The sequence below is a fragment of the Oncorhynchus masou genome, chromosome 20 (genome assembly GCF_036934945.1).
Source record: "Oncorhynchus masou masou isolate Uvic2021 chromosome 20, UVic_Omas_1.1, whole genome shotgun sequence".
NCBI lineage: Eukaryota > Metazoa > Chordata > Actinopteri > Salmoniformes > Salmonidae > Oncorhynchus > Oncorhynchus masou.
The window spans coordinates 10,728,379-10,862,158 of NC_088231.1; the positions used below are offsets into that span (position 1 = coordinate 10,728,379).

A 133,780-nucleotide genomic window follows, 5' to 3' on the forward strand; every position below is an offset into this window, starting at 1 on the left:
AGATGATGTGTGATAGTGTCTGTAAAACTGCTTCACTGATGAGTGACATAAGTCGACTCTTAAGGTTGATGCTGGAGTTTTATAGTGAGATAAGGATAGTGCCTTAATTTGTGTTTAATTGTCATGTAGTAGTGAAGGTGTGTGTAATGTAAAACCTTTTCCAAAGCATTCTAAAATGTATGTTATCAAAGCAAGGGTGCCAGATTTTCAGAAAAGGTCATATTACCATAGAGAGAAGTTATTCTACTTGTCACATGTATGGTTTTGTGCAATAAAAGTACTTTACTTCTTGTTATGTGAGTGCATGACCATTTAGTTGAAATTAAATACTAACTTGACTCTGTGCTGACATTTTTTTTATAATTGCAGTGACTGAGTTTCCCTTTTCATTCAAACCAAAACATGATACTTCATTCTTGAATCAACACATATGGAAATATTTTACAATAAACTCAGATGGCTCCATATTGTTAGGTACTTGAATCACAGTGTTAGAGATGGGCTTAGGCCTCCTAACTGGCGCAGTGGTCTAGCTGTGCCACTAGAGATTCTGGGTTCGAGTCCAGGCTCTGTCACAGCCGGCCGTGTCCAGGAGACCCATGGGGCGGCGCACAATTGGCCCAGCGTCGTCCGGGTTAGGGGAGGGTTTGGCCGGCAGTAATGTCCTTGTCCCATCGTGCACTAGCAACTCCTGTGGCTTGCCGGGCGCAGTGTTCGCCAGGTGTATGGTGTTTCCTCTGACACATTGGTGCGACTGACTTCCGGGTTAAGAGGGCATTGTGTCAAGAAGTACTGCGGTTGGGTTGTGTTTTGGAAGACGCACGGCTCTCGACCTTCGCCTCTCCCGAGTCCGTACGGGACTTGCAGCAATGAGACAAGACTGTAACTACCAATTGAATACCTAGAAAAAGGGGTAAAATAAGAAAACATGATTTTTTAAAAAAAATTTAAGATGGGTTTGACTGTGTTAACATTTTATAATATCATGTCAAGTTTCTGTGTGTACAGAAAATAGTTTATTTTATAAAACTTTATGCTTTTCTGTTCAATTTGTGTTTACAGTCTGCCGTCCATGAGTACCTGCTGATATCCGGTGTTGCTGGCGGGAGAGACTGGACCTCTGAATCTGCTGGTCACAAACCCTGGCCCCGGATCAGAACCCTGGATCAGGAGCCGTCACTCTTCTTTCCCGAGTCAGAACCAGGACTGAACCGCGAGGAACAAAGGCTCCACCACCACACAGAACACAACCAGTGGACAGGTGGACTGAACAACCTCAGTCCTGGTGGTCAACAGAGAGACAGAGGCTCCAGTCAGGGATCCAGTCTGCAGCCAAGACCCTTCTCTTCACAGTCTCAGTGCAGGGATGAAGCAGAGCCTGGGGCTGATAGAGATAGACCCTCCTGTTCCTATGATACAAACACCACAGTATCCATGATGAACAGAGCAGGTCACCCTGGGCTTCAGCCTTCAGAGAGAGTGGTGGGAGACACCCCTGGTGATAGTCTAACAGGAAGTCTTTCTCCTTCAGGATCTCATCAAATGCCTGGTGAATGGGTTCATAGAAAGCCTGGACCTGGGTCTAGCCTTCCTCAGTTACCTTATGGTTACCCCACCAATACAGACCAGGTCAGGATGGGTGTTCATCACAAGAGGTACTTATGCTATAACACAGCACACAATCCCAACAACACCCAAACAAGAGGTCAAGGAGGTAGCTCAAATACTATCCCCCTTAGAGTGGTGGCTCCTGCTTCTACCTCCTCTGGTGTCATTGGGTCACAACGTGGGAGGCTGAGCATTAGGACAGACACCGACAAGCCATATGCCTGCCCCACATGTGGGAAGTGCTTCGCTGAGGCGACCTATGTGAAGGAGCACCAGACCGTTCACACCAAGGAGAGGCCCTTCAAGTGCAAACTGTGCTACAAGAGCTTCTCCTTCCGGAGTAGCCTTATCAGACATAGGAGTGTCCACAGTGGGAAAAAACCTTTCAGCTGTACCCATTGTCAGATGCGCTTCTCCCACTCGTCCAACCTGAAGAGGCACCAGAGTGTCCACACAGGGCAGCTGTAGGGTTTCTCCCCAGTGTGAGAACAGGTTCTCCCACCAGAACCAGCTGAAGATGCACCTGAAAGTCTCACCGGAGAAAGGATTTTTCCAGGAAGAGGTCCTCAGAAAGGAGCTACCTCAGGATACACCAGCAGAAAAACAATTCCACTCGATAGCTTCTGACGTTTATATCAAATTCGGTATTAAAGACAAAGATTAATTTTCATTGTCAGCAGAAAAGATCCACAGACGCATTTGAAATAACTAGAGTAGCAGATTTCAGTGTTGAATATTCCTGGGTAAAATACTGCATCCAGACATTTTGTGATATATAAGCCTAAAAAGTCTGTTACATATTGTGTTTGTACTGTGTAGGATATATGATGTTCACAAATGCCTATTTTATCAAGTTTATGCAGATTTTTTTGTTGAGACATTACAATGCATTCATTGTAAGAAAGCTTGGTAAACAACCACAACACAGTCATAGCAAATACATTTTTCCTCAGAGTACTTAATGCCTTCAGAAAGTATTAGCACCCCTTGACTTTTTCCACATTTTGTTCTGTTACAGCCTACATTTTAATTAAATTGATTCAATGTCAAAGTGGAAATGTGTTTTTCGAAATTGTCTTAAGTCAATAAGTATTCAACCCATTTATTATGTCAAGCCTAAATAAGTTCAGGAGTAAAACTGCTTAACAAATCACATACGTTTTATGGACTCATTCTGTGTTCAATAATAGGAATTAGCATGATTTCTCAATGACTACCTCATCTCTGTACCCCTCACATACAATTACATGTAAGGCCCTCAGTTGAGCAGGTCATTTCAATCACAGATTCAACCACAAAGACCAGGGAAATTTTCCAATGCCTCGCAATGAAGGGCACCTATTGATGGATGGATTTTTAAAAAAACAGACATTGAATATCCGTTTGAGCATGGTGAAGTTATTAAACTATCCAAAATGTAATTATCAATACACCCAGTCACTACAAAGATACAGGCGTCCTTCCTAACTCAGTTGCTGGAGAGGAATGAAACCGCTCAGGGATTTCACCATAAGGCCATTGGTAACGCTAAAACAGGTACAGAGTGTAATGGCTGTGATAAGAGAAAACTGAGGATGGATCAACAGCATTGTAGTTATTCTACAATACTAACCTAATTAACAGAGTGAAAAGAAGGAAGCCTGCACAGAATAAAACTATTCCAAAACATGCATCCTGTTTGCAACCAAGCACTAGAGTAATACCCCAAAAAATGTAGCAAAGCAATTCACATGTTATGTTTGGGGCAAATCCAATAAAACACATTACTGAGTACCACTCTCCATATTTTCAAGCATAATGGTTGCTGCATCATGTTATGGGTATGCTTGTAATCATTTTAAGGACTGGGGAGTTTTTCAGGATAAAAAAAAACTAACAGAATGGAGCTAAGCACAGGCATACCCCTAGAGGAAAATCTGGTTCAGTATGCTTTCCACCAGACACTGGGGGATTAATTCACTTTTCAGCAGGACAATAACCCAAAATATAAGGCCAAATCTACACTGAAGTTGATTACCAAGACAACAGTGAATGTTCCTGAGTGGCCGAGTTACAGTTTGGACTTAAATCTACTTGAAAATCTATGGCCAGACCATGAAAATGGTTGTCGATGATCAACAAACAATTTGACAGAGCTTAATAATGGTCAAATGTTGCACAATCCAGGTGTGCAAAGCTCTTAGCGATGTACTCAGACTCACAGCTGTAATCACTGCTTGACTCAAGGGTGTGAATACTTATGTAAATTAGATATTTCTGTATTTCATTAATACATTTGCAAACACTTCTGAAAAACGTTTTCACTTTGCCATTATGGGGTAATGTGTGTATATGGGTGAGAAAACAAATGTATTTAATCCATTTGGAATTCAGGTTGTAACACAACAAAATGTGGAATACTTCAAGGGGTATGAATGCTTTCTGAATGCGTTGTGTCAGCAAAATCTGTGCTATTAGGAAGAGACATTTAAACGTTTTGGTGGTGAGTGAGGGAGGGGCACTGTGGGATTCATTTAAGGTACTCTTTGAAGAGAAAGGGTTTTAGGCATTTTTGGAAGATGGGCAGGGACTGCTGTCCGAGCTTCAAGTGGACACTTGTTCCACCATTGGGGTGCCAGGACAGAAGAGAGATTTGACTTGGTTAAGTGGGAGTTGATCCCTTGTAGGGGTGGGACGGACAAGAGACCTGAGGTGGCTCAGGTTCGTGTGTAGGGTTTTCGCATAGCCTGAAGGTAGGAAGGGGCAGTTCACCTTGCTGCTCTGCAAGCACCATGGTCTTGTTGGGGAGGTGACAAAACCTTTTTTGAGAGGAAACTCTCGTTTGCCTCACATCTTAATTCAAATTGCAATAAAAAAATTGTAGACTTTGAAAAACATTAGTCTGGTTGAAAATGAGCAGAAACATATGTTTACAGAGCAAAAGGGGAAGATTTGAACAGTGCTAAAACAGTATAACACCTTACTACGATCTAATTTATAATGCATCACACAAGAGTAACATACTATTCTGAAGGGGAGAATGATAGTAGACTTTTGGCTGCAAGGCTTAGGAAACATTTCATCCAAGCCTTGATGTTTACAACGTTCCTCAAAACAAGGATGTCCATTATCACCAATGCTCTTTGCCCTGTCTTTAGAGACCCTTTCTCAAGTGATCAGATTGGACCCACTTATTTCACTCATCAATATTAAAAAGGTTTGCAGCATAAAGTGTCACAATGCCGATGACACTGTGTTTCTCAGAAGGCCCAAATTCCCTTTGACAGATTCTGAAATGTTTTTTTTTTTTTATATATAAAATGGGCTTACCCCAATTAGTCCACTGGTCAATTGTTTGGTCGATAGGCTGTTGGTCATCAAATATTATTTTTGTAGAGCAGTAGCAAATATATATATTTTTTATAGGCACACAAGACACCGGTCTTATTCGCACCCATCTCTGTTGACTAATGCGGAGGCCCGGGGGATGGCACAGTCCAAGAAGAAGGGGTGTGGCTAAGATGCACAATGCGCTCTCTCCTGCAAATTTGTGCACAATCATTGTTTCATAACTAAATTGTATACATTGTTTGCGTATTTCAATTCCCCATTGCAGTAGTACATTTACCGTTAATTGCTAGAATTTCTAATCTACAATGTTTGTTTGGTTACGGTAATTTATGTTAATACATTCAATAGCCTATATTATTATTCCAGTCTTTTACGGTCTCATTATCGGAGTGGACACGTTGTTTGCAGAGTGCACAACCTATTACTATGCTTGTGAGAAACAAGTTTAGTTTATTTCATTCCATTCACAGGTTTTGTCAATTTAGTCATTGTCTTGGAGCGCTCCTGTCAATGTTGAGAAAGGACGTGCACCTGATTAAACATGGAACTAGGCCGAGGCCTTTGGGCTGCGGCAAATGTAGACATATGAATGTGCCTATTTATGGATCTGATAGTATTTCTGATTGGCTTAATTAAAGCACCACCACTACTGACCCGTGGAGCTTCTTAAAGCAATGTTTCATTCACCTCAAACAGCAAGCAAAAAAAGTCTGTTTTTACATCGACTGAGAAAGACAATAGTTCTTCAATGTATTTGAAAAAAAACAGCTCTCTCCCTTTAGATAACAACTCAGCCGTGAAAGGTTAAAATGTCATTCTCTGATCCAGTGGAAACGTGATAAAATAGGCCTACTTGATTACTTCTTATCCCTTGCTCAAATAGCCTACAGCTGTGTCTGTCTCAAGCTCATTGGCTCAAGAAACTCCAAGGGCCCCAAATATTTTATACAATATTGCTAGCACGGGCTTCGGGCTGGACCCAAGTTAATATACAGGACAAAAATATAACTGCAACAAGCCACAATTTCAGTAAAAAATATTTTACTGAGTTACAGTTCATATAAGGAAATCAGTCAATTTAAATGAATTCATTAGACCCTAATCTATGGTTTTCACATGACTGGGCAGGGAGGCAGCCATGGGTGGAGCCAGGCCCAGGCCCAGCCAATCAACTAAGTTTTCCCCCGCAAAAGGGCTTTGTTACAGACATAAATATTCCTCAGCACCCACCCTCAGACTATTCCATAGGTGAAGAAACTGGATGTTGAGGTCCTGGGCTGCCATGGTTACACATGGGCTGCCTTCGTAAGGCCTGTTGGACGTGATGCAAAATTCTCTAAAACACCGTTGGAGGCAGTTTATGGTAGAGAAATTATTATTCAATTCTCTGGCAACAGCTCTGGTGGACATTCCTACAGTCAGCACGATGGATGGATTATCTTGGCAAAGGAGAAATGCTCTGGTCTAAGGCACTGCATATTAACTCCTACACAATTAAGCATTTCTTGCAGTAAAATTATACATCAAATTACATTTTGACTTTGGAACCGGAATGGAGAAATATAGTTAAATATTGTCTGTAGAGGTGTTTTTTTTTGCATCATAAAAGCTGATAGGACTTAACACGTGTTTCAAAAAACAAATAAAGCAACACCTCACGGCACAACGCCTCATCCCTATGTGACCTACTTGTTGTATTGACATGTATGTGTAACTGATAGACGCACACACTACATGTTAATGTTTTTAAACCTATGTCAACTGTTAATACTTGTCTAATGTATTTTTCCCTGTGTCGGACCCCATTAAGACTCGCTGTCGCCATTGGCGTTGGCTAATGTGGATCCAAGTAAATCACATCAAAAATATGCATCCAAGCCGAACGGAAGTCTTATTAGAAACATGTTGGTCGTTTTCACATGTTTCCATTTCCTTACAACCGCGTGTCATTTGGAAATTTTGCACAGAAAATCTTTTTGATTTTTCATTTTCTTACTGGGCTTTGCTCAGCGAATGAAGCAGAGATGTCAGTGAAAAATTCACCCATTGATTCCATCATTTATGACATTCTGTTGAGCAAGGGTTTATTTCGTCTTCTAGGGCAACATATCAAAATCAAGTTTCGGTCAAATACACATTTTTAGCAGTTATTGTGGGTGTTGCGAAATGATTGTAATATGACAAGCTACATGTACATCATACGTTGACTAACAAATACCCTACCAAAATGTCGGAAGTTATAAGTAGAAACAGGTCTAAATTAGGCAACAAAAAAATGCAGCCCCTGTCAAAATCGTTTCGCCACCTTTTCATATTTGCGGGTTAGGGTCGGGTGCAGGCCTCCGATTTTCACTTTATCACATATAGTCGGGCGGTGGCAGATAAGTTATTAGCAATTGGGGGTGCGGCTGAACAAACAGCTGAACCACACACGACCAGCGAGCGTACCCTTTTCATTTAACCACACCCTTTGAGCTATGACGCAGTTTCTCTTCCGTGTAAACGGAAGTGAACAATGAACATTTCCACGTTAACGTTTTTTTAATTGTTGTTATTTAACACCATGGAACTCAAAATATTATACATTTAACCGCACCGCAGCACATATTTAGCCCATGTAGTCTTTAATTCGCGTTGGATAGAGGACTTGGTTTTATGTATGTTATCTAGCTAGGTAACGCTAGCTAGCGGAAAACGTTAGCTAACAATGGCTAACTGTATGGTTTTTCACACTCAAATAGCATCTATCATGGAGGTGCTAGCAAATGCAGCCGTGGCAGAGATTTGTAAACTCGTAGACGACGACTATGCAGAGTTTCGTTTGGAAATTTCTCAAAGCCAGAAAGAAAACAGGACATTACGGAGGAAATTGCAGCTACTTGAACTGAAGGTGTCACGGGAACGCATACTACCCAGTCGTCCCAGCAGTGTCAAAATCCTTGACCGATACAGAAGCATAGTAAGAGGTACGTTTCCCGCCGCAGTTCATAGATAGCTTAGTGCCAGTCTCCCCTTTCCTTTCTGTACACGTGTTTATATGTTACCCAGAATTGGGTATTGGTCAGTTTTTGAATAGTGTGCATTCTAGCCAGATACTTGATTTACTGCATTTTCTATTTACTCAATGAAAACAGTATGATGCATGGATCATACGTCAATCGATAAATAGTATATTAAGAAGTTATGAGAAGTTACCTTACATTCTTGTCAATAGTGTACAATATACCAATTAGCATTGACAGTAGCTAACCAGCACCTCTTTTCCCTCAATCATTCTCTCAGGTGAAGGACATCTCACTGGAGGCCACAGGAGTGTTGTGAAGCCAACAGGACAAAATAGATGGAGAGATGACCAACCAATCACTGTTGATGAGGGGAGTGGAACCTCAACCCAGCATGTTATCGTGATAGAAGTTAGTGTAATAGTGTTGCATAAAAAATTACTTACTATGTAAATCAAATGTGGCCAGTTTATTTCAGAAAGGCTCCCCTCAGCTATTCACTTGTTTACATAGACATCCTTATTTATCTGCCATAGGGGAGCTTGTGACTTCCCTATGACATTATCAAATTCTGAAGGGTCAGTAGCCTACATTGGGTGTACAATTAACAATTACAGCATTATTTATTCTGTTGCCAATAATATTTACACTGAACAAAAATATAAATGCAACACAAACTGTTAGTTCCATGTTTCATGAGCTGAAATAAATGATCCCTGAAATTTCTAATCTATGGATTTCACAACTGGAAATACAGATCTGGTCACAGATACCTCTAATAAAAAATGGGCCTCGGGATCTCATGACAATCTTTGTGCATTCAAATTGCCATCAATTAAATGCAATAGTGTTCGTTGTCCGTCGATTATGCCTGCCCATATAATAACCCCACCATGGGGCACTTTGTTCACAACATTGACAGCAAACCACTCACCTCACGACGCCATACACATGGTCTGCGGTTGTGAGGCTGGTTAGATGTACTACCAAATTCTCTAAAACAACGTTGGAGGTGGTTTATGGTAGAGAAATGAACATTTAATTCTCTGGCAACAGCTCTGTTGGACATTCCTGCAGTCAGCATGCCAATTGCATACTCTCTCAAACCTTGAGTCATCAGTGGCATTGTGACAACTGCACATTTTAGTGGCCGTTTATTGTCCCCAGCACAAGGTGAACCTGTGCAATGACACCAGTCAAGAGGATGGATTATTTTGGCTAAGGAGAAATGCTCACTAACAGGGATGTAAACACATTTGAGAGAAAGAAGCTTTGTGTGTGTATGGAACATTTCTGGGATATTTTATTTCAGCTCATGGAACATGGGACCAACACTTTCCATGTTGCGTTTGTTCAGTGTATATCAGTACACTCAAAACCTATTACAACAATTCTATTCAATCAAATAAGCCACATGTAGCAAATAAGGCATAGCAGTTTTTGTTAACCAAATTCGACACGCATTAAACTCCATATAAGAACTCTACACTTAGTGAGCAAAAAAAGAAACACCACCTCCTGGAGAAGAGATTGTATGCCCACTTATCCCTTTAGCGTTGCCTCTTCCTCTCTACTTCAAGTCGCCATGAAGCCGTCACATACATTGTGGGAGGCGCTATTTGTCAAGCAATCATTGGGGTGTTTTTGTTTGACCCATGCAAATGTGGCCAAATATGTGGCTGAAAAAGGAACTAAGTTTGTGACATTTCAAAGGTACAAAATGTAAAGTGATGTGAGACGTCTCTAATTGTACACGTGTTATGTTTCCAGTTTGAGTGTGTGATATGGGGATATATAAAAGTTTATTTTGACATTCATACAGACAAACTTTTATAAACAATAGCAGCTATTTGGACACTGCCATGTTAATCTGGGCCTTGTTGGAAAACCACTACAGTGCCTGACTTTTGGCTGTGGCAGATGCACCTCCCAATTTCACTCCTCGACTTATGTCTAGTGGGTTTCTTACCACTCAAACAAGCCCATTGTTGCCTAATGCACCATGAAAGTTGTACTTTCTTGTTCCTCGTTTTGTAGGTTAATAATTTGCATTGTGAATTTCATTAAAAAACAGTCATATATGACTGTGTTTCCGAGTGAATTTAGTTACCATGTACCGGTTTTCAACTTATTTGACGGTCAAGAAGCACAAAGCCGAAAAGTTAGAACTGTTTAATTAGAACTACAACTCCCACCAGCTGTACAAGTCTTTGTCTTTCAACAGTTTGCCTGTCTAAAACCCTTTTTTCTTTGTTGCCTTTTTAAAAAGTACTGGCTGGCAACGTTCAGTTAAAAGGTTCCAGTGTAAGTTAATATAAAAGACATAAAACCGACTAACACAGGGTTTTATTGTCCTGTGAGTCCTCAACTCACGCAAGAATATTAACAAGGCTGCTGAGTTGTAGTTCAAATGAGACTAACTTTTGCCAATGTGTCTTTGGATTTGATCAAATGAATACGAATATCATTTTATATATCTTAGGACCGCGTTTTCATGAATTTGATGATATAAGCTTGAAGCCCGTTCAAAAACCATATGGGACTGGAAACAGGAAACAGGAAGTAGGCAGGACTATCATAATAACCTTCTCTCCTTGTGTCAGTCTGCAGATGCTGCAGGTCCTGGGGTCAAGCTGGAAAGGTCTGAAGGAGAGGAGGACCCACAACACAGCAGAGAGAACCAGACTGGAGTGGCACCCCCTGTAGCCACGGAGGACCACACCACCACCTCAGTGCAGCCCAGGAGCCGACGCAGCGTCACGGAGGTCAGTGGAACGCCGAACACCGTCCTCAAGTCAGAGACAGATACAAAGACTTTAGCGGTGCTGGAGCAACTGGGCTGTCCTCCTCCCCCCCGCTCAGAGTATCTACTTCACGGTAACCTGAGCCCGAGGACGGTTCTGTCCCACCGGGACTCAGGTGTCGCGTTACAGACTGGAAATGATCCATCCTGTTCATATGTTACAGAGATGATACCTGGTGACATGCCTGTGGGTCTAGATAAACAGACTAATGCAATGAGAGGGGACTGGAATCAGTACAGTAGTAGTGTATACTCTGATGGGTGCCTAGATAAGAAAGGGGAGGGTCTGGTCTTAGATGAGATGACTGTGAAAGTGGAGGGTGATGCTCCTCTGACATGGAATCCAGACGTAACTCACTTAGGAGAACGACACTCACAGGGCAACACCGGTCAATTCTTAGACTACAGGGAAAGCTTAGAGACAAATGTAAATGTCGGGACCCACTCCCCTTTACACATGTTAAGGGAATGCGACCCAGTGTCCAAGTTGTTGGGGCCTTGTGATTCGCATGGCCGTGTCCTTTTTGATCAGGTATTGAACTCAAACGACAGGACTCGGGCCCAGGGAGGGGCCGCAACGTCAGGCAATAGTAAAGCGAAACGGTTCCTCTGCATGTTCTGTAACAAAGGCTTCAGCTGCATCCAGAAGGTGGAGATGCACCAGAGGGTCCACACAGGGGAGAAACCCTTCAGCTGTACCCAGTGTCATATGCGCTTCGCTGAGGCTGGAAACCTGAAGAGGCACCAGAGGGTCCACACAGGGGAGAAACCGTTCAGCTGCCACCTTTGCCGGGTCAGTTTCTCCCACTCATTCAACCTGAAAAGGCACCAGAGGGTCCACACAGGGGGGAACCCGGCCCCCAGTGTGTGAAGAGGTTCTCGCACCAGTTGAAGATGCACCTGAAGGTCCACACGGTAGAGAGGCCCTTTGCCTGTACGCACTGCTGGAAGAGGTTCTCAGAGGAGATACCTCAGGATACGTCAGCAGAAAAACCATCCCACTCGATAGCTTCTGACATTTAGATCAAACCCTGCATTAAAAGACAAAGTATAATTGTCATTGTTGTTGGCAGAAAATATCCACAGATACATTTTAAATAACGAGAGTAGCACATTTCAATGTTAAATATTGCATCCAGACATTGTGATATAAGGTATATACACTGAGTGTACAAAACATTAAACACCTGCTCTTTCCATAAGACTGACCAGGTGAATCCAGGTGAAAGCTACGATCCTTTATTAATATAACTTGTTAAATTCATTTCAAATCAGTGTAGATGAAGAGGAGGAGACTGGTTAAAGAAGGATTTTTAAGCCTTGAGACAATTGAGACATGGATTGTGCATGTGTGCCATTCAGAGGGTGAACGGGCACGACAAAAGATTTAAGTGACTTTGAACGGGGTATGGTCGTATGTGCCAGGTACACCGGATTGAGTGTGTCAAGAACTGCAACGCTGCTGGGTACGACAAAAGAAGCTCAACAGTTTCCTGTACATGGGAAGCATTGGAGTCAACATGGGCCAGTGTCCCTGTGGAACGCTTTCGCCACCTTTTAGACTCCATTCCCCGACGAATTGAGGCTGTTCTGAGGGCAAAATGAGGGTGATGCAACTCCTATATTAGGAAGGTGTTCCTAATGTTTTGTACACTTAATGTATATGCCTAAAAAGTCTGTTACATAGTGTTTTTACAGTGTAGCCTATATGATGTTCAGTTTCATTATTCCATTCAACTACTTAATTTGAATAAGTTCATGCTGACTCAACCTGTGGTTTTCATGGTGTATTTAAAACTGATTTGTTTAATAAACATAATGAAAAGTCCCATTTTGTAAGACTTTCATTGAAACTCTTTAGTATACATTTTTCTCCATACACCGACAGAAGTTATAACCAATATACACTTACTACATCTACCTACACATACCCACACACCAACAAACACCTACTGTACACATCAACATAAGTCAGACAAACCTAGACAAACCTGACTAACCTATCATAGCTGACTCATTTATCCACAACATATTTATGTCCACCATGATGGGTTTAACAGCAATGAAGTCATTCTGTAACTACAGTACAGGACTCCAATGTAGTGGGGATGGGTAAACACTCCATGTTGAAAGTGTGTTTATTATCTGTGTGTACATACCTGAGGGAGTATATGTCTGCATCACCTCTCTCTTCCAGGAGGAGGGTCCAGAGGTGCTGCTGGTGAAGGAGGAGGGCAGTGAGGAGGGTCTGGGGAACCCTGAGGAGACTATGGTCATGGAGGACAACCAGACTACACCTCTTGAACACACAGAGGAACCAGCTGAGCAGCACAGGACCACACACAGTCTCCCTGAGGTGAGCCCACTGAACTACTGTCTGAATGGTATTAGGTCAGGTCTCGTATCCACAAAGCCTCTCCATAGCAGGGTGCTCATATCATATTTCTTGACCCAACATCCTCACTGTATCTCTTAGTCAGTAGACATGGAGGATGGGATGCCTGATCTGCTGCTAGTCAAAGAGGAGGCAGTAGAAGACCGACCAGAGAGCATTGACCTGCTGAGTGGACTAAAGATGGGTGGGCAAGGTAAGGGAGAAATACATATAGCACATTGTCTTTCGCCAGGTGGTGTCACTCCTACGAGACGCTAGTTCCTCATAGTACCGGTTTCAATCCAAGTACTAATCCCATTTAGCAAACTCCAGAAAGTGCTGTGGTCAGATGACATGAAAATAGAGCTCTTTGGCCACGCACACCAGCGGTGGGTTTGGTGTCGAAAAACAGAAGCATATGATGGTGGATCTTTGATGTTATGGGGGTATTTAGTAGAGTTCGACCAATTAATTAGAACCGATTTCAAGTTTTCATAACAATCGGAAATCGGTATTTTTGGGCGCAGATTAAAAAATAATTATTATTATTATTAAATGTTATTTTTTTTAACCTTCGTTTAACTAGGCAAGTCAGTTAAGAACACATTCTTATTTTCAATGACGACCTAGCAACGGTGGGTTAACTGCCTTGTTCAGGGGCAGAATGACAAATGTTCACCTTGTCAGCTCGGTGGATCCAATCTTGCAACCTTAGTTAACTAGTCCAACGCAATAACGACCTGCCTCTCTCTCATTGCACTCCACAAGGAGGCTGCCTGTTACGCAAATGCAGTAAGCCAAGGTAAGTTGCTAGCTAGCATTAAACTTATCTTATAAAAAAACAAATCAATCATAATCACTAGTTAACTACACATGGTTGATGATATTACTAGATATTATCTAGCGTCTCCTGTGTTGCATATAATCTGAGCATACAAGCATACAAGTATCTGACTGAGGTAGTCAAGGGTTACTGAAATACAAATAGTATAGAGGGAAATAGTCCTATAATTCCTATAATAACTACAACCTAAAACTTCTTACCTGGGAATATTGAAGACTCATGTTAAAAGGAACCACCAGCTTTCTTATGTTCTCATGTTCTGAGCAAGGAACTGAAACGTTAGCTTTCTTACATAGCACATATTGCACTTTTACGTTCTTCTCCAACACTTTGTTTTTGCATTATTTAAACCAAATTGAACATGTTTCATTATTTACTTGAGGTTAAATTGATTTTATTGATGTATTAAGTTAAAATAAGTGTTCATTCAGTATTGTTGTAATTGTCATTATTACAAATTTTAAAAAATGTAAAAAAATTGGTCGATTTAAATCGGTATAGTTTTTTTTTGGTCCTCCAATAAATCGGTATTGGCGTTGAAAAATGATAAATCGGTCGACCTCTAGTATTTAGCTTCCTTTGGTCCTGGGGCCCCTGTTAAGATCAACGGCATCATTAACCTTTTTTGCCAAAAACCTTGTTGCCTCTGCCAGGATCTGTAAGTGGATCTTCCAGCAAGACAATAACCTCAAGCACACATGAAAATCCACAAAAAAATGGTTAATGGACCACAAAATAAACATTTTGCAATGGCCATTTCAGTCTCCAGATTTCAACCCCATTGAAAACCTGTGGTTTGAATTGAAGAGGGCAGTCCATAAGCACAAAGGATATCAAGGATCTGGAAAGATTCTGTATGGAATAATGGTCTATGATCATTCCCAATGTGTTCTCCCATCTCATAAATAATTTTAGAAAAAATCTCTGTCGTTATCCTCGCAAGGGGAGGGTGCTGGAGTATTGAAAACGCCTATAAGATTTTTTTTTATTACTTGTAAACAAAATCTTTGATCGATTGTGTTATTATAAAATGATATAATTTCCCCATTTTTTTGAGCATATAATATAGCTCAGTATTTTTTATTATGTACATATTCGAACATAATATTGGGTGTTCACAATTTTTTTCATTCAAGGTTTATAAGTACATGACATCAGAAAAACAATAGCATGCTATTGTATGCCGGTCAAAATTTTGCAAGTTCGAGTAACAGCCCTAGCAGTGGAAGCTAGAACTCATGGAATCCCATTGTGATGCTGCAGGACACTATTTGGCATGACATGTTCACCCATACAATTATTTTTTTCTTTCATGGTTTAATAAAATGTCAATTCAATAATGATTTACAGCAGAAAAACATCTACCATACGGCTCAAATGTTAGACGATTTACTCCGAGAATTTAGCATAATTCGAGTGAATAGAATGCCATCACGGCTATGGTCAAAAAGTAGTCACTGCTAATAAATATACCTCAATGTGAATATTGATGCGCCTGGCTATTCTTTTTTTAGTCATTCATAAAATTAAATCAATACAACTTATGTTTACATACAAAAACACACATTATAATGTATGAACTTGACCAGGTAATTGACTTAATCTCCATATGTAGAGTTCTCTGCCATGTTTGTAGAGTAATTTTTTTAACCTCTTCCTGCAGGTGGTTGGCTGGAGGCTAAGAGAGGAGACTGGGTGGCCATCTTGGATTCCCAAACTCAGACGGGTGCAGCCAAGGGCCCAGGGGACAACATCACTGAGCAGGCCAGGACAAGAGGCAACATAGTGGAAGACAGTGGATGGGACAGCGTCCTCAACTCTGGGCTGGTGAACAACACTGTTAACCACAACCAGAAACAGACAGTGGAACACAAAACAACATACGAACTTAGTCTCCATGACAACAGACTGGCTGAGACCAGGGGGAGGTGTAGATTTGCTCCACGGGGACAGAGAAGTGTCCGTATGCAGCTGGAGAGAACAGACACAGACTCAGCTAGTGATGCGCCGTCCTGCTCCTATAGTTGTGATTCAGAGAGACTGATGGCGTCTCAGGTTACTCCCCTAACAGGTGCTGCCTTCAGCCTGCCTTCTATAGGATCTCTCAACTGGAACATGGACCCTGCGACAACACAGACACTTCCTGGCCTTCATCCTCCTCACACTCTCCTAATGTTAAACCAGACCTCAGGCAATAGTGCCTCAACACTAAATGGGTACACAAGCCCATTGACAAATGACAGTAGTAGTATTAATGCGGTCAGTCGATCTGGTGGCAAAGAGAAGCGCTTCCCGTGTCCTTTCTGTGGGAAAGCCTTCAGTTTCCCTAAACAGGTGCAGATCCACCAGAGGGTCCACACAGGGGTAAAACCCTTCAGCTGTACCCAGTGTCACATGTGCTTCGCTCAGACTGGTGACCTGAAGAGGCACCAGAGGGTCCACACCGGGGAGAAACCATATAGCTGCCCCCAGTGTGAGAAGAGGTTCTCCCGCAAGCACCAGCTGAATAGGCACCTGAAGGTCCACACGGGAGAGAGGCCGTTCGCCTGTACGCAATGCAGGAAGAGGTTCTCAGAGAGGAGCAACCTCAGGATACACCAGCAGAAAGACCATTCCACTCTATGACATAGAAAGGAACCGTATCACTCAATACCTTCTGAAGTTTAGATTAAACCCAGCATTAAAGAGAAATAATAATTTTCATTGTCAGCAGAAAAGATCCACAGATGCATTTGGAATGACAGATTTCAGTGTTGAATATTCCTCGGTAGAATATTGCATCCAGACATTGTGAGTGTACAAAACATTTAGAATACCTTCCAAATATTTATTTGCATCCCCCATTTTGCCCTCAGAACAGCCTCAATACGTAGGGGGCATGGACTCTACAAAGTGTCGAAAGCATTCCACCGGGATGCTGGTCCGTATTGACTCCAATGCTTCTCACAGTCGTGTCAAATTGTCTGTTCTTTGGCTGGTGGACCATACTTGATACATATGGGAAACTGTTGAGCGTGAAAAACCCAGTAGCATTGCGGTTCTTGACACAAACTGTTGCGCCCGGCACCTAATACGATACCCCGTTCAAAAGCACTTAAATATTTTGACTTGCCCATTCACCCTCTGAATGGCACACATACACGATCCATGACTCAACTGTCTCAAGGTTAAAAATCCTCCTTTAACCAGTCTTCTCCCCTTCATCTACACTGATTGATGTGACGACAATAACAGATCATATTTCCTTCACCTAGTTAGTCTGTCATGGAAAGAGCAAGTGTTCACAGTCATTTATACACTGAACAAAAATATAAAATGCAACAATTTAAAAGATTTTACTTGAGTTATAGAAATCAGTCAATTGAAATAAATGAATTAGGCCCTAATCTATGGATTCACATGACTGGGCAGGGGTGCAGCCATGGGTGGACCTTGGAGGGCATAGGCCCAGCCAGTCAGAATGAGTTTATCCACACAAAAGGGCTTTATTACATACAGAAAATACTCCTCAGCACCCCCTCAGACTATCCTGAAGGCGAAGAAGCCGGATACCCTGGTCCTGGGCTGGCATGGCTACACGTGGTCTGCGGTTGTGAGGCCGGTTGGACGTACTGCCAAATCCTCTAAAACGAAATGAACATTCAATTGCCGGGCAACAGTTCTGGTGGATATTTCTGCAGTCTGCATGCCAATTGCACGCTCCCTCAACTTAAGACATCTGTGCAAGTGTTGTGTGACAAAACTGCACATTTTAAAGTGTCCTTTTATTGTCCCCCAGCACAAGGTGCACCTGTGTAATGAACATACTGTTTAATCAGCTTCTTGATATGCCACACTTGTCAGGTGGATTGATTATCTTGGCTAAGGAGAAATGCTCACTAACAGGGATGTAAACTAATGTATGCACAGAATGAGAGAAATAAGCTTTTTGTGTGTATGGAAAATCTCTGGAATCTTTTATTTCAACTCATGAGAGATGGGACCAACACTTCACGTTGCATTTATTTTTTGTTCAGTGTACATAAACTCAGCAAAAAAAAAAAGGTTATTTTTCAGGACCCTGTCTTCCAAAGATATTTTGATTTTTACAAATTAACTTCACAGATCTTCATTGTGAAGGGTTTAAACACTGTTTCCCATGCTTGTTCAATGAACCATAAATGAATGAACATGCTCATGTTGAACGGTCGTTAAGACAGTAACAGCTTGCAGACGGTAGGCAATTAAGGTCAGTTTGAGGAGCACCAAAATGTACATTTGATTTCTCAGAGGACAAACCATTCACAGAGACAAACTAATATCTTTCCAACAGATAAGATCTAAACCAGGCCAGAACTTGTCCGTGTAGACCAATTTGAGTTTCCAATCTCTCCAAAAGAATGTGGTGATCGATGGTATCAAAAGCAGCACTAAGGTCTAGGAGCACGAGGACAGATGCAGAGCCTTGGTCTGACGCCATTAAAAGGTAATTTACCAACGTCACGAGTGCAGTCTCAGTGTTATGATGGGATCTCAAACCAGACTGAAGTGTTTCGTATTTTTTGTCTTCAGAAAGGCAATGAGTTGCTGTGCAACAGCTTTTTAAAATTTATTTGAGAGGGATGGGAGATTCAATATAGGCCGATAGTTTATATTTTCTGGGTCAAAGTTTGGCTTTTTCAAGAGAGGTCAGATTACTGCCACCTTTAGTGAGTTTGGTACACATCCGGTGGGTTGGGAGACGTTTATTATGTTCAACATAGGAGGGCCAAACACAGGAAGCAGCTCTTTCAGTAGTTTAGTTGGAATATGGTCCAGTATGCATCTTGAAAGATTAGAGGCCATGACTATTTTCCTCAATGTGTCAAGAGATATAGTATTAAACAACTTGAGTGTCTCCCTTGATCCTAGGTCATGGCAGTGTTGTGCAGACTCAGGACAACTGAGCTTTGGAGAAATACGCTGATTTAAAGATGAGTCCGTAATTTGATTTGTAATGATCATGATCTTTTCGTCAAAGTAGTTCATGAATTTATCACTACTGAAGTGAAAGCCATCCAATTATAACCCTGTTACACTAGTCAGAAGACTTTCAGTTTGTTGTAGAGCCATATCTGTTCCAATTTTCTGGAAGCTTGCTTCAGGGCTCGGGTATTTTCTGTATACCAGGGAGCTAGTTTCTTTCGACAAATGTTTTTTTTTGTGTTTTTTTTTTGTGACTGCATCTCTAGTATTACGCAAGGTTAAATTTAGTTCCTTGGTTAGGTGGTTAACCGATTTTTGTACTCTGACGTCCCTGGGTAGGTGGAAGGGGTCTGGAAGGGCATCTAGGAATCTTTGGGTTGCCCGAGAAGTTAAAGTACGACTTTTGATTGTCCTTGGTTGGGGTCTGAGCAGATTATGTGTTGTGATTGCAAATGTAATAAAATGGTGCTCTAATAGTCCAGGATTATGATGAAAAACATTAAGATCCACAATATTTATTCCATGGGACAAAACTAGGTCCAGAGTGACTGTGGCAGTGAGTAGGTTCAGAGACATGTTGGACAAACCCAACTGAGTCGATGATGCCTCCGAAAGCCTTTTGGAGTGGGTCTGTGGACTATTCCATGTGAATATTAAAGTCACCAAAAATGTGAATATTATCTGCCATGACTACAAGGCCCAATAGGAATTCAGGGAACTCAGTGAGGAATGATATATACGAGCCTAAATAATCCTAAATAAGTTCAGGAATAAAACTGCGTTTAACAGATCACAAAAGTTGCATGGATTCATTCTGTGTTCAATAATAACGGTTAACATGATTTTTCAATGACTACCCCATCTCTGTACTCCAAACATACAATTATGTGTAAGATTTCTCAATTGAGTAGTGAATTTCAGCACAGATTGAACCACAAAGACCAGGGTGGTTTTTCAATACCTCGCAAAGAACGGAAACGATTGGTAGATGTGTACAAATAAATACAAAATGACTCAACATCCGTTTGAGCATGGTGGAGTTATGAATTAGGCTTTGGATGGTGTATAAATCCCAGTCACTTCAAAGATACAGGCGTCAGAGAGGAAGGAAACTGCTCAGGGATTTCACCATGAGGCCAATGGTGATTTTAAAACAGTTACCGAGTTTAATGGTTGTGATATGAGAGAACTGAGGATGGAGCAACAACATTGTAAATTACTCCACAATACTAACCTAAATGACTCATTGAAAAGAAGGAAACCTGAACAGAATAAAAATGTTCCAAAACATGCATCCTGTTTGCAGCAAGGCAAACAATGTGGCAAAGAAATTAACTTCATGTCCTGAATACAAAGTGTTATGTTTGGGGAAAATCCAACATTACACATCACTGTTCAAGCATGGTGGTGGCTGCATCATGTTATGGGTATTCTTGTCATCAGCAAGGACTAGGGAGTTTTTTTAGGTTAAACAGAAACAGAATTCAGCTAAGCACAGGCAAAATCCTAGAGGAACACCCAGTTCAGTCTGCTTTCCAACATACACTGGGAGACAAATTCACCTTTCAGCAGGACAATTACTTCAAACACAAGGCCAAATCTACACTGGAGTTGCTTACCAAGACAACATTGAATGTTCCTGAGTGGCTTCGTTACAGTTTTGACTTAAATCGTCTTGAGAATCTACGGGTGTCTAAATGGCTGTCTAACAATGATCAACAACCAATTTGACAGAGATTGAAGAATTTTAAAAATAATAATGGGCCAATATTGTACAGTTCAGGTGTGACTCACAGCTTTAATCACTGACAAAGGTGTTTTTAACTCAGGGGGGTGACAACTTATCTAATCAAGATATATATTATTGTTACATTTTTTCATTCATTCCTCATTTTTTTGTGTGATTTAGACCAAAAAAAATCAAATTAAATTCATGTTAATCTCACTCTAACACAACAAAATGTGGAAAAAGTAAAGCGGTATGAATACTTCCTGAAGACACTGTAGATGTAGTCGTTGCAGCAGCAGATAAATATTTGGATGTGAGAGATTTTAGTGCAAAATATCTACAGGAACGGCCTGGTGTAGGATCGAGGGATGGGGTGGTGGGTTTTTGGGAATAGCGTATAAGTGCAGGATTAGATGGTGGTTCAATTTTCCCCTTCTCCCTTTTTTTGCAATAGGGTCTGACTCCAGCAGATAGATTCTCATGCCACAGATGATGCAAGACATACGAGATGAGACAGGATGTCGAATGGTGCCAGAGAGGATGGTGCGTTACCTCCACCAACAGCATGGGTGGTGAAATCTTTGTGAAACGCAGAGTAGGTGAACGGATCTCCTCATGTGGTTCCCACCGTGAAGCATGGAGGAGGAGGTGTGATGGTGCTTTGCTGTTGACACTGTCTGTGATCTATTTAGAATTCAAGGCACACTTAACCAGCGTGGCTACCACAGCATTCTGCAGCGATACGCCATCCCATCTGGTTTAAGCTGAGTGGGACTATCTTTTGTTTTTCAACAGGACAATGACCCAACACACCTCCAGGCTGTGTAAGGGCTATTTGACCAAGAATGAGAGTGATGGAGTGCTGCATCAGATGACCTGGCCTCCACAATCACCCAACCTCAACCCAATTGAGATGGTTTGGGATGAGTTGGACCTCAGAGTGAAGGAAAAGCAGTGCTCAGCATATATGGGAACTCCTTCAAGACTGTTGGAAAAGCATTCCTCATGAAGCTGGTTGAGAGAATGCCAAGAGTGTGCAAAGCTGTCATCGAGGCAAAGGGTGGCTACTTTGAAGATTCTCAAATATAAAATATATTTAGATTTGTTCAACACTTTTTTGGTTACTACATGATTCTGTGTGTTATTTAATAGTTTTGATGTCTTCACTATTATTTTACAATGTATAAAATAGTAAAAATAAAGAAAACCCTTAAATGAGTAGGTGTGTCCAAACTTTTGACTGGTTCTGTATATATACCACTATCCCCAACACACCTTCCCACTACTTTGGCCCCAATAGATCCTACACCAGGCCGTCGGCCTGGGAGGCTGGAAATCCATCTCTCAAAACCCACTGTAGTTTTTATGCACTAAAATCTCTGATACCCAACAATATCTCTGCTGCTGCTACTACCAATTCAATCTTCTGGGATTTCATTTCCATCTGTGCGGTACAATTAATGACCATAGCAATAAACACCAAGAAGCCAACCTTACTAAAGCACAAACTGTTTGGGTCACTCTACTGGTCTACTACTCACAGGGATCCTCTCAGGCTCCCTCACTCTTAGCCCTCCATCCTCTACTTTCCTCACTGCCTCAGCATGACACTTTTTGCACTGCTGTCACCCTGGCATCCTCAACTTGTCTCACTCGCACAGGACATTTATGATCCCCAGTAACATGGCCACCCCCACAATTGACACACTACTTTTTCCAATTAAACTACACACTCTTTTGTCCCATCCCCTCCTGCACACTTCTCACACCTCGGAATCTCCTTACTACATACTGCTGCAACATGACCATAAACTTGACACGTGAAACACGCTACTGGATTTGTAACAAATTCTCTCATGGGATTACTTATATACCCTAGCATGACTATCTGGAAAACACACATAATCAAAACTCTGAACAACAGACAGGGTCTCCTCAGTCTCGCGCTCACCACCGGGTCTGCGTACCACCAAACGGCATGCATCACAGACAACAGGGGTCCCCGACTTCAGTTGATCCACCTTAACACTCAAACCCACCCCAGTTATCTCTCCTTTCAATGGCGCTGTGTTCCGGAGACTAAAGCAATACTCCATCACTCTCCTTCCTGGCTCCCCCTCCCCTCCCTCCACAGAAAACTCAAACATACGGCAGCAGACCCACAAGGTCTGCCATGAGAGGTGACTGTATAGTTCCCTTAAGGAAAAGCACATTTAGTCAATCTGCTTTCTCTGTGAGAGCTTCCCATGTTTGGAATACACTGCCATCAGACACACACAACTGCACCACCTGTCACACTTTCACACAAAAACATGAAGACATGGCTCAAGGCCAATCAGACTTGTGAACATAATCCGTTTATTGCCGTTTTCCATGTTGTCTGTAGTTTGTGAGGAGTGGAAACACTTTGTTCTTGTGACCAATGTGTAATCCGCTCTCCGACCTGCGAAGGGCAGCAATACGCGACGCTGTGTAATCTTCCGGAAATTCGCACAAAGAAGAAGTAAACGGAAGTGAGCAGTGACTGAGAACAAGTTCCACGTTAGCGTTTTTATTGTTATTTAGACGCGTATTAATAACACCCTGGAACTCAACATATGACTAATTTAGCTGCACAGCATCACATACATGGTACTGCTTAATTCGCGTTGAAAACAGGACTTGGTTGATATATGTTATCTAGGTAACGCTAGCTAGCTGCTAACAATGTCAAACTGTATGGTTTTTCACACTCAAATAGCCTCCGTCATGGAGGTGCTAGCAAATGCAGCCGTGGCAGAGATCTGTAAACTCGTAGATGACGACTATGCAGTGTTTCGTTTGGAAATTACTCAAAGCCAGAAAGAAAACAGGGGATTACGGAGGAAACTACAGCTGCTGGAATTGAAGGTGGCACGGGAGCGCGCAGAGAGAACCAATAGGGTCAAGATCCTCGACCGATACAGAGCAGGAATGCCAAGAGGTACAATTGGGGGGTTGGGGGGGGGGTTGGTTGGCTGGGGGGTTGGTTGGCTGGGGGGGGCTTTCGCCAGTTCCTGTCTGCACATGTTACCTAGAAATTGGTCTCAGGGCCAGATTTAGAATGATTAAAACATATTTTTAGTTATAGTCACTCCACATTTTTTTGTAAACAAATCCGTGCACCAAGATGCAAAACGACACGTGTCACATTTTATTTTGAAGTTAAAGCCCATTTATAATAAAGCCATAATATCATTTGCGGCGTGGCATAGGCTACAGTTGAGCAGAGGCGTTTTTGGCATTTCCACACATGGGGAACTTTTTTTTGCCTTTTAAAAACTCATATCAAGCAATTCTACCTCATTTACATTAAATAATACATTTGCTAAAGCTGAGATAAATCTGGTCTTGAATTCAAACCAAAAAATTGCCCAGTCTCACCTAATGATGAAGATGAAGCCATAGGTTACTACTCACAGTAATGGTCGATGCGCTCCTCTTGGCAATAGCCTATCTCAAGATGATCTACTTAGAAAAATAGTGCTGCTGTTCATGAAAAAATGGGAGTTGTTGAGGGGGAAAACGTTTTATATTTGTAGTGTCTTAACACTTAGTACTTATTTATGTAATAAAGACTCTGAATACAAGCAAATGAACTGGAGCTTCACATTTACTCAAATGAGTTTGTACCAGAATAACATAGAACAAACCTGCGCATGACCAAGGGTGCTCCCGCCTTAAAGGGGACATCAGTAATTAACAGAACATAACATTCCTTCTCTTATACAATCAGTTACTTTTACCAAACCACAACTGAACCATTTCCCAGAACTTGTTGTAGTTATTTTGCATATTTTAATTTGAACTTGAACAGTTAGTTTTTGTTTGTTTATAAGTCTGTCTGGTGGACGGTGCCTTCGTTCTGGGTAGCGTCTCGGATTGTCTGGAGGCTCCTGAACATCCTCAGTGTGTGCTTGTTCCATTATAGCTTCTGCTATAGCCGCACCTTCATCAACACGTTCCCTTCTTTCAGCCTGGGGTCTCTTTACTGCCCCACTGTCCTCTACAGTTCCCTGTGTGTCACTCTCAGGATCTCTCTGTGCCTGTTCTCTCTCGATTGTTGTGCTGTTTTCCGTGGAATGCCTTTGGTTAATGTGACGCCGCCACATTATGTCTGGGCTCACTTGAACCTGGTAAGTTCTGGGTCCCGTTTGTGTGTGTACGGTCCCTCTTGTCCATTTCCCTCCTCTTCTGTAGTCTCGCACCATCACTTCCTGTCCTGTTTGGAGATGGCGCTCCCGGCCACCGGAGAGCATCTTGGCTTGTTTGTTCAGCACTTCATTACGCCTGTTTGGCTTCATGATGTCCAGCTGTGTGCTGAGAGGTCTCCCGAACATCAGTGCGGCTGGGCTTTCATTTGTCGTGGCATGTGGGGTGTTTCGGTAGGAGGCCAGGAACTTGGCCAGTTTTGTTTGCAAAGTCCCTTTGTCTCGTTTTGCTGCACGGAGTCCTTGCTTTAGGGTTTGCACAAAGCGTTCTGCCAACCCATTGGTGGCAGGGTGGTACGGAGCTGAGGTTGAGTGTTTGATTCCATTTACTGACATGAATCTTGTAAACTCGTCACTTATAAAAGCTTGCACGTTGTCACTTACCAGCTGCAGTGGCAAACCGAAGTGTGCAAACGTTGTTCTGAGACACTCTATCGTCTGAGCTGAGGTGGAGGAGTCAGTGCAAAACACCTCTGGCCATTTGGAATGGGCATCAACTATAACCAGAAACATGTGCTTTTCCAAGGGACCAGCGTAGTCCACATGAATTCTCTGCCATGGCTCTGTGGACCATTCCCATGGGTGGACTGGGACAGGAGCAGGCATGTGAAGGGTTTCCAAACATCCGCTACAGTTCTTCGCCATGTTTTCTATCTGTTGATCCAGACCTGGCCACCAGAAGTGGCTCCTTGAGAGCAGCTTCATTTTGACAGATCCAACATGACCTTCATGTAATTGCTGCAAAACTAGATGTTGGTATCATGACTCTCATTCCCCACATCAAACATCCTTGGTACTTTGTAATTTTGTTTCTCCGCTAGAAATACGGAGTCAGCTCCTTTCTGCCAGTAGCTGGCCATCCTGACATGGTGTAGGTGTACACTTTTGACAAGGTCACATCTTTCCTTGTCTCCTGTTTGATAACTGTGCTTGTGACTGGTAGTGCCTCGAGCTGAGCGGTATGGAACATGTCCACTGCATCCACCTTCCTTTGTCTTTCTCTTGTACATGGCAGTCTGGATAATCCATCTGCATTTGTGTGGAGGGATGACGGCTTAAACTCAATGTCATACATATGACTGGCAAGGAACAGGGCATATCGCTGTAACCTGGCTGCTGTCATTGCCGGAATGCCTTTCTTTGGACTGTAAATAGAAAGCAACGGCTGGTGATCTGTAACCAGTGTGAAACACTTGCCATATAGGTATGGGTGAAGTTTCTTGACGCCCCACACTAGTGCCAGTGCTTCTTTGTCGATTTGTGAGTAGTTTTTCTCTGCATTATTCAATGTTTGTGACGCGAATGCAACTGGCCTCTCTGGCCCATCTTTCAGTGTGTGTGAAAGGACGGCACCTAAGCCATAAGGGGATGCATCACAAGCCAACTTCACTGGCATTTCAGGGTCGTAATGCATCAGGATCTGTTCAGATGTTATGAGCCATTTTGCCTCCAAAAATGCATTTTCACACTGCTCTGTCCACCGCCAGGTCCTATTCTTTTCCAGGAGCTGATTTAGAGGCTGGAGTACTGCTGAAAGGTTTGGGAGGAATCTTCTGTAGTAATTAATCAGTCCCGTGAAAGATCTCACTTCTGTGATACTTTGTGGTCGTGGTGCCTGTACCACTGCCTCGATTTTGTCCTGTGTTTTGTGCAATCCATTGCAGTCAATGTCATGTCCACAGAAGACAATCTTGTCTTTGAAGAACTCACACTTCTTTACGTTTGCCTGTAGACAATACTCTTTCAGTCTTTTCAGGACCTCTTCCAGGTTAGCCAGGTGCTCTTTGTCGGTGCGTCCTGTTATGATCATGTCATCCAGGATACACTGGGTTCCTGGGATTCCTTGCAAAATCTGGTCAATAGTTTGTTGCCAAATGGCTGGGGCTGATGCAATGCCAAAAACCAGGCGGTTATACCTATATAGACCTTTGTGTGTGTTTGTCAGGTACCGTTTGGAACTCTCTTCAACCGGTAGCCTGTTTCAGATCGATTTTACTGAAGTGTTTCCCCCCAGCTAGTGCAGCAAAGATGTCATCCAGGCGTGGTAGGGGGTATTGGTCCACATGCAACATTGAATTCACAGTTACCTTGAAGTCCCCACACATTCTAACAGACCCGTCTTTCTTCACAATAGGAACTATGGGTGTGGCCCATTCGCTTCTGTACACTTTCGCCAGGATCCCTGTATCCTGCAAGCGATCGGTTTCCGCTTCCACCTTTGGTCTCAGGGAGTATGGAACAGATCTGGCTTTGCAGAATTTGGGGGTTGCATCATCTCTTAGTACAAGTTTTGCTGTGAAGCCTTTTACTGTTCACATCTGATCACTGAAAACTGTGTTGTATTTCTTCCGCAAGTATTCCAGTGTTTGGTCTGTACCATTCTCTTTGGACTGGAACGTGTGGAGCATTTTCAAGTCACACCAGTTCAGCTTTATTTTTGAAAGCCATTCCCTGCCAAATAATGGGGGGGCAGTTCCAGGCTGTAACTGCTGTGTTTGCCCCCCATAATGCACTCTGACTTGCAACGCCCCCATTGGGCTCAATCTCTCTCCTGAGTAGGTCTTCAGCAACACATTTGTGTTCTTCAGCTTGATAGCCTTAAAGTGCTCATTGTAGACGGTAGTGGAAATTATAGACACTGCAGATCCTGTGTCCAGCTCCATTTTGAGGGGTTTGCCTTCGATATCTGGTGTCACCATATTATGCTACTGCTGGGAGAAGTCACTGTGTTTAACTCCATTGTACCAATTAATCGTTCATCTGAATCACTGCCACTGTTCTCTGCTAGTGCATTCACAGACCCTTTAATTTGATCAGTTTTCCTGTTGTGACTGAATTTTGCTTTGCATGCTCTTTGAATGTGCCCCCTTCTACTGCATTTGTAACAAATTTCGTCTTTGAAACGGCAGTCCTCTGCTCTGTGACCATCTCTGTCACACCGGTTGCATTTTTCGGCCACATGGGGGCGCTGTCGACTGCGTGAACTTGTGCAGGGAAATTTGTGACAGGTCAGTACATCTTTTACTTTGCAACTCAAATGCATCTTTTGTCGTGATTTCCATAGCCACAGAAATTTCAACAGCCTTTGCAAACGTGAGCTCTGATTCTGTGAGCAAACGTTTTTGAATGTGTTTATGTTTCAGTCCACAAACAAATCTATCCCTTAATGTGTCATTTAGGTTCTCTCCAAACTGGCAATGTTCAGACAGTTTCTTCAACACTGCTACATATGTACTAACACCCTCCCCCTCATTCTGATCTCTCTTGTGGAAACGAAAACGTTCTGCGATGAGGAGTGGTGTAGGTGATAGGTGATTTTGCAATATCTCCACAATCTCTGTGACTGTTTTATTTGAGGGCTTCAGAGGGGCAGTCAGATCTCTTAGCAAACTGTATGTTTTTGGGCCAATTAAACTCAACAACGCTGGTACTCTTTTGTTATCAGCAATGTCGTTTGCAATTAAGTACTGTTCCAGTCGTTCAATGTAAGTTGCCCAGTTTTCTTGCGTGTCATCAAACACATACATTTTCCCGATGCTAGCCATTCTCTTTACCTCCGGCTCCACGGGTCTTTGATCTGTCGCCTCGTTCTCGTCAGCTCTCCCCTCGTCTTCACTGCTTGCTAGCTGTTGTGCTACAGGGTCAAAATCTTCCTCTCTTCCTACGAACTCCATCTGTATTCGTGATGCACACTGCAGGTAATCATCGTCGTCGCCATTGTAGCGTCTTAACACTTATTACTTATTTATGTAATAAGAAAGACTCTGAATACAAGCAATTGAACTGGCGCTTCACATTTACTCAAACGAGTTAGTACCAGAATAACATAGAACAACACTGCGCATGACCAAGGGTGCTCCTGCCTTAAAGGGGACATCAGTAATTAACAGAACATAACAACATTGGTTCTACAGTAGTAGGTGTTTGCTTTCCATGTTTTTTAACCCAGGATTGTTTTTTGAAATTAGCGAAAGGCCAAAAGACAACCTCAACCAACCATAGAAATATAATCCATAGATGGCAGTTCCCATTGAAGTCATGAATGGTTTAAATCCACTTGTTGAATCTATGCCGAGGTGCGTTGAAGCTGTTCTGGCGGATCATGGTGGCCCAACACCCTTTTTAAGACACTTTAGGTTGGTGTTTCCTTTGTTTTGGCAGTTTACCTGTATGTGCTTGTGATCAAATGTTATCCACCATTATTTGTTAGAAACTATTGAGCCTCTATAGCTAAATTATGCTCTCTATTGTATTCTGAAAATTGAGATTGGGCTCCTGTGGTTGGATGAAAAATAAATAAATTTGCTGCTTGGGCCCAGTCACTGACTCACACAATTGGCCAGTAACATTTATTTCTTTATTTATTATGCAGTTTATTTTATCAATCAGTTACCCAATCAAGGCAGAGCCCCCCCCAGTTACCCACGTGGGCCCCCTACCTCCTCTCCTCCCTCTATCTGATAATTAGCAGAGCAGCAGGCTCTCTACACTCATTGCGGGTGGGCTCCTGAATCCTCCTGTAGTTGGCGGTTGCAGTAAAACATTATTTAGAAAATATATATAATATATATACTACATATATCTAATACTGTATAATATATACTGTATATATATTTTATAAATTTAAAAATGTTTTTGCTGTCTGTTGGTCCTCCACGGGTCTGGGCCCAGGGGCTTCATCCTCGGTAAGCCCCTGCATTAATCCGTCCATGATTGGGCTTGGTCAGTTTTTGGATAGTATGCAATAATTCCCCTGATTACTTAGCTGTCTTGCACAAAGACACTATCCTATTCTAACTAGATTCTTGATTTACTGAATTTCCTATTATTTATTCATTTTTAAAAAATATGCAAGGAACATAATCAATCTATAAATCATATATCAAGAAGTCATCCTGGACAATTCTAGACGGTGTCAACACTGTCAATATTGTACAATATAGCGTTCAGCATTGACAGTACCTAACCTAAACCACCTCTTTTCCCTCAATCACTCTCTTAGGTGAAGGACATTTTACTGGAGGCTACAGGAGCTTTGTGAATCCTGTGGGACACCACACATGGAGAGATGACCAACCAATCACTGTTGATGATGAAGGGAGTGGAACCTCAACTCAGCACATTATCATGATAGAGGTTAGTGTAATAGTATTACATCAAAATTACAGTACATCAAATGTGGCCAGTTAATTTCAGAAACGCTCCCCTCAGCTATTTACTTGCTTACATATACATCCTTATTTATCTGCCGTAGGGGAGCTTGTGAGACTTCACTATGACATTATCCAATTCCAGTCATGTATCGGTAATAACCTCCACTCTTCATGTGGCAGTCTGCAGAGGCTGCAGGTCCTGGTGTCAAGCAGAGTAGGACTGAAGAAGAGGACCCACAACACAGCAGAGACATCCAGACTGGAGCACCCCCTGTAGCCACGGAGGACCCCACCCCCATCGCTCGACGAAGCATCACGGAGGTCAGTGGAACACTGAACGTCGTCCTCAAGTCAGAGACAGAGACGGAGACGGAGACTTTAACTGTAACACACAGGCCCTTACACACAGTAACTGACCACAGATCAGACCCAGACAGACTGGGGCTTGGGACACCGGGCTGTTCTCCTGCTCCTGACTCAGAGTCCTTACCGGTATTTCACCAGAGCCAGATGATGGTTAATTGTGATGGTGACACGTTAGACACTAGTGGTGATGATCCGTCTTGTTCTTACACTACAGAGATGGACCCTGGCAACATATCCTTGGGTTTAGAGACACAGACTGATTTGTCTAGAGGGGACTGGAACCGGTACAGTAGTAGTGTATACTCTGAAGGGTGCATAGATAAGAAAGGGGAGGTTATAGTGGTAGATGAGGTGACTGTGAAAGTGGAGGGCGATGCTCCTCCCACATGGAATGCAGATAGTCACCTAGGAGACAGACACTCACAGGGCAGAGATGTCTTACATTACAGAGAAAGCTTAGAGACAAATCCAAATATTGTCACCCACTCCCCTTTACACGAGTTCAGGGATCGCGGCCCAGTGTCCACGACGATTGCACCTTCTGAATCACTCGGCTACGTCCTTTTCGATCAGGTATTGAACTCAAACGACCAAAGAGCCAAGGCTTGGGGAGGGGGAGCAACATCAGGCAATAGTAAAGAGAAACGGTTCCTCTGCATGTTCTGTAACAAAGGCTTCAACAGCCCCCAGAAGGTGGAGGTCCATCAGAGGGTCCACACAGGGGAGAAACCCTACAGCTGTACCCAGTGTCATATGCGCTTTGCCCAGTCTGGCAGCCTGAAGAGGCACCAGATGGTCCACACAGGAGAGAAACCCTACAGCTGCCCCCAGTGTGAGAAGAGGTTCTCCCGCCAGGAACAGCTGAAGATGCACCTGAGGGTCCACATGGTATAGAGGCTGTTTGCCTGTACTCACTGATGGAAGAGATTCTCAGAGAGGAGCTACCTTAGGACACCAGCAGAAAAACCATTCCACTCTATGAACGTAATAATTTCACTCAATAGCTTCTGATGTATAGATCAATCCTTGCATTAAAGACAAAGATTAATTTTCATTGTTGTCAGCAGAAAACATCCACAGATGCATTTGGTATAATGAGATTAAGACTAACAGTGTTGAACATTCTTGGGTAGAATATTGCATCCAGACATTGTGTGATGTATATAAGCCTAAAAATCTGTTACATATTGTGTTTGTACTGTGTAGGCTATATGATGTTCACAAATGGCTGTTTCATTACTTCTGTTCAACTACTCTATTTTTTCCCCAAGGCACTTTTAATGAGGAAATTAATGCAGTTTTTTAGTTGAGATTAGTGATGGGTGCATTTTCATGTTCCAGCATGACAATGCCCCTGTGCTCAAAGTGAGGTCCATACAGAAATGGTTTGTCAAGATCAATGCGGAAGAACTTGACTGGCCTGCACAGAGCCCTGACCTCAACCCCATCGAACACCTTTGGGATGAATTTGAATGCCGACTGCGACCCAGGCCTAATCGCCCAACCTCACTAATTCTCTTGTGGCTATATTGAAGCAAGTCCCTGCTGAAATGTTCCAACATCTAGTGGAAAGCCTTCCCAGAAGACTAGAGGCTGTTATAGCAGCAAAGGGGGGACCAACTCCATGTTAATGCCCATGATTTTGGAATGAGATGTTCGACAAACAGGTGCCACATACTTTTGGTCATGTGGTGTATTTAAGGAGAGCAAATCGAAATACAATCCTGAAGTGCGCTTACTGTCAACAGTAGAACAAAGCTTAAAACAATGTTTGAGTGAAAATTAATGGTGAATTTGCTTCCGGATACGTTAGACTCCTCCTCACCACTATATTGAGATCAGCAGTGCGGGTGAATTTCGCACGTATTGATGCTTTAATGAGACATCAGCTGGCGATATTGTAGTGCCATCGATGGTTGCAATAGGCCATTTGATTATATTCCAATAGGCTACATTCTGTAGCCTACACATTAGCCTATCCATTGTCACATTATGAAAGGTGTGAAAACCGATGATGATTCTGGACTACAGGGAAAGGAGGACCGAGCACGCCCCCATTCTCATCGTCGGTGCTGTAGTGGAGCAGGTTGAGAGCTTCAAGTTCCTTGGCGTCCACATCACCAACAAACTAACATGGTCCAAGTGAGCCAAGACAGTCGTGAAGAGGGCACAACAAAAAAGGTTCTACAGCTGCACCATCGAGAGCATCCTAACAGGTTGCATCACTTCCTGGTATGCCAACCGCAAGGCACTACAGAGGGTAGTGCGTATGGTACATCACCAGAGCCAAGCTTCCTGCCATCTCGGACCTCTATACCAGGCGGTGTCAGAGGAAAGCTCTAAAAGTCATGGACTGTTCTCTCTGCTACCGCACGGCAAACGGTACCAGTAAGTCTAGGTCCAAGAGGCTTCTAAACAGCTTCTAGCCCCAATCCATAAGACTCTTGAACAGCTAATGAAATGGCTACCTTAAAACTGCATTGTTGGTTAAGGGCTTGTAAGTAAGCATTTCATTTTAAGGTCTACTCCTGTTGTATTTGGCGCATGTGACAAATAATATTTGATTTTGTTTGTGTCCCTGGCTGAGATGAGCTGATTTGGGCCACCAGTTGATTGACAGAAACTTGAACGATAAACTTTCCTCCAGTGTGGATGCTGACCCACGTTTTATAGTTGGGCTATGTATAATTTGTCAAATTAGTTATGGTCTTTGGTGTGGGTAATATTTCATTTTGTAAATCTGTCGATGTTTATGCATTTGAGCCTATCCAAAGACGATTAAGTTGTGCTGAGACACTCCTCTGATGTGTAAATTATCAGACAATTGTTTTTTACTTCTTGAAAACATTGAAATAAATGCAACTCGTGAGGCTTGGAGCGGGAGTGTGCTGTTTTAGACCACTGCGCTACGGCAGGTCACAATGCTCTAGTAAGCATTAAGAATGCTATGGATACTCACTCCCCAGTAGGAGCAGTCCTCCATAGGATTGAATGGAATTATACTGTATTTCAATAAAGGACAAAATTACATGTATTGAATTTTTTTAGTAGGGACAGTAACATTAGTGATCTCAAAGTATACTTTAAGGAAAATGTTTTTACATTTTATTTAGCTCACCAAATTTATTATATTATGCATTAATGTATTTGTAATAGAATAAATGTGGAAAAAACTCAAATGAATGCATTTACATAGCTTCCAAAATATTTTTTACAATGGTTAGGGAGTTCCAAGATGGAGGCACAGTGGCTCCTAACAGTCATGAAGTGTATATATAAATCATTGGATCGCACTGAGGTAATCAGTTATATATTCTGCCTATTGCTTGCCTTCAACATAAAAAAAAATCATTGACGAACAAACCATCTACACTCTACTTTTATTATAATCCACATAAGAATTAACAAGACGAGCTGTAGCCTGCACGTAGATTAAGGTACGATACGGCATTGTATATACAAATGGATTCCAGCTGCCCCCGGCGATGTAAATATTTATTCAAATCCTCCTGGTGCAAGATTGATTTCCTCCTGCGACAAAATATTATTATTTTTTGTACTTTTTAGCCCTTTTTCTTCCCATTTTTGTGATATCTAATTGGTAATTACAGTCTTGTCCCATCGCTGCAACTCCTGTACGGACTCAGGAGAGGCCAAGGTCGAGAGCCATACCTCCTCCAAAACACGACCTTGCCAAGCCGCACTGCTTCTTGACACACTGCTCGCTTAACCTGGAAGCCAGCCTCACCAATGTGTCAGAGGAAACACTGTGCACGCGCCCGGCCCACCACAGGAGTCTCTAGAGGGTCGATGGGACAAGGACATCCTTGTCGGCCAAACCATCCCCTAACCCGGACGATGCTGGGCCAATTGTGCGTCAGGATCTGTAGTGACGACTCAAGCACTGCAGTGCCTTAGCCCGCTGCGCCACTCGGGAGGCCCCAAGATCTGACATCTGTAGTGTCACAGTCTGTTTCAACGAAGAGCAAGTGGTGCTCCCAGTTCAGGAGACCACCATGTTCAACGGGTAAAATTGTAATGGAGCTGGTCACGGTAGGTTGGGGAGAAATATCAAATTAATTCAAGGAATCTATCAGTGTCTACAACCGGAGCACGCTACTTAGACCGCTGTGCTACAGCAGGTCACAATGCTCTAACAAGCACTAAGAATGCTATGAATACTGATAAGACATAGGCACATTGTTTTCAATTAATTTGTTTTAAACCTTCCGTAAAATTGTGTTGGAGCTGTCCATGGTGGGTTGGGAAGAAATATACAGTACCAGTCCAAAGTTTGGACACACCTACTCATTCAAGGGTTTTTCTTTATTTTTAACTATTTTCTACATTGTAGAATAATAGTGAAGACGTCAAAACTATGAAATAACACATGGAATCATGTAGTAACCAAAAAAGTTTTTAAAAAATCAATATATTTTAGATTCTTCAAAGTAGCCACCCTTTGCCTTGACAGATTTGTTGCACACCCTTGGCATTCTCTCAGTGGGCTTCAGTCGCCTGCAGTATTCCTACTAGGGCAGAAGGGGTGAAAGACCAGCTACTCGTACTTCAGGTATGCGATGTTGCCTCTTTTGCTGTTCAAAGAGTCATAGCAGCGGGTCCTTTCTTTTGAGGCGTACCTTTCGGAGAAGTCTTCATTGATGAAGAACTGAGATAAGAACTGAGCTCTTTGGCCTTGCACACCAGTGGTGGGTTTGGTGTTGAAATGAGAATGCATACGCAGATAAGAACCCCATGCCCACTGTAATATATGGTGGTGGATCTTTGTTATGGGGCTGTTTTGCTTCCACTGGTCCTGGGGCCCAGGTTAAGGTCAACGGCATCATGAACTTTACTCAGTACCAGGACATTTTAGCCAAAAACCTGGTTGCCTTTGCAAGGAAGCTGGTACTTCAAATGGATCTTCCAGAAAGACAATAACCCCAAGCACACCAAAATCCACAAAGACTGACCGCAGAATCTGTCTCCGAACTCAAATCCCACCGAATACCTGTGGTTTGAATTAAAGAGGGCAGTACATAAGCGCAAACGAAGGATAATAGTTAGCCCTCCGCGCAACCATTGGTCGACGCTTGCAACGTCTGAGCAGGGGAACGCGACCATGATGTGGTTAGCTGATACGTCAAATGCCTATCCAGGTGTTGTAAGGTGTCAGCAACCTATGAGCAGAGAATGCACCCATTGAGATACATAGATTGCTGTCATACCTTTTCCATAGATTGGTTTCCTTGCCCTGTAAGCAATGTTTTTAATTTTGTAATTTGGGTGAACTATCCCTTTAAACCTAATCTATGACCTGACCCATCACCTTATGTATTACTGCTCCATAGTGGCAAGAAGTGACAAAAAACACAACTATACAGCTGTTAGCTGTTAGCCTCCCATGCACAGGTTACTTTCTGTCGCTAGAACTAAAGCTGAAACTTAATTATGTAAAAAAAACAGTAAATCAGACCTTAAAAACAATTTCAAATAAAAATCTTAATGAATAGAAATAAAAAGTCATATAAAAGCACAACTATAACATTGGTAGAAACACAATTTATTTATTTAATGGGATTCATTTAAGATGCTCTTTCGAGTGGTAGGGTTTCAGACGTTTTTGTAAGCTGAGCAGGGAAGCTGGTACCACCATTGGGGTGTCAGGACAGAGAAGAGCGTTAACTAGGCTGAGCGGGATCTGATCCCCCATTGTGGTGGGACGGCCAAGAAACCAGTGGCAGAACTTGAGTGCTCAGGTGGGGTGTAGGGTTTGAGCATGGCCTGAAGGTAGGGAGGGGAAGTTCCCCTTGCTGCTCTGTCGGCAAGCACCATGGTCACGTAGTGGATGGGAGCTTTGACTGGAAGCCCGTGGAGTGTGCGGAGGAGCGGGGCGACATGGGGGTCGTTCCACTTCAAAAAGCACAAGAAAGAGAATTGACACCCACCATCTCAGATTGTTCGAAAATCGTTTCTGTTAGAAACAGATATTAGCATTCCTGCAACATTTATTTTGTTGAAATCCAATTAGATCTCTGAGAAATTCAACTAATTGATTGCACCCAAATTGGCCATTTTAATTTATAAGATTCATATATTTAATAAATATAGTACTTAACATCTGATTCAGAACAAACTTTTTTCTAACAATGAGTTAGACATGAGGAATCCAAAGAAATTGTCTATAACCACCCACGGACCCCCCCACACCAATCCCACCCCAACAACGAGTATATAGCATCAGTTCTCTGTCTGACAAATTGTATGGTGCTGCGGCTCGGAGTATTGTTTCATCGTCCTATGTAATTTCAGTGAATTTGGTTGGTTGTTTCCCCTTGTTCAGAGAAATTAGTCATCGAAGTTGTTAGGTTTTTGTCCCATCCTACATCCTGATATTACCAGGACCTCCTAAATGGTGCTGTTCCTGATATTACCAGGACCTCCTAAATGGTGCTGTTCCTGATATTACCAGGACCTCCTAAATGGTGCTGTTCCTGATATTACCAGGACCTCCTAAATGGTGCTGTTCCTGATATTACCAGGACCTCCTAAATGGTGCTGTTCCTGATATTACCAGGACCTCCTAAATGGTGCTGTTCCTGATATTACCAGGACCTCCTAAATGGTGCTGTTCCTGCTTTTATGTGAAAAGGTGTTAAAGGGATTGTTCACCTAAATTACAAAATCAATCATTTTAAATTAATAATAGTTTTCCTTACCCTGTAAGCAGCATATGGACAAGGTATGAAAGCAACCCATGCTTTGGTTTTGTTGGCCACCGTTTCAAATGCTAACTTTTTAGCATTTGTGGCACAAAATCCAATGCAAGTCAGTGGTACCTACATTTTCCCGCTTCATTTCCAAATAATCATGAAGTATACAAAAATGGATTGTATAACTCGGAGGTTAACATTACTTATAGAGGATTTGGATATGAAGCACAAAATGCTAATCTAGTAAGCATTGACTTGCATTGAATTTGTGCCACAAATGCTAACAAGTTATCATTTAAAACAGTGGCCAGACATGCTCATCCCCAGAATCTTTTTATTTGTCTATTTTCAACGTATAAAGCTAACAACATGAACAACTTCATCGTTAAGAACACTATAACTATATGGCAGAAAATTAAACGTAATCTACAAGAACCAATATCACTCACTAACACAACCCTATGGAACAATCCTTGGATAGCTTTTCATAATTCATAGATAAATTGGACTACATGGAAAACAAAAGGTATAGAAACCGTACATGACTTGGTAACAGGAAATAAATGTATGTCCATGACAGAATTAAAAGATATTCTGGACTGAAAAAAAGTTAATGTCACAATATTGATTTTGAAATCTTTTGGAAATCAGAGCAACCTTGAGGGAATTATTTGAGTCAGAAAAGGATGTTCACATGATAGGGAAGATATACAAAACCTTGCAGAGACTATATCCATCTGACAATCTCTTATATAAACTATTGGAACAAAGACTAAAAATAACTGTTGGCATAAATGGAGGGAAAGTTGCAGCATAACTAATGAAATTACAGTTAATGAAAATGTATGCTTAATATAGTATAAACTAATGTATAGAATTTGATTATACAATCGACAAAATTCACAAATTCTAAAGAACAACAGCAGAGTCATGTATAAAACAAATAATCACTCAATCCAAGCTTTCTGGGAATGCTATAATGTCCAAAAGTTGTGGGGCTGAGCTAAAAAGTTGGCTGTCAGAAGTATTACAACGTAAACTTAATTTTAATCTGTCTGTCTGCATATTTCAATACATGGCATATGGGGGTGTAGTGAGATGCCGAACGGGGCTAGGCGATTCTCAATTCATCTTGAAAAAACGTATAATAAAAACATTGATTTCTATCCGCCATCATTAACACAATGGAAAAATGTAATGATTTATTATTGAAATAGCATGGACGAATGAGAACAACAAATTGATACAATTCAAGGCCAAGTGACAACCAATAATGCAGGCTCTTGGGATGGGGGTGTGAGCATGCGGGTCTGGGCACATGAAAATGTAGTTATTGTTTGTAAGTTGTTCTTGTGTATATGGAGTGATTTATTTGTATTTATAAAAACTATTTTATATATATACTGCTCAAAAAAATAAAGGGAACACTAAAATAACACATCCTAGATCTGAATGATTGAAATATTCTTATTAAATACTTTTTTCTTTACATAGTTGAATGTGCTGACAACAAAATCACACAACTATCAATGGAAATCAAATTTATCAACCCATGGAGGTCTGGATTTGGAGTCACACTCAAAATTAAAGTGGAAAACCACACTACAGGCTGATCCAACTTTGATGTAATGTCCTTAAAACAAGTCAAAATTAGGCTCAGTCGTGTGTGTGGCCTCCACGTGCTTGTATGACCTCCCTACAACGCCTGGGCATGCTCCTGATGAGGTGGCGGATGGTCTCCTGAGGGATCTCCTCCCAGACCTGGACTAAAGCATCCGCCAACTCCTGGACAGTCTGTGGTGCAACGTGGCGTTAGTGGATGGAGCGAGACATGATGTCCCAGATGTGCTCAATTGGATTCAGGTCTGGGGAACAGGTGGGCCAGTCCATAGCATCAATGCCTTCCTCTTGCAGGAACTGCTGACACACTCCAACCACATGAGGTCTAGCATTGTCTTGCATTAGGAGAAACCCAGGGCCAATCGCACCAGCATATGGTCTCACAAGGGGTCTGAGGATCTCATCTCGGTACCTAATGGCAGTCAGGTTACCTCTGGCGAGCATATGGAGGGCTGTGCGGCTTTGGAGCAGTGACTTCTTCCTTGCTGAGCGGCCTTTCAGGTTATGTCGATATAGGACTCGTTTTACTGTGGATATAGATACTTTTGTACCTGTTTCCTCCAGCATCTTCACAAGGTCCTTTGCTGTTGTTCTGGGATTGATTTGCACTTTTCGCACCACAGTACGTTCGTCTCTAGTAGACAGAACACGTCTCCTTCCTGAGCGGTATGACAGATGCGTGGTCCCATGGTGTTTATACATGCGCACTATTGTTTGTACAGATTAACGTGGTACCTTCAGGTGTTTGGATATTGCCCCTGTTACGGATACAGTTATCCTGTGTGTGTGTGTATCCTGTGTGTGTGTTTCTTTTCTCTCCTTCTCCCCTCACAGGTGAAAATCATCACTCCCCAATCAGTCAACAATCAATCATCAATCAGAAGACACACCTCCTCCAATTTCCTGACCTATCACAGTTCCTTCCCCATGGTTTAAAAACCCCATTTGTTTGTTCTAGAGCCCAGCCCAGCTCAGCTCAATCTCTCTGTAAATGCCATGTCTGTAGGTCTCTGTGTTTCACTCTGGCTTTGTGTCGTAACCTCTCTTTTGTTTAAGCACCTCATAGCACTTTGTCATCACCTGTGAGTATTGTTTTTGGTTATGGTGTTTGTGTTTGATTGCTGGTGGAAAAGGGGGAAACCAAGACAAGTCGCCCATGGGCATACACTACCCGTAGGTGAACTTTGTTAAATACACTAGTTAGAACTGGGCGGACCACCCACTGTATTTTTGGTTAGTTAGTTAGCTGTTGTTAAAGTAGGCTAGTCTAGCTTAGGGGTGTTTTTGAATACTTATTGTTTCTTTCCTTGGGTCCAGCTCAGCCCCTTTTCCTGCTCCCCCATTACCGTGTGTTTATAAATAAACCTAGAGTTTGACGGTAGATTTCAGTTGTCGTGCTTATTTCGTTCACACTTTTCCTTTGTCACAATAATAATTTGCATGAGTTATGTTACGAGTCTCATTACCATCCCCCCTAGACTGTCGGGCCAAAAGGGATTCGTAACACCCCCAAGGATGAACCAGACTTGTAGAGGTCTACAATTTTTTTTCTGAAGTCTTGGCTGATTTCTTGGAATCGATTTTCTGGAATTTTCCAAGTTGTTTAAAGGCACAGTCAACTTAGTGTATGTACATTATTTCTGACCCACTGGAATTGTGTTACAGTGAGTTATAAGTGAAATAATCTGTCTGTAAACAATTGTTGGAAAAATTACTAGTCATGCAAAAAGTAGATGTCCTAACCGAATTGCCAAAACTATAGTTTAACAAGAAATTTGTGGAGTAATTGAAAAACAAGTTTTAATGACTCCAACCTAAGTGAATATTAACTTTCGACTTCAACTGTACATGTGTATGTGTTGTTTTGATATGGTGTATTACACACAAACAACTAATGTACACGTCAAAATAGTTTAGTCAGGTTTATCTTAAGGACTTAACTTATCATAGCTGACTCATATTTACCAACAACATCATATTTATGTTCACCATGATGGGTTTAACAACAATGAAGTAATTCTGTAACTACAGTAGAGGACTCCAATGTAGTGGGGATGGGTAAACACTCCATGTTGAATGTGTGTTTATTATCTGTGTGTACGTACCTGAGGGAGTGTATGTCTGTGTAATCTGTATCACTTGTCTCTTCCAGGAGGAGGAGGGTCTGGAGGTGCTGCTGGTGAAGGAGGAGGGGTGTGAGGAGGGTCTGGCAAACCCTGAGGCGACCATGGTCATGGAGGACAACCAGACAAAAACTCGTCCAGAACCCACAGAGGAACCAGCTGAAGAGCACAGGACCACATACAGTCTCACTGAGGTGAGCCCACTGTAAACTACTGTCTGAATGGTATTAGGTTGGGCGGTATTCCACTAAGCTTCTCAACGTAGAAAATTGGTCGTAAGTGCTGAAAATAGAGACATTTTACTCCTACTCTAATGGGTCAAAATAAAAGCTATGCATGAAGTCTCTGCAGTCCTAAGTCACACCTAGTTGACAGATATTTAGGACACCTCCTGAGCTGTCCTAACCAGTTAAGAGTTACCAGCAGGTGTATTGATAATAGTAAAATACATTGAGTCAGTGGTTCCTGGGCCATATGCAGTTGCTTTGGTTGTTAATTCTTAAAAGTCTAAACTGTTGGAGGGGGGGTTCTAAGCTGACACATGGAATTGTTTTAAGGTCATACCATGGTTCATTTGGCTACTTGATTTAGAATTTTAGGACCCCTTTTAGGTATCAAACAAATGTTTTAAAACATTAATCAAATAAATATAAAATGTATCTTTTTCTACTATAGCCCATAGAAACAGATTGAATAACATCCCTAAAAAGAAATCCTAAAAATAAGGTTTGAAGTGTCTGTCCTATATTTAGGAGATATAAGAAAGCTCAGGAGATATATATACATACATGCATGCATACAATTATAACAAGTTCAAACAGGTGCCATAAATACAGGTAACGAGTGGAGGACAGAGGAGCCTCTTAAAGAGGAAGTTACAGGTCTGTGAGAGCCATAAATCGTGCTTGTTTGTAGGTGACCAAATACTTATTTTCCACCATAATTTGCAAATAAATTCATAAAAAATCCTACAATGTGATTTTCTGGATTTTTTTTCTCATTTTGTCTGTCATAGTTGAAGTGTACCTATGATAAATTACAGGCCTCATCTTTTTAAGTGGGAGAACTTACACAATTGGTGGCTGACTAAATCCTTTTTTGCCCCACTGTATATATGTGTATATATATATAATTTTTTTTTTAACCTTGTTGGCACAACACTACCTCCATACTTCCATTCATTTATATATATATTACCTTAAAACCAGTCCTGCGACAAGCGCATGCAGTGGATTGAGACACTGATATCTCTAGTTTAAATTGATGGAATTTGATGGGGATTTTTATATTTTATTAATTAGAATAACTCTCAACAGTATTTTAAGACCCCGACTGAGTCCCTACATTTTTTCAAATATTTTTTGCGGGCATATTAAAGGGGGGTTGGTCGGCGGTTGCCCATCCCTTCTCTAGGGGGGTGATAAAACAGCAAAAATAACATCTGAGGTTAATCATAAAACCCAATCTTTCCCCATTAATTTCACCCATAACAATGGCTAAACGAACCAAAGGTAACTCATTTCTGTTTTTTAGGATTACAAACTGGTGAGCTCTAGAGTTCAGAGCTGGCGATACCTCATCGCGATTGGTTAATCCACATAATTTGCAACGTTTTCAATGAGCGTCATCACTATCTTTCCTTTGCATAATCTCTATTTTTTTTCTTTTTTTTCACCTTTATTTAACCAGGTAGGCTAGTTGAGAACAAGTTCTCATTTGCAACTGCGACCTGGCCAAGATAAAGCATAGCAGTGTGAACAGACAACACAGAGTTACACATGGAGTAAACAATTAACAAGTCAATAACACAGTAGAAAAAAAGGGGAGTCTATATACATTGTGTGCAAAAGGCATGAGGAGGTAGGCGAATAATTACAATTTTGCAGATTAACACTGGGATAAATGATCAGATGGTCATGTACAGGTAGAGATATTGGTGTGCAAAAGAGCAGAAAAGTAAATAAATAAAAACAGTATGGGGATGAGGTAGGTGAAAATGGGTGGGCTATTTACCAATAGACTATGTACAGCTGCAGCGATCGGTTAGCTGCTCAGATAGCAGATGTTTGAAGTTGGTGAGGGAGATAAAAGTCTCCAACTTCAGGGATTTTTGCAGTTCGTTCCAGTCACAGGCAGCAGAGTATTGGAACGAAAGGCGGCCAAATGAGGTGTTGGCTTTAGGGATGATCAGTGAGATACACCTGCTGGAGCGCGTGCTACGGATGGGTGTTGCCATCGTGACCAGTGAACTGAGATAAGGCAGAGCTTTACCTAGCATGGACTTGTAGATGACCTGGAGCCAGTGGGTCTGGCGACGAATATGTAGCGAGGGCCAGTCGACTAGAGCATACAAGTCGCAGTGGTGGGTTGTATAAGGTGCTTTAGTGACAAAACGGATGGCACTGTGATAAACTGCATCCAGTTTGCTGAGTAGAGTGTTGGAAGCAATTTTGTAGATGACATCGCCGAAATCGAGGATCGGTAGGATAGTCAGTTTTACATGGGTAAGTTTGGCGGCATGAGTGAAGGAGGCTTTGTTGCGGAATAGAAAGCCGACTCATTTGATTTTCGATTGGAGATGTTTGATATGAGTCTGGAAGGAGAGTTTACAGTCTAGCCAGACACCTAGGTACTTATAGATGTCCACATATTCAAAGGTCGGAACCATCCAGGGTGGTGATGCTAGTCGGGCATGCGGGTGCTGGCAGTGATCGGTTGAAAAGCATGCATTTGGTTTTACTAGCGTTTAAGAGCAGTTGGAGGCCACGGAAGGAGTGTTGTATGGCATTGAAGCTCAATTGGAGGTTAGATAGCACAGTGTCCAAGGACGGGCCGGAAGTATATAGAATGGTGTCGTCTGCGTAGAGGTGGATCAGGGAATCGCCCGCAGCAAGAGCAACATCATTGATATATACAGAGAAAAGAGTCGGCCCGAGAATTGAACCCTGTGGCACCCCCATAGAGACTGCCAGAGGACCGGACAGCATGCCCTCCGATTTGACACACTGAACTCTGTCTGCAAAGTATTTGGTGAACCAGGCAAGGCAGTCATCCGAAAAACCGAGGCTACTGAGTCTGCCGATAAGAATATGGTGATTGACAGAGTCAATTGGACAGACTGAGTAAACATAAATGGTACCGTAGACCAGCTTTAATAATGCAGATTGTGGGTTCTATCAACGTTAAGTGTCTGCGTCATTCCCAATCCCCCATATATTTAAAAAACTATATTTTGCTTTTTATTTGACCCTAACCCCCTCCCCTAATTGGAGTAAACTAATGGACAACAATACTTAGGCCCAATATGTTTGCATGCATAGCCTAACTTATTATTTTTTTTACAAATTTTGATGGTTGTTGAAAGTGGAATTTCTACAATATTACCGTTATATCAACACACTCGTCACTCCCGTTTAACAACTCTAAATCGCTATGGCACAGTAGCCTAGGCATGAAGTCACCTGCCGCTGATAATGTTGCATACAATGTTTGAAAGGTTTATAATTTTCGTCGAACACAATTAAAGTTAACATGAGCTCTAAATGCCTTCAATTGCCAAATTTATAGGCACGCCCAATTTAGGCTTTTGTTAACATGTTGCGCTCCAAAGGAATTACTTAAAATATGTACAGTAGGTAATTAAATAATCAAATGAAAAATGTGTATCAGGGTTGGGGTCAATTCAGGAAGTACACTGAAATTCCAATTCTCTTCACTGCTTTTCAATGAGAAAAATTTGGATTTGGAATTTGGTTTACTTTCTGAATTGACTGAACCCCCAACCCTGTTATTCATTAGCCTAGTGGTTAAGTATTTGGGAATTTTATGTGAAATAGGCCTCGTGAAACCTTTTAAAGTGTTCCATGTAGGTCAAGATTATGTATTGATTATATATTGAAACGGAAAAGAGGCAATACTCGCTCACCATTTAAACATTAAATTGTTTTATTTAAGCAAAGTTAGAAGATTAAGGTTTCGGCAATCAATGACCTTCATCAGAATAATCACACAATGGGAAAGGACAAGTTCATATAAGGCAGGGATGTGCATCTCCAGTCCTCGGGGCCTGATTGGTGTCATACTTTTGCCTCAGCTAACACACCTGACCCCAATAATCAACTAATCATGATCTTCAGTTTAGAATGCAATTAGTTGAGTCAGCTGTTTGCTAGGGTTGAGGAAACAGTGTGACACCACTCCGGCCCGTTCCTGATAGGTATGTGGAAAACAATCAGAAATATACTATAGTCTCAGATGATATAGCAATATCAACACATTCTTCTACCAACTCGAAAGCAATTGCATGTGACACAGGAACCACTGACTCGCTTCGTTTTTCTATTATCAAGACACCCGCTGGTAACTCTGAACTGGTTAGGACAGCACATGAGGTCTCTTAAATATATTTTTTGACAAGGTGGGACTCTTATGACTAAAGAAGCTTCTTGCATAGCTTTTATTTGTACCCTTAAGAGTAGGGGTAAACTGTCTCTATTCTCAGCACATCAAGTAATCAAATCAACCTTGCATAGTACTCATAGCAATCCCTCATTACCCAATCAAAAGATATTCCATAGCAAGGTGCTTATATCAGATTTCTTGATCCAACATCCTCTCACTCTGTATCTCTTACAGCCAGTAGACATGCAGGATGGGAAGCCTGATCTGCTGCTGGTCAAAGAGGAGGCAATAGAAGACGGACCAGAGAGTATTGATCTGCTGAGTGGACTAAAGATGGGGGATCAAGGCAAGGGAGAAATACATATAACCTACATACAGTAATAGATCTTCAATTCGAATAGTAATATATATTAAATGGGAATAGTGATGCGCCTGGCTATTTTTTTTCCTTCCTTCATAAAATGAAATCGACACTATGTATGCTTACATACAAAACCACACATTATAATGTATGAACTTGACAACAACAAAAAATCTGGAAAATCTATTTTCTAACCTCTTCCTGCAGGTGGTTGGCAGGAGGCTAACAGAGGAGACTGGGTGGCCATCTTGGATACCCAGACAGGTGCAGCCAAGGCTCTAGGGAACAACATCACTGAGCAGGCCAGGACCAGAGGTGGCATAGTGGAGGTCAGTGGATGGGACAGCATCCTCAACTCTGGGCTGGGGAACAACACTGTTAACCACAACCGGAAACAGACAGTGGAACACAAAACAACTGAACATAGTCTCCATGACAACAGAATGGCTGAGACTAGGGCGAGGCATAGATTTGGTCTGCAGGTACGAGGTGGTGTCCGTATGGGTACTGACTCGGCTAGCGATGCTCCGTCCTGCTCCTATAGTTGTGATTCAGAGAGACTGATGACGCCTCAGGTTAACCCCCTAACAGGTGCTACCTTCAGCCTGCCTTCTATAGGATCTATCAACTGGAACATGGACCCTGCAACAACACAGACACTCCCTGGCCTTCATTCTCCTCACACTCTCCTGTTAAACCAGACCTCAGACAATGCCAGTGCCTCAACACTAAATGGGTACACAAGCCCATTGACAAATGACATTGATAGCATTGCTACTACTAGATCTGGTGGCAAAGAGAAGCGCTTCCCGTGTTCGTTCTGTGGGAAAGCCTTCAGTTTCCGCAAACAGATGGAGATCCACCAGAGGATGCACACAGGGGAGAAACCCTTCAGCTGCCACCTTTGTCGGGCCAGTTTTTCACAATCATTCAGCCTGAAGAGGCACCAGAGAGTCCACACAGGGGAGAAACCCTACAGCTGTCCCCAGTGTGAGAAGAGGTTCTCCCACCAGCACCATTTGAAGGTGCACCTGAAGATCCACACGGGAGAGAGGCCATTCGCCTGTACGCACTGCGGGAAGAGGTTCTCAGAGAGGAGATATCTCAGGATACACCAGCAGCAAATGCACATAGCCCATGTATAGAGTACAGTGACATGTATGTAGTACTAGTTAGTTTGTTTGTTTAGTTAATTCTGTTGGTTTTGGATGTAGTAGGGAACTGGATGAGGTGAACTGAGGAAAGAATGAGTATAATTTGTGATGGTGTCTATAAAAATGTTTCACTGATTAAGACTAACAATTTTGTCCTGTTTTGAAATGGGGAAATTATTTGTCCTTACGTTTACTTGACATGAAGAAGTGAAGCTGTGTGTAATGTTGAACTTTTTCCAAAGCATTCTAAAATGTATTTCATCACAGCGAGGTTTCCAGATTTACAGAAAAGTTACTGTTCACTTTTCTCACTATGGTTTCTACTTGTCACATCGTTTTCTACAATAAAAGTACTGAACTTCACGTATGCGAGTGTATGACCATTTTGTTGAAATTAAATACAAAATTGACTGTGCTGACTGACTTGGTTATTTTTTGGTCATTGCAGGGACTGAGTTTTCCTTAGCTCAGTCGGACCAAAACATTATACTTAATTTTTAAATGAACACTTTTGGCTATTTTTTTTTTTTACAATAAACTCTAATGGCTCCATATTGTACGGTACTTGAATCACAGTGTTAGATGCTTGACTGTGGTTAATATTTTATAATATGTCATAATATTAATATAATATGTTAAGAGTTTCATATATAAACCTTTATGCTTTTCTGTTCAATGTGTTTTACAGTCTGCAATCTGTGAGGACCTGCTGATCTCTAGTATTGCTGGCAGGAGAGACTGGACCACTGAAGTGGCTGACCACAATCCCTGGCCCTGGATCAAAAGCCTTCGCTCTTCCTTCCCGAGTCGGAACAAGAACCCAACCGCGAGTGACCGAGACTTCAACACCACCACAAAGAACACAACCAGTTAACAGGTGGACTGAACAACCTCCAGTCCTGGTGGTCATCAGAGAGACAAAGGCTCCAGTCAGGGATTCAGTCTCAGTGCATGGTTACCCCAAAAATACAAACAGGGGCAGGTTGAGTGTTCACCATGAGTTACCTAGTCTATAACACAACACAAACCCAACAACACCCAAACAATGGCCAGAGGTCAAGGAGGGAGCTCAAAGACTAACCCTCTGAAAGTGATGGCTGCTGCTTCTACCTCTTCTGGTGTCATTGGGTCACAACGTGGGAGGCTTAACATTTGGACGGATGCTGTCCAGCCGTATGCCTGCCCTAATTGTGGGAAGTGCTTTGCTGAGGCGCCAGACTGTTCACACCAAGGAGAGGCCCTTCAAGTGCAAACTGTTAAAGCTTCTCCTTCCAGAGTAGTCTTATCAGACATAGGAGTGTCCATGATGGTGAGAAATTGTAGTAGTGTGACTTGATGTACACTGGATGTCTGGGAACCATTCTTTAGCTAAAATATTATAGTCATCATGTGAAGTGTCTTGGGGTAAGAGGGTAATTAACCACGTACCCCTCATTAACCCTTTGGTAACTTGTCATTTGAAACAGGCTTGTGTAAATACCTGTTTTTTAGAGAGACCGTAAATCTAGGCAAGAACAGGACAGTTAAATTCACCTTACTGAGGTGATGCTGTTCATCGACTACAGCTCGGCATTCAACACCATAGTACCCTCCAAGCTCGTCATCAAGCTCGAGACCCTGGGTCTCGACCCCGCCCTGTGCAACTGGGTACTGGACTTCCAGACGGGCCACCCCCAGGTGGTGAGGGTAGGTAACAACATCTCCTCCCCGCTGATCCTCAACACTGGAGCCCCACAAGGGTGCGTTCTGAGCCCTCTCCTGTACTCCCTGTTCACCCACGACTGCGTGGCCACGCACGCCTCCAACTCAATCATCAAGTTTGCGGACGACACAACAGTGGTAGGCTTGATTACCAACAACGACGAGACGGCCTTCAGGGAGGAGGTGAGGGTCCTCGGAGTGTGGTGTCAGGAAAATAACCTCACACTCAACGTCAACAAAACTAAGGAAATGATTGTGGACTTCAGGAAACAGCAGAGGGAACACCCCCCTATCCACATCGATGGAACAGTAGTGGAGAGAGTAGCAAGTTTTAAGTTCCTCGGCATACACATCACAGACAAACTGAATTGGTCCACTCACACAGACAGCATCGTGAAGAAGGCGCAGCAGCGCCTCTTCAACCTCAGGAGGCTGAAGAAATTCGGCTTGTCACCAAAAGCACTCACAAACTTCTACAGATGCACAATCGAGAGCATCCTGGTGGGCTGTATCACCGCCTGGTACGGCAACTGCTCCGCCCTCAACCGTAAGGCTCTCCAGAGGGTAGTGAGGTCTGCACAACGCATCACCGGGGGCAAACTACCTGCCCTCCAGGACACCTACACCACCCGATGTTACAGGAAGGCCATAAAGATCATCAAGGACATCAACCACCCGAGCCACTGCCTGTTCACCCCGCTATCATCCAGAACGCGAGGTCAGTACAGGTGCATCAAAGCTGGGACCGAGAGACTGAAAAACAGCTTCTATCTCAAGGCCATCAGACTGTTAAAACAGCCACCACTAACATTGAGTGGCTGCTGCCAACACACTGACACTGACTCAACTCCAGCCACTTTAATAATGGGAATTGATGGGAAATGATGTAAATATATCACTAGCCACTTTAAACAATGCTACCTTATATGTTACTTACCCTACATTATTAATCTCTACATTATTCATCTCATATGCATACGTATATACTGTACTCTATATCATCGACTGCATCCTTATGTAATACATGTATCACTAGCCACTTTAACTATGCCACTTTGTTTACATACTCATCTCATATGTATATACTGTACTCGATACCATCTACTGTATCTTGCCTATGCTGCTCTGTACCATCACTCATTCATATATCCTTATGTACATATTCTTTATCCCCTTACACTGTGTATAAGACAGTAGTTTAGGAATTGTTAGTTAGATTACTTGTTGGTTATTACTGCATTGTCGGAACTAGAAGCACAAGCATTTCGCTACACTCGCATTAACATCTGCTAACCATGTGTATGTGACAAATAAAATTTGATATGATGTAGATGGAATAAAGTAATTTTATTATTTTCTACTCTATTCTTGCTAACACTTCTAAACAAGTCTGCTCTGAGCTTGATACTGATGAATAGGTTTGATGTGTAATGTAATAAGCAGTACAGTACCTTATTTAAAGAACAGTGCGCATAACATTACAAATAATTAAACACACCCTTTGCGCTATGACCCCAACCAACAATGAAGAAAGCCATCAGTGCTGTTTAAAGCTGAAAGTGCATGGAGCGTAGTAGTGAGAAGGATGAGTGGACAACAGTTAAGTCTAAGAATGGAATGGAAAAATGCTAAAATTGTTGTGGAAAACCAGTCTGAATTGATTATTTTTGGGGTGAGGATTTTCATTCGGGAAACACTTTTGAAGTCAGGATGGTGAAGGAGGCGCTGGGAAATGTGTATGCAGTCAATAACCAGGACTGGTATACCTAATGAGCGAAATTTCGCGAGCCACAATGCATGCTCCTTATCTACTAATGAAGTGGACTGTTTTGATTTTCAGAACAGGGCAAAGGTATTATCTCTGGCATCCCAACAATATCTCAGGCTGAAAATTCCAGGAGTAGTTCATGTACGCCGCTTGACCTGTATGGTGGATGGGGAAAACCGGGGACATGTTATCCTTATTACTGTTGTTTGAGTATCTCCCGACCTATGAAAAGCTGGGATATAAACTCAGCAAAAAAAATGACGTCCCTTTTTCAGGACCCTGTCTTTCAAGGATAATATGTAAAAATACAAATAACTTCACAGGTCTTCATTAAAAATACAAATAACTTCACAGGTCTTCATTGTAACGGGTTTAAACACTGTTTCCCATGCTTGTTCGATGAACCATAAACAATTAATGAACTTGCACCTGTGGAACGGTCGTTAAGACACTAACAGCTTAGACGGTAGGCAATTAAGGCCACAGTTATGAAAATTTTGTCTCAGTTGTTGAATCTTGTTATGTTCATACAAATATGTACGCATGTTACGTTTGCTGAAAATAAACGCAGTTGACAGTGAGAGGACATTTCTTTTTTTGCTGAGTTTATTAGCGGACTAAACACCACACTCCACGGTGAAGGAAGTTTTCTAATGAACTCAACCACTAGTTGCCATATTAGAGCAACAGCAATGAGCAAACAGTGAGTGGTTGTATTCGATTGACATTTATTGAAAAGGTATTGATTTCAGCAAATCAAAGAAAGTCACTCAACTACAGAGGACAAACATACGTTGAATATTTTATTGAAAGTATTGACCTTGGGCGAATCGATGTGGTCGGTGCTGGTCTCGGCTCGAAGGCGTTGGTGAAGTTCATCAGCAGTGGTGGAGAAAGTATGCGATTCTCATACTTCAGTAAAAGTAAAGATGCCTTGATAGAAAATTACTCAAAAGGGAAAGTCACCCAGTAAAATACTACTTGAGTAAAAGAAAGTATTTGGTTTTAAATATATTATATATTTAAGTATCAAAAGTAAATGTAATCGCTAAAATATACTTAAGTATTGAAAGGAAAAGTAAACGTATAAATCATTTCTAATTCCCCATATAAAAAAGATTGGACCATTTTTTTTTGGGGGGGGGGGGTGATAACCAGAGGCACACTCCAACACTGACTTAATTTACAAACGAAGTATGTGTTTTGTGAGTCCAGATCAGAGGCAATAGGGATGACCAGGGATGTTCTCTTGGTAAGTGCATAAATTTGACAATTTTCCTGTCATGCTAGCCATTCAGAAAAATGTAACGAGTACTTTCGACTGTCACGGAAAATCAATGGAGTAGGAAGTACAATCTTTTCTTTAGGAATGTAATGAAGTAAAAGTTGTCAAATCTAAATAGTTAAGTACAGATACAACCCCCCTCCCCCACACTTAAGTAGTACTTTAAAGTATTTTCACTTAAGTACTTTACAGCACTGTTCATCAGAAACAAACTTCACCGTGGAGTTTAGTCCCCTAGGATAAATAAAATATATGCCATGAGAACATTTGTGTAAAACCGGGAAGTGTATGTTATTGAGTCTGAATGTAAAATGTTGCAACTGTGGTGGGCATCATATTCCCGACTTCCCTGAGTGCCCTGTGAGGGTGAAAGAGGTTGATGTGTCAAGGATCAGGATTGTCCAGCAGATCTCCTGTGGAGCTGGGGAGAGAGTCAAAGGTGCACGTGGCCACAGCGCTGAAGAAATGGCGGTGGATGCACAATAGCCTGTTGTAAATGTTCCTCATCAGTCAAGAGATCTGGATACAGTCATTGTGAAGGTGGATTTTGTAACGCTTATTGCCACAGTTATTAATTGTACTGTTCAAGTGTCCAAGAAATCATTGTGTCTCTAGCTGATAAGTATGAGGGGCATCAATATTCAAGGCAGAAGCGCGGCAAGGATACTGTCGTTGGAAGATGGCACGACCTTCGAGGATCTTTTCTGATTCGAATGTTTGATTTGAACAGAAAAGCAAGTTGATTTTGAACAGTTGAATTTTATTTTTGATCGTTTGACTTATCCACCCATACAGTAGGTGGCGACATGCACATAAAATTGTTGCGGAAGCCATTAAACCAAAGAAGAGGAAGAACCTTTTCGTCAGTGTAAACGGAAGTTAACGTTGACCAAGAACAATTTCTTTCGGTAGCGTTTTTATTGTTATTTAGACGTTTATTAACACCCTGTAATTCAATATGAATCCTTTGATTGCACAGCATCACATACTTACTCCCATGTAGTCTTTAATTCGCGTTGTAGACAGGACGATAAATGTTATCTAGCTAGCTAGCTACTAACGTTAGCTAACAATGGCTAACTGTATGATTTTTCACACTCAAATAGCCTCCATTATGGAGGTGCTAGCGAATGCCGCCGTGGCAGAGATCTGTAAACTCGTCGACGACGACTATGCAGTGTTTCGTTTGGAAATAACTCAAAGCCAGAAAGAAAACAGGACATTGCGGAGGAAACTACAGCTACATGAACTGAAGGTGTCACGGGAGCGCGCAGAGAGGGCAGCGCGAGAGCGCGTCCTCGCTAGTCGTCCCAGTAGTGTCAAGATCCTCGACCGATACAGAGGAATGGCAAGAGGTACACTTTAATTTTGCAGAAGGCCGAGGCTGCCGCCCGGTTCCTCTCTGCTCATGTGTTCAGATGTGTGACCCAGTATTGGATCTTGGTCAGTGTTTGGATAGTATGCAATACTTACACTGATTACCAATACTTAGCCATCTTGAAAATGTTTTTATTTATTTAACCAGGCTTCTTGCACAAAGACAAAATATCATATTCTTACCAGATACTTGATTTAATGAATGTCCTGTTGTCAAACTCAATTAAAATAATATGATGCATGGAACAATAAATAGTATATCAAAAAGTTATAACAAGTGATCCCTTACCTCCTAGACAGTTTCAATAGTGTACAATATAGCATTGACCATTGTCAGTACCTCATTTAACAACCGATTTCCCCCAATCACTCTCTCAGGTGAAGGACATCTCACTCGAGGCCACAGGAGCTTTGTGAAGCCAGCGGGACATAACACGGGTAGAGATGACCAACCCATCACTGTTGATGAGGGGAGAGGAACCTCAACCCAGCATGTTATCGTGATAGAGGTTTGTGTCACAGTGTAACATTAGAAATTACAGTACTTCCCTGAGATATTGTTATCTAATTAAACTAATTTACCGGTTATAACCTCCTCTCTTCTTGTGTCAGTCTGCAGATGCAGAGGCTGCAGGTCCTGGTGTCAAGCTGGAGAGGTCTGAAGGAAAGGAGGACCCACAGCACAGCAGAGACATCCAGTCTGGAGAAGCGGCTGGAGTGGCATCCCCTGTAGCCACAGAGGACCTCACTGCACCCCAGCCCAGGAGCCAACGCAGCATCACGGAGGTCAGTGGAACGCCGAACGCCGTCCTCAAGTCAGAGACCGACACAGAGACTTTAACTGTAACACAAAGGCTTTTACACACAGGATCTGACCACAGGTCAGAACCAGAGGGTCTGAGGAGACTGAGCTGTCCTCCTGCTCCTGGCTCAGAGTATTTACTTTACGATAACCTGAGCTCAAAAGTTTATTCCCATCGAGATTCAGGTGATGTGTTAGAGGCTTGCAGTGAGCTGTCTTGTTCTTATGCTACAGAAATGGACCCTGGATCCTTGAGTTTAGAGACACAGGCTGATCTGTCCAGAGGGGACTGGAACCATTACAGTAGTAGTGTGTACTCTGAAGGGTGCCTAGATAAGAAAGGGGAGGTTATAGTCATTGATGAAGTGACTGTGAAAGTGGAGGGTGACGCTCCTCACACATGGAATGTGGATGAGACTCACTTAGGAGAAGGACACTCAGAAGGCAGAGATTTCTTAGACTACAGGGAAAGCTTAGAGACAAATCTAAATGTCGTGACCCACTCCCCTTTATCCACGTTGATGGGGCCTTCCAATTCACACGGCTGTGTCCTTTTCGATCAGGTATTAAACTCAAACGACAGGGCTAGAGCCCAGACTCAGGGAGGGGGCGCAACATCAGGTAATATTAAAGAGAAACGGTTCCTCTGCATGTTCTGTAACAAAGGCTTCAGCTGCATCCAGAAGGTGGAGATCCACCAGAGGGTCCACACAGGGGAGAAACCTTTCAGCTGTACCCAGTGTCACATGCGCTTCACCCAGGCTGGTGACTTGAAGAGGCACCAGAGGGTCCACACAGGAGAGAAACCCTTCAGCTGTACTCGGTGTCAGATGCGCTTCTCCCACTCGTCCAGCCTGAAGAGGCACCAGAGGGTCCACACGGGAAAACCCTAAAGCTCAGTGTCAGAAAAGGTAGAACCAGCTAAAGAACCAGCTAAAGGTGTATCTGATGGTCCACACGGGAAAAAGGCTGTTCGCCTGTACTCGCTGCGGGAAGAGGTTCTCAGAGAGGAGCTACCTCAGGATACACCAGCAGAAAAACCATTCCACTCTATAGCTTCTGAAGTTTAGATCAAATCCTGAATTAAAGACGAAGATACATTTTCATTGTCAGCAGAAAATATCCACAGATGCATTTAGAATAGTAAGACAAACATTTTTCAGTGTTGGAATATTCCTGGGTAGAACACTGCATCCAGAGGTGTGAGATTATATATATGCCTAAAAAGTCTGTTTCATATTGTGTTTGTGTGGTGTAGGCTATGGTCATACAGATTGAGACATTACATTTTTAAATTTGCATTTTAGTAATTTAGCAGGCACTCTTGTCCAGAGTGAATTACAGTTAATACGTTCATTTTAAGAAAGCTGGGTTAAACAACCACAATACAGTCGTAGCAAGTATATTTTCCTAAATGAAATCAGTGCTAGTAGGAAGAAGCCTTATTTTTTTTTGTCAGGAACTCTGCTGTCCTAGCTTCAGGGCCAAGCTGGTTCCACCATTGGGGTACCAGGACAGAAAGGGTTTTGACTGGACTGAGCGGGAGCTGATCCCTCGTAGGGGTGGGAAGGCGAAGAGAACAGAGGTTGCAGAATGTAGTGCTCGGGTTTGGATGTAGGATTTGAGCATAGCCTGAAGGTAGGGAGGGGCAGTTCCCCTTGCTGCTCTGTAGGCAACCGTTATGGTCTTGTAGTGGATGCGAACTTTGACTAAAAGCCAGTGGGGTGACCTGGGAGAATTTAGGAAGGTTGAACACCAGGCGGACTGCAGCGTTCTAGATAAGTTGCAGGGGTTCGATGGCACAAGCAGGGAGCCCAGCCAACAGAGAGTTGCAGTAGTCTAGACTGGAGATGACAACTGCATGGATTAGGGCCTGCTCCCCTTCTTGTGTGAAGAAGGGTCGTACTCTACGGATGTTGTAGAGCATGAACCTTGGAGTGGGACAGGGCTTCCCTGGAAGGAAGAGCTGTTCCGGCTTGAGGTGGTGGGCAGACATCCAAGCTGAGATGTCTGCCAGGTATGCAGAGAGACATGTGTATGTGCTTTTCATATGGTATATTTAACACTTGTTTATGTTTAATAAACACAATGGGACTTTTCATTCTAAGGCTTTCATTGAGACTCTCTTTAGTATATATCACATCTGTTCTCACCCTGTTCTGCATACACCCAACAGCACTTTATAACCATTATAGACGTACTAAATATACCTACACATACCCACACACTAACAAACACCTACTATACACGTCAAAATAGTTTAGTCAGGTTTGATGATTACTTGACTTATCATTTCTGACTTATATTTACCCACAACATCATTTTTATGTTCACCATGATGGTTTTAACAACAATGAAGTCATTCTGTAACTACAGTACAGGACTCAAACTTAGTGGGGATGGGTAAACACCCCGGGGCCATACTTGCAAACATTTTATCTGTCTCTGCGCATTAGCCAATTAAAATAATTGATTTACTTGTATGTGATAGTAGGTTATTTATTTAACAGTTATTTAACTAGGCAAGTCAGTTAAGAACAAATTCTTATTTTACAACAATGGCCTACCCCGGCCAAACCCTCCCCTAACCAGGACGACACTGGCTCAATTGTGCGCTGCCCTATGGTACTCCCGATCACAGCTGGTTGTGATACAGCCCAGGATTGAACCAGGGTCTGTAGTGACTCCTCTAGCACTGAGATGCAGTGCCTTAGACCACTGCTCCACTCGGGAGCCCAAAGTTGTAACTGGTCCCATCAGATAACCTGCCTGCACATTAGTCCTATGCCAACCTCACCAGATGACAGTCATTATTTCCTGCAACAAGTTCTGCATCAGCCAATTCTAAATGTTGACGTAGATTGAGGTGAACAAACATAAGATGATAATAATAATAAACCATAAGAGTGACTTTAAAGTCAAGCACTCTCATTATCCTCCAACAGATGGCAGTATTGCAGTAACAGTATTTAGTACATTTTTAAAAATGTGATCACGAGTCTGGACTCAAACCCACGTTGGCGAGTATCCACCCGAGAGGAAAGTTTATAGTGTGTCTTCTAAAACAGGGCCGGTCCTGGCTTTTGGGGGCCCTAAGCGAGATTTAGTTGGGGGTGCCCACCATCTCACGGCAAAACATTTTAGTGGTCTTTGGCGGCAGGGAGAGTATATATGCCGCTTGTGACTTGGACCGGCGCTGTTCTACAATACACCTGTCAATCAACTGATCAGCGCATCCTACTGCACGCCGTAGGCCTATTAATAAGGTGGTACACAAGACCATTCAGTTGTTTCAGGGTGTCCATAGTCATAGAGACAACTGAAAGTAAGAATATAGATTTTAGGCCTACACTAATTGTGAGAAGAGAAGTGCAGGCAAAACATTTTATGAGTAGCTTCTTGTTGGAGTCCCTCTTGCTGACCGACACACAGGCTACTAGCACTGCTACATAAAGCCTGTTGCTACTATAGGCTATATTACATAGAATTGTAGGCTACATTTCCATGTACAATGTTTTAGATGCATTTTTATAATCAGCTACTTTTTCACATTGCGTTATTTGAGTAGAGGGCACACAGTGGATCGCTTTTTCCTCAAAATGAAATCCTTGCCTCGAGGGGGATTCAAAATCGCTGCCATCGTACCTTGCCGTCTCTGGGCTTACTGCCTTAGTGGATCACACCACCAATTGGTGATGTCAATAAGGGTAAATTATAACTATTTGACAAGACCACGATTCTTCGACTTTGAATATAAACTACATGTTGTATAATCCTCCTACATCTTTATTGCTGAACATTGTCTAACGTTAATACTATTAGCTCGTAGCCTTGTCAAGGATGCATCAATGCAATATTGGCACACAACATTTTGTTAGACCAACAGAACAAAAGGCAGCCTTGAATATGTAGGTTTAAAATATCCCACTGGTGACCAGGGTTGATCCTATTTTAAGAAATACCATTTGCTGGTGGAAATAAAGTCTAAGATCTTTTGATAGGCTGATGTGGAATTTTGTTCCAGAAAATAATCAGTCATCTGGTGAGGTTAGCATAGGGCTAACGTGTACCAGATTATCTGATGGGACCAGCTACAATGCAGCGTTCTATCACGTGCAAGTAAATTGACGATTTTAATTGTCTGATGCACATTTTGTGACGGAGCAACTGTTTAAATTTAAACTGTTTCTAATGTTCACGAGTATGGCCCATCCATCATTAAAGTGTGTTTTATTATCTGTGTGTACGTACCTGAGGGAGTGTATGTCTGTGATCTGTATCACCTGTCTCTTCCAGGAGGAGGAGGGTCCAGAGGTGCTGCTGGTGAAGGAGGAGGGGTGTGAGGAGGGTCTGAGGAACCCTGAGGGAACCATGGTCATGGAGGACAACCAGACGACACCACCTCCTGAACCCACAGAGGAACCAGCTGAGCAGCACAGGACCACACACAATCTCACTGAGGTGAGCCCACTGAACTACTGTCTTAATGGTATTAGGTCAGGGCCTGAATCCGCAAAGCCTCTCAGAGTAGGAGTGCTGATCTAGGATCAGTTTGGCCTTTTCAGATCATAACGAATAAGACTATATGGAAATATCCTAGATCAGCAATCCTACTCACTCTTTCGTGGATACGGGCCCAGGTCGATACATTTTTATCTTAAGTGTGGGACCATGTCTTCGAATGATCAAACCATTAAAGAATGTCAAGTAATCAAATGAACTAACACCTTTGCATAGTACTCACAGCAATCCCTCATTGCCCAATTAGAAGATGCTCCATAGAAGGATGCTCATATCAGATTTCTTGATCCAACATCCTCTCACTCTGTATCTCTTACAGTCAGTAGACATGGAGGATGGGAAGCCTGATCTGCTGCTGGTCAAAGAGGAAACAGTAGAAGACGGACCAGAGAGCATTGATTTGATGAGTGGACTAAAGATGGGGGAGCAAAGTAAGAGATAAATACATGTAGCCAACATACTGTAATAGATCTTCAATGGGATGAGAAATTTGCATAGATAGTTTTCTTAAATCAATAGAACTTATGTTTACATACAATACCACACATTATAATGTACGAACTTGACAAAAAAAGTATATTTTCTAACCTCATTCTGCAGGTGGTTGGCTGGAGGCTAACAGAGGAGACTGGGTGGCCATCTTGGATTCCCAGACCCAGACGGGTGCAACCAAGGGCCCAGGGGACGACATCACTGAGCAGGCCAGGACTAGAGGCGACATAGTGGAGGTCAGTGGATGGGACAGCGTCCTCAACTATGGGCTGGGGAACAACACTGTTAACCAGAAACAAACAGTCGAACACAAAACAACAACTGAACTTAGTCTCCATGACAACAGACTGGCTGAGACCAGGGCAAGGTGTAGATTTGGTCTGCGGGGACGGGGAGGTGTCCGTATGAGAACAGACACTGACTCGGCTAGCAATGCTCCGTCCTGTTCCTATAGTTATGATTCAGAGAGACTGATGGTGCCTCAGGTTAACCCCCTAACAGGTGCTGCCTTCAGCCTGCCTTCTATAGGATCTATCAACTGGAACATGGACCCTGCGATAACACAGACACTCCCTGGCCATCCTCCTCACACTCCCCTGTTAAACCAGACCTCAGACAATGTCAATGCCTCAACACTAAATGGCTACACAAGCCCATTGACAAATGACAGTAGTAGTAACGCTATCAGTAGATCCGGTGGCAGAGAGAAGCGCTTCCCATGTTCATTCTGTGGGAAAGCCTTCAGTTTCCCCAAACAGATGGAGATCCACCAGAGGATGCACACAGGGGAGAAACCGTTTGGCTGCCACCTGTGCCGGGCAAGTTTCTCCCAATCGTCCAACCTGAAGCGGCACCAGAGAGTCCACACAGGGGAGAAACCCTACAGCTGTCCCCAGTGTGAGAAGAGGTTCTCACGCCAGCACGATCTGAAAATGCACCTGAAGGTCCACACTTGAGAGAGGCCGTTCACCTGTACACACTGTGGGGAAAGGTTCTCAGAGGAGCTACCTCAGGATACACCAGCAGAAAATGCACATGGCCCACAAATACTGTATACCCACTGGGTACACCACGTCATTTCAACATGGATAATTGGGTAATATTTGGTAGATACGTTGATCAATGAGATTCCAACCTATTTTCACACACTCAAAATGACTGCTAAAAGTTTGTTGAATTCCCAATGTTATCACTATGCTTTCAACCATCTAAAAGTAAAACCAAATTCTATGTCAGATTTTTGGTTGAATTCTCACTTATGTGTTAACACTGCACTTTCAACCTTTGAAAATCACACTAAAGTTCAAATGGGAATACATTGTCAGATCTATTGTTTATTTATACAATAACTTAATGTGTTATGACTGTGATTGATCTAATAGCACAACCAAATGACCTGGAGTGTCTGACAACTTAAGATGTTGCCCACCGCGTTCAGCCAAGTGTGTGCAACATCCTACGGTGTCGGAAAATAGTGGTGGAAAATGTTGTTTTATTACAACAGTACACATATTTTACACCCCCCCCCGCTGCTGACCATTTAAATCTAGTTAAGGAGGAAAATTATGCCTTTGCAGCCTGATTAGAGGATGTTTTATGTACAAGCTGGGGGAAGCTGGTTTCTACGGGGAAACTAGTGTATTATTGGGAATGCACATCAATCCTTGATGATAGTGCAGATCTAGTGGCCACTATAGGCTGACTGTCCTGTAGTGGTGCACTATAGTGGTGCAATTGCCCTCATACTTGAGACACTGGCGATCTCATAAAACAATTATCTTAACTTGAAATTGGTGTTGACTATTTGTATATCTCTCTTAGCAACCTAGATGTTGTTTCAGCAATAAGGCATGAGAACCCCGGGATTATTGTGTGATAACTCCCGACTATTGGGCTATTCTTATGCCCAAGACGAAGCCAATGGCCGGGGAAACAGCCCTTAGGAGGGAGTTATCACACAATAATTCCCGGGTTCTCATGCCTTAGTTCATTTCTAAAACATTTGCCAACATATGTATATCTTTTGTAAATAGATCTAAATCAAATAATGCATTTTAAATTGTTTGATTTAATCTTATTCTTAAACTTGTATTTTTGGTTGATATGAATCCAACATTTATTATGAATTTATAGATTCCATTTGAAACCAACCAAAGCTTGAAAACTCTAGGCCTATATGTATTGTGTATTTTTAGTTTAAAACTGGGCTGAATTGAAACAATAGCAGTTGATTACTTTCCAAATGCTATATTAGAGGCCTACAGTAAATGGCATCATTGATGATATGATTGATGAAGTATGGTTAAATTTCATTTGCTCTGTTAAACCTACCCTTTAGAATGACTTCAATAGCAACAGTGAATCTATTAAGTGGACATTTCTCAACAGTCATTCTAGCGATAGCACATTGGTAATAGACAATGACGAATATCAAAGCTAAGCAGGGCTTGTAGATAGATCAACTCTCTAGCCTATTGTTTTTTTTTCTTAAAGTGGATATTACTATGAAGGTGACGTTGTTTCAAAGGTAAAAAATTAAAAAGATTATACCTTTTTTCAAATGCAAAGTATTTTCCACATAGATTCCACTTCACAATACGTTGACAATTGACGTTGAAACAACGTTGATTTAACCAGTTTGTGCCCAGTGGGTCGTGAGGTGTAATATAGTACTAGTTAGTTTGTTTCTAGTTAATTCTGTTGGCATTGGATGTAGCTGGGAACTGGATGAGGTGAATTGAGGAAATAATGAGTATGATGAGGCAGAGTAGATGATATGGTGATGGATGGTGTGATGGTGTCTGTAAAAATGATTCACTGATGAAGAGTGAAACTGGGCCTTTAGGTTGATACTGGTGTTTTATAGTGAGGAAATGATAGTGCCTTAATTCATGTTTACTTGACATGAAGCTGTGTAAGGTCATGTTTAACCTTTAACTAAGTATTCTAAAATGAATTTGATCAAAGCGAGGGTACCAGATTTACAGAAATGGTCAAGTGTTACCATAGTGAGAAGTTATTCTACTTGTCACGTATCGTTTTGAACAATAAAAATGATTCTAATGCCATTTTGTTTAAATTATATACTACATTGATTCTGCTGACTGACTTGGTTATTTTGTTCCATTGCAGAGACTGGACTTTTTTTTATACACTATCGGTCAAAAGTTTTAGAACACCTACTCAGTCAAGGATTTTTCTTTATTTTTACTATTTAACTACATTGTATAACACCATATGGATGAAATAACACATATGGAATCATGTAGTAACCAAAAAAGTGTTAAACAAATGAAAATATATTATAGATTTGAAATTCTTCAAATAGCCACATCTTTGCACACTTTGAAAGTTTCTTTAAGTGCAGTCGCAAAAACCATCAAGCGCTATGATTGAAACTGGCTCCCATGAGGACCTCTACAGGAATGGAAGACCCAGAGTTACCTCTGCTGTAGAGGATATGTTCATTAGAGTTACCAGCCTCAGAAATTGCAGCCCAAATAAATTCAAGTAAGTTCAAGTTCAAGTAACAGACACATCTCAACATCAACTGTTCAGAGGAGACTGTGTGAATCAGGTCTTCGTGGTCGAATTGCTGCAAAGAAACCACTACTAAAGGACATCAATAATAAGAAGAGACTTGCTTGGCCCAAGAAACACGAGCAATGGACATTCGACCGGGGGAAATTTGTCCTTTGGTCTGGAGACCAAATTGTTTCAAACCGCCGTGTCTTTGTGAGACGCAGAGTAGGTGAGCGGATGATCTCTGCATGTGTATTTCCCACTGTGAAGCATGGAGGAGAAGGTGTGATGGTGCGGGGGTGCTTTGCTGGTGACACGGTCTGTGATTTATTTAGAATTCAAGGCACACGTAACCAGATTGGCTACCACAACATTCTGCAGTGATATGCCATCCCATCTGGTTTGCGCTTAGTGGGACTATCATTTGTTTTTCAGGACAATGACCCAACACACCTCCAGGCTGTGTAAGGGCTATCTCCCCAAGAAGGAGAGTGATGGAGGGCTGCATCAGATAACCTGGCTTCCACAATCCCACGACCTCAACCAAACTGAGATGGTTTGGGATGAGTCGGACCACAGAGGGAAGGAAAAGCAGCCAAGAAGTGCTCAGCATATGTGGGAACTCCTTCAAGACTGTTGGAAAAGCATTCCAGGTGAAGCTGGTTAAGAAAATGCCAAGAGTGTGCAACGCTGTCATCAAGGCAAAGGGTGGCTATTTGAAGAATATTAAATATATTTAGATTTGTTCAGCACTTTTTTTGGTTACTTCATGACTCCATATGTGTTATTCCATAGTTTTGATGTCTTCACTATTATTCTACAATGTAGAAAATAGTAAAAAAATAAAAACACTTGAATGATTAGGTGTTCTAAAACTTTGGACCGGTAGTGTGTATATATTATTCATTAACTCCAATACATCTATATTGTTAGGTACTTTTATCACAATGTTAGTTACGCTTCACTGTGGTTAACGTTTTATCATATGTCATGTTTCTACGTGAACAACAAAGAGTTTATTTTATAAACCTTTTATATGCTCTTCTGAACAATCTTTGTTTGCAGTCTGCAGTCCATGAAAAACTGCTGATATCCGGTGTTACTGGCGGGAGAGACTGGACAAATGAAGCGGCTGGTCACAAACCTTGGCGCCGGATCACGGCCATGGATCAGGAGCCGTCACTCTTCCTATCCGAGTCAGAACCAGGACCGAACCGCGAGGGACAGAGACTCCACCACCACACAGAATACAACCAGTGGACAGGTGGACTGAACAACCTCAGTCCTGGTGGTCATCAGAGAGACAGAGGCTCCAGTCAGGGATCCAGTCTGCAGCCCAGACCCTTCTCTTCACAGTCTCAGTGCAGGGATGGAGCAGGACCTGGGGCTGATAGAGATAGACCCTCCTGTTCCTATGATACAAACACCACAGTATCCATGATGAACAGAGCAGGTCACCCTGGGCTTCAGCCTTCACAGAGCGTGGTGGGAGACCCCCCTGGTGGTAGTCTATCAACAAATCTGTCTTTTCCTTCAGGGTCTCATCTAATGTCTAGTGACTGGGTTCATAGAAAACTGAGAAACGCTAGACCCGGGTCATCTCATGGTTACCCCACAAATACAGATAGGGTCACGATGGGTGTTCACCACGAGAGGTACTTAACGTATAACACAGCACACAATCCCAACAGCACCCAAACAATGGCTCGAGGTCAAGGAGGGAGCTCAAAGTCTAACCACCTGAGTGTGGTGGCTCCTGCTTCTACCACCCCCAGTGTTGTTGTGTCACAATGTGGGAAGTTGAGCATTAGAACTGACTCAGACAAGCCGTACGCGTGCCCAACATGTGGGAAGTGCTTTGCCCATGCAAACTATGTGAAGACGCATCAAACTGTTCACACCAAGGACAAGCCCTTCAAGTGCAAACTATGTTACAAGAGCTTTGCCTTCCTGACTAGCCTGATCAGACATAGGAGTGTCCACAATGGGGAGAAATTGTAGCAGTGTGGCTTGAGATGTACTTAGTGGATTTCTGTGAACTATTCTTTAGTTAAAACATTGTAGTTATCATGTCTAGTGTCTTGAGGTAAGAGAGTAATTAACCACATACCCCTCAATAACCCTTTGTTAACTTGTCATTTGAAACAGGCTTGTGTAAATACCTGTTTTCAGAGAGCTGTTCAAACAACTGAATAGTAAGCTTACTTAGACGTAATAAAGTCATTATTTTCTACTATATTCTTTCTAAACAAGTCTGGTCTGAGTTTGAAAGATAGTGGTCATGAATAGGAGATTAGATTTGTAATAAGCAGTACCGTATTTCAAAGAACAGGGCGCATACCCTTTTCAATTTACCACACCCTTTGCACTATGACCCCAACCCATAAAATCCTCTCTTCAGTGTAAACGGAAGTGAACAGTGACCAAGAACATTTTCCACGAAAGCGTTTTTGTTATTTACACGTTTATTAACACCATGGACCTTAAAATATGACTAATTTAACTGCACAGCATTACATTAGTTACCTCAGGGAGTGTTTAATTCGCGTTGGAGGCAGGAGTTGGTTGATAGCTAGCAAGCGTTACTTACTAAATTGAATTGCTAACAATGGCTAACTGTATGGTTTTTCACACTCAAATAGCGTCCATCATGGAGGTGCTAGCAAATGCAGCCGTGGCAGAGATCTGTAAACTCGTAGACGACGACTATGCAGTGTTTCGTTTGGAAATAACTCAAAGCCAGAAAGAAAACAGGGGATTGCGAAGGAAACTACAGCTACTGGAAATGAAGGTGGCACGGGAGCGCGTCCTCGCCAGTCCCAGTGGTGTCAAGATCCTTGACCGATGCAGAGGAATGGCAAGAGGTACATTTTGCAGGCTGAGCAGTGTTAATGTTTGATCTGGTCTAGTCATTTTGACAAACATTATTTAGTCTTGTAAAATATAAGTCACATTTGTCGTTTGAATGATTTTAGTCTAGTTATTGTCAACTAAATGCCTTTTCATTAGTCACATCACATTTGTATTACCTCATTAACCTATAGTTATAGTTACTATAGTAAACAAATCACTGACTTCCATGTACACATACATAGTCTTGGCCTACCAACATTTTTCTGCACAACATCCTATTTTCTTCCCAACAGCAGAAATATGACAAACATATCCAGTGTACAAAACATTAGGAACACCTTCCAAATGTTTGCCCTTAGAACAGCCTCAATTTGTTGGTGCATGGACTCAAGGTGCCAAGCTTTCCACTGGGATGTTGGCCCATGTTGACTCCAATGCCTCCCACAGTTGTCAAGTTGGCTGGATGCCCTTTGGGTGGTGGGCCATTCTTGATACACACAGGAAACTGTTGCGCATTGCCTTATTTATTTTACAGCATATTGGGTGACAGTCATTCATATTCCTTTCACCCAGCTCAATGTAACTTTGATAGGTTTCAGCTACTACATGATTCTCAAATTTGCCCTATACCCATCATGAGGTTGCTACAACTTAGCCTAAGAATGAAAGTTTAATGTAGGTGCACAGGTCGAGAGAAACATTTGAGTTATCAAGGTGACAGACCGTGACACATTCAATACCGCCTTGTACACTCTTGCCTGCATCTAGCTGATCTAGGGTGTAATCCAACAGTCGCAAACAAGAGTTTCTATTGTACAAATTCTGGTATGTTTATCCTCGTTATGTTTTCTTCCGTTTCAGAAAAGTTTTTCAACAGAATCGGTGGAATGAATACACCCCTGATCACACGCAAACACAGTTCACTTTCATAGCAGCCACATATAAACAGCATAATCACTGCTCGTTAATTTCTTAATTTCTTCTCGCATCTACGCGCTTCGGTTGCGGGCTTTAGTGCACAACACATCAGCTGTCTGTGACCCAGGCGACAAAACATTTCCAAGCCTAACGTTCATATCATAATCGCTACACACAGCCTACATCGTCAACTTAGCTACTAGAACCATCACGTTAGTAGACCCACTACAATAATGCAGTACAGTTAGCAAGCAGTTTAGCAGTTACACAGGTGGGCCCCGGCAGCATTTTTAAAGTTGGGAGCAGTATGTGTTTGTGGGAGAGAGACAGTGTGAGTGTTACAACTGAAGAGTAAAGGTTTTATGCAGTGTTTTCCCCTTACTGCCACAATGACATGCAGATCATTATGCATGTGTATTCCTGATGTGGGAATATCAGTGACAGGTTTTTTGTGGAACACGTGCATAGCGTTTAGAAAAACGGGAACACGCGTTGGAGGGGACGGAGCGAACTGGATGCTAGGCCACTGAATTTTTCTGCCATGGTATTGCGATACTTGGCCTGGTATAATTTGTAAAATGTTGGTATCGCGACAACACTACAGCTTATAGGGATGAGGTCAGTGACCTGGAAATCTCTCCCTCAATGTCAGCAAGACAAATGACCTGATCGTGGACTACATAAAATCGAGGCCCAGAATGCCACCGTCTTTATTGACGGGGCTGTAGTTGGAGTATCAAGTAACTCTATGTCCACATCACTAAGGAATTATCATGGTCCACAAACACCAACCCAGTTGTGAAGAAGGTATGAAAACGCATCTTCTCCCTCAGGAGACTGAAAAGATTCGACATGGGCCCTCAGATCGTACAGCTGCACAATTGAGAGCATCTTGACTGGCTGCATCACCGTTTGATATGGTAACTGCTTAGCATCAGACCCAGAGAGGAAGAAGCCCAACTCGGAGGAACATCAGTCTACCTCCAGCAGGTGGCGTTTGATCATTTTCGTCCACCAAGCAATGAGTTTTGGTAGGGAGGTCAATGATAGTGTTGAATTGTGTTCAGGCTTATTTGTGTTATGGCTTAAATGTTATGGCTTATTTGCTACGTGAGCATTATTTGATCCATTAAGAGCTTCGTAATGCTTAAGTTGTTACGAGTGTAAGTACGACATGACATACCGGGACTTTGAGAAAAAACATTTTACATCGGAATTGTCTCGAGTTGGCTATTATTGTCATGAGTTCTAGTAGAGTAGCTTGTTTTTGTAGTTTTTATTAACAACAAATCAATACATAAAGCATATGAGGGAACCCAAACATACATAGATTATAAACAATCGACAATCGAGCTAGGGGGTACAATATCACATTACAATTACACAAGGACCTTAAGGGACATACATATACTTAAAATTCTAACAGCTTTTTTGTTAGTAGAGCATTTAATCGTCTTAAAATAAAGTTCAATTTATTTTTGTAGGGTAAGAAAATGTGGCTTTCTGTTTGTAAATTTACACTTGTGTATATGAAATTTGGCCAAAAGAATAATGAAATTAATTACATTGTTTCAGCTAATTTATATTGTATGTTAAGAATCCTAACAGTACATCGCTCCACAATAGTGTAAAATCTTCATAAATGTGTTCAATTATAAACCTACTGATGTCTTGCCACAGTTTTCTTACATGCATACAATTCCAAAAAAGATGCAACACTGTTTCTGGGTGGTCATTACAAAAGGAGCAATTTGAGTTAACGTTTTCCTTAAATTTCTTCATATAGTGGTTGGCAGGATAATATTTTTGAATAATTTTAAAGGAAACTTCCTTAATTTTGTTAACAAGTAGGTATGTGTGTGGCAACACAATAAATCCATTCCAATAAGGCATGACATAAGGTGTAGATACAACATCCTGCTGAAGCAAGGTTCGTATCGATCTGTTGTTGAATGGACCAAAAGAGAAACTAATCTTTCCTACCGATGAGTCAACAGGGTCAATAGAAGGTAGGCTCTGAGGGTCAGGTCTTGACATGTTCCTGAATAACATAGCAACACCTGAGGGAATGGCATCTAAAACAATTGCAAAATCTTTAGGTGTTACAGGGACCTTGTAAAGTGATAAGAATTCCTTATAACTGAGTAAAAGACCCTCTGCATTTACCAGTTGGCTCACCAATAGGATATTATTTCGGAACCAATATTCTAAAAACAAAGTATTTTTATACAATATATCCCAATTATTCCATATATAATATCTGTGTGGAGAAAAATTGTGCTTATAAATTAAGGACCATGATAAGAGAACCTGCCTATGAAAAGCAGAAAGTTTCACTGGAACTTTGTCAATATTATAATTGCAAAACAACAAAGTTAAGGCCACCAAAAGTAGAGAAGATATGATGAGGAATAAAATTCCATGTGACACATGGAAAATAATACATCAATCAATAAATAGTATATCAATAAGTTATGAGCAGTGTTACCTTACATCCTTGCCAATTCTAGACAGTGTCAATAAATATATTGTTGAGCATTGACAGTAGCTAATCCTAACCACCTGTTTTTCCCCAATCACTCTCTCAGGTGAAGGACATCTCACTGGAGGCCACAGGAGCTTTGTGAAGCAAGCGGGACACAATACATGGAGAGATGACCAACCAATCACTGTTGATGAGGGGAGTGAAACCTCAACCCAGCACGTAATTGTGATCGAGGTTAGAGCGCATTCCCTACGACATTGTTATCCAATTCAACTCATGTATCGGTAATAAACTCCTCTCTTCATGTGTCAGTCTGAAGATGCAGAGGCTGCAGGTCCTGGAGAATCGTCTCTGGTCAAGCAGGAGGGGTCTGAAGGAGAAGAGGACCCATGTCACAGCAGGGACATCCAGACTGGAGCAGCATCTGGAGTGCCCCCTGTAGCCACGGAGGACCCCACATCCCCTACCCAGTCCAGGATCCGACACAGCATCACGGAGGTCAGTGGAATGCCGAACTCCGCCCTCAAGTTAGAGACTGACACCAAGACATTAACTGAATCACACAGGCTACTACACACAGGAACTGACCACAGATCAGACCCAGAGAGACTGGGGCCACTTGGTTGTCCTCCTGCTCCCGGTTCCGAAAACTTACCGGTATTTCACCAGAGCCAGAAGACTGTTCATTCCAGTGAAGATGGTGATGCGTTAGAAACTGCCGTTGATGATCCGTCTTGTTCTTACTCTACAGAGCTGGACCCTGGCAACATATCCTTGGGATTAGAGACACAGACTAATCTGTCGAGAGGGGACTGGAACCGGTACAGTAGTAGTGTGTACTCTGAAGGGTGCCTAGATAAGAAAGGGGAGGTTATAGTCATTGATGAAGTGACTGTGAAAATGGAGGGCGACATTCCTCTCACATGGAATGCAGATATTCACCTAGTTGACAGACACTCACAAGGCAGAGACTTCTTAGATTACAGGGAAAGTTTAGAGACAATTCCAAATAATGTGACCCACTCACCTTTACACACGCTCAGGAATCAGGACTCCGTGTCCACATCGATGGGGCCTTCCGATTCCCACAGTCTTTTTGATCAGGTATTGAACTCAAACGACAGCGCTGGAGCCCAGGCTCAGGGAGGGGGAGCAACATTAGACAGTAGTAAAGAGAAACGGTTCCTCTGCATGTTCTGTAACAAAGGCTTCAGCTGTCCTCAAAAGGTAGAGATTCACCAGAGATTCCACACAGGGGTGAAACCCTTCAGCTGTAACCAGTGTCACATGTGCTTTGCCCAGACTGGTGACCTGAAGAGGCACCAGAGGGTCCACACAGGGGAGAAACCCTACAGCTGCCCCCAGTGTGAGAAGAGGTTCTCCCGCCTGGACAAGCTGAAGATGCACCTGAAAGTCCACACAGGAGAGAAGCCGTTTGCCTGTACGCACTGCAGGAAGAGGTTCTCAGAGAGGAGCTACCTCCGGATACACCAGCAGAAAAACCATTCCACTCTATAGCTTCTGAGGTTTAGATCAATCCCTGCATTAAAGAGAAATAATAATTTGTATTGTCAGCAGAAAAGATCCACAGATTAATTTGGAATAACAAGAGTAACAGGTTTCGGTGTTGAATATTCCTGGGTAGAATATTACATCCAGAAATTTTGGATATAGAAGCATAAAAAGTCTATTACATATTGTGTTTGTCCTGTATAGGTAATATGATGTTCACAAATGCCTATTTCATTACTTCCATTAAACTACTTTTTTTTTTTTCTTCCCCAAGACACTTTTAATGAGAATGAATTATGTTTAAGTCTATGCAGATTTTTTGTATGTGTGGTTTTCATATGGTGTATTTAACGCTTGTTTATTTTTAATAAACACAAAATGGGACTTTTAATTCTAAGACTTTCATTTAAACTGTCTTTAGTATACATCACATCTCACCCTATTCTACATACACCCAACAGCACTTTATAACCAATATACCTACACATACCCACACAATAAACACCTACTGTACATGTCAAAATAGTTTAGTCAGGTGTGTCTGACTTTTGACAATTTTTACCCACATTTATCTCCTTTCAGTAGGAGCGAGAGGAAAAATGACTACCTGTCTTTTACACAAGAATCACTCTGAGCCCTCAGCTGGCCACTTACGCAATGTGGTCGTTTACGCTCATTCTTCAACATAAAGGTGTGAAACTACGTCACAATGCTGTAGACACCTTAGGGAATACGTAGAAAAAGGTATCTGGTTGATATCCCTTTCAGTGGCTAATAGGGGTGCATAGGAATACAACAGTTTCAAAACATGAGTCACTTCCTGATTGGATTTTTCTTAGGCTTTCGCCTGCAATATCAGTTCTGTTATACTCGGACAGTATTTTAACAGTTTTGGAAATGTTAGTGTTTTCTATCCTAAGCTGTCAATTATATGCATATTCTAGCATCTGGTCCTGAGAAATAGGTTGTTTACTTTGGGAACGTTATTTTTCCAAAAATAAAAATAGTATTGTGGATGGGTAAACACTACGTTTAAAGTGTGTTTATCGGTGTACATACCTGAGGGAGTGTATATCTGTGTAATTTGTACCACCTCTCTCTTCCAGTCAGGAGGAGGGTCCAGAGGTGCTGCTGGTGAAGGAGGAGGGGTGTAAGGAGGGGAACCCTGAGGAGACCATGGTCATGTAGGACAACCAGACTACACCTCCTCCTGAACCCACAGAGGAACCAGCTGAGCAGCACAGGACCACACAGTCTCACAGAGGATTTTCCATTTCAAGCCCAAATATGTCATACTTTGACAAAAATAAGGACCTATTGAGGAAAATCGTTGTACAACATCATGGTAAGCTCTGGCCGTCGTATTTCAGCAAAAAAAATGTGCATTTCTGCTTTTGTGGATTTGTAAGTGTGGGACCATGTCTTTGAATTATCAAACCATTAAAGAATTTCAAATAATGAAATCAATGTACACGTTGCATAGTGTGAAATCAACTAGCATGTTTGCATAGCAATCCCTATATCAGATTTCTTGATCCAACATCCTCTCACTCTGTGTCTCTTACAGTGGAGGATGGGAAGCCTGATCTGCTGTTAGTCAAAAAATACAATATCTAAGATTGATTTTTGGTATTCATCAGTCATAAAAGTGTAAGTAATCGCTCAGCACTACCCACCAGCACCACCTGAAGGGGCACCAGAGAGTCCACTCATGGGAAGAACCCTACAGCTGCCCCCAGTGTGAGGAGAGGATCTCTCGCCAGGACCAGCTGAAGATGCACCTGAATTTCCACATGGGAGAGAGGAGCTACCTCAGGATACACCAGCAGAAAATGCACAAAAACCATGTATAGAGAGTCATTTGACATGTAATGTAGTACTAGTTAGGACTGTTGGTTTTGGATGTAGTAGGGAACTGGATGAGGTGTACTGAGGAAAGAATGAGTATGATGAGGCAGAGTAGATGATATGGTGATAGTTGGTGTCTGTAAAAATGCTTCACTGATGAAAAGTGACAACCTTGTCCTGTTGTTTGATGCTGGTGATTTATAATGAGGAAATGATAGTGCCTTAATTCATGTTTACTTGACAGGAAGTTAAGATAAAGAACATAAAGATGTGTGTAATGTTATATTTTTTACAATAACATCCAATGGCTGCATATTGTTAGGTACTTGAATCACAGTCATAGAGATGGCCTTGACTGTGGTTAACATTTTACCAGGTAAGTTGACTGAGAACACATTCTCATTTACAGCAATGACCTGGGGGGATGAATGAGCCAATTGTAAGCTGGGGATGATTAGGTGACAATGATTGTATGAGGAACAGCTTGGGAATTTAGACAGGACACCAGGGTTAACACCCCTACTCTTACAGTAAGTGCCATGGGATCTTTAATGACAGAGAGTCAGGACATCTGTTTAACATCCCATCTGAAAGACAACACCCTACATAGAGCAACACCACTTCTAGCAGCATCTGGTCTCCCATCCAGGGACCAACCCTGCTTAGCTTCAGAAGAAAGCTAGCAGTGGGATGCAGGGTGGTATGCTGCTGGTCATGTTTCTGTGTACGACAAAGAGTTTCTTATATAAACCTTTATGCTTTTCTGAAATTGGCTGGTCACAAACCCTGGCCCCGGATCAGCACCCTGGATCAGGAGCCGTCACTCTTCCTTCCCGAGTCAGGATCAGGACCGAACCACAATGGACAGAGACTCCACCACCACACAGAACACAACCAGTGGACAGGTGGACTGAACAACCTCAGTCCTGGTGGTCATCAGAGAGACAGAGGCTCCAGTCTGCAGCCCAGACCCTTATCTTTTCAGTGCAGGGCCTGGGGCTGATAGAGATATACCCTCCTGTTCCTATGATACAAACACCACAGTATCCATAATGAACAGAGCAGGTCACCCTGGGCTTCAGCCTTCAAAGAGTGGTGGGAGACCCCCCTGGTGATAGTCTAACAGAAGTCTGTCTTCTCCTTCAAGGTCTTGTCTAATGCCTGGTGAATGGGTCTAGCCTTCCTCAGTGCAAACTATGTTACAAGAACTTCTCCTTCTAGAATAACCTTATCAGACATAGGAGTGTCCACAAAGGGGAGAAATCGTAGCAGTGTGGCTTGAGATGTACGCAGGGGATGTCTGAGAACCATTCTTTAGCTGACATATTATAGTTATCATGTGAAGTGTCTTAGGGTAAGAGTTTTTTCACATTCTCAGATGATACAGACTTGTTGTTTGGTGTGCTGGCATAACCGAAACACTGTCATTGAAGTATAACACTATATTTTCCCTCAATTTGGTTTTGCAGATGTTCATAACAAATATACCCCAACATTATGTGGTACCTGTTTCTTTATGTACCAAAAAATGTAAAATAGGTGATCAAACCTGTTGTCCTTTTGTTATGTTGACTCTGCTTGTTTATCATTTAGAATTGAAATTGGCCTTGGTTTCAATGCCTTCCTCAAACATAAAGGTTTCTGTCCTTGCCACTGATTGGATGTAGCCAGCCATTCTTGTCAGGTAATTTACGGTAATGTATCCACCACACTTGTAGTGAAAGAACGTGGGGTGGCTATCGGCAGACGAATCACAGAGACCAGCTGGCTGTATACACGGGAGAGCTGATGGCAGTACTGTTGGCCTTGCAGTGGGTGGAGGACATGAAACCGGACAGGGTTGTTGTGTGTTCTGACTCGTGTGCAGTATCGGTGAGTAAAGTCCTTCAGATCACGGAGGAGACATGACATGCTATATGTGGTACTCCAATTCATTCCCGGTGAGGCAGATAGGTGTACAGATTCGTTTAGCTTGTGTCCCCGTGTGGGGGTGGAAGAGAATGAGGAAGTATATGTGCTAGCTCGACAGGCCCTTAGGAGAGAGGAGGTGGAGGTCCCCATGAGGAAGGCAGAGGCTAAGGGACTGATATGAACAGTGGTGGTGCAGAGATGGCAGGAGCAGTGGAACTGCTTAGAGACAATAAGGATAGGCATCTATTCCAAGTAGGCTACAGAGGAAAGCCGGGGAGGACGGCAGGAAGAAACAGAAGAGAGGAGGCGGTCTTTACAAGGCTAAGAGTGGGACACAGCCGGCTGAATAAGACATTAAGGGCTCTATTTGAGATGTGTCCTTAAAAACGTTCACCAAATTGCCAATTTCAGGCAGCCAACTGGAGATATTTAAGAGTGAGAATGTTACAAAGGCATAAATATCATACACATGAGGCAGATGCGGTACGGCTCGAATTTTGCGATCAGGTGGAAGACGGGTTCCCCTCTCTGGTCAGTCTCCCCAGAGAAAAGGAGAGGGCAGGGACCGTGAGAGGCGGACACCCTCTGCTGCTCTCTTCCTCCCTCCGCTCAGACTAATGCTTTGTTCTAAACAACTGGGAACTCGGAAATCTCAGACTTCAGTTCGTTTAAGACAGCTGGGAACTTAGACTGGGAAAAATAGTTTTGAACGGTCATTCCATCTGTCGAGAAGGTGGAAAGCTTTAAGTTCCTTGGCGTACACATCACTGACAATCTAAAATGGTCCACCCACACAGACCCTCAGAAATTTTTACAGATGCACAATTGAAAGCATCCTGTCCGGCTGTATCACCACCTGGTATGGCAACTGCACCACCCGCAACCACAGGGCTCTCAGAGGGTGGCCCAACGCATCACCGGGGGCACACTGCCTGCCCTCCAGGACACCTACAGCACCCGATGTCACAGGAAGGCCAAAAAGATCATCAAGGACAACAACCACCTGAGCCACTGCCTGTTCACCCACTATAATCCAGAAGGCGAGGTCAGTGCAGGTGCATCAAAGCTGGGACCGAGAGACTGAAAAACAGCTTATATTTCAAGGCCATCAGACTGTTAAATAGCCGTCATCAGCCGGCTACCATACAGTTACTCAACTGCAGCTTAGAGGCTGCTGCCCTATATACATAGACATGGAATCACTGGCCACTTTAATAATGGAACACTCGTCACTTTAATAATGTTTACATACTGCTTTACTCAACTCATATGCATATGCTGTATTCTATTCTACTTAGAATTTAGTCAATGCCACTCTGACATTGCTCGTCCTAATATTTATATATTTCTTAATTACATTCTTTTACTGTTAGATTTGTGAATTGTTGTGAATTTTTTGATACTTACTGCACTGTTGGAGCTAGGAATACAAGCATTTCGCTACACCCACAATAACATCTGCTAAATATGTGCATGTGACCAATAAGATTTGATTTGATTTGAAATCAGAATTCCAAGTCAGAAACTCAGGAATCTTTCTAGAACTCCGACCTGAAGATCACGGACATCATGATTTTAACTTGTTTTTTACGAGTTCCCAATTGCCTTGAAAGCACCATTGCCATTAGATGCAGGTCCCATCAGTAAAATAAAAAGCCAATTATTTAAAAATTATTTCAACTTATGCTCAGCAAGTGCTACACCACCTGATCTATTTTTGAGCTTCAGTTCTAAAATATGATATGGTCTGAGAAGAACAATATTGGCAGGCCAGGCATATTGCCAATATGCTGTGATAATGTATTACAATGGCTTGCGAATGTATTCACCCCCTTGGCATCTTTCTATTTTGTTGCCTTACAACCAGGAATTAAAATAGATTTTTTGGAGGGGTTGTATCATTTGATTTACACAACATGCCCCCCCCCCCCACCAAAGTCAATGCTTTGTAGAGCCACCTTTTGTAGCAATTACAGCTGCAAGTCTCTTAGGGTACGTCTCTATAAGCTTGGCACATCTAGCCACTGGGATTTTTGCCCATTCTTCAAGGCAAAACTGCTCCAGCTCCTTCAAGTTGGATGGGTTCCGCTGGTGTACAGCAATCTTTAAGTCGTACCACAGATTCTCAATTGGATTGATGTCTGGGCTTTGACTAGGCCATTCCAAGAGATTTAAATGTTTCCCCTTAAACCGCTCAAGTTTTGCTTTAGCAGTATGCTTAGGGTCATTGTCCTGCTGGAAGGTGAACCTCCATCCCAGTTTCAAATCTCTAGACTGAAACAGGTTTCCCTCCAAAATGTCCCTGTATTTAGCACCATCCATCATTCCTTCAATTCTGACCAGTTACCCCATCCTTAGCGATGAACAACATCCCCACAGCATGATGCTGCCACCACCATGCTTCACTGTGGGGATAGTGTTCTCGGGGTGATGGGAGGTGTCGGGTTTGCGCCAGACATAGCATTTTCCTTGATGGCCAAAAAGCTACATTTTGTCTCATCTGACCAGAGTACCTTCTTCCATATGTTTGGGGAGTCTTCCACATGTTCTTTGGCGAACACAAACATGTTTGCTTATTTTTTTCTTTAAGCAATGGCTTTTTTTCTGGCCACTCTTCTGTAAAACCCAGCTCTGTGGAGTGTATGGCTTGAAGTGGTCCTATGGACAGATACTCCAATCTCCGCTGTGGAGCTTTGCAACTCCTTCAGGGTTATCTTTGGTCTTTTTGTTGCCTCTCTGACTAATGGACTCCTTGCCTGGTCTGTGAGTTTTGGTGGGCGGCCCTCTCTTGGCAGGTTTGTTGTGGTGCCATATTCTTTACATTTTTAATAGTGGATTTAATGGTGCTCCATGGGATGTTCAAAGTTTTGTATATTTTTTTATAACCTAACCCTGATCTGTACTTCTCCACAACTTTGTCACTGACCTGTTTGGCGAGCTCCTTGGTCTCCTTGGTTCCGCTTGCTTGGTGGTGCCCCTTGCTTCGTGGTGTTGCAGACTCTGGGGCCTTTCAGAACAGGTGTATATATACTGAGATCATGAGACAGATCATGTGACATTTAGATTGCACACAGGTTGGCTTTATTTAACAAATTATTTGACTTCTGAATGTAATTGGTTGCACCATATCTTATTTAGAGCTTCATAGCAAAGGGGGTGAATACATATGCACAGACCACTTGTTTATTTTGTTTTTGAAACAAGTTACATTTTTCATTTTACTTCACCAATTTGGACTATGTTGTGTATGTCCATTACATGAAATCCAAATAAAAATCAATTTAAATTACATGATGTAATGCAACAATGTAGAAAAAACGTCAAGGGGGATGAAAACTTTGCAAAGGTACTGTAGGCCTACTGTAGGCCCCCCACTGTAGGCCCCCCATCCAACTCAACGGGGCCGCAGTGAAGAGGGTTACCCGGCGTGCACATCACTGACTAGCTGAAATGGTCCCTTCACACAGACAGTGTGGGCTATAGACTCACAGACACACACATGTAACATGTTTTATGATGCTCACAAGCTACACAAGAGTTGTTTAAAGGTAAGGGGTTCTTCTACATAGAAGATCATGGAAAATTATACTGTAATAAGCTCACTTTTTTATTTTTTTATTTTTTCACCTTTATTTAACCAGGTCGGCTAGTTGAGAACAAGTTCTCATTTACAACTGCGACCTGGCCAAGATGAAGCATAGCAGTGTGAACAGACAACAACACAGAGTTACACATGGAGTAAACAATAAACATGTCAATAACACAGTAAAAAAAAGAGTATATCCATTGTGTGCAAAAGGCATGAGGAGGTAGGCAAATAATTAATAATTACAATTTAGCAGATTAACACTGGAGTGATAAATGATCAGATGGTGATAAGAGTTATGGTTTTTGTCATCTTTCAGTGGAATGCTGGAAGCCTTATTTCTAACGGTCTGGATTTGAAGAAATATGTAATTGATTTAAAGATCAAACCTCTGATGTGATATGAATTCAAGAAATGTGGCTTAGACCACATCTTGTTTTTATTATTCCTGGTTATTGTTAAATCAGCAACAGCCCCAAAACATCACTACTCTAGAGGAGATCTGCATGTAGGAATGGGCCAAAATACCAACAACAGTGTGTGAAAACCTTGTGAAGACTTACAGAAAACGTTTGACCTCTGTCATTGCCAACAAAGGGTATATAACAAAGTATTGAGATAAACTTTTGTAATTGACCAAATACTTATTTTCCACCATAATTTGCAAATAAATTCATAATTTTTTTTTTCTAATTTTGTCTGTCATAGTTGAAGTGTACCTATGATGAAAATTACAGGCCTCTTTCATCTTTTTAAGTGGGAGAACTTGCACAATTGGTGGCTGACTAAATACTTTTTTGCCCCACTGTATATCCAACAATGATTTGTTTCTTGTTAGGATGAGATTTTTTTGATGACGATGTTTAACTGGGATGTCCGTACGGTGTCTCGAAGAGGATGAATCGTATGTTGGGAAAAGTTCAATCAGAGTGACCAGGAGTGGACTTAATTAATTTTGTGTCTGTGGAACAGAGGGAAGAGGGCAGTGGGTCTCACAAGAATCGAGTCACCCGAAGTATCGTGCATTGAACTCCGGAGTCGTGTGTCTCCTGGGTGTCGATGGAAGGTAAAGATGAAAACCTTGTAACAGGAATCCCAGGTGTGGTTAATGCCTGTCGCTTGACCTGCATGGTGGAAGGAACAATGGAAGAAAGTTAGTCAGTTCTATAGTTTTTTGATGATGAGCACCTCCCTACGCATGTGAAGCTGGGGTATATCAGTTACGCAGTAAGAGCTTTTGTCTCCAAAACATTACAGTGTAAAAATTGTAAAGGATTTGGACATGTTTCAAATGGGTGGAGTATACAGATTGGGGTGAAGAATGGCCTTGTTGCAATTGTGGTTGGGATCATGGCCCAAAGTTTGTGGAGTGCCGTGTAAGGGTGAAGGAGGTTGAGGTGGCAAAAGTAAGGGCGGTACATCAGAGCTCCTATGCGGTGGCAAGCAAAATAATTGAGTGAGCAAGTGAAGAAGAAATGGTAGTTGATGCATCAATATCCATAGTCAATAGGCCTATTTGTCAACCAAGAGAACAGGACATGCTGTATGTAAAGAAAGTCTATTTTTTTGGCTTTCATTGCAACTGTGATAAACTCCAAGGCTCAAGTAGAAAGGAACTCATTGTGACTAAGACAGGGAAAGTATCTGGGTCTTTTGGAATTCACAGTGGAAAATTTACAAGGGTTATTGGTGATGGAAGATGTGCCACCCTCCCAGGCTCCTGTGCCTGTGAAGGGATCAGACATGGATTATTGATTTAAACAGATGAAGACATGAGCATGTTGAGTGATTTTTGGGTAGTCGGTATGAGTATTTTTATTCACATTTTATTTAATTCCGCACAGTTGGTGGCGACAATACACCCTTTTGCGTGTAGTTCGACATGAAACCCAAAGAAGAAGTGTAAACGAAAAGCGACCAAGAACAATTTCCACGTTCGAGTTTTTGTTGTTATTTATACGTTTATTAACACCATGGAACTCAAAATATGAGTAATTTAACTGCACAACATCACATACTTACAGCACTTGGCTGACAGATGTTATCAAGGTAACGCTAACAGTATGGTTTTTCACACTCAAATAGCCTCCATCATGGAGGTACTAGCGAATACAGCCGTGTCAGAGATCTGTAAACTCGTAGATGACGACTATGCAGTTTTTCATTTGGAAATAACTCAAAGCCAGAAAGAAAACAGGGCATTTCGGAGGAAACTACAGCTACTGGAACTGAGGGTAGCACGGGAGCGCGTCCTCGCCAGTCGTCCCAGTAGTGTCAAGATCCTCGACCGATACAGAGGAATGGCAAGAGGTACTGTACATGTTGCGGAAGGCTGAGTTTACGCAGCCTGTCGCAGCGTTTACCTCTGCACATGTGTTCAGATGTGTTACCCAGAACTGGGTCTTGGTAATTTTTTGGATAGTAAGTTAAGTAATTAGTAATCTATGTAATTGCAATTTTGAGCAAAGACACAATATGATATTCTAACCAGATTCTTATCAGATTCATGATTTACTGCATTTCCTATTATTAACTCAATGAAAACATTGTGATGTATGAACATAATACATTTATCAATAAATAGTATATCAATAAGTTATGAGAAGTGTTACCTTACATTGTTACCAATTATAATCAGTGTCAAATCTGTCAATAGTGTACAATATACTATTGAGCATTGACAGTAGCTAACCTAACCATCTCTTTTCCCCCAATCACTCTCTCAGGTGAAGGACATCTCACTGGAGGCCACAGGAGTTGTGTGAAGCCAGCGGGACACAATACATGGAGAGATGACCAACCAATCACTGTTGATGAGGGGAGTGAAACCTCAACCGAGCAAATTATTGTGATAGAGGTTAGTGTCATAGTATTACATCAAATGTGGCCAGTTTATTTCAGAAAGGCTCCCCTCAACTATTCATTTGCTTACATGTACATCTGGATTTATCTGCCATAAGGGAGCTTGTGAAACCAATTTTACTCATGTACTGGTAACAACCTCCTCTCTTCTTGTGTCAGTCTTCAGATGCAGAGGCTGAACATCCTGGGGTCAAGCAGGAAAGGACTGAAGGAGAGGAGGACCTACAGCAAAGCAGAGACATCCAGACTGGAGCTCTCCCTGTAGCCACGGAGGACACCGGCCCAGCACAGTCCAGTACCCGACACAGCATCACTGAGGTCTGTGGAACGCAAACGCTGTCCTCAAGTCAGACACGGACACTGAGACTTTAAATGTAACACACAGTCTCTTACACACAGGATCTGAACACATATCAGACCCAGACAGTCTGGGTCCATTGGGCTGTCCTCCTGTTCCCGGCTCAGAATACATACCAATATTTCACCAGAGCCAGAGGACGGTTCATTCCTGTGGAGATGGTGAGGTGTTGATGACCCTTCTTGTACTTATGCTACAGAAATGGACCCTGGCAACGTATCCTTGGATTTGGAGGCACAGACTGATCTGTCTAGAGGGGACCGGTACAGTAGTAGTGTATACTCTGAAGGGTTCCTAGATAAGAAAGGAGAGGTTATAGTGGTAGATGAGGTGACTGTGAAAGTGGAGGGCGACGCTCCTCCCACAGTGAATGCAGATAGTCACCTAGGAGACAGACACTCACAGGGCAGAGATTTCTTAGAATACAGGGAAAGCTTAGAGACAAATCCAAAACGCTGTCACCCACTCCACTTTCCACCCGTTCTGGGATCGCGACCCAGTGTCCATGTCAATGGGGCCTTCTGATTCACACGACTGCGCCCTTTTGGATCAGGCATTGAACTCAAACAACAAGGCTAGAGCCCAGGCCCTGGGAGGGGAAGCAACATCAGGCAAAAACGGGGTGAAACTCTTTAGCTGTACCCCAGTGTCATATGCGCTTCGCCCAGGCTGGCAACCTGAAGAGGCACCAGAGGGTACACACAGGGGAGAAACCTTACAGTTGTTCCCAGTGTCACATGTGCTACGCCCAGGCTGGTGACCTAAAGAGGCACCAGAGGGTCCACACAGGAGAGAAACCCTACAGCTGCCACAAGTGTGAGAAGAGGTTCTCCCACCAGCACCATCTGAAGATGCACCTGAAGATCCACACTGAAGTGAGGCCATTTGCCTGTACGCACTGCGGGAAGAGGTTTTCAGAGAGGAGCTACCTCAGGATACACCAGCAGAAAAACCATTTCACTCTATAACATAGAAAGTAACCATTCGACTCGATAGCTTCTGACGTTTACATCAAACACTGATTTAAAGACTCATATTAACTCTCATTGTTGTCAGCAGAAAAGATCCACAGATGCATTTGGAATAATGCGAGCAACAGATTTCAGTGTTGAATATTCCTGGGTAGAATATTGCATTCAGGCATTGAAATGTACATATTGTGTTAGTACTGTACTGTGTAGGCCAGTGGTCACCAACCTATTCTGAGTCAAGTTCATTTTCACTGATCTCTCGCTCAGATTATTTTGAAACATTACTTAACAGTTCTGTAGGAATGAGGTTTGTGCAGTAGGCCTAATACATTATCACAGCATATTGAGTACATGCCTGGCCTGCCAATATTGGCCTTCTCAGACCATATTTCAAAACTCAAGCTTTGATTACAAAATAGATCAGTTGGTGTAGCAAATTGCTGAGCATAAATTGAAATGATTTGTTTATTTTATTTTACTGGACTGGTTGTCATGGTGATTTCAATACAAATGGGAAAAAAGGTGGTCAAATCAGGATGTCAGTGATTTTCAGGTTGGAAAGTCAAAGGTCTAGATAGATGCCAGAGTTTCTGACTTGGAATTCATGACCGTTCAAAACATTTTTTTCCAGTTGGATCTCAATAGTTCCCAGTTGTTTTGAACACAGCATTAGTCTCAGTGGAGGGCGAGAACAGCATAGGTTCCACTTCTCACAGTCACTGCTGTAATGAGTGTGCTGAGTCAAGAAGCAGGTTCAGGGAGTGAGTGTTGGAAATCTTCCTCTGCTTTTCAAATATGAACTCAGAACAGGAATAGCTTCTACCAATCAAAGGTTAGAGAGCTATTTTAGTAACCACATCAACTGCTTTCATTGAGCTAACTTCCCACTTATGTAACTTTGTTGGTGACGTTTCCCTGGTTACCATAGCAACATCTGATCTCACTTTGCATTGATAGCCCTGCATACTCGGTCTGTTAGAAGTGCCACAATTATCGTTTTCTACAGAAAAGATGTCACAAAATCATTTAGACCAGTACACACACACTTCTTCCACAAGGATCTGCTGTCCAGATCGACAAGCCCATCTTGACGTTGTTTCATGAGAGAGGGTATGTACAGATGATACAAGCTGCTACCACAAAAAATAATACCCTGCTGGATCCAGTGTTCATTTCACGACCCTAAAGTTGCTTCCATTCAGATGTGCTGCAGAGATACTAAAGCTATCACAACCCAGTGTATTGCATTTTCACTTCAGACATCTCCCAGTTATGAATCTTGACCAAAACATTGGTATCACATTCACTGCTTGCATTAGTTCTGTCTTCATGTTAATATAAAAAACAAAAGTCCAAATAAAATAAACGATCTACATTTGCATTTAAAAGAATGAATCTCAGATGTACAGTGTGCTCTGCTCAGTTAACTGAAAGGTACCCCAAGGGAAGGGCTTCCCCATTCCAGGCACAGCCTAGAGAGGACTTCATGAACATCCAGCTGTTGTCAAAATACATTGTGAAATAATTGTTTTTTCATTTACTTAGCTTCCACAATGCCTTATTCTCTTCTCTATTGTTACAGTTGGCATGTACTGTGGTATTCTAGTAGGAGACTGTATACAAGTCTAGTAGTCAAGAGTAAATATTTCTGATGAAATGTGTGATCTAATTGCCCCACAATCCAAAGTAATAAGGTTGACATAGTGGTATATCAAATTAATCAGACCAATTATTTTACAACATTTAACTTTGACTATAGTTAACTGCTTTTAAAGCAGGTAAAGCAAGTCCCACAATTTTACTTCATGTAAAATTACCATCTAGCTATTATTATTCTTTAGCACTCTTACTCCTCTTACACCATTTAAGATAGAAACGCCATTCAAACTTTAAAACAAGTGTTTGATATATTTTCTACTTTTTAAACTATTAAGCTTTTTGTCCATCTACTTTCATGGGATTTACACATCATTCTAAAGGGCCCATTGTGACATGACTTCCAACATTCAACTTTTGACACAAATCAACTACTTTCCCAACAAGTTAGACAATAACTTAGAGCGAATGAAAGAGATCCAGAGAGGATGCGTTTTTAGAAAGGTTGGATTTCTTGCGTTTATTGCCATGGTGATCAACTGCACTGCACTGATGGAGCGGAAATCCCTGAAATCAAAGATAGATGTGATAATTGCAGCAGCAGATAAATATTAGGGTGTGAGAGATTTTAATGCAGAACATCTACAGGGAGTTTTGAGAGAAGGGGTCCCATACTCCCAGGACTGGTGTAGGATCTCTTGGGGCCAAAGTAGTGGGATGGTAGGTTTTGGGGGATAGTGTATAGGTGCAGGGTTAGATGATGGTGCAATTTAAATGTTTCCCTTTTTCTATTTTTTTGGGAACAAAATGTACAATTCACACTCCGACCTGTGAGTAGCAGCAATACACATTCCTGAATTAGATGTGCAAATGCTGTATGTAGAGAACAAACAGATTAACTCTACCACTGGGTAGGGGAGAGGCCAAATGTAAGCTCAGAGCTTTTTTGATAGATGTGTGGCAGAAGAGGTGGGATTCTGAGCCCAAGGGCCAGGATTTATATGCCCTCTAAAGAAAGGTCGGTGGACCAAGATTCAAAGGTCAGATTAGGAAGTTAGAGTTGGTGTTTGGTAAGCATATGAATGCTTTGCGTCTGGAGTGCATGGTTGATGTAATGGTGGAGCATGTGTTGTATTGTTGCAGGTATGTTGAAGAGAGAGAGAGATTTAAGTCTAGGGTCTTTAAGGTTGGGGGATGGGAAAGGGTCTGTTGGAAGTTAATAGGGCTCTTTTTTATTTTCTTCGTAGTATGAGGATTTAGGTTTATGGGTTTCTTTTCATTTCTACCAAAGTAGAGCTTTGGAATCGTGATTGACCAAGCACTCCAGCACAATAGGTGGCGGTATGCACCTTTAAACGTTTGTTTAAGACCACCAATCTACTGAAGAAGTAAACGGAATCAAGAACGACCAGCGGCCAATAACAATTTCAACGTTTTTGTTATTTATACGGTTATAGGCGTTATTAACCCTGGAACTCAAAATATGACGGGCCTTGTTTGATAGATGTCATCTAGGTAACGCTAGCTAGCTGTTAACAATGGCTAACTGTGTGGTTTTTCACACTCAAATAGCCTCCGTTATGGAGGTGCTAGCGAATGCAGCCGTAGCAGAGATCTGTAAACTCGTAGACGACGACTATGCAGTGTTACAATTGGAAATAACTCAAAGCCAGAAAGAAAACAGGACATTGCGGAGGAAACTACAGCTATTGGAACTAAAGGTGGCACGGGATCGCGCAGAGAGGACAATGCGAGAGCGCGTCGTCGCCAGTCGTCCCAGTAGTGTCAAGATCCTCGACCAATACAGAGAGATGGCAAGAGGTACATTTTGCAGAAGGACGAGGCTTCTGGGCCTGTCGCCCCGTTCCCCTCTGCGCATGTGTAACTTTAGATGCGTTAATTATCCAGAATTGGGTCTTTGACAGTTTTGGGATATTATGCAATAATTCATCTGATTACTTAGCAATCTTGCACAAAGACACTATCATATTCTAACCAGATTTGTATTTTTTTACGGCATTTCTTATTATTTACTCAATGAAAATAAGATGATTCATGGAACATAACTTATTGACATACTATTTATAGATTGATTATGTTTAGTGTTTGTTACCTTAAATCCGTGCCAATTCTAGACAGCGTATGTGTCTAAATACCCATACTACATACTTAAACTGCATACTGTGTACCCATTGTCGCATACTATTTAGCAAGTATCATTAGTAAAGAAATATACAGTATGCAACGCAGTAGCTGCTCCAGACTGGCTTAGTGTGGGTGGATTTTTACAAATTCAACAGATATTACGTTAACCAACCTTATATATATATATATATATATGGCTAATTTCCAATTTCTCTAAACTCTAAATAGAATAGGAATAGAGCTTTAGGCCTACTCAGGCTGGTTATAGGAAACTTGCCACATTAGACCTACACTGTAGCCCAGAGGTCAGCCTGGTCTCATAGACTAGACGTAACATTGTAAATGTAAATCTGGGAGACCAAATTAGTATGATGTTCGGCATGGTTACACCGTTAACTACTTTTTAGGTACTTTTCAACTACATAGCATGTTAGCTAACCCTTCTCCTAAACTTAACCCTGACCCCCTAGCCTAGCTAACTTTAGCCAGCTAACCCCCTAGCTAAAATGTGTAACATATATTTTGCAAATTTGTAACATATTGTAAGTTATGCAAATTCGTAACATATCACACAAAATGGGTAATGGACATCCACAAAATAATACATACCATACAAAATGTAACATATCATACTAAATAGAAAGTACGGATTTATGTACAGAATCATACGAAAAGCTCTGAGACAAGGTTGCAGGGGTTAGGCAACCCTGGAGTACTTACAGGCAATTCATGGTTTGGATTTAACTGACATGGAAGATTTATGTACAGAATAAGTTTTACAGAAGGGTTAGCTAACATTCTATGTAGTTGCAAAGTACATAAAAAGTAGTTAAAGGTGACAATTAGCTAAAGCTGTCCATCATGAGATTCACACTCGCAACCTTTCGGTTGCTAGATGTTTGCACTATCTGGCTAACGTTGTTGCCTTAAGTAACCATCTGCCTTATGTAACCATACCTAACATATCATACTAATTTGGTCTCCCGGATTTACATTTACTATGTTACTTCTAGTCTATGAGATCAGGCTGACCTCTGGGCTACAGTGTAGGTCTAATGTGAGGTCTAATATAACCAGCCTGAGTAGGCCTAAAGTTCTATTCCTATTCTATTTAGAGTTTAGATAAATTATGTGTTGAATTTAGGAAATCGCTGAATTGATAAATTAGCTCAGTTGGTCAGGTGTGTGTGGTGCCTAGTTGGAACAAAATCCTGTAGTACCTGCAGCACTCCAGGAACAGGGTTGCTTACCATAACCCAATATATCCAATTTTTTTATTTAAATTATTTGTATACCTTTATTTTCTGAACATGTCAGCGTTATTGATGTCATGTTAATCAGGCCTTTTGATTTTAACATATGGATTGTTTGTCAGTTAATAAGAACAAATTCTTATTTTCAATGACAGCCTAGGAACAGTGGGTTCCGGGGCAGAACAGACCGATTTTTACCTCAGCTCGGGGATTTGATCTTGCAACCTTTCGGTTACAAGTCCAAAGCTCTAACCACTAGGTTACCTGCCGCTCATTTAAAAAGTACTGAAGACAGAAACAGAATTTGGTTCCATTTCAACATATTTATTAGTGAAACCAGAATGCTGTAACATATATTTTGTGTGGAAATGTATATGAAAAAAAATGAAATATCACATTTACATAAGTATTTAGACCCTTTATTCAGTACTTTGTTGAAGCACCTTTGGTAGTTTGCCGAAATTTCTAAAAATCTGTTTTCGCTTTGTCATTATGGGGTATTGTGTAGAATGAGGGGAACAAAAATGATTTTGCCATTTTAGAATAAGGCTGTAACGTAACAAAATGTGTAAAAAGTTGAGGGGGTCTGAATACTTTCCGAATGCACTGTATATAAATTAAATCAAAATAGCATAGTACACACACCAAAACTTTTCAAATGTTCAAATAAAAAGGCGAACAGTCGGATGCATCGCAAATTCAGAACCCCTGGACATCAACATAAAACTAAAGCACTGATCATTGGGAACGAGATCAGAATCACTGGTAAGGCTTCATCCATACGTTAAATAATTAAATAGGTAAAGCCTAGCCTGCAAAACTAAAACAATCCATGTTAAAATCAATAGGCCTGATTAACATGACATCAATAACGCAGCCACATCCCGAGTCTCCAGTGCCGACACGTTCAGAAATCAAAAGATGAAGGATTTAGTTTAAAAGCTCTGACAGTAGCTAACCTAACCACCTCTTTAACCCCCAATCACTCTCTCCGGTGAAGGACATCTCACTGGAGGCCACAGGAGCTTTGTGAAGCCAGTGAGAGACAATACATGGAGACATGACCAACCAGTCACTGTTGATGAGGGGAGTGGAACCTCAACCCAGCACATGGTGATAGAGGTTAGTGTCATAGTGTACCATAAAAAAATGACAGTACATTAAAAGTGGCTAGTTTATTTCGGGGCTCCCGAGTGGCGCAGTGGCCTAAGGCACTGCATCTCAGTGCTAGAGGTATCACTACAGACCTTGGTTTGATTCCAGGCTGTATCACAACCGGCTGTGATTGGGAGTCCCATAGGGACTGGCCCAGCGGCGTTAGGGTTTGGCCGGGGTAGGCTGTCATAGTAAATAAGAATTTGATCTTAACTGACTTGCCTAGTTAATAAACAGGTCAATTAAAAATACAAATTTTAAAAATCAGAAAGGCTCCACTCAGCTATTCACTTGCTAACATGTGTAACGGATGTGAAACGGCTTTTGTGGAGCGATGGGTAACGATGCTTCGTGGGTGACTGTAGTTGATGTGTGCAGAGGGTCCCTGGTTCGCGCCCGGGTATGGGCGAGGGGACGGTATAAATTTATACTGTTACATCGATGCTGTTGACCCGGATCACTGGTTGCTGCGGAAAAGGAGGAGGTCAAAAGGGGGGTGAGTGTAACGGATGTGAAACGGCTCGCTAGTTAGCGGTGGTGCTCGCTAAATAGTGTTTCAATCGGTGACCTCACTTGCTCTGAGACCTTGAAGTAGTGGTTCCCCTTGCTCTGCAAGGGCCGTGGCTTTTGTGGAGCGATGGGTAATAATGCTTCGTGGGTGACTGTAGTTGATGTGTGCAGAGGTTCCCTGGTTCGCGCCCGGGTATGGGCAAGGGGACGTTCTAAAGTTATACTGTTACACATGCACATCCTAATTTATAGAGTGACTTCCTTTTGACATTGTTATCCAATTCAACTCATGTACTGATAATAACCTCCGTTCTTCTTGAGTCAGTCTGCAGATACAGAGGCTGCAGGTCCTGGAGGATCGTCTCTAGTAAAGCAGGAGAGGACTGAAGGAGACCCACAACAAATCAGAAACATCCAGACTGGAGTAGCGGCTGGAGTGGCGCCCCCTGTGGCCACAAAGGACCTCACCTCCTCGCCCCAGCCCAGGGCAAAACACAACATCACAGAGAACAGTGGAACAATGAATGAGGTCTTCAAGTCAGAGACAGACACAGAGACTTTAATTGTAACACAAAGGCTTTTACATACAGGATCTGTCCTCAGGTCAGACCCAGAGGGGCTGGGGCCACTGGTCTGTCCTCCTGCTCCCGGCTCAGAGTATTTACTTTACAGTAACCTGAGCCCAAGGACAGTTCATTCCCAACGGGACTCATGTGACGCATTAGAGACTGGCAATGATCCGTCTTGTGCCTACACTACAGAGATCGAGCATGGCAACATATCCTTGGGTTTAGAGACACAGAATGATCTGTCTAGAGGGAACTTGAACCAGTACAGTAGTAGTGTATACACTGAAGGGTGCCTAGATAAGAAAGGGGGGGTTATAGTCGTAGATGAAGTGACTGTGAAAGTGGAGGGCGATACTCCTCCCACATGGAATGTAGATTGTCATCTAGGAGACAGACACTCACAGGGCAGAGATTTGTTAGATTACAGGGGAAGCTTAGGGACAAATCTAAATGTCGCCACCCACTCCTCTTTACACGCGTTCAGGGATCGCGACCCAGTGTCCACGACGCTGGGGCCTTCCGATTCACACAGCAGCATCCTTTTCGATCAGGTATTGAACTCAAAGGGCCAAAAGGCCAAGGCTCAGGCAGTGGGAGCAACATCAGACAATAGTAATGAGAAACAGTTCCTCTGCGTGTTCTGTAACAAAGGCTTCAGCTGCCCCCAGAAGTTGGAGGTCCACAAGAGAGTCCATACAGGGATTAAACCCTTCAGCTGTACCCAGTGTCACATGCGCTTTGCACACTCGTCCAGCCTTAAGAGGCACCAGAGGGTCCACACAGGGGAGAAACCCTACAGCTGTACCCAGTGTCACATGCGCTTCGCCCAGGCTAGCAACCTGAAGATACACCTGAAGGTCCACATGAGAGAGAGGCCGATCGCCTGTATGGACTGCGGGAAGAGGTTCTCCGATAGGTGCTACCTCATGATACACCAGCAGAAAAACCATTCCACTCTATAACATAGAAAGTAACCTTTGGGGGAAATCACGTGACCCTTGAACGAGATGGCGGCATGAACTAAGAGTTCTGCGCAAGTAGTTTCCAATTCCTAATCTTACCACCACTCCAAGTTCAAACTCCTTTAGCTTTAGTTAAAACAAGTCATGGCGGCTACAAAAGGCGACACTACAGGTGACATTTTTACCCGGACTCGAGCATTAGCGACGGAAAAAGCCTCCAAGAAGAAATTAGCTTCAGAAAAAGCTAGCGCCATTTGCCAGGAGCAAGAGGACCCGCTCCCCCCCGAGGCCCAACAAATGTCAACCTCGCACTCGGTCGAATACATCATTCCTGAGTTGTGATTCAAACGTACAGAACTCAACACTAAATTAGATGCCATTAATTCTCAGCTCAGTGCGATAGTGACAATCCTGGAAAACGCTTTACCTGACATCAACAACAAGAACCATAAACGCGGGGCGCCTGGACAAGGCAGAGGGGCGAATCCTATCCATGGAAAACTTATTGACAGATGCCATGGAAACAATAGCATATGCTAAAAAGAAAATAGAGCACCTGGAAGAGAAAACAGAGGACCTGGAAAACCGGGGGCGAAGGAATAATTATGTTCTATTAAATCTGGGCGAAAAAGAAGAGGTAAACATGCCACTGATCCGCTACCTGCAAGACAAACTTCCCGAGTGGCTCCACCTGACCACCGACGGGCCCATAGAACTCGAGAGAGCTCACCGAGCACTGAGGCCCCCACCAGCAGCCAGACAACCACCGCGACCAATCACCATACGTTTCCTGAGATTCACCGACAAGGAACGAGTCCTACAGGCGGCGAAAAACAACACCATCACAGTGGGAAACGCCAAACTCACTTTACACCAGGACCTGTCAGCTGGAATACGCCGAAAGCGCCGAGAGTTTGACGAGGTGAAGAAACACTAATGACCGAGGCATCTTCAGGGGATTCAAATACCCAAACGAGCTCAGGATTCTTCACCAAGGAGCCTTACGATACTTCAGAACTCCCGAAGAGGCAAAACGTTTTTTGAAAGACAATCCTGGTCAATGAGAAACGGACCATTGACTAAATGCGATTTAATGCTATTACTAAAGGAGGTAAGACAACATATAGCCGGTATCCAAAGACCCTCCCGCCCCGCTAAATGTCATTATAGCCGTCCAATCTATATTTATTTTCCTTTAGCTGAGAGGGATGGGCTCTATAGCCTAACCTAGGCCTACTAATGTTTCAGCCTACTTTTATTTCCATGTTTTTTTGTTGCTATTATTACTTGTTCCTTATGTCCCTTGGGGGAGGTATATGTAGGCTGGGCTATTGATTTTATTTTCTCCCTCATTTAGTGTGGTCTGGACGAGGGCTACGTTGTCATTTACTCAATGCGGGGCGGAGAGGATGAGGCATTTCTTTGTTGGGGAGAGGGAGACGTTGTGCGTTACTAACTGTTCCCGGTTCTTGTTTTTTTCGGAACACAGAATTGAGACTGTGGGGGGGGGGGGGGGGATGATTGATCCAAAGGGATGTGTCGTTGTTTGGGAACTCGGCTGGGGTGTTAAGAGATTGTTATTTTATGTCCATTTATTTTCCTTTTATGTGAACGCAGCTGTAACTATTATCCACTTTTACCCAGCGATGACTTGCACTAATGTTCATTACGGTTCGATGACGATGACTAGTACCTTAAATCTATTGACATGGAACTGCCATGGTCTAGGGCATGCAATAAAACGGAAAAAGATACTATGTGCTCTAAAAAAGGAAAAAGCAGACATTGCGCTATTACAAGAGACACACCTCTGTGATGCTGAACATGCCAAACTCCGCAGAGCTTGGGTGGGACAGGTGTATTTCTCATCTTTCAAATCAAACAGTAGAGGCACAGCCATACTTATCCATAAAAATGTTCCATTCATAATTGACAAAAATATATCTGATCCAGATGGGAGATTTATTTTGATAACTGGGTCACAGTAATTGGTTGACCATACAATCTTAAACATATACGCCCCTAACACAGATACTCCTGCTTTCATGTCAAAAATGATAATCCTGTTCAATGAGCATTGTGTTTCCTTTGGCGTGGTGGCCAGAGATTTTAATTGTACCCTTAACCCAACCCTAGACAAATCATCTCAAGTGCCCACCACAAATCCTAGATCTGCAAAGATGTTGAACTCTCTTACTAAAGAGATGGGACTGATAGATATCTGGAGAGAGACTAATAGCTCATCTATGGACTATACATACTACTCTAATGTCCATAACACCTACTCCCGTATAGATGACATTTTTTCCCAAAGAGTTTCATAAATTCAGCCACATGTACAATCGGACCCATAGCACTTTCAGATCACGCCTTTGTCCACCAACGCTTTGACCTCTGCAAAAACATCCTGAGGTCAAAGAGCTGGAAATTCAACACCCCCATGCTATCAAACGAAGCGTTCCATACATTGGTAACTACATGGATAGAGAACTACACACAAGACAACAAAGATTCTCCTGTTTCTCCGGCCACAATGTGGGACGCTGCTAAAGCCACACTCAGAGGTCATCAAATTGCATATGCTTCCTCTAAGAAAAAAGCAATGGAAGCACACAGGCTAGCTCTTGAGAGGGAGCTGGAATGCTGTGAAAAAATACATAAACAATCCCCAGACAGCGCCTCCTGGAGTCATCTTAAAGCAGCCAAAGCCAAACTGAATTTGGACTACACTCGGGAGATAAAAAAAAGTTTTCTTTACTAAACAGAAATACCATGAGTATAGCAATAGGCCCAGTAGATTGCTTGCTTACCAATTAAAAAAAGAGCAGTCAGAGCGTACAATCATGGCTATCCGAACAGCAGAGGACGAGGTCACATATGACCCAAAAAAGATCAATTGAACTTTTCATGATTTTTACTGCAAATTATATACCTCTGAGAGAAAACACACGGAGGCAGAACTCCACTCTTTCCTAGAGGGAATCTTGCTACCTAAACTATCAGAGACCGACAAAGAAGATCTCAACTCCCCCTTCACTCCTGAGGAGATCCTGGAGGCAATTACCTCCATGCCACCTAAATAAGTCCCCAGGCCCAGATGGATTCCCCAGAGAATTCTACAAAGCTTTTTGGCCCCAGCTCAACCCTATCTTCATGCCAATGCTGGAGGATTTTTGCTGGAGGAGTTCTCCCAGACTCAATGTGCACAGCTCGCATTACAGTGTTGCTCAAAAAGGACAAGGACCCTCTATCCTGCTCGTCCTTCCGGCCCATAAGCTTGTTGGATTTCGACTACAAAATAATTACCAAATTGCTTGCCAAAAGACTAAACACACTTCTTCCCAAAATAATAAAAGCAGACCAAACTGGATTTATTAAAGACAGATACTATTCTGATAACATTCGTCGTCTTTTTGATATTATTGATCAAGTAAACGCACAGAAGACCCCTGTCCTGCTGGCTTCACTGGATGCTGAGAAGGTGTTTGACAGGATGGAGTGGAGCTTTCTGTTCTCAGTCTTAGAAAAGCTTAGAAGAGCCTCTGGCAGAGCTGATAAGGAGCAATCCAAGTATTTTGGGTGTTTCTGCAGGCGGCCTGCAGCACAAGATTTCGCTTTACGCAGATGATGTCTTGCTCTACATATCCAGCCCTGAGAAATCCCTCCCATTTTAGACACAATTGCTCAGTATGGCAAGTTCAGGTTATAAGAGCAATTTGAACAAATCCACTGTCTGCCCTCTCAATATTACACTCACCAGCTCTATGAAGACACTATGTCCTTTCCAATGGAAGACACAGGGGTTTCAATACCTCGGGATCTTCATAACACCAGATCTGAATAGCCTTTTCAAGGAAAATTATCTTCCACTCCTGGATCGAATCAAGAACGATCTCCAAACCTGGATCTCCCTCCCAATTAGCTTAGTAGGAAGAATTAATGTCATCCGTATGAACATCCTCCCTAGACTGAACTATTTATTTCAGATGCTCCCATGCTATCTCCCAGTTTCCTTTATCATAACAACCAACCAAAGCATCACCAAATATATATGTGGAAATAAAAAACCTAGGATCAAGTTCTCCACTCTATTGAAACCTGAATCTAAGGGTGGTCTTGCCCTTCCCTCCCTTCAATTGTACTACTGGTCTGCCCAAATCTGCAACATGCTAACATGGATCACAAACAGATGAGTCAATGTGGATTCAGATAGAAGCCCAATCATGTGGTTCATTGCCCTTAAGCTCAATCATATTCATTAATAACTTTAGTGAAGTGGGCAACATAGCTAAAACCTTTGATTTACAGCACCCTACTAGTGTAGAGGGACTGTAAGAAATACCTGGGCATTTCCTCCCAAATATCTTCTCACTCGGCTATAGTAGGCAACCCAGACTTGCCAAAAGCCCTGAGGGATGCCAACTTTAATATTTGGCATACTCTTGGAATCAGGACCTTTTCAGAGCCATTTCATCAGAAAACCACTACACTGAAATCCTTTCAAGAGCTCTGCAGTGAATTCAATGTGCCAAGATCCCATTTAAAAATATATATCTTCAAATTAGACATGTCATTTCCTCGTTTACTTCCAAGAGGAGGTTTAGAACTCAGCTGAATGAAGTTGAAACCCTTCTTGTCACAGCACAATCCATTAAAGGCAAAATATCTTATATCTATAGACTCCTTTCTGAGAAAGGAGGCTTCTCCTTTACTCCTTTGAAAATAATCTGGGAAAAGGACCTTGGTCTGACTATCAGTTATGAGTTATGAGCGGAGGTTTGCAACAGGGTATACTGCACCTCTACTAATGTCAAAATGGAAGAATCTAATTACACATTTTTGTACAAATTTTATTACACTCCTTTGAGACTCCATAGAATGAAAACAGATATGTCTCCTAACTGTAAACCATGTACCTCTGAAAGTGGAACCTATATGCATGTATTTTGGAGCTGTAGAGATTGCCAGATTCTGGCAATCGATACATACTGCTGCACAGAAAATACTAGAGGTACAGTTAGATACACGGGGTCATATCAATCTTCTTAATGCCCAGCAGGACTTTGTTCTTGATCCTGACAGAGAAAATTTGCTTATGTCTATTACATACTTTGCTAAGAAATGTATACTCCTATTGTGGGCCTCTAATACCTCTAATACCAGTGCCTTGCGAAAGTATTCGGCCCCCTTGAACTTTGCGACCTTTTGCCACATTTCAGGCTTCAAACATAAAGATATAAAACTGTATTTTTTGTGAAGAATCAACAACAAGTGGGACACAATTATCAAGTGGAACAACATTTATTGGATATTTCAAACTTAATTAACAAATCAAAAACTGAAAAATTGGGCGTGCAAAGATGGTACTCTGCAGTCGTTCTCCACTGTTCATGAGAGATTCAACAGGAGTTTAGGACATGGTACGATTTGTAAGTCGCTCTGGATAAGAGCGTCTGCTAAATGACTCAAATGTAAATGTATATTTTATATATATATATATATACCAAACAAACTTTTTATTTTATTTTAGTTATTATTTTTATTATATATTCTAATTTTATTTTTTAAGCCTGTCACATCTGTGAATGTGGAATGTGTTTTATTGGATGATTGAAAAAAAATAATAATAATAAAACTTTAAATTGAAAAACTAGAGTAACAGATTTCAGTGTTGAATATTCCTGGGTAAAATATTGCATCCAGACCTTGTAGATATAAGCCTACAAAGTCTGTTTATACATTTGAAGTCTGAAGTTTATCCACCATTACCAAATACATTTAAACTCGGTTTTTCACAATTCCTGTTATTTAATCCTAGTAAAAAGTCCCTTTTTTAGGTCAGTTAGGATCACCACTTTATTTTAAGAATGTGAAATGTCAGAATAATGGTAGAGAGAGTGATTTATTTAAGCTTTTATTGCTTTCATCACATTCCCATTGGGTCAGAAGTTTATATACACTCAAGTAGTTGGTAGCATTGCCTTTAAAATGTTTAACTTGGGTCTAATGTTTCGGGTAGCCTTCCACAAGCTTCCCACAATAAGTTGGGTGAATTTTGGCCCATTCCTCCTGATAGAGCTGGTGTAATTGAGTCAGGTTTGTAGGCCTCCTTGCTTGCACACACTTTTTCAGTTCTGCCCACACATTTTCTATGGGATTGAGGTCAGGGCTTTATGATGGACACTCCTTTGACATTTTTGTCCTTAAGCAATTTTACCCCAACTTTGGAAGTATGCTTGGGGTCATTGTCCATTTGGAAGACCCATTTGCGAACTAGCTTTAACTTCCTGACTGATGTCTTGAGATGTTGCTTCAATATATCCACATAATTGTCCTCATGATGCCATCTATTTTGTGAAGTGCAACAGTCGCTCCTGCAGGAAAGCACCCCCGCAACATGATGCTGCCACCCCCGTGCTTCGCGGTTGGGATGGTGTTCTTCGGCTTGCAAGCCTCCCCCTTTTTCCTCCAAACATAACGATGGTCATTATGGCACTTGTATTTTTGTTTCCTCAGACCTGAGGACAGTTCTCCAAAAAATACGATCTTTGCAGTTGCAAACCGTAGTCTAGCTTTTTATGGTGGTTTTGGAGCAGTGGCTTCTTCCTTGCTGAGCGGCCTTTCAGGTTATGACAATATAGGACTCGACAGTCAACTGTGCTTTTATGTACATTTCTGACCCACTGGAATTGTGATACAGTGAAATAATCTGTCTGTAAACAATTGTTGGAAAAATTACTTGTGTCATGCACAAAGTAGATGTCCTAACCGACTTGCCAAAACTATAGTTTGTTAACAAGAAATTTGTGAAGTGGTTGAAAAACAAGTATTAATGACTCCAACCTAAGTGTATGTAAACTTCTGACTTCAACTGTATGGATGTATGTGTTGGATCACCTATTCATTCAAGGTTTTGTACTATTCTATACATTGTAGTGAAGACATCAAAATTGTGAAATAACACATATGGAATTTACATTCTTCAAAGTAACCACCCTTTGCCTTGATGACAGCTTTGCACCCGCTTGGCATTCTCTCAACCAGCTTCATGAGCAATGCTTTTCCAACAGTCTTGAAGGAGTTCCCACATATGCTGAGCACTGGCTGCTTTTCCTTCACTCCAACTCATCCCAAACCATCTCAATTGAGTTAAGGTCAGGTGATTGTGATGGCCAGGTCATCTGATGAAGCACTCCATCACTCTCCTTCTTGTTCAAATAGCCATTACACAGCTTGGAGTTGTTTTTTATTTGACCTTTGTTTAACTAGGCAAGTCAGTTGAGAACAAATTCTTATTTTCAACTGCCTTGTTCAGGGGCAGAATGACAGATTTTTTTTGTACCTTGTCAGCTCGGGGATTCCATCTCGCAACCTTTCGGTTACTAGTCCAACGCTCTAACCACTAGGCTACCTGCTGCCCCAATGTGTTGGGTCATTGTTCTGTTGAAAAACAAATGATAGTCTCACTAAACTCTAATGAATTTATCCTCTGCAGCAGATGTAACTCTGGGTCTTCCTTTCCTGTGACGGTCCTCATGAGAGCCAATTTCACCTTAGCGCTTGATGTTTATTTTTATTTTTTAAAGACAGTTTAAAAGTTCTTGAAATGTCCTGTATTGACGGACCTTCATGTCTTAAAGTAATGATGGACTGTTGTTTCTCTTTGCTTATTTGAGCTGTGTTTTGCCTTAATATTCACATGGTCTTTACCAAATAGGGCTATCTTCTGTATACCACCCCTACCTTGTCATAACACAACTGATTGGCTCAAACACATTAAGAAGGAAATCAATTCCACAAATTCACTTTTAACAAAGCACACCTGTTAATTGAAATGCATTCCAGGTAACTACCTCATGAAGCTGGTTGAGAGAATGCGAAGTGTGCGCAAAGCTGTCGAAGGGTGGCTACTTTGAAGAATCTCATATTAAATATTTAGATTTTTTTGAACACTTCATTTAAGATGGATTAATTTAAGATACTCTTTAAAGAGATGGGGTGTCAGAAATTTCAGAAGATGGGAAGGGACTCTGCTGTCATAGCTTCAGGGGGAACCTGGTTCCATCATTGGGGTGCCAGGACAGAGAGGAGCTTTGATTGGGGTGAGTGGGAGCTGATTCTCCGTAGGGGTGGGACAGACGAGACCAGACGTGGCAGAACAGAATGGTCAGGTTGGGATGTAGGGTTTGAGCAGTTCCCCTTGCTGCTTTGTAGGCAAGCACCATGGTCTTGTAGTGGATGCGGGGGTGACATGGAGAACTTGGGAGGGTTGAACACAGTCGGGCTGCAGTGTTCTGGATAAGTTGCATGGGTTTGATGGCACAAGCGGGGAGCCCAGCCAACAGAGTTGCTGTAGTCTAGACTGGAGATGACAAGAGCCTGGATTAGGACCTGAGCCGCTTCCTGTGGGAGGAAGGGTTGTACTCTACTGTTGTAGAGCATGAACCTGCAGGAGCAAATCACTGCTTTGAGGTTTGCAGAGAATGACAGGTTGTTGTCCATGGTCACACCAAGGTTCTTTGCACACTGAGAGGAGGACACTGTGGTGGAGAGGACTTGGAGTGAGCAGGGCTTCTCTTGGAGAAAGAGCAGCTCCTTCTTGTTGAGCTTGAGGTGTTGGGCAAACATTAACCTGAGATGTCTGCCAGGCACGTAGAGGGACGTGTATTTGTAGTTTTCATATTGTGTATGTAACACTTATGATTAATAAAGAAAAAAATTGACATTTTATTGAAACACTCTTTAGTGTACATCACATATTACCCTATTCTGCATACATCCAACAGCACTTTATAACCAATATCACTTACTAAATATACCCCCACACTAACAAACACCTACTGTACACGTCAACATAGTTTAGTCAGGTTTGTCTGATTCATTTTGATTTATCATAGCTGACTCATATTTACCCACAACATCATATTTATGTCCACCATGATGGTTTAACAACAATGAAGTCATTCTGTAACTACAGTATAGGACTCAAACGTAGTGGGGGTGAGTAAACACTCCTTGTTGAAAGTGTGTTTATTATCTGTGTGTGTCTATGCGTATGTAACTGAAGGAGTGTATGTCTATCACTTGTCTCTTCCAGGGGGAGGGTCCAGAGTGCTGGTGAAGGAGGAGGGTCTGGGGAACACCACCTCTTGAACCCACAGAGGAACCAGCTGAGCAGCACTGAGGTGAGCCCACTGTCTGAATGATATTAGGTCAGGGCCCATATCCACAAAGCCTCTCAAGAGTAGGAGTGCTGATCTAGGATCAGTTTAGCCTTTTAGCGCAAAATGAATAATGGCTAATGTCAACTCCCCCACATTCAACTACCCACAAGTCAGTAGTTCCACCTACATACACAAACAAACAGCATTAGGATATCTTAATGCATCTAGGAAATATAGACCTGTAAACACAGAGATACAATAGGTTGGAAATATCAACTATGACTAGATATGAATGTAAGCTTTACTTTTTGGTAGCTGATTAATAGACAACTTTGCAAGTCATATGTGCTCTCATTCAGTGCTATATGGTCCTGCCTGACAAAAATACATAGTTCCATGTTTATTTTTTATGTTGTGGCTATTGTAATCTGCTCTAAACAAGTGGACTCGGACATCGAAATTAGATTATTTTGGTTCTGAGGTTGCTTGAAAGATTTTGTATCTGTTGCTCCTAGTTTTGTAATTTGTCAGGCCATCAAATATTTTCTTTAGGGCCTCCATGTATTTTGCCTCAAATCCAATGGGTACAAAATCCAATATGGCTGCCATAATACCATTTGAATATAAATTGCCCTTTTATTATTTTGTATTGTATTATTCTGTCTTTAAAATGGTTTCATAAGGCTCTTGGTATATAGAAGACAATGAGTGGCACTGCCATGGCTGTTTGAAAAGTTGAAGCCAAATAGCTTTTCATTGTGTGTGTATATGTTTAAGTCTCACTCACACACGTACAGCATATCAGCAATGGGCAATTCCGCAAAATAAAGTGCATTTGGAAAGTATTTAGACCCCTTGACTTTATCCACATTTTGTTAAGTTATAACCTTATTCTAAAATAACAATCTACACACAATATCCCATAATGTCAAAGGAAAAACAGTTTTAGAAATGTTAGCAAATGTATTTGAAATATCACATGTACTTAAGTATTCAGACCCTTTCGTCAGTACTTTGTTGAAGCACCTTTTGCCGTGATTACAGCCTCGAGTCTTCTTGGGTATGACACTACAAGCTTGGCACACCTGTATTTGGGGAGTTTCTCCCATTCTCCTCTGCAGATCCTCTCAAGCGCTGTCAGGTTGGATGGGGAGCGTCGCTGCACAGCTATTTTCAGGTCTCCCCAGAGATGTTTGATCGGGTTCAAGTCCGGGCTCTGGCTGGGCCACTCAAGGACATTCAGAGACTTGTCCCGAAGCCACTCCTGCGTTGTCTTGGCTGTGTGCTTAGGGTCATTGTCCTGTTGGAAGGTGAACCTTTGTCTTCGGACAATTCCTTTGACCTCATGGCTTGTTTTTTTTCTCTGACATGCACTGTCAACTGTGGGACCTTATAAAGACAGGTGTGTACCTTTACAAATCATGTCCAATCAATTGAATTTACCACAGGTGGACTCTAAGTTGTAGAATAATCTCAAGGATGATCAATGGAAACAGGATGCACCTGAGCTCAATTCTGAGTCTCATAGAAAAGGGTTTGAATTAGGGCCGATTTCAAGTTTCATAACAATCGGAAATCAGTATTTTTGGTGCCGATTTTTGTATTTTTTATTTTATTTTTTACACCTTTATTTAATCTTTATTTAACTAGACAAGTCAGTTAATTAAGAACACATTCTTATTTTCAATGATGGCCTAGGAACGGTGGGTTAACTGCCTCACTCAGGGGAAGACAGATTTTAACCTTGTCAGCTCGGGGGATTCAATCTTGCAACCTTACAGTTAACTAGTCCAACGCAATAACGACCTGCCTCTCTCTCGTTGCACTCCACAAGGAGACTGACTGCCTGTTACGTAAATGCAGTTAGCCAAGGTAAGTTGCTAGCTAGCATTAAACTTATCTTATAAAAAACAATCAATCATAATCACTAGTTAACTACACATGGTTGATGATATTACTAGATATTATCTAGCGTGTCCTGTGTTGCATATAATCTGACTGAGCATACAAGTATCTGACTGAGTGGTGGTCTGCAGAAGCAGGCGCGTAAACATTCATTCAAACAGCACTTTCCTGCGTTTTGCCAGCAGTTCTTCGTTGTGCATCAAGCATTGCGCTGTTTATGACTTCAAACCTATCACCTCCCGAGATGCGGCTGGTTGGCTAGTTAGCACAACGACAACTAATAGCGTTTCAAACTTCACTCGCTCTGAGCCTTGGGGTGGTTGTTTCCCTTGCTCTGCATGGGTAACGCTGCTTCGGTGTGGTGGCTGTTGTCGTTGTGTTGCTGGTTCGAGCCCAGGGAGGAGCGTGACGGAAGCTATACTGTTACACTGGCAATACTAAAGTGCCTATAAGAACATGCAATAGTCAAAGGTTAATGAAATACAAATGGTATAGAGGGAAATAGTCCTATAATAACTACAACCTAAAACTTCTTACCTGGGAATATTGAAGACTATGTTAAAAGGAACCACCAGCTTTCTTATGTTCTCATGTTTTGAGCAAGGAACTGAAACGTTAGCTTTCTTACATAGCACATATTGCACTTTTACGTTCTTCTCCAACACTTTGTTTTTGCATTATTTAAACCAAATTGAACATGTTTCATTATCTACTTGAGGCTAAATTGATTTTATTGGTGTATTATATTAAGTTAAAATAAGTGTTCATTCAGTATTGCTGTAATTGTCATTATTACAAATACATTTTTTTAAATCTGCCGATTAATCGGTATCGGCTTTTTTGGTCCTCCAATAATCGGTATCGATGTTGAAAAATCATAATCGGTCGACCTCTAGTTTGAATACTTATGTAAATAAGGTATTTCTGTTTTTGTCTAAAAACCTGTTTTTGCTTTGTCATTATGGTGTATTGTGTGTAGATTGATTAAGGAAAAAAATAATTAAATCCATTTTAGAATAAGGGTGTAATGTAACAAAATATGGAAAAAGTCAAGTGGTCTGAATTAGGGCTGATTTCAAGTTTTCATAAAAGTAGTGGAATGGGGTAATGGGTTTTTGAGTGTAGGTGTCTACGGCTATATGTAACTTTCTTAGAGGATCAGGATTAATTAAGGTAGCCTAGTGGTTAGAGCATTGGGCGAATCCCCGAACTGACAATGTAAAAATCTGTTGTTCTGTCCCCGAACAAGGCAGTTAACCCACTGTTCCTAGGCCGTCATTGTAAATAAGAATTTGTTCTTAATTAACTGACTTGCCTAGTTAAATAAAGGTTAAATTAAAAGATAGCATTTTATGTTGGTAGGCCTGGCCTCACACTCCAGTACTGTAGGTGGCGGTGTAGGCACCTAAAATTTAGATGCGATCCGCCAACCAAATTCCAATGGCAAAACGGAAGTAAATATGGCCAATTTTCACTTTTGCATTTGTCATTTAGACATTTTAATAACAATAGAATTCAAAATCTGACGAATTTAACTGCACAGCACTAAATACTTACCCCATATAATATTTAATTCGCGTTGGAGACAGGATTTGGATAGATGTTAACGTTATCTAGTAAGTAACGCTAGCTGCTAACAATGGCAACGGGTTTTCACACTCAAATAGCCTCCATTATGGAGGTTCTAGCGAATGCAGCCGTGGCAGAGATCTGTAAACTCGTAGACGACGACTATGCAGTGTTTCGTTTGGAAATAACTCAAAGCCAGAAAGAAAACAGGGCATTGCAGAGGAAACTTCAGCTAATCGAACTGAAGGTGGCACGGGAGCGCGCAGAGAAGACAATGCGAGAGCGCGTCCTCGCCAGTCGCCCCAGTAGTGTCAAGATCCTCGACCGATACAGAGGAATGACAAGAGGTACATTTTGCATGGGTGGGGGTCTTCTGTCAACCGTTTCCAATTTACTTTAGATGTGTTAACCAGAATTTGGTCTTGGTCAGTTTTGAGAAGGTATGCAATAGTTATCCTGATTACTTAGCTAGCTACAGTATCTTGCACAAAGACACTCATATTTACTGCATTTCCTATTATTTGCTAATTGAAAACAATATGATGCATGGAACATAATCACTTGATCTATAAAAAGTATCTCCAGTTGTGCTTGGAGAAGTGGGTATACTTACATTTTGCTCAAACAGTTCCAAACGGTCTGCCTGGTGAAGGAAAGGCGCCCAGTGTGAAAATGTATGAGAAACCGTGACATACACTCTGAAAGACCTAAAATCATGAATCCCATATTGGTCTTTCAATATCAGGCCAACCCTAGCTCCACTGTGCAAGTAGGCTAATAGTAGGCCTACTATTGAAACAGATAAATTAGGAAGTCAACGGAGTCAGAAATTCCCAGGTTTCAGATTTCCCCCCCATTTTCTTTTTCTTCCGGTTTTTGCTCTCAAAGTCACACTTTTTTTAACAGAAAAACAACACATTTGTATGTTCTAAGTCCATAACAATGCTTGATCTACATCAGGAGACCACTTTCTAAGTCTTTTTTTGTGTGTGTCGTTACCCTTTAATTTAAGTATGCAGGCACCTAGCACTGTTTGATTAGCTGTGTTTTTGTTTCACATGTGATGGAGAATAAATGGCCAGTGGATTGATTCAAATAATTATGTTCTGACAGATTTATAAAGACTTCCTTATATCCTGTTATATTGCTTTGCCTGTCTTTCATTGTCTAGCAGCCAAGGCATTATCCTTGTCATATTAGCAATCCATGATAGTTGTTGCATCTTTAGATCTCCCCTCTTTCAACATTTCTAAAAGATATTTCTACCTCTGTCCATGAAACCACTCACGTATGCGGTGAACATTTTAGAACAGTGTTTTCCTGCAATTACATTTGCGATCGTTCACGCATAGGTCCTACCACCGTGTGCACATTGCTGCGTCTAAAATGTGAAGAAATTATAGTTTATCGACATCTTAAGATAAAGGTTCAATAAAACATCTGTTCCATCAGCCTTATTCATAGATACGGCATATACCTCCACCACACTACTTTGATACGTATCCGTGTGGATTTAGAAATTAGTATATGCAATGCCCAATGTAAAAATAAGTGGGTATAAGCATATACCTGCCTATACCCCCCCCCCACCACCACCACCACCACTGTGCATATCAAGAAGTTAGGCAAAGTGTTACGTTACATCCTTACTAATTCTAGTGTCAAAACTGTCAATGGTGATATATATTATTATTATACAAATCTGTGAGTTGCTTCATTTAGGTTCATCCAAAATTAAGATAATTCAATATCTAATTAATAATTAAGTCTATTGACACACTGTGCAAGAATGGTCCACCACCCAAAGGACATCTAGCCAACTTGACACAATTGTGGGAAGGATTGGAGTCAACATGGACCAGCATCCCTGTGGTACGCTTTCGACACCTTGTAGAGTCCATGCCCCGACGAATTGAGGCTGTTCTGAGGGCAAAAGGGTGCGCAACTCAGTATTAGGAAGGTGTTCCTAATGTTTTGTACATTCAGTGTATAATATAGCATTGAGCATTTACAGTAGCTAACCTAACCATCTCTTTTCCACCAATCACTCTCAGGTGAAGGACATCTAACTGGAGGCCACAGGGGCTTTGTGAAGCCAGCAGGACACAATACATGGCGAGAAGACCAACCAATCACTGTTGATGAGGGGAGCGGAACCTCAACCCAGCACGTTATCGTGATAGAGGTTAGTGTAATAGTATTACATCCAGGGCCTAAAACTTACAAAAAATGTATACTTGGCACTACCAGCCAAAATATTCTTTGCACCATTTTATAAAAATAAAAAATACAGATGAGCATGCTTAGTAGAGGCAAAAAATGTTTAGCTGCCCCTTTAAGGTTACCTTGGTAACAGAGACACTCTCACTAGTAGAGATGACCATGTCTCTTTTTGCTAGCTGGTAGCAAACTCAAACATTGAAAGCAACCTAGCTTGTGAACAAAACGATGTAAATAGACAAGAAACACAAGGATAAAGTCTCATTTTAGTAGACTTTTGAGTTAATTAATCTAACATTTAAGGATGAGCACATTTCTTCTAAAAATGAATCTTTCAGCACTTCGTCCACAGCCCCCTCTCCAGACAGGCAGTGTTGCTTTGCAAGGTGGGATAGCTATAACGTTTGGATTCAGATTTTTGTGCATTACCAGATATGAAACAAAACTGCAGAAATATTTTCAAAACAGCTACTGCAGCATTTATTTAGCTATAACTCACAACTTGCATTTGTGCCCATACTTTACTTGACTATTTTTATGAAATGCTTGCACTGTAGAGCCCTGAGTGTGACCACCTGCCAACGTGGCCGGGGAATTAGACCTTCTTACCTGCAAATTTCAAAATCTACACACAATTGGTGGGTGTTCATTTTAGACCCTGATTACATCAAAATTACAGTACGTCAAATGTGGCCAGTTTATTTCAGAAAGGCTCCCCTCAGCTATTCACTTGCTTACATGTACATCCTTATTTATCTGCCATAGGGGAGCTTGTGAGACTTCCCTACGACATTGTTATCCAATTCTACTCATGTACCGGTAATGACCTTTTTTCTTGTCAGTCTGAAGATGCAAGTCCTGGGGTCAAGCTGGAGAGGTCTGATGGAGAGGAGGACCCACTGCACAGCAGAGAGAACCAGACTGGAGAGGCTGGAGTAGCCCCCCCTGTAGCCACGGAGGACCCCATCACTGCTCCAGAGCTGCCCAGGCCCCGACGTAGCATCACGGAGGTCAGTGGAACGCTGAACGCCGTCCTCAAGTCAGAGACCGATACAGAGACTTTAATGGGGCGACTGGGCTGTCCACCTGCTCCCCGCTCAGAGTATTTACTTTATGGTAACCCCAGCTTGAGGATGGATCTGTCCCATCAGGACTCAGGTAACACGTTTCAGACTGGCAATGATCCATCCTGTTCATACGCTACAGAGATGATACCTGGTGACATGCCTGTGGGCTTAGATACACAGACTAATCCAATGAGAGGAGACTGGAACCAGTACAGTAGTAGTGGATACTCTGAAGGGCGCCTAGATAAGAAAGGAGAGGGTCTGGTCATAGATGAGATGACTGTGAAAGTGGAGGGTGACGGTCCTCTGACATGGAATGAAGACCAGACTCATTTAGGAGAAGGACAGTTGCAGGGCAACACTAGTGACTTCTTAGACTACGGGGAAAGCTTAGAGACAAATCTTAATGTCGCGACCCACTCACCTTTACACGCACTCAGGGATCACGACCCAGTGTCCACATCGATGGCACCATCTGATTCACATGGCAGCGTCCTTTTCGATCAGGTATTGAACTCAAAGGTCCAAAGGGCCAAGGTTCAGGGAGGGGGAGCAACAACAGACGGTAAAGAGAAACGGTTCCTCTGCATGTTTTGTAACAAAGGCTTTAGCTGCCCCCAGAAGGTGGAGATCCACCAGAGGGTCCACACAGGGGTGAAACCCTTCAATTGTACGCAGTGTCACATGCGCTTTGCCCAGGCCTGCAACCTGAAGAGGCACCAGAGGGTCCACACAGGGGAGAAACCCTACAGCTGCCCCCAGTGTGAGAAGAGGTTCTCCCACCAGCACCATCTGAAGATGCATCTGAATGTTCACACGGGAGAGAGGCCATTTGCCTGTACACACTGCGGGAAGAGGTTCTCAGAGAGGGGCTACCTCAGGATACACCAGCAGAAAAAACATTCCACTCTATAGCATAGAAAGTAACCATTCCACTCAATAGCTTCTGACGTTTAGATCAAACCCTGCATTAAATACAAAGATGAATTTTCAGTGTTGTCAGCAGAAAATATCCACAGATGCCTTTGGAATACCAAGAGTAACATATTTCAGTGTTGAATATTCCTGGGTAGATATTGCATCCAGATATTGTGTGATATATAAGCCTAAAAGGTCTGTTGCATATTGTGTTTGTATTGTGTAGGTTAAATGATGTTCACCAATGTCTATTTCTTTGCTTCCATTCAACTACTTACACTGAACAAAAATATGAAGGCAACAATTTCAAAGATTTTACTGAGTTACAGGTCATATACCAAAATATGTCAATTTTTTAATAAATAAATACATTTAGCCCTATGGATTTCACATGACTGGGCAGGGGTGCAGCCATGTATGGGCCTGAAAGGGCATAGGCCCACCCACTGAGGACCCAGGCCCAGGTAATCAGAATGAGTTTTTCCCCCACAAAAGGGCTTTATTACAGACAGAAACACTCATCAGTTTCATCAGCTTTCCAGTTGGCTGTGAAGAAGCCAGATGCGGAGGTCCTGGGCTGGCAATGTTTAGATGTGGTTGGTGGTTGTGAGGCCAGTTGAACGTACTGCTAAATTCTCTAAAACAAAGTTGGAGGTGGCTTATGGTAGAGAAATGAACATTAAATCTGGCAACAGCTCTGGTGAACATTTCTGCAGTCAGCATGCCAATCGCACTCTCCCTGAAAAATTTAGACATCTGTGGCGGTGTGACAAAACTTTACATTTTAGAGTGGCCTTTTATTGTACCCAGCACAAGGTGCACCTTTGTAATGATCATTCTGTTTAATCAGATTCTTAATATGCCACACCTGTCCGGTGGATGGATTATTTTGGCAAAGGAGAAATGCTCATTAACAGGGATGTAAACAAATTTGCACAACATTTGACAAATAAGCTTTTTGTGCGTATGGACAATTTCTGGGATCTTTTATTTCAGCTTATGAAACATGGGACCAACACATTGCAAATTTCATATGGTGTATTTAAAATGTTTTTTTTTAATAAAAACAAAATGGGACTTGTAAGACTTTGAATGAGGCTCTCTTTAGCAGTGGTGGTACCCAAGGTCATACTGTAGTAAAAGTAAAGATACCTTAATAGAAAATTCATCAAGTGAAAGTCACCCACTAAAATACTACTTGAGTAAAAGTCCAAAAGTATTTGGTTTTAAATATACTTTAAGTATCTTACAATCAAAGCATGTGTTTAGTGAGTCCACCAGGTATGTTTTCTTGTTAAGTGTGTGAATTAGCCAATTTTCTTGTCCTGCTAAGCATTCAAAATGTAACAAGTAATTTTGGGTGTCAAGAGAAATGGATGGAGTAAAAAGTACATTTATTTTTATTAGGAATGTAGTGGAGTAAAAGTAAAAGTTGTCAAAAATATAAATATTAAAGTACAGATACCCCAAAAAAACACTTAAGCAGTACTTTCAAGTATTTTTACTTAAGTACTTTACACCACTTCTCTTTAATATACATCACATCTGATCTCACCCTATTCTGCATACACCCAACAGCGCTTTATAACCATTACATTTAAGGCCTACTAAATATACCTACAAATCAAATGTTATTTGTCACATAAAATGTGCTTTGTAAATAACAGGTGTAGACTAACAGTGAAATGCTTACTTACGGGCCCTTCCCATGCAGAGAGAAAAATGTACAAATAAAGAGAACATAAGGAATAAAATCACAAAGTGTAGTGATAACTTTGCTATATACATGGGGTGCAAGTACCGAGTCAATGTACAGGGGGACGAGGTAATATCAGTCTTATTGCTGCCAAGCAGTTGCTTAACCAAGCGGTGATGCAGCCAGTCAAGATGCGCTCAATGGTGCAGCTGTATAACTTTTTGAGGATCTGAGGGCCCATTCCAAATCTTTTCAGCCTCCTGAGGGGAAATGGTGTTGTGCCCTCTTCATGCCTGTTTTGGTGTGTGTGGACCATGTTAATTAATTAGTGATGTGGACACTAAGGAACTTGAAGCTCTCAACCCGCTCCACTACAGCCCTGTTGATGTGGACGGGGGCGTGCTTTCCCTCATTTTCCTGTAGTCCACGATCAGCTACTTTGTCTTGCTGACGTTGAGGGAAAAGTTGTTGTCCTGGCACCACACTGCCAGGTCACTGACCTCCTGCCAATAGGCTGTCTCATCGTCGTCGGTAATCAGGCCTACCACCGTCGCGTCGTCAGCAAACTTAATGGTGTTGGAGTAGTTTGCGCCCACCCAGTCGTGGGTGAACAGGGAGTATAGGAGGGGACTAAGCAAGCACCCCTGAGGGGCGCCCGTGTTGAGGATCAGTGTGGTGGATGTGCCTACCCTCACCACCTTGCCCGTCAGGAAGTCCAGGAGAGGGGAGGTGTTCACAATATACAGGGCATTCGGAAAGTATTCAGACCCCTTGACTTTTTTCCACATTTTGTTATTTACAGATTTATTCTAAAATGGATTAAATCAAAATCCTCATCAATCAACACACAATAGCCCGTGATGACAAAGCGAACGCAGGTTTAGAAATTTTTGCCAACATATTAAAAATTGAAAAACATTAATGCCTTATTTCCGTAGGTATTCAGACCCTTTGCTATGAGACTCGAAATTTGAGCTCATTTGCATCCTGTTTCAATGTGATCATCCTTGAGATGTTTCTACAACTTGATTGGAGTCCACCTGTGGTAAATTCAATTTATTGGGCATGATTTGGAAAGGCACTCCGCTGTCTATATAAGGTCCCACAGTTGACAGTGCATGTCAGAGCAAAAATCAAGCTATGAGGTCAAAGTAATTGTCCTTAGAGCTCCCAGACAGGACTGTGGCGAGGCAAAAAATGTCTGCAGCATTGAAGGTCCCCAAGAACACAGTGGCCTCCATAATTCTTAAATGGAAGAAGTTGGGAACCACCAAGACTCTTCCTAGAGCTGGCCGCCCGACCAAACTGAGCAATAAGGGGAGAAGGTTCTTGGTCAGGGAGGTGAACAAGAACCCGATGGTCACTCTGACTGAGTTCTAGAGTTATTCTGTGGAGATGGGAGAACCTTCCAGAAGGACATCCATCTCTGCAGCCCTCCACCACTCAGGCCTTTATGGTAGTGGTCAGACGGAAGCCACTCCTCAGTAAAAGGCACATGACAGCCCGCTTGGAGTTTGCCAAAAGGCACCTAAAGGACTCTCAGACCATGAGAAACCAGATTCTCTGGTCAGATTAAACCAAGATTTAATCTCTTTGGCCTGAATGCCAAGCGTCACGTCTGAAGGAAACCTGTCACCATCCCTACGGTGAAACATGGTAGTGGCAGCATCATCCTGTGGGGATGTTTTTCAGTGGCAGGGACTGAGACTGTACAGAAAAGTACAGAAAGCTCCTTGATGAAAACCTGCTCCAGAGTGCTCAGGTCCTCAGACTGGGGCGAAGGTTCAACTTCCAACAGGACAACGACCCTAAGCACACAGCCAAGACAACGCAGGATGCACTTCAGCACAAGTCTCTGAATGTCCTTGATTGTCCCAGCCAGGGCCCGGACATGAACCCGATCGAACATCTCTGGAGAGACCTGAAAATAGCTGTGCAGCGACGCTCCCCAGCCAACCTGACAGAGCTTGAGAGGATCTGCTGAAAAGAATGGAAGAAACTCCCCAAATACAGGCGTGCCAAGTTTGTAGCGTCATACCCAAGAACACTTGAGGCTGTAATCGCTGCCAAAGGTGCTTCAACAAAGTACTGAGTAAAGGGTCTGAATACTTATGTAAATGTGATTTGTTAAAAAATATATACATTTGCAAGGGGTCTGAAACACCTACTGTACACTTCAAAATGTTTAGTCAGGTTTGTCTGATGAATTTTACCCACAACATCATATTTATGTCCACCATGATGGGTTTAACAACAGTGAAGTCATTCTGTAACTACAGTATAGGACTCAATCATAGTGGGGATGGGTAAACACTCCATGTTGAAAGTGTGATTATTATCTGTGTGTACTTACCTGAGGGAGTGTATGTCTGTAATCTGTATCACCTGTCTCTTCCAGGAGGAGGAGGGTCCAGAGGTGCTGCTGGTGAAGGAGGAGGGGTGTGAGGAGGGTCTGGGGTACCCTGAGGGGACCATGGTCATGGAGGACAACCAGACTACACCTCCTGAACCCACAGAGGAACCAGCTGAGCAGCACAGTACCACACACAGTCTCACTGAGGTGAGTCCAATGTAAACTACTGTCTGAATGGTATTAGATCAAATTGTATTTGTCACATGCGCCAAATACAACGCCTTACAGTGACATTTTTACTTACAAGCCCTTAACCAATGATGCAGTTTTAATAAAAAGTAAGTATTTACTAAATAAACTGAAGTAAACAATAAATAAATAAATATGAAAAAAACAAGAAAATTGAAAAATATCAAATAATTAAAGAGCAACAATATTAAGACTATATACAGGGGGTAACGGTACAGAGTCGATGCACAGGGCCACAGGTTAGTCAAGGTAATTGAGGTAATATGTACATGTAGGTAGAGGTAAAGTGACTGCATATATAATTAACAGAGAGTAGCAGAAGTGTAAAAGTGTGTGTGTGTGTGGGGGGGGGGGTCAATGCAAATTGTCCGGGTAGCCATGTGATTAGAGTTCAGGAGTCTTATGGCTTGGGTTAGGGCTGGGCGATATGGCCAAAATCTCATATCCTGATACAGTGCCTTGCGAAAGTATTCGGCCCCCTCAAACTTTGCGACCTTTTGACACATTTCAGGCTTCAAACATAAAGATATAAAACTGTATTTTGTTGTGAAGAATCAACAACAAGTGGGACACAATCATGAAGTGGAACGACATTTATTGGATATTTCAAACTTTTTTAACAAATCAAAAACTGAAAAATTGGGCGTGCAAAATTATTCAGCCCCCTTAAGTTAATACTTTGTAGTGCCACCTTTTGCTGCGATTACAGCTGTAAGTCGCTTGGGGTATGTCTCTATCAGTTTTGCACATCGAGAGACTGACATTTTTTCCCATTCCTCCTTGCAAAACAGCTCGAGCTCAGTGAGGTTGGATGGAGAGCATTTGTGAACAGCGGTTTTCAGTTCTTTCCACAGATTCTCAATTGGATTCAGGTCTGGACTTTGACTTGGCCATTCTAACACCTGGATATGTTTATTTTTGAACCATTCCATTGTAGATTTTGCTTTATGTTTTGGATCATTGTCTTGTTGGAAGACAAATCTCCGTCCCAGTCTCAGGTCTTTTGCAGACTCCATCAGGTTCTCTTCCAGAATGGTCCTGTATTTGGCTCCATCCATCTTCCCATCAATTTTAACCATCTTCCCTGTCCCTGCTGAAGAAAAGCAGGCCCAAACCATGATGCTGCCACCACCATGTTTGACAGTGGGTATGGTGTGTTCAGGGTGATGAGCTGTGTTGCTTTTACGCCAAACATAACGTTTTGCATTGTTGCCAAAAAGTTCAATTTTGGTTTCATCTGACCAGAGCACCTTCTTCCACATGTTTGGTGTGTCTCCCAGGTGGCTTGTGGCAAACTTTAAAACGACACTTTTTATGGATATCATTAAGAAATGGCTTTCTTCTTGCCACTCTTCCATAAAGGCCAGATTTGTGCAATATACGACTGATTGTTGTCCTATGGACAGAGTCTCCCACCTCAGCTGTAGATTTCTGCAGTTCATCCAGAGTGATCATGGGCCTCTTGGCTGCATCTCTGATCAGTCTTCTCCTTGTATGAGCTGAAAGTTTAGAGGGACGGCCAGGTCTTGTTAGATTTGCAGTGGTCTGATACTCCTTCCATTTCAATATTATCGCTTGCACAGTGCTCCTTGGGATGTTTAAAACTTGGGAAATCTTTTTGTATCCAAATCCGGCTTTAAACTTCTTCACAACAGTATCTCGGACCTGCCTGGTGTGTTCCTTGTTCTTCACGATGCTCTCTACGCTTTTAACGGACCTCTGAGACTATCACATTGCAGGTGCATTTATACGGAGACTTGATTACACACAGGTGGATTGTATTTATCATCATTAGTCATTTAGGTCAACATTGGATCATTCAGAGATCCTCACTGAACTTCTGGAGAGAGTTTGCTGCACTGAAAGTAAAGGGGCTGAATCATATTGCACGCCCAATTTTTCAGTTTTTGATTTGTTAAAAAAGTTTGAAATATCCAATAAATGTTGTTCCACTTCATGATTGTGTCCCACTTGTTGTTGATTCTTCACAAAAAAATACAGTTTTATATCTTTATGTTTGAAGCCTGAAATGTGGCAAAAGGTCGCAAAGTTCAAGGGGGCCGAATACTTTCGCAAGGCACTGTATAGGTAATTTCATATCCCAGTAATGATACATATCACGATATACTCATTTTCTGTCAATTCAATGAATAAATAGTTTATATAAAATGACCACATTTAAAGGCATATTTCTTATTGCATTTTGAATTATACTCAACAAATAAAATGTATTTGCAGTTGGTACCTTGGGTTCGAGTGTTAGCACCAACTCACAAAACCCCCGTTTCTCACCATGTAAATTGGGGCCATGTCTTTGCAGATGTAAGTTGTATTGGCAGCTGCTTTCTCCTTTCATCATCATGGTTCTTTGCCACATGGTGTGCCGCAGGCAAAAGCCTCTTGCAACGTCTGAGTCAGGGGTTTGTTTTGAGCACTCAACTATTTTTTGGGGTCTCATCCGTAGACTCTCTCCGTACTGTTTCACAGGATTCTTGCGTAGGTGGTAAAAGAGGTTCGTGGTGTTTGAGCATGTTGTCAGGACCGGCCTGCGGCATATTTTGCGGAGGACGGTTTTCTGGTCCGTGTCAGATTTTTCATACCCAAACCACATCCCATGCGAACAAAGTTGCCCCTTATTTAGGTACGAGCTCCGTGTTTTGTGTCGCGTTCACTCTCTTCCATGTTTGTTTGTGTTGCAAATTTCCTTCCGCACGGCAAAGTGACGTCCAATTGCCGTAAAGAGTGTGATTTGGGACACAACAAAATAAACGATAGAGCATAATATGAATTGATAGACGCCCCAGGTCTTGATTACATTTTGTCTTAAGTGTGGGCCTTTGAATTTTCAATCCATTTTAATTAGTGTCATGTAATTAAATCAACTAATACATTTGCATCGTGTCAAATCAACAATTTTGCACAGTACTCATAGCAATCCTTCATTGCCCAATCAGAAGATGCTCATAGCAGATTTATTGATCCAACATCCTCTCACTCTGTATCTCTTACAGTCAGTAGACATGGAGGATGGGAAGCCTGATCTGCTGCTGGTCAAAGAGGAGACCATAGAAGATAGACCAGAGAGCATTGATCTGCTGAGTGGACTAAAGATGGGGGAGCAAGGTAAGAGAGAAATACATATAGCCTACATACAGTAATAGAATAGTGATGCACCTGGTTATTATTATTTCTTCATTTATACAATGAAATCAATACAACTTATGTTTATATACAAAAACACACATTATAATGTATGAACTTGACCAGGTAATTGACTCAAAACATTTAAATGAGTCCCCTTTAGTCAGTCAACTTCGGTACAACATACTATGGGGAGTCACACTCTCGCGACTTTGGTTGCAAGATCTACAATCACGCCTGACAAGGCCAATGAAATCCGTGCCTCGCTGGAAGCCCCGCCTTCCACAGGTGATAAGCATGAGGCACAGATTCATTCCTTCAATTATTCTGCTCTTCACCTTGGTGTAAACAGGAAGGATTCACACTACTAAAACAAACAATTGGAAAACGAGACTTATGTTGCGCCAACTAAACTGTCCCATAGTGGTAGAGCATGCTCATCCTCTGGACGTTGTGTGCTTTAGTTTGTATTTGTTATCATACGTTTCCTAATCACAAAGAATTAGTTATGCTTCAATTTGCTAGAAGAAAATGAGTAAAACGGTTAAGAAAGAGACCGAGACGACGATGTGTACATTTCCCCCAGTCATGCAGTTATACTATTTCTCTGAAAGATACTCACGATTTATGTGAATTTTGTCTCGGCTTGGAGCATGCTCAGGTGGTCCTCGCTCAAACCAGTCCGTGTTGGCATTGCCACATACTGCGTGCAAACTCCCTGAAAAGACATGTCGAATTCTTGAAAAAGCTTGGAGTTACCGATGGCGACTTTCCTTTCCCGGATGCTGGTACCTCGCCTGGGTCTGAGGTGCAGGAAGCAGAGAGAGACTTGGGGCTTTGGTGGAACTAGCCTCCCAGCTAGGAGGTAGTGAGCTGGCTGGTTTGTCTCCCATGATGACATACAGGGAACAGGTTCGGATGACAACTTGGTGTTCTGGATGCTCCAGGAGTTTCTCGGAAGAGGACTTAGTTCCAGGACAGCCACCTCACGCTACGTGAGTAGTGTGGGAAACCCTGGTATCCAACACATTGTGCATAGAATTGTGCTGCAGGGTGGCTATACATTTGGAGTTGAAGTGGCCATGTTCACACCAGCGGCAGAAGTTATCAAGGTTCGGTGGGAAGCACCTGCCCCCTGTGGTTGCCACAGTCAAGCACCACCTACCCCTGTTTCTGTATTTCGAAGAATTTACGACAACCTGGTTCAACCCGCATTCAGCTAAGCTGGTGCTGCATGGAATGCCTCCTTCATGGATCTGGAGGGGATGGATTGGGCGGGGCTGGGCTGGTGCACACACCTCCAGTTTATAGCAAGCTACCTGGCTACCTAGCCTGTTGGATAACAAGGGTGTGGCTAACAAGCACTGTCGTTTTTCAGCTGCTCAGCTGGATAAGCTGTATCGTGCAGAGGGGGTGGCTGATTTCTGTCGTCTGTAGCTGTACTGCAGATCTACCAGACAGAGTTGCTGCCGGAGTTGGGCACTTGTTTGGCTGCAGGAAAGCCCATGCAGAGCTCCTGGATGAGATTTGTGTTACGGCTGACTTCATTCTGTGCACGTCCCGGTGCACCGTTCTGGCACTCGGGAAGAGCAGGGGCGCTACTGTGGTGGCACACTATCGTCTTTGACGTTTTCAGATAGAGAGGGACCGACAAATGTCCTCCGGGGTGGTCCGGTTCGGCCCTGGAGGCCATGCACGCCTAGTTCAAGGCCAGAAGGAAGAGGAGCAGTGCGCTTTTCTCCCTTTGAAGTCCTTTGGGGATGCTGGGCCTGCTAAGCGGGCTGTCCCGGGGGCCCGGCCCAGCACAAGGTTGGACTGGCTTGATTGCCAGACGCAACATCAGTTTTGCTGGCCAGGGGTGACATAGTCCTGCCACGGCGCAGGGAAGGATACTTCAGGCAAACGTTTCCACCTAAACACATTGCTTCAATCCCATTGTTTGTGAGTTTCAAGAGTGTTGTGAATTCCACATGCGAGTTCAATAAAACATATCCCTCCACAATCAGACAAGTTTGCTGAGAGTGGTGGAAACATATTTTTCCCATGCCACTACTGGGGGCATCATGCCCCCTCAGATGGCACTTTACAGGAGACTCGCTGCCTGCTCTGACCAATGGCACACATGCGCAGTGTCGCCCTGGGTCATGCGAACAGTGACTACAGACTACAATTCTTTGTACGAATCCCCCTCCACGTTTTGCGGTGTCATCACGTCAACTGTTCTCCTGGACTCAGTGCCAGTATTAAGGGAGGAAATATCGTTCCTGCTCCAGAATAGGCAGAACGAGTGGTTTATCTGTTGGAAGCTCAGGACAGCTGGTACAGTCTATTTCCTGGTTACAAAAATGGATGGCAGTTTAAGCCCTGTTCTAGACATGCGTGCCCTGAACAAGCATTTCAGAGTTCACAAGTTCAAAATACTCACAGACTAGTGGCTGTTACGGTCCGTACACCATTGGCCTAAAGGATGCGTACTTTCATGTGCCCATGTACCCCAGTCACAGAGGTCACGAGGTTCCATTTCAAGGCTTTATTCTACAAGATTTTGGTACTCCCGTTCGGCTCGTCCCTCTCGCCTCGTCTTTTCACAGGTGGTGGAGGCAGCTCTGGTACCCATCAGAGGCTGAGTTTGTTGGCCTTTCTGGACGATTGGCTGATAGCAGTCAAAGGAACAAGCAGGCTAGTTAGACTAATCCTTAAATTGTGCTTTTTCTATCCCCAGAGAGGGTGTTTGGGTTCCAGCTCTGCCTGGCCCAATTTTGGTTTGGGTGCACAGTACATTTTCGCAAGTTTCATCTGCCTACTGGGGATGATGGCTTCTATGATGGTGGTCATTCCCTCAGGATTATTATTGATGCAGCTGTTCCAGTCCTGATTCCGAGTAACTTTGATACATCTCGCCGGTCAATTCCGGTGTCCCCGACATGCCTTCGGGCACACTGGCCCAGTGGAGGGATCCCCAGCTACTGTCACAAGGGGTTCTCATGGGCCAGGTGTTGTCCCACAAGGTGGTCACAAAAGACTCATCCCCCCCCCCAGGGGTGGAGGCGTGCTGTGCGAAGGGTTACTCAATTCGTAAAGTATGGACGGTGTCATAGAGCCCGGCATATCTATTACCTGTAACTTCCCACCCCCTGATTGTGCGGTTCCTGAAAGGTGTACATCGTCTCAGACCGGTCTCTAAACCTATTGCGCCCACATGGGACTTGGCTCTGGTTTTAGAGGCACTATGTGCTGCCCTCTTTGAGCCTCCGGAGTCAGTGGATCTGAAGATCCTCTCCTAGAAAAGGTCTCTGCTCATGGCTTTGGCCTCAGTTAAACATGGACTTTCACGCGTTATCCGTACACTCTTCCTTGACTCCGTTTGCCCTGGGCAACTAAGGTGACAATGTGGCCTCCCTGAAAGTCATGTCCTTTAGCTTTAGAGCTATTTCCCTTTTCACCTCCTCGTTTTGCTTCTGAAGAGCAAAAGAGGTAACATGTCCGGTGTGCGCTTTACGTTACCTACTTTGAACTGACCGGGAATATCCGGTTACGTGACCAGCTTTTTGTATGTGTTGCTAATCCAGCTCGTGGCAAGGAGCTCTCTAAGCAGAGTCTCTCCCACTGGGTTGTGGAGGCTATCGCCCTGGCATATAGCGGCAAGGGTTACCTAGCTGTGGCAGCTCCCACTTCACAAGAGGTCTGGCAGCGTCTTGGGCATTGTTTAAAAGGTTGACTAGAGGAGATATTTGTGCTGAGGCGAGTTGGGCATCACCACAGACGTCATATTTTATTGCGTGGATATCACAGATCCCAGTGTAGCCCACAGTGTGCTTACGGCTGTGACGGGAAGTAACCAGGCAGCACGCTGTGTGCGCAATACCCAGGTCTGGGTGGTCTGCCATGAGCTGTTTCATTTAGTATCCGTTGGGTTCTGCATGGGGCGTGATTCTATTTCCCCATAGTATGTTATACTGAAGTGGACTGACTGAAAGGGAACGTCATGTTATCGCTATAATACAGTTCCCCGATGGAGAGAAATTAGGTACAACACTTGTTTGGCCCCGCGCCACCCGTTCCTGGGCTCAATGAAAAGCAGTATTAAATGGAAGGAATCAATCCAGTTTCACTCCTACAGGGAACAGTAGTTATAGTCACAACATTATGTTTTCTCTGCCATGTTTGTAAAATCTGTTTTGTTACCTCTTCCTTCAGGTGGTTGGCTGGAGGCTAACAGAGGAGACTGGACGGACATTTTGGATTCCCAGACCAATGCAGTTAAGGGACCAGGGGAGAACGTCACTGAGCAGGCCAGGACCAGAGGCAACATAGTAGAGGTCTGTGGGTGGGACAGCGTCCTCAACTCTGGGCCTGGGATCAATACTGTTAACCACAACCAGAAACAGACAGACAAACACAAAACAACAACTGAACTTAGTCTCTATGACAACAGACTGGCTGAGACCACAGCGAGGCGTAGATTTGGTCTACGGGGACAGAGAGGTGTCCGTATGCGGCTGGAGAGAACAGACACTGACTCTGCTAGCGATGCTCCGTCCTGCTCCTATAGTTGTGATTCAGAGAGACTGATGGCGCCTCAGGTTAACCCTCCAACAGGTGCTTCCTTCAGCCTGCCTTCTATAGGATCTATCAACTGGAACATGGACACTGTGACAACACAGACACTCCCTGGCCTTCATCCTCCTCACACTCTCCTAATGTTAAACCAGACCTCAGACAATGCTTCAACACTAAATGGCTACACAAGCCCATTGACAAATGACAGTAGTAGAGACGGAATCAGTAAAGAGAAGCGCTTCCTGTGTTCGTTCTGTGGGAAAGCTTTCAGTTTCCCCAAACAGGTGGAGATCCACCAGAGGATACACACGGGGGAGAAACCATTCGGCTGCCACCTGTGCCGGGCCCGTTTCTCCCGATCGACCCACCTGAAGAGGCACCAGAGGGTCCACACAGGGGAGAAACCCTACAGCTGTCCACAGTGTGAGAAGAGGTTCTCCCACCAGCACAATATGAAAGTGCACCTGAAGGTCCACACGGGAGAGGCCGTTCGCCTGCACGCACTGCGGGAAGAGGTTCTCAGAGAGGAGATATGTCAGGATACACCAGCAGAAAATGCACACGACCCATGTATAGAGTATAGTGACATGTAATGTATAGTACAAGCATTTTGCTACACCCGCAATAACATCTGCTAAACGTGTGTGTGGCCAATATAATTTGATTTGATGATTTAGTACGAGATAGTTTGTAGTTCATTCTGTTTTGGATGTAGTAGGGAACTGGATGAGGTGAACTGAGGAAAGAATGAGTGTGATGAGGCAGAGTAGATGATATGGTGTTGGTTGGTGTGATGGTGTCTGTAAAAATGTTTCACTGATGTAAAGTGACAACCTTGTCCTGTTTGTGTGCAGTGTAAAGTTTGATCCTTTTCCAAAGTATTCTAAATTTAATTTGATCAAAGTGAGGGTACCAGATTTACAGAAAAGGTCAAGTGTTACCATAATGTGAAGTTATTCTACTGGTCACGTATCATTTTATGCAATAAAAGTACAGTAATTCACGTTATGAGTGTAGGACTATTTGATTGAAATTAAATAACACAAAATTGACTGTGCTGACTGACTTGGTTATTTTTGTATCATTGCAGGGACTGAGTTTCCCTTATCTCAGTCAAAACAAACATTATACTTAATTCACATATGGACATTTTTTATAATAAACTACATTGGCTCCATAGTGTTAGGTACTTGAATCACAGTGTTAGAGATGGGCTTGACTGTGGTTAACGTTTTATAATATTATGTTTGTGTTACGGTAAAGTTTCTTATATAAATCTTCTGTTCAATTTGTGTTTACTGTCTGCAGTCCATGGGGGACCTGCTGATATCCAGTGTTGCTGGTGGGAGAGATTTGACCTCGGAAGCGGCTGGTCATAAACCATTGCCAAAGATCAGGAGCCGTCGCTGTTCCTTCTGAGTAGAAACCGGTACCGAACCATAAGGGCCAGAGACTCCACCACAACATAGAACACAAGCTGCGGACAGGTGGATTCTATAACTTCAGTCCTGGTGGTCATCAGGGAGACAGAGGCTCCAGTCAAGGATCCAGTCTGCAGCCCAGACCCTTCTCTTCACAGTCTCAGTGCAGGGATGAAGCAGGGCCTGGGGCTGATAGAGATAGACCCTCCTGTTCCTATGATACAAACACCACAGTATCCATGATGAACAGAGCAGGTCACCCTGGGCTTCAGCCTTCACAGAGAGTGGTGGGAGACTCCCCTGGTGGTAGTCTATCAGCAAGTCTGACCAGACTTGAAGGTCTTGTCTAATGCCTGGTGACTGGGTTCATAGAAAGCCTGGGTCTAGCCTTCCTCAGCTACCTCAGTGTTACCTCACCAATACAGACAGGGTCAGGATGAAAGTTACCTAGCCTACATCACAGCACACAATCTCAACAACACCCAAAACAATGTCTAGAGGGAGCTCAAAAGACTAACCACCTGAGGGTGGTGGCTCCTGCTTCTCCCTCCTCTAGTGTCATTGGGTCACAACGTGGGAGGTTGAGCATTAGGATGGACGCTGACAAGTCGTACCCCTCCTCCACGTTTGGGAATCACTTTACTGAGGCGAACTGTGAATAAGCACCAGACCGTTCACATCAAGGAGAGGTCCTTCAAGTGCAAACTATGTTACAAGAGCTTCTCCTTCCTGACTAACCTTATCAGACATAGGAGTGTCCACAATGGGGAGAAATCTTAGTGTGGCTTGAGATGTACACAGGGCAGATCTGGGAACCATTCTTAAGTTGACATGTTATTGTTATCATGTGAAGTGTCTTGGGTAAGAGGGTAATTAACCACATACCCCTTATTAACCCTTCGTTAACTTGTCATTTGAAACAGGAATAAACAAATACCTGTTTTTTTGAGAGAAAGTCAACATGGGCTAGAACAGGACAGTTAAATATTTACCTTACTGAGGTGATGTAGATGGAATAAAGTCTATTATTTTCTACTCTATTCTTGCTAACACACTGTTCTTTATTAACAAGTATGCTCTTAGCTTGAAAGATACTGATCATAGGAGATTTAGGGCTCTATTTTAACAAACCTAATGGTAAATCTTAGCGAGGCCGTGGTGGTAGCGTTCAGGAGTGTGTGAAATATTTTTGTTATTTTCACAATTGGAGTTATGGGCACAGTAGCTGCCGTGATAGTGCTGGGTTTTGATGAATAAACAAGATGTAGGTGTTGAGGCTTGACCCCAGATGTCACTAGTTACAAAAGCCACTACGTTAACAAAATTAGGTACTTTTAAACTCGGACAAAACAGAGATGCTTGTTCTTGGTCCCAAGAAACAAAGAGATCTTCTGTTGAATCTGACAATTAATCTTGATGGTTGACCAGTCGTCCTAAATAAAACTGTGAAGGAAACAAAATAATTCAATGTAGGCCTATCCCATATTTGTAAAATATGTTTAACATGTTTGCAGTCCACAATTTTCTGAGTAATTGCATGGCTTCAATATGGAAATATATTTAAGCAATAAGGCCCGAGGGGGTGTGGTTATATGGCCAATATACCACGGCTAAGGGCTGTTCTTATGCACGACGCAACACAGAGTGCCTGGACACAGCCCTTAGCCGTGGTATATTGGTCATATATCACAAACCCCCAAGATGCCTTATCGCTATTATAAATTGTTTACCAATGGAATTAGAGCAGTAAAAATATGTGTTTTGTCATACATGTGGTATACGGTCTGATATACCACGGCTGTCAGCCAATCAGCATTCAGGACTCAAACCCCCGCAGTTTATAATGTTAAACATAGCATTCGCATCTGAAATGCATTCATTATGTCTGAGCCATGGACATGCCAAATGTTGTTAATAAGAACATTTAAATTCCGTAGGCTATTGATAAGACCTAAAAGATTATGAAAATTTGAATAAAATTTGTTTTAAATAGGCTATCTCTAAATGGTTACAGACACCAGAATTGCTCACCAGAATAAGACCCTCGATAGTTTTTGGAAAGGAACATCAAGCTCATCACCTTGCACATTCCCCACTCCTTGAAGTTCATCATAATTTATTTAATCTGTAGACTAATAAACAGTGGTGTAAAGTTCTTAAGTAAAAATACTTTAAAGTACTACTTAAGTAGTTCTGGGGGGTATCTGTACTTTACTATTTATATTTTTTACTACTTTTACTTCACTACATTCCTAAAGAAACTAGTGTATTTTTTACTCCATACATTTTCCCTGACACCCAAAAGTACTCATTCCATTTTGAATGCTAAGCAGGATGGGAAAATGGTCCAATTCATGTACTTATCAAGAGAACATTCCTGGTCATTCCTACTGCCTCTGATCTGGCGGACTCACTAAACACTCATGCTTCGTTTGTAAATTATGTCTGAGTGTTGGAGTGTGCCCTTGGCTATTTGTAAATTTAAAAACTAAGAAAATGGTGCCGTCTGGTTTGCTAAATATAATGAATTTGAAATCATTTGTACTTGTACTTTCAATACTTAAGTATATTTTAGCAATTACATTTTGATGCTTAAGTGTATTTAAAACCAAATACTTTTATAATTTTTCCTCAAGTAGTATTTCACTGGGTGACTTTCACTTTGAATTGAGTAATTTTCTATTAAGGCCCTGCCTCCAGCTGTTTGCTTAGAAATTCTAGGGACAATTAGGAGGCCTGCGTCTTGTGACCGTAGCGTACGTGTAGGTATGTACGGCAGGACCAAATCGGAAAGATAGGTAGGAGCAAGCCCATGTAATGCTTTGTAGGTTAGCAGTAAAACCTTGAAATCAGCCCTTGCCTTAACAGGAAGCCAGTGTAGGGAGGCTAACACTGGAGTAATATGATCAAATGGTTTGGTTCTAGTCAGGATTCTAGCAGACGTATTTAGCACTAACTAGTTTATTTAGTGCTTTATCCAGGTAGCTGGAAAGTAGAGCATTGCAGTATTCTAACCTAGAAGTAACAAAAGCATGGATTAATTTTTCTGCATCATTTTTGGCCAGAAAGTTTCTGATTTTTACATTGTTACGTAGTTGGAAAAAAGCTGTCCTTGAAACAGTCTTGATATGTTCGTCAAAAGAGAGATCAGGGTCCAGAGCAACGCCGAAGTCCTTCACAGTTTTATTTGAGACGACTGGTCAACCATCAAGATTAATTGTCAGATTCAACAGAAGATCTCTTTGTTTCTTGGGACCAAGAACAAGCATCTCTGTTTTGTCCGAGTTTAAAAGTAGAAAGGTTGCAGCCATCCACTTCCTTATGTCTGAAACACAGGCTTCTAGCGAGGGCAATTTTGGGGCTTCACCATGTTTCATTGAAATGTACAGCTGTGTGTCATCCGCATAGCAGTGAAAGTTAACATTATGTTTTGAATGACATCCCCGAGAGGTAAAATATGTAGTGAAAACAATAGTGGTCCTAAAACAGAAACTTGAGGAACACTGAAATTGACAGTTGATTTGTCAGAGGACAAACCATTCACAGAGACAACCTGATATCTTTCCGACAGATAAGCTCTAAACCAGGCCAGAACTTGTCCGTGTAGACCAATTTGGTTTTCCAATCTCTCCAAAAGAATGTGGTGATCGATGACATCAAAAGCAGCACTAAGGTCTAGGAGCACGAGGACAGATGGAGAGCCTCAGTCTGACGCCATTAAAAGGTCATTTACCACCTTCACAAGTACAGTCTCGGTGCTATGATGGGGTCTAAAACCAGACTGAAGCATTTCGTATACATTATTTGTCTTCAGGAAGGCAGTGAGTTGCTGCGCAACAGCTTTTTCTAAAATGTTTGAGAGGAATGGAAGGCCGATTCGTTTTTTAGATTTTCTGGGTCAAGGTTTGGCTTTTTCAAGAGATGCTTTATTACTGCCACTTTAGCACTTCCCCAATGCCCAATCAGAAGATGCTCCATAGCAGGGGGCTCATATCAGATTTGTTGATCCAACATCCTCTCACTCTGTATCTCTTACAGTCAGTAGACATGGAGGATGGGAAGCCTGATCTGCTGCTGGTCAGAGAGGAGACAATAGAGGATGGACCAGAGAGCATTGATCTGCTGAGTGGACTAAAGATGGGGGAGCAAGGTAAGGTAGAAATACATATAGCCTACATACAATAATAGATCTTCAATGGGAGTAGTGATGCACCTGCCTATATTTCTTTCTTAATTTTCTTCATTCATAAAATTAAATCAATACAACTTTAGTACTATCGGGTGAGGGCATTCATAGCCGACCTCTCAGACGAGTTCCAGCTAGCCATTTTTTCAAGTCTGTTCTGAGCTTGAAAGATACTGATCACGAATAGGAGATTTGATGTGTAATGTAAAATAAAAAGTACCGTAATTCAAAGAACAGCACGCATATCTTTTCCATTTAGCCACACCCTTTGAGCTATAAACGGAAGTGTAAACGGAAGTAAACTATGACCAATAACTATTTCCAAGTTAGCGTTTTTCTTGTTGTTATTTAGACGTTTATTAACACCATGGAATTCAAAATATGACACATTTAACTGCTCAGCATCACATACTTACACCGTGTAGTCTTTAATTTGCGTTGGAAACAGGACTTGGTTGATAGATAGTTTATAGGTGACGCTAGCTAGCTGCTAACAATGGCTAACTGTATGGTTTTTCACACTCAAATAGCCTCCGTTATGGAGATGCTAGCGAATGCAGCCGTGGCAGAGATCTGTAAACTCGTAGACGACGACTATGCAGTGTTTCGTTTGGAAATAATTCAAAGCCAGAAAGAAAACAGGGCATTGCGGAGGAAATTACAGCTACAAGAACTGAAGGTGGCACGGGAGCGCGTCCTCGCCAGTCGTCCCAGTAGTGTCAAGCTTGTCAACCGATACAGAGGAATGGCAAGAGGTACATTTTGGAACAGGCGATGCTGAGGGGCAACACATTCCCTTATGCACATGTGTTCAGACGTGTTACCCATAATTGTTTTTGGAAAGTATGCAATAATTCCCCCAGTCCCCTGATTACTTATCTAACCAGGTTATTGATTGACTCTTTTTCCTATTATTTACTAAATGAAAACAATATGATGCATGGAACACAATACCTTTATCAATAAATCGTGAGCCTATATCAAGATCTTATGAGAAGTGTTACATTACATCCACTATATAGTGTTGAGCATTGAAAGTAGCTAACCGAACCACCTCTTTTGCCCCAATCACTCTCTCAGGTGAAGGAAATCTCACCGGAGGCCACAGGAGCTTTGTGAAGCCAGTGGGACACAATACATGGAGAGATGACCAACCAATCACTGTTGATGAGGGGAATGGAACCTCAACCCAGCACGTTATTGTGATAGAGGTTAGTGTAATAGTGTTGAATTGAAAGTGTGGCTGTTTATTTCAGAAAGGCTCCCCTCAGCCATTCACTTGCTTACATGTACATCCTCATATATCTGCCATAAGCAGGTACGTGCACAGATAGGGCTCCACTTGTGCAGAGCACATGCCCCTTTGCCCTTCCAGTCTCCAAAGTGTCCTTTTGGGTGGTGGTAGAATTTCCTCCAAAATATTTTTTTTTGTCATTGTTGTTCAGTACGTACTGATCGCAAGTTGTTGTCAAGCTTGCCACCCTCCACCCTGTTGGTTGCGCCTGTTGGTTGCTCCTGTTGATCTGCCCTGTACGGAGCTTGCGCACGCACGGTTGTGCCCATTTCCCAGTCTGTGCTGTACGGAGATTGCTACTAAATAGCAACAGTGCTGCCACAGCAGCATAACATTTTATTAACACTTAATAACACATGATTTAGCCTACATCATCATCAATACTTGGTCTGGATGGCTGATACAAGCAGCAGAGAGAGGCAGAAATACAGAGGTAAATCACCACCAGTAAAAGAAATCGAGCTAGCTAACTAGCAGATTTACATCAATCATCAACACCAATGATCAGCCAAAAGCCCAACCTCTTTTCCCAATGCCAATCATGTCTTCAGGAGTAACTAGCTTGCTTACATTTTGTGATGATGAGTGAGTGAGTTGTTGCAGAAATAAATAGGCCTATGCTCGTTATTTATTTTCGCTACTGAGGCATTTTGGGGGGGGTCTCTGCATGGCCCCGCCCATAGGAGAGCTTGTGAGACTCACCTATGACACTTATCTAATTCAGCTCATGTACCGATACTAACCTCTTTCCTCTTGTGTCAGTCTGCAGATACAGAGGCTGCAGGTCCTGGAGTCAAGCAGGAGATGTCTGAAGGAGAGGAGGATCCACAACACAGCACCAACATCCAGACTGGAGCGCCCCATGTAGTCACGAAGGACCCCAACACCACCCCAGTGCAGCCCAGGGACATCAGTAGAACGCCAAACGCCATCCTCAAGTCTGAGACAGAGACTTTAACGAGGCTGGGGAGACTGGGCTGTCCTACTCCCCGCTCAGAGTATTTACTTTACGGTAACCCGAGCCAGAGGACAGTTCTGTCCCATCGGGACTCAGGTGATGCGTTACAGACTGGCAATGATCCGACCCGTTCATACGCTACAGAGATGATACCTGGTGACGTGCCTGTGGGCTTAGATACACCGACTAATCCAATAAGAGGGGACTGGAACCCGTACAGTAGTAGTGTATACTCTGAAGGGTTCCTAGATAAGAAAGGGGAGGGTCTGGTCGTAGATGAGATGACTGTGAAAGTGGAGGGTGACGCTCCTCTGATATGGAATAAAGACGAGACTCACTTAGGAGGACAGTCTCAGGGCAACACTAGTGACTTCTTAGACTACAGGGAAAGCTTAGAGCCAAATCAAAATATCGCAGCCCACTCCCCTTTACACACGCTCAGGGATCGCGACCCAGTGTCCACATCGATGGCACCTTCCGATTCACACGGCCACATCCTTTCCGATCAGGTATTGAACTCAAACGACAAGATTAGAGTCCAGGCTCGGGAAGTGGGAGCAACATCCGGCGGTAGTAAAGAGAAACGGTTCTTCTGCATGTTCTGTAACAAAGGCTTCAGCTGCCCCCAGAAGGTGGAGATCCACCAGAGGGTCCACATAGGGGTGAAACCTTTCAGCTGTAGCCAGTGTCAAATGCGCTTCTCCCAGGCTTGGAATCTGAAGATCCACCAGAGGGTCCACACAGGGGAGAAACCTTACAGCTGTAGCCAGTGTCACATGCGCTTTGCCCAGACTTGCAACCTGAAGAGGCACCAGAGGGTCCACACAGGGGAGAAACCGTACAGCTGCCCCCAGTGTGAGAAGAGGTTCTCCCATCAGCACCAGCTGAAGATGCACCTGAAGGTCCACACGGGAGAGAGGGCCCAGTGTTACCCCCAGACTAGCAGTAACGAGTCCTAACCTCAATTTAATTCCACGTGATTAATGGTAACTAGGCTACTCCAAAACTGCGCTCTGTAAATGAATGGCGCTGATGGGCGTTAGAAGCCTGCAAACTTGCAACAGCATCAATTTGCTAATAGCCTGATACTCAGTGCTCTAGTTAACATGATAAAGTGTTGCATTCTGAAAATGCAGGTGTATTGACCATGGCATTCAATTTCAAGTTCCACATTTTCGTTATTTAAATAGACTCACTGCTAAACTCAGCAACAAAGAAACATCCCTTTTTCAAGACCCTGTCTTTCAAAGATAATTCGTAAAAATCCGAATAACTTCACAGATCTTCATTGTAAAGGGATTAAACACTGTTTCCCATGCTTGTTCAATGAACCATAAACAATTAATGAACATGCATCTATGGAATGGTCGTTAAGACACTAACAGCTTGCAGACAGTAGGCAATTAAGGTCAGTTCTGACACTAAAGAGGCCTTTCTACAGACTTTGAAAAACACCAAAAGAAAGATGCCCAGGGTCCCTGCTCATCTGCGTGAACGTGCCTTAGGCATTCTGCAAGGAGGCATGATGACTGCAGATGTGGCCAGGGCAATAAATTGCCATGTCTGTACTGTGAGACACCCAAGACAGTGTGACAGGGATCATCCTCGCAATGGCAGACCACATGTAACAACACATGCACAGGATCCGTCCATCCCAACATCACACCTGCAGGACAGGTACAGGATGGCAACAACAAGTGCCCGAGTTACACCAGGAAAGCACAATCCCTCCATCAGGGCTCAAACTGTCCACAATAGGCTGAGAGAGGCTGGACTGAGGGCTTGTAGGCCTGTTGTAAGGCAAGTCCTCACCAGAAACAACTTCGCCTATGGGCACAAACCCACCGTCGTTGGACCAGAAAAGACTGGCAAAAAGTGCTCTTCACTGACGAGTCATGCTTTTGTCTCACCAGGAGTGATGGTCGGATTTCCGTTTATCGTTGAAGGGTTGAGCGTTACACCGAGGCCTGTACTCTGGAGCGGGATCGATTTTGGGGGGGGTCCGTCATGGTCTGGAGCGGTGCGTCACAGCATTATCGGACTGAGCTTGTTGTCATTGCAGGCAATCTCAATGCTGTGCGTTACAGAGAAGACATCCTCCTCCCTCATGTGGTACCCTTCCTGCAGGCTCATCCTGACCTGACCCTCCAGCATGACAATGCCACCAGCCATACTGCTCATTCTGTGTGTGATTTTCTGCAAGTCAGTCTTCTGCCATGGCCAGCGAAGAGCCCGGATCTCAATCCCATTGAGCACGTCTGGGACTTGTTGGATCGGAGGGTGAAGGCTAGGGCCATTCCCCCAAGAAATGTCCGGGAACTTGCAGGTGCCTTGGTGGAAGAGTGGGGTAACATTTCACAGCAAGAACTGGCAAATCTGGTGCAGTCCAGTACATAATGCAGCTGGTGGCCACACTAGATACTGACTGTTACTTTTGATTTTGACCCTCCCTTTGTTAAGAGACACATTATTCCATTTCTGTTCGTCACATGTTTGTGGAACTTGTTCAGTTTGTCTCAGTTGTTGAATCTTGTAATGTTCATACAAATATTTACATATGTTAAGTTTCCTGAAAATAAATGCAGTTGACAGTGAGAGAATGTTTATTTTTTTGCTGAGTTTATTATCCGAAACGTCTCATCCATCCTCCAAACCACACTCTCTCTCTCTCTGGGCTCAGAGTGAGTGGGAGAGGAGAAAAATGCATTGTGATTGCAACATTTCAAATTGCAATTGCAGGAAAATGACAGTTTTGAAAGCAAATAGGCCTACTGTTGTGACTGTTGGAGAGAGGAGGGTCTCAGCTCTCTGTAGTTATTACATTTATTTCTCAACTCTCCATATGGACCGCGGAAGCACTGTTTTTTTAACCAACGTGTCTGGTAGGCTATGGCTTTGAGATATAGCTTATACTGAACGGTGCGCAGGATGTGCACATCTGCCATTTGCAGCGATTGAATAGGCCTATAGACATCATTGGGTATACTGAAAAAGTTTTAAGACATCACATCAACTGTTAACTAACTACATTAACTGTTAGATGAATCAATTACACAACTAGCAGCATATTATATTTATCAATCTAGCTAATGCATAATTTGGGGAATTCTGACCAGAGTTAAGCATGTGTAAATGGCTGTAATTCCTGTAAAGTATGATAATAACATCTACAGTGGGGCAAAAAAATATTTAGTCAGCCACCAATTGTGCAAGTTCTCCCACTTAAAAAGATGAGAGGCCTGTAATTTTCATCATAGGTACACTTCAACTATGACAGACAAAATGAGAAAAAAATATATATTTGCAAATTATGGTGGAAAATAAGTATTTGGTCAATAACAAAAGTTTACCTCAATACTTTGTTATATACCCTTTGTTGGCAATGACAGAGGTCAAACGTTTTCTGTAAGTCTTCACAAGGTTTTCACACACTGTTGCTGGTATTTTGGCCCATTCCTCCATGCAGATCTCCTCTAGAGCAGTGATGTTTTGGGGCTGTTGCTGGGCAACACAGACTTTCAACTCCCTCCAAAGATTTTCTATGGGGTTGAGATCTGGAGACTGGCTAGGCCACTCCAGGACCTTGAAATGCTTCTTCTGAAGCCACTCCTTCGTTGCCCGGGTGGTGTGTTAGGGATCATTGTCATGCTGAAAGACCCAGCCACATTTCATCTTCAATGCCTTTGCTGATGGAAGGAGGTTTTCACTCAAAATCTCACAATACATGGCCCCATTCATTCTTTCCTTTACACGGATCAGTCGTCCTGGTCCCTTTGCAGAAAAACAGCCCCAAAGCATGATGTTTCCACCCCCATGCTTCACAGTAGGTATGGTGTTCTTTGGATGCGACTCAGCATTCTTTGTCCTCCAAACTCAACGAGTTGAGTTTTTACCAAAACGTTATATTTTGGTTTCATCTGACCATATGACATTCTCCCAATCTTCTTCTGGATCATCCAAATGCTCTCTAGCAAACTTCAGACGGGCCTGGACATGTACTGGCTTAAGCAGGGGGACACGTCTGGCACTGCAGGATTTGAGTCCCTGGCGGCGCAGTGTGTTACTCATGGTAGGCTTTGTTACTTTGGTCACAGCTCTCTGCAGGTCATTCACTAGGTCCCCCCGTGTGGTTCTGGGATTTTTGCTCACCGTTCTTGTGATCATTTTGACCCCACGGGGTGAGATCTTACGTGGAGCCCCAGATCAAGGGAGATTATCAGTGGTCTTGTATGTCTTCCATTTCCTAATAATTGTTCCCACTGTTGATTTCTTCAAACCAAGCTGCTTACCTATTTCAGATTCAGTCTTCCCAGCCTGGTGCAGGTCTACAATTGTGTTTCTGGTGTCCTTTGACAGCTCTTTGGTCTTGGCCATAGTGGAGTTTGGAGTGTGACTGTTTGAGGTTGTGGACAGGTGTCTTTTATACTGATAACAAGTTCAAACAGGTGCCATTAATACAGGTAACGAGTGGAGGACAGAGGAGCCTCTTAAAGAAGAAGGTACAAGTCTGTGAGAGCCAGAAATCGTGCTTGTTTGAAGGTGACCAAATACTTATTTTCCACCATAATTTGCCAATAAATTCATTAAAAATCCTACAATGTGATTTTCTGGATTTTTTTCCCTCATCTTGTCTGTCATAGTTAAAGTGTACCTATGATGAAAATTACAGTCCTCTCTCATCTTTTTAAGTGGGAGAACTTGCACAATTGGTGGCTGACTAAATACTTTTTTTGCCCCACTGTAACTGTCACTTCAGTCTTAGTTTCTTTCAATTTGTAGCCTACATTTCATATTGTTCCATTGCCATTCTATTTACCTTTCATTCCTCTGTCACATCCTTGTAAGTTGTTCCAAAGAGTCGCTAGCATTAGTGGATCATATTAGGCTAACGTTGTGCAATAATTTGGGACATGTAGCCTATTTGAATCATTATGGAACTCAGACCACATGTAGCAGTTTAAACCTGTAGCCTGGTGCACGGTTCATGATTACTGGACCAGTCATTAGGCTACAATTCCATGATTAGTGAGGGATAACGTATTTATAGGAATATTGCTGAACCCCTATTGTACAATTTTCTCACCTTCCAATATCTCATCGATTTAACTTGAATATGGCAACTTTCAGGATGAATCCAACCACTATTTTTGATTCATTAATATTTTGTGTGTAAAGGCTCTCCAAACCAGTTTTTTGTGATTCATAAATACTTTCCTTACCCTAAATAATCTACAAGATCAGAGTATTTTTTTAAATATACCAATTGGTGCTGAAATGAAGGCGAATATATATATATATATATATATATATATATATATATATATATACATATACATTTATATATATATATATATATACATATAGATGGCTTTCTTTCATTTATCCATAATATTCTGAACCCGTTCTCTCGATATATTCTAATGAGTCTGTTAAATAAAAAAATATATAAACATGTTGGATAACATATTGAAAATGGTTACGCAGCATTGATGTACTGAGCTGTCGGTCTGTTTGAGGCTTCAGAAGTGCATAGGAAAGGCGTACATTTCCTGAGTCTAAATCAGCCCTCATTGAGTTTCTACGTCATCAGATGGGGAATTAGCCCAAATCCATATTTTATCAGTAAGATGTCCCTAGTGTTGGTGAGTGCATCTGTCATTTCAACTGAATATTGTGATTACATTCATGAAGAATGAAATCAAATCGTAAATGCAACATGTAAAGGGTTGGTCCCAGGTTTCATGAGCTGAAATAAAAGATCCCAGAAATGTTCCATAAGCACAAAAAGCTTATTTCTCTCATTCTGCGCACAAATTTGTTTACATCCCTGTCAGTGAGCTTTTATCCTTTGCGAAGATAATCCATCCACCTGACAGGTGTGGCATATCAAGAAGCTGATTAAACAGCATGATCATTACAAATCAAATGTATTTATATAGCCCTTCCTACATCAGCTGATATCTCAAAGTGCTGTACAGAAACCCAGCCTAAAACCCCAAACAGCAAGCAATGCAGGTGTAGAAGCACGGTGGCTTGGAAAAACTCCCTAGAAAGGCCAAAACCTAGGAAGAAACCAAGAGAGGAACCAGACTATGTGGGGTGGCCAGTCCTCTTCTGGCTGTGCCGGGTGGAGATTATAACAGAACATGGCCAAGATGTTCAAATGTTCATAAATGACCAGCATGGTCAAATAATAATAATCACAGGCAGAACAGTTGAAACTGGAGCAGCAGCACGGCTAGGTGGACTAGGGGCAGCAAGGAGTCATCATGTCTGGTAGTCCTGAGGCATGGTCCTAGGGCTCAGGTCCTCCGAGAGAGAGAAAGAAAGAGAGAATAAGAGAGAGCATACTTAAATTCACACAGGAATCCGGATAGGACAGGAGAAGTACTCCAGATATAACAAACTGACCCTAGCCCTTTGACACATAAACTACTGCATAAATACTGGAGGCTGAGACAGGAGGGGTCAGGAGACACTGTGGCCCCATCCGAGGACACCCCCGGACAGGGCCAAACAGGAAGGATATAACCCCACCCACTTTGCCAAAGAACAGCCCCCACACCACTAGAGGGATATCTTCAACCACCAACTTACCATCTTGAGACAAGGCCGAGTATAGCCCACAAAGATCTCCGCCACGTCACAACCCAAGGGTGGCGCCAACACAGACAGGAGATCACATCAGTGACGCACCCCTCCTAGGGACGGTATGAAAGAGCCCTAGTAAGCCAGTGACTCAGCCCCTGTAATAGGGTTAGAGGCAGAGAATCCCAGTGGAAAGAGGGGAACCGGCCAGGCAGAGACAGCAAGGGCGGTTCGTTGCTCCAGAGCCTTTCTGTTCACCTTCACACTCCTGGGCCAGACGACACTCAATCATATGACCCACTGAAGAGATGAGTCTTCAGTAAACATTTAAAGGTTGAGACCGAGTTTGCGTCTCTCACATGGGTAGGCAGACCATTCATTCTGTCCCTGTAAAAAAGTACACAGGTGCACCTTGTGCTGGGGACAATAAAATGCCACAATGCCACAGATGTCTCAAGTTTTGAGGGAGCGTGCAATTGGCATACTGACTGCAGGAATGTTGAGTTTATTTGATTTTTACAGGGACAGTGCACATTATTCAACGTTTCAGTAAAAGTGCCGGTTTTAACCAGCCGGCTAATTTTCAACCGCGGTCCTTGGGCAGGTTATTAAAAACAATTACAATAGCAACATAGCACAAGCAAGACATAGCACACAGACAGAGCAACATAGGACAAGCAAGACGTAGCAACATAGAACAAAAAGCAGCAAGACAAAATTCATAAAAGCAACAAAGTGTTTCCACACCTCACAAGCTACAGACAACAGACAATAT

General features: G+C 42.5%; 6 protein-coding genes and 1 pseudogene across 15 annotated transcripts; all 7 read left to right on the top strand.

Annotated features, from left to right (window-relative positions):
- The first annotated feature begins 7,435 nt into the window (after positions 1-7,435).
- On the top strand, positions 7,436-21,838 carry LOC135506943 (uncharacterized). Of its 4 annotated transcripts, none has more exons than XR_010450579.1 (7): positions 7,436-7,904; positions 8,221-8,351; positions 10,544-10,705; positions 12,941-13,099; positions 13,220-13,331; positions 15,625-21,282; positions 21,430-21,838. XR_010450579.1 is itself a non-coding variant. In XM_064926378.1 (6 exons), the coding sequence occupies exons 1-6, from the start codon at positions 7,646-7,648 to the stop codon at positions 16,584-16,586; spliced, it is 1,785 nt and encodes a 594-aa protein (XP_064782450.1). In that variant the 5' UTR covers positions 7,436-7,645; the 3' UTR covers positions 16,587-21,838. The 4 variants fall into 4 exon arrangements, 1 of the variants encoding a protein (XP_064782450.1); XR_010450580.1 differs by having other exon boundaries at positions 15,625-21,229; XR_010450581.1 differs by having other exon boundaries at positions 15,625-18,426; positions 21,089-21,838.
- A 1,296-nt stretch (positions 21,839-23,134) lies between these two features.
- Positions 23,135-47,117, top strand: LOC135506944 (uncharacterized). Its single transcript, XM_064926379.1, has 6 exons — positions 23,135-23,596; positions 29,866-29,999; positions 30,197-30,337; positions 40,868-41,032; positions 45,474-45,585; positions 45,808-47,117. Exons 1-6 carry the CDS (start codon positions 23,341-23,343, stop codon positions 46,743-46,745), a joined length of 1,746 nt encoding a protein of 581 aa, XP_064782451.1. The 5' UTR covers positions 23,135-23,340; the 3' UTR covers positions 46,746-47,117.
- Positions 47,118-52,365: 5,248 nt separating this feature from the next.
- Positions 52,366-64,460, top strand: LOC135506937 (neurotrophin receptor-interacting factor homolog). 2 transcript variants are annotated; one of them, XM_064926372.1, is made up of 7 exons: positions 52,366-52,863; positions 53,264-53,394; positions 53,498-53,671; positions 57,984-58,148; positions 58,528-58,639; positions 58,809-58,936; positions 63,288-64,460. In XM_064926372.1, exons 1-7 carry the CDS (start codon positions 52,581-52,583, stop codon positions 64,221-64,223), a joined length of 1,929 nt encoding a protein of 642 aa, XP_064782444.1. In that variant the 5' UTR covers positions 52,366-52,580; the 3' UTR covers positions 64,224-64,460. The 2 variants fall into 2 exon arrangements, with proteins under 2 accessions (XP_064782444.1, XP_064782445.1); XM_064926373.1 differs by lacking the exon at positions 63,288-64,460 and having other exon boundaries at positions 58,809-61,800.
- A 123-nt stretch (positions 64,461-64,583) lies between these two features.
- On the top strand, positions 64,584-72,373 carry LOC135506958 (zinc finger protein 3-like). Of its 5 annotated transcripts, none has more exons than XR_010450586.1 (5): positions 64,584-65,086; positions 68,582-68,712; positions 68,791-68,976; positions 71,097-71,335; positions 71,558-72,373. XR_010450586.1 is itself a non-coding variant. In XM_064926398.1 (4 exons), the coding sequence occupies exons 1-4, from the start codon at positions 64,831-64,833 to the stop codon at positions 71,142-71,144; spliced, it is 621 nt and encodes a 206-aa protein (XP_064782470.1). In that variant the 5' UTR covers positions 64,584-64,830; the 3' UTR covers positions 71,145-71,510. The 5 variants fall into 5 exon arrangements, 3 of the variants coding, with proteins under 3 accessions (XP_064782470.1, XP_064782471.1, XP_064782468.1); XR_010450587.1 differs by having other exon boundaries at positions 71,670-72,372; XM_064926398.1 differs by lacking the exon at positions 71,558-72,373 and having other exon boundaries at positions 71,097-71,510.
- Positions 72,374-84,508: 12,135 nt separating this feature from the next.
- On the top strand, positions 84,509-95,369 carry LOC135506947 (oocyte zinc finger protein XlCOF7.1-like). Its single transcript, XM_064926382.1, has 3 exons — positions 84,509-84,943; positions 87,521-87,642; positions 88,511-95,369. The coding sequence occupies exons 1-3, from the start codon at positions 84,661-84,663 to the stop codon at positions 89,714-89,716; spliced, it is 1,611 nt and encodes a 536-aa protein (XP_064782454.1). The 5' UTR covers positions 84,509-84,660; the 3' UTR covers positions 89,717-95,369.
- Positions 95,370-102,085: 6,716 nt separating this feature from the next.
- LOC135506942 (zinc finger and BTB domain-containing protein 5-like) lies at positions 102,086-121,019 on the top strand (annotated as a pseudogene).
- A 2,722-nt stretch (positions 121,020-123,741) lies between these two features.
- On the top strand, positions 123,742-129,027 carry LOC135506951 (zinc finger protein 768-like). Of its 2 annotated transcripts, none has more exons than XM_064926387.1 (3): positions 123,742-124,129; positions 125,246-125,376; positions 126,222-129,027. In XM_064926387.1, the coding sequence occupies exons 1-3, from the start codon at positions 123,901-123,903 to the stop codon at positions 127,374-127,376; spliced, it is 1,515 nt and encodes a 504-aa protein (XP_064782459.1). In that variant the 5' UTR covers positions 123,742-123,900; the 3' UTR covers positions 127,377-129,027. The 2 variants fall into 2 exon arrangements, with proteins under 2 accessions (XP_064782459.1, XP_064782457.1); XM_064926385.1 differs by lacking the exon at positions 123,742-124,129 and adding an exon at positions 124,458-124,920.
- The last annotated feature ends 4,753 nt before the right edge of the window (positions 129,028-133,780 follow it).

What these genes read in the sequence shown, in the direction of transcription:
- LOC135506937 (XM_064926372.1), top strand. Translation starts at nt 52,581, where the DNA reads ATGGCTAACTGTATGATTTTTCACACTCAAATAGCCTCCATTATGGAG. An exon ending in CCACACACAATCTCACTGAG is followed by an intron (nt 58,149 to 58,527) that starts GTGAGCCCACTG and finishes TATCTCTTACAG; the next exon opens with TCAGTAGACATGGAGGATGG. An exon ending in CTAGAGGCGACATAGTGGAG is followed by an intron (nt 58,937 to 63,287) that starts GTCAGTGGATGG and finishes CTTTGTTTGCAG; the next exon opens with TCTGCAGTCCATGAAAAACT.
- LOC135506943 (XM_064926378.1), top strand. Translation starts at nt 7,646, where the DNA reads ATGGCTAACTGTATGGTTTTTCACACTCAAATAGCATCTATCATGGAG. An exon ending in ATACAGAAGCATAGTAAGAG is followed by an intron (nt 7,905 to 8,220) that starts GTACGTTTCCCG and finishes TCATTCTCTCAG; the next exon opens with GTGAAGGACATCTCACTGGA. An exon ending in AGCATGTTATCGTGATAGAA is followed by an intron (nt 8,352 to 10,543) that starts GTTAGTGTAATA and finishes TCCTTGTGTCAG; the next exon opens with TCTGCAGATGCTGCAGGTCC.
- LOC135506947 (XM_064926382.1), top strand. Translation starts at nt 84,661, where the DNA reads ATGGCTAACTGTGTGGTTTTTCACACTCAAATAGCCTCCGTTATGGAG. An exon ending in ATACAGAGAGATGGCAAGAG is followed by an intron (nt 84,944 to 87,520) that starts GTACATTTTGCA and finishes TCTCCGGTGAAG; the next exon opens with GACATCTCACTGGAGGCCAC. An exon ending in CCCAGCACATGGTGATAGAG is followed by an intron (nt 87,643 to 88,510) that starts GTTAGTGTCATA and finishes TTCTTGAGTCAG; the next exon opens with TCTGCAGATACAGAGGCTGC.
- LOC135506944 (XM_064926379.1), top strand. Translation starts at nt 23,341, where the DNA reads ATGTCAAACTGTATGGTTTTTCACACTCAAATAGCCTCCGTCATGGAG. An exon ending in CAGAGCAGGAATGCCAAGAG is followed by an intron (nt 23,597 to 29,865) that starts GTACAATTGGGG and finishes TCACTCTCTTAG; the next exon opens with GTGAAGGACATTTTACTGGA. An exon ending in CTCGACGAAGCATCACGGAG is followed by an intron (nt 30,338 to 40,867) that starts GTCAGTGGAACA and finishes TGTCTCTTCCAG; the next exon opens with GAGGAGGAGGGTCTGGAGGT.
- LOC135506951 (XM_064926385.1), top strand. Translation starts at nt 124,662, where the DNA reads ATGGCTAACTGTATGGTTTTTCACACTCAAATAGCCTCCGTTATGGAG. An exon ending in ATACAGAGGAATGGCAAGAG is followed by an intron (nt 124,921 to 125,245) that starts GTACATTTTGGA and finishes TCACTCTCTCAG; the next exon opens with GTGAAGGAAATCTCACCGGA. An exon ending in AGCACGTTATTGTGATAGAG is followed by an intron (nt 125,377 to 126,221) that starts GTTAGTGTAATA and finishes CTCTTGTGTCAG; the next exon opens with TCTGCAGATACAGAGGCTGC.
- LOC135506958 (XM_064926396.1), top strand. Translation starts at nt 68,868, where the DNA reads ATGTCACAGCAGGGACATCCAGACTGGAGCAGCATCTGGAGTGCCCCC. An exon ending in TCCGACACAGCATCACGGAG is followed by an intron (nt 68,977 to 69,229) that starts GTCAGTGGAATG and finishes CTTACTCTACAG; the next exon opens with AGCTGGACCCTGGCAACATA.